The sequence below is a fragment of the Pleurodeles waltl genome, chromosome 4_2 (assembly GCF_031143425.1).
Source record: "Pleurodeles waltl isolate 20211129_DDA chromosome 4_2, aPleWal1.hap1.20221129, whole genome shotgun sequence".
In the NCBI taxonomy this organism is placed as follows: Eukaryota; Metazoa; Chordata; class Amphibia; order Caudata; family Salamandridae; genus Pleurodeles; species Pleurodeles waltl.
Window position 1 is genome coordinate 463,499,303 of NC_090443.1, and position 144,179 is coordinate 463,643,481.

Here is a 144,179-nt window from a genome sequence, read left to right on the forward strand (position 1 = left end):
GAAAATATGATCCTGTGAATTAAACATTGGTAAGGTCTGTGGAAGGGGTTGTGGTCCTAGCAGTGTCTCCGTCACTCCCATTCTTTCCTTCAGACCACTTTCCTCTGCAGCTCTCACTCAGTTGGATACTTGTGGCCTTTTTCTGCCTACATCTGCATATCTCACAATTCAAGACTATGAATGCATGTTTAATTCTTCACAAGAATTAAATGCACATCGAAGTTGACAAACTTTTTGACCCAGTAAGATGTGTGGTGAACCATCAAAAATTACTTCAACACCACCCCAATAATTTAGACACCATGACCAATGTGGCCAAGGAGGGAAAACTCCAATCAGGAATATAGTTCAAAGCTTTATTACAAACACAAGCTCAAAGTCATGTAGACTATGCGCAAAACGAAAAACCGAATGTTATAGAGATTCACCAAAGGTTACCCAAGGCAATGAAACAAGTTCAGGCATACTAACATTAACAAAACTAAGCTTGCAAGAAGAATGATACTGAAAGTTAAAAGGAATATCTTAGATCTGAGACACAGAAATCATGCACAATCATTTAGTCAATTCAAATTCAATCAAGTCAATAATCAGTAGCTGGGCATAGGTAACCCTATGACTACCAAATTAGAGAAATACATGTGTGGTGAATAACACATGGGGAAAAATACAAACATACCAAGGGACAAAAATATTTTGGAAAATAGAATAGCTCAGGTTACAGGGCACTAACTAAGAAAAATAAAAGAAGCGTCACCATGATGGAGTTTCTAACCTAACAGGGCATTTCAAAATGCAAGGTCAATTGGCAGAGAGGAAGATACCTCTCCAAGCAATACACCATTCAGAGAATCTTCACCAGCAAAGCATCTGGCTAGAAAGGCACCTGCAAGCATCAGGAAAATGTCTATCTCAAGCCAAGACAAGACAAGAGCTGACCTGTGTCTCGGGCTCTCAGCATCTGCATCTGAGCAAAGTTCAATCCACAATGACATATTAATACACATGAAAGATTCAAATTGGTTTCCAGGATAAGTTCATATTCCGAAAAGGGGATCATCCTATCAAATTATTAGAAAACATCAGGTTGCAACAGTCCGACAATTTCCCAGTTCTTTCATGAGGACATCTCCTTTTTCCATGTGACTGCAAATGGTTGCAACAATTTTGTACAAAGCAAACTGTGTTCCTGCATTATAATACTTTCAAGGACAACTGAACATTGTTCTTCCACAGTTAAACAATAGACTTTTTACAAGCTGGGCTTTGCTTCCCATGGGAAAGAAATCTGAAGTAAGACTTTACGTTAATAAAAAACAATTCAGCACATTTATGTGACTGCAAAATGCAAGATCTGTAGACTCTAGTTATGCTAACACATGAAAATATAAAATGCACTGGAAAAATACTTGTTAAGAAAACATAGAGTATGTAAACTTATAACTTCATCATTGATAATATTTCATCAGTATAAGTAATACATTTAATTAAATTGAAAAATCTTTATTGCATTACATTGAGTATAAGAGAGAACCACATTTTTCCCATTTGCACATTTATTCAAAATCATTAGTCTTTCACTAAACAATATAAATGAAAATTAGATTCAACATTGACTATTAGTTTAGAGTCTAAATTACACTTTAGAATCGGCTTCAAGCTACTTTCAGGTGATTAAAATAGAAAGACACCTATATTATACTGTGAAATACAAGGAAATGGCACATTTAAAATGCGTGTCAGTGAACCTTTGTAAGTAAGATGTCTAACGAAAGATGTTTTTGCAAAACCATTGATCTCACACCAACAATCTCTGTGTCCATTAATAACATAGCTCCTGTATAATCAGTGGATAACTTATCTACTATTATTGACAATTTCCTAATCTGGATATCATTCCATCCACTGATTGAACCCTTGCACTAAAATATCTACCACTATCTCTGAGGCATTTGCTCCTCTTTTAACTCTTGAGTTTGATTTCTCATCCTATTGATGTTGTCCACGCAATACATTTTCAGAAACCCTACTCCCAGGTAACAAATTCCATACCAGCCTTTTGGCAGCTTGCAATAAGCTTGCTTTCCACACATGAAACAAGCACCAAGTATCACTGGATCCTGCCCACTTAGCATAAAGGTCCATGTACTTTTAAACACAAAAATATGTTTACATTCACTAGTACCTACAAAATATGTATCTGTATTTGGTTTATATACACATAATTTTCCTACATGTTGCTAATCTAAAGCTAAGATCCTTTGACTTTCAGACACTGTGGGCCTGACTACAACTTTGGCGGAGGGGATAAATCCATCCCAAATGTGACTGATATCCCGCCCGCCGTATTACGAGTCCATTATATCCTATGGAGCTCGTAATACAGCGGGTGGGATATCCGTCACATTTGGGACAGATTAACCCCCTCTGCCAAAGTTGTCTCATTATGACTTTGGTGTTTGGACCGCCAGGTGGCCATGTAGGTTCCGCCAAAAGACCGCCATGTTGGCGGTCATACAGACTGCCGTATTACGAGTAACACAGGCAGGCCTGCCAAAATTCTGACCCCTGCCAGGACTCTGGAATGGCAGGAAATAGGCGGTCCAACCACCGGCACCGTCAGCCCGTCAACCAACCACCGAGCGTATTACAAGTCGAAAAACACCATGGCAGTCTTCCAAGGAAGGTGCAAACTGCGGCGGTCGGCTGTCACCACCGAAAAACACAACCCCACATTGGCTGCATTTGAAAAACACGTAGCTGACAAATATCTATACACTTAGCACGCCCACAAGCCACACTATAAAACACGCCCCTTCACACACCACAATCCTTTGCATCTCGAAAAAACGCAAGCCAGATCACTGTCCAAAAACATCACCAGCCATACATTAAGCATCCCTCTAACTTGCACTAAGCACTTATCCCACACCCTCAACACACCCCTACCACAAATATTTGATCCTCTACACTGTATTTACTCCCCGTCACCTCCTCAATACTCAGCACCAAACCAGTAAATCAATTTTTCAGGTTCATTTCCACCTCCATGTCACTACAGAATATCCACGTTTCACAGATGACGAGTTGAAATCATCAAAGTAGAGCCGCAACTATTTGAGACCCAAGTCCAGCAAACAACCACTGCTAGGAAAATGGAAATATGTCAACAGAGTGAACTCTTTAGGTAGCTACCTGTGCACAAGAGACGACATCAGGAAGTGATGGAACGACCTCAGGGGGAAGGTTCATGCCATGGTGTCCAGGCACCCGCTTGCAGTCCTGAAGAATGCTGGCGGTTCCCCAACTCCTATTCTAAAACTAACATCATGGGAGTAGAAGATCTTGACCATCCTGCATCCAGATGGCACCAAATTGTATTGGCATGCATGCTCACTAATTACCTCTTGCCACCTACTATGTCCCCCCACTCAACAGTCTAGTGTCCACCAGTCCATAGACCCCTTTCTGGCCTCCAACACATCAAGTAGACTCACGTGGGGAAAAAACATATTTGTATAGTGGGTGTAGTACAGTGATTGCCAGTACTACAACTCCCAGCAGGCACTGTTCCACATCACTAAAACAAGAACAGTATAGCCAAACAATATTACCTTGTTTGTAAAATCCTCATTGGAGTGTACCCACCCGAGAGGATGACATCAGCATAGTGTGTGTGTAGTACAGCCAATGACAGGACTGCTAAGGCCAGGAGGCACTGGGACTCTCACTACACTCAGCCACAACTGTATGCTCTGCTACTATGATCATTCTCCATCTACTGTGCCATACAACTGTGCTCATCTCACATGAGAATAACTCTATAGTGTGTGGAATATATGGTTTAAAATGGTTAGTTCTCCTAGGAGGATTCTTACTCACAATCCAAACAACATTTCACTGTGCACCTGCAAAAATACCTTTACCTGAAAACAAACTCATGGCGTGTCCACACCTGGGAAAGTCTAACCGAGAAACTGCATATAGTTCAGGGAGTCACACGACTGCTGAGGCCATGAGGCGCTGTCTACCAAATCCAATTTCTCAATCCACTCTGCATATGGTCAATTATTCATGTTGGTATACTTTTTATGTAGGTCCACTCACCTCAGAGGACATGCAATGTGAACTGTGAGTTGTGTCAAGAGCAATGTCAGAGTAAATTCAAGACAGGCACCCCAGACACCACACCACTGTTCAGATGATATTGTGCCATAGTCCGTGAACCCACAATGAATGTGATACAGCTGGGAGGGACAAGGATACAGGTCATGGTACACCCTGTGATGTGGCAACACGCCCAGATCCATATAAATCTGATATGCCAAGATGAAAATAGTGTAGAAAGGAAGGACAGCTCATGTGGTCTGGTAGGAACTTTCTACACAGATCAAAGCCCCCAAAATGTGTCTGCTGTATGGCATTGGTAGCACTTACTTTCACATTGCACTTACCAGAGGATGACAACTATCACACATCATCCAAGGTCCTGACAATGCCTGCATGACAAACAAATAGCTTCCAAGATGACTCTAAAAATGTCCTGCTCAGCCAATGTCCTGCTTGCACTGTTGGCAAGACATGCGTCTATTACCACCTCTCCAACATCTACAGATTACAGACTGTCTGAGGCTAGGTCACTGAACAGGAATTGGTATGTGGCTACAATGTCAACTCACAACAAGTGACAATATGTGTACCTGTCACATGAGGAAAATTAGCAAATACAATGTGAATATGCCCTTAGCTCATAGTCACTGTCAAGTATTGGAGGTAGATGTCACGATACAACCACTAAAATTATCTCTCCACATCAACAGGTTGTGCTGCCACTGCTACTGGGAATACTATCACCAAAACCACAGAGGTGACTTCCAATACCCCCATGGATGAAGCCCTCAGTGAATCAAACACTCCTGGACTACTGGACGTGGTGGACGGTTATGGACCATCGGGGCAATCTGGCGAGATGACACCAGTCAGCCTCAGCCTGACCACATTGACTCTTCCCAGCCCCGTGGCCTCCACATCGCAGACAGCAAGTCATTCCCAGACCTGCACCCCTACAAAAGTCTCCTATATCTTGTGCACCCCGGTTAATGTTCTTGAGTCACAACATGCCAACCCTGACAATGCTGAACCTGGAACCAGTGGAATGGGCAGGCTGCACCAAGGGTGCAGGCACTTGAGGTAGGGTGCTTGGGAGGAATGGTGTGGCCAAGTGGCAAGAGGCTGCTGGTGATGCCCCTGGCCGGAATACCATCGGCCAGATCTGAGGTGCCTACCAACTTTCCCAAGGCGTGATGGGCCAGGTACTGAATGAAGTCAGGGAACTCAAGGAGCTACAGAGGGATTTCCATTGTGAGATGAGTGAACAGTGGTTGGACCACAATTCAAACATGTCCTCCCTAACAGGGATGTTGAGAGACATGAACAGTACAATGAGCAGGGATAGGCAACAACATTACACCACTTTCTTTAACGCATCCACACCAGGCCCCTCATCGGTGCCAGCCACTGGATGCGAGGCCCTTCCAGGGGAAGAACCTGCCTTAGACACTCCTGCCTCCGCAAGCAGGGAAGTCCATCCAAGCATCCAGGAGGTGAAGGTGACAAGACACGAACCACTGTCAGCAAGTGAATACTTTCTGGTATCACTCCTTTGTGTGCCATGGACTCACTCTGTTGACTGTTCCTTAACCACTTCCCATAGTCCATGCTAGTAGGACACTAGACTCTGGACCCCAAATGTTGTGGCCTCTTCTCTATTGACTGCATCCACCATGACTGATCCCTTCACCTGAAGTATTAGTTTTTATCCAATATCAATGTTCATTTTTGTTCAATTGTAAATAAACACTCCCATCACTGAAAAACTGGCTACTACCTCTCTTTTTTTATCTTTCTGGGATGTTGAATGCTAAACACATGTAATGAACATGCTTTAGACATTATGAGACAATGGATGGTGGGAGATGTCTCAGGTAGTGCCATGCTGAGGATGAGTAAATATCCTTTATTGTACTGTATTGCACATAAGGTGTTAAGAATGTCTGCACAGTCATAGCCAATAACTTCCAGCCATATGGAGTCAGGCCAGATATCCTATCACTAACATACCAGGTCACACCTGAAATGGCCCGTAAAACCTTGTTCCATAGATGAGGCAAAGAGAGTATGGGATTTTGTCCCCAGTTTGACCCTTATCACATACCAAAACCAGTCCTGCAAACTTAACATACGCCATGGCACAGACAGAGGGCAGGACCTTCCCATAACAATGAGCAAGCACCTGGTGAAATGTCACATACCTGTTTCAGTGTTGTTGCACAGGCACACTGGCCTGCAATGAGGAAACACATTGACAGCCACTAATAGGTCATACGGGATCAATGTCCTCACAATGTGAAGGTAGAAGGAATGGCTTGCACAGGATGACATGTTACAAGGCCACATGATCACACACATGAGACCATTGGACCAACACACCACGGCAAACAAGACTATTGTGTAGCTCAGGTTCCTACCCTGCCACTGTCCAGGGATCCTGGGCATAGGATTCATACACCCCAAATGTGGACTAACATTATATGGATCAATCCATGTCCACTTCACATGTCAGACCAGCAACCGCCACCTGCCAATGACACAACTCTGAAATGCCCATATGAGGATGGCATGGTGAAGAGACCTGGAAGGAATTAGTGACAAACATGGAGTTTAGGCAGGTAAAGGCATACATAAGACATATACTTCATTTCAAACTTCAGTTGTTTCACTGACAGTGCAATGGGACTGCCCCAAACAAAGGAGATCCTCAAGGGAGTCACATCTTCAAGCCTGATATAGCTAGCAAATAAGGGCTGTATCATGCATAGCCTGAGGTGCCCTGTCTCATGGTGGCAGAGACACTCTTCTAAAAAAATACTGACTCCAACAGTACCCCATGCAGGCACACTAATCACAGAACATCACATACTTACACTCATGTGAAGTACTGATTGATGAGATCTGCCCGCATGTCTCCACCTTCATCTTCATCACTGTCATCCTCACATTGCATTTCAGGAGGCCCACCTGGTGAAACTGCTCGCTCCCCCCTATCGGGATGTATGGGATGTTTTTCCTCAAGGCAAGGCATGCGGCCACAATGATCTTGCACACTTTTGCGGGTGAGTAGAGGAGGGCTCCACCAGTCTTGTCAATGGATCAGAGCTTGCCTTCAGGAGTCCAAAAACCCGTTCCACGACACACTGTTTTCTTCCATGTACTTCGTTGAAGCGGACCTCCTCAGGCGTAGTTTTGGTCTCACCAGTGTCAACAACCGGGAATGGTTTGGGTGTGCAGAGTCCCCTGTGAGAGCATGCGACATGTGTACAACCATTAGTCAAAAGCATTGTCAAAGAAGCAGCAGATATAGCATACAAACACATATGACATATGTTACTTACCAACCAGCCAAGCCCTCTCTGGGTACAGTTTTGACATCAGCTGTGGAATCACACTATTCCACATGATGAAGGCATCATGGACTGAACCCGGGTACCAGGCACGGACTTCGGAAATATAGAGGTCTGCCAGACAAACTGTGGAATTGCATTTTAGCCTGTCTCCATTTTGGGCCTGTTAGGCCCTGTGATACTCAATTATAACAGGGCCTGTTTGTTGAACAGCTCATAACTCTGTTTTCTGTTCTTTTCTTGTTTGCTCGAAACGCAAAATGATGCAAGGCTTGCTATCAAGACAGCCCTCATTAAATATCACTGCACGCTAGCTGAAGCAATATATATGAAGAAACGTATTATTCTGTGTACGTGTTGCCTCTGTTAGATGGAAAATTCCATCTGGCAATATGAAGCATGTAAACCATATTCTGCAATTTATTTTCTGTACCATACCTTATCTTGTTAGTTATGATATAAAGACCTAACAGTAATAGTTTGTGAAAAGTCCAAGAAACAATCATATGCTTATGGTCAGAATTAATGAGATGCACGAACACGCCTTGTGGTTTATAGGAATGAAAGGTCTTGTGTGACTTCCTTAATTTGAATTGCTTGGGCTTGACCCCTCTAGCCATCAGTTCCCATGCTTGTATTAAATTGTCTTTCTTTATAACCTGAAGACTGGCTGGTCTCTGTTTTTTTTTTCCTGAACTAAAGGAGGCTTCTACATCTTGGTGCAGAATGCAGTGCTGCTTGGGTTGATTGTCTCCCCTGCCTGGCTCCCAGCTGTTTGGGGGGACCCCTGGCTCCTGTGTATCTTCCCTGCCGTCGTGCTTGGGGTGCCCCTCCCTGGTAGGGGAGCCAGCACTGTGGTGGGTGTCTGTCAATTCCTAGTCACCTCTCGTTTGTCTTCTGTGTTTTTTAGTAAAGAGGGGAGTGGAAAGACAAACTGTTAAAGTACATTACATGGATTTCATTTTTTCTCTGATTTTCACTATCCCCTTCCCCTGAGTGGTGTTTTCTTCCTGGTTTCCTTTCTCCTCTGTCTTCGGTGGCATGCCGCCATGCCACCCCTGCTTCGGAAGCTGCTCCTGATTTACCGTTGGTGGCCATCCACCACACTTCGGATTCTGGGGTTCTGTGTTAATTTATTGCTCTCCCTCTTTACGTATAGGTTCCTGTACCCTTTCTTCATGGTGTGATAAGTATTCGTTTTTTTATGTTCTGTACTAGTGGCACTCTTGGTATTTATTGCAGCTAGTGGGGCTGTGTTCTCTCTGGACAGACGGAGGGGCTGTGCCAACATTGTCCTCAGCCGGTGGGGCTGGGACAGCAGTCTTGGAGGACAACCGGTGGGGTTGTTGTGTCTTAGCCAGTGGGGCTGCGACAGTACTATTCTCTGCCAGACAGGTGAGGGGGAATACAGAGTCCGAGCCAGAGGAGCTGGGACAAAATCATCCCCAGCCGGAGGGGCTGGGGAGGAAGATCTGGCCAGAGGGGTGGTAGTGCTCTGCCCCAGTTTTGCAGGCAGGTCGTGCTCTGGTAATTTGCCTGCCACCACCTCAGACAGGGTCCTTTTGGCCCTGGTCTTACAGATGCTTGTGCCCGAGGGGGTGCTCTGGCTTGCTCCCAAGGACCAGTAAGGGCCCCAGCAATGAAAGGTAGGGTGGCAGTGGAAAAACTTTTGTTTTAGGATCCTGGATTATTGTGTGTTGAATATATAGTTTGTTTTTTGAAAATAATTGGTGGATGGTATGTGACGGAGGAATGCCTGAAGTAATGCATTATGTATGACAATGAATGACTGAGAAGACTGTATGTATGTGGACATAAGATGTGTGTTTTCCTGGTAAGGATCCTATGTTTGACTTTTGGGGTATGACGACATAATAAGGAAACTGACGGTACTAGGCTGCTGCCATTACCAGGACATTGTTATTTTCCTGTTATTTGTTATTTTGACATACCAACAAACTGCACTTCTACCTGACGACAAGCCATCTGCAATTAATATGTTTTTTCATATTGCCATCACATGTACCAACTGTTTTATCACTGCACTCATACTATAGCTGCTATTCAGCCCATGGGGATGCTAGGTATACCAGTGCCAAGGGTAGGGAGCACTGCCTTAGTTAAGGAACAGTTTCCGCTTTTTCTATTGTGCCTGGATTTTGGGCGTAGCATAACAAGGGATAGTTACTGACTAGCTATGGGTAACCCTCTTAGCAAACAGGATCTGGATCCGCGTCAGCCTTCACCACCGAAGGATTCTCCGGTGCATGTGGTCGCCATAAGGCAGGGATTTGAGACATTACTGTTCCTTGACAAGTGGCACAGGTTGACGGCCAAGATACCAGACTTGCAGTGCCCTAAGACTTGCACCTATGACATGAGTAAGTTGTCCTATTTGCGACAGATTTTGATTCTCCAAGGGAGGAAGATTAGGCATCTGGAATGGAATGCTTTCTGGATGTGGGATGCGGTGTTGCGTGACTTGTGTGTGACTAGTGATGTGAAGGAGAAAGTATATAAGGAATTATTGGAGCTGAAAAAGGGATTCTACTCAGAGAAAAAAGGGAAAGAAAAAATGGGAGGATAGAGAAAACAAACACCTAAGGTAGTGGGGACATTCCAGTCTGCACAATCACAGGAAGAAGATGCACAAGGAGATGAGGGAGAGGACCAGCTTGTAGAAGATATACTAATGGGGAGGATAGGAAAGGCAAAAGACACAGTTGCCACAGTAAAAATGGACCCTCCGGCGAGTCTGGAGCACTCAGCAACAGGGACCCAACCCTCTCAGCTAGCCCCACTCAAGAAGGCAGCTTGTCGTGCCTTGGTGCAGCACCTGGTGAAAGAGGAAATACAAAGAACGGAGCTTGAGAAAGTGACAGATGCCCTATCACTGAAAGAAATAAAATAGGAAGTAGCTCAAGCTGCAGGAAAAGTCAGCAACCTTACCACACACTTAGAAAAAGAATGTGCAGAGAAGGGGCGTAAGATGCCCATCCTGGTGAAAACACACTGGGCACAGAATTTCGGTGATGACTCAGGGGACAGTGCTTTCGATGCCGATGGAATGCAGCAACAAATTTGGGAAATATGCATCTATGCACATCACACAGCACAATATAAAGCTGCTGACAGAGGCTATACAGGGTAGGAGGGAAAGCATTTCACCGCCCTCATCCAAAAAGACCACCCCCATACCATGCCACGCAGCTCTCTAGTGACACAAATAAAACAGCTTATCGTACCTTGGTGCAGCACCTGGTGAAAGAGGAAATACAAAGAACGGAGCTTGAGAAAGTGACAGATGCCCTATCACTGAAAGAAATGAAATAGGAAGTAGCTCAAGCTGCAGGAAAAGTCAGCAACCTTACCCCACACTTAGAAAAAGAATGTGCAGAGAAGGGGCGTAAGATGCCCATCCTGGTGAAAACACACTGGGCACAGAATTTCGGTGATGACTCGGGGGACAGTGCTTTCGATGCCGATGGAATGCAGCAACAAATTTGGAAAATATGCATCTATGCACATCACACACAGCACAATATAAAGCTGCTGACAGAGGCTATACAGGGTAGGAGGGAAAGCATTTCACAGCCCTCATCCAAAAAGACCACCCCCATACCATGCCACGCAGCTCTCTAGTGACACAAATAAAAATGCTTCTCAGGACAGACACCGCCAAGTGCCGCACATTCATAACATATTTAGTTGACAAGAGGATGACACTGATGGATGTAAATAAAAAATATACAAACTACACAGGGAGGAAATACTGACATTAGCATGTGATGACTTAATGGCCCAACATCCCCAAGTGCACCTCAGCTACACCCAGCACACTAAAAGTGCAGCCCCCTACCACAGGCATATACATGGGACACTTCCCAGCTTAGCTTTACAGACAGCAAACTACCCTCTTGGGATGATGCTACATTAACAGAAACACTGCAATATACTAAACAGAAGAATTGATGGAGAGCATCACAACAGCACAGGTTATTACTGATTTACAGACAGGCACCTTCCCAGTATTAACAGATGTAGCACTAACAATGCCCCTGAGAGAGATATCAACAGTACCATCAGGGGAGGATAACTTCATCACAACCTCCTACATTCATGTACCTTGGAGTCACTCTGATTTAATGTAATTTACCAAAGACTTCCCAAAATGTAGAGAGGAACCCCACAAGTGGTACACAGAATTAAATAGAATAATATCAATGGAGGATTGTTATGGAGAGACCTCGACACTTTGTTCAATATAATTGTACCAAGAGACCTGTGGAAGGACTTCAAGAAAACAATGAGCTGGCTATCGGAGGAGCCACCAACAGGGAAAGGAGGAGTACCGGGAGAAGAGGTGGAGAAAGCAAGGGAAAAGGTTATGGAATACATAAAGGGAAAAGTGCCAGAAGATAAGGTGGACTGGTAAAAAAATAATGAATACAAAACAGGAGAAAAATGAAAATGTGAACAGCTATTATGACCGCCTTCTGCAAGTATACCAACAGAGTAGTGGGATGAAAAATCCACTTTGGGAGGTGATGCCAGCATTTGTAACCACATTTGTATATAGGCTATAGCAGCACATTCAAATGCATTTACAGACATCTTTTGTATGTTGGTAACAGGAGCCCATAGATAAGGTACTGGCCGAAGCCAGATATTGCGCAGACTACCAAACACATTTGTGGAAGGTAGAGGAGGAAAAAACAAGAAGGGAAAAAGTCAGGTTGATTTTCTATAGTGGGGTTTAGGGCAGAGGTAGGGGTAGAGGACGAGGGAGGGGTCAAAATGAGAGAGCTACCTCCCAACCTCCTCCAGTTACAGCATGTTTCCACTGCAACCAGCAAGGATGCTGGAAGGCAGACTGTCCCCTCCTAGGTAGGGGACCCAATGGTAGGAACCAGCAAAGGCAGCAACAAAACATACCACCTCCACCTTATACTGATAATGTATTTGATGCTACTACTCATGCTACAAACCCCGCGGCGGACATTGGGCTAGGGCGGAAAATGGCTTTCCCCCACCCCTAGACACATATTTTATGGGTCCGGTAATATTAGTAAACCAGGAAAGCCCATATGTGGATGGCACTGTACTGAACAAGACGATCCCCTTTCTGGTAGACACATGAGCAATGAAGTCAATGCTGAAGGACTCAGACCAGATGCACCACTATAAGGAATGCAAATAACAGCTGTGGGCATGACAGGACAACCCATTGATGAATACTTAACAAGACCTCTGAAGTTTGTAGTCAGCCCCATTTCTGTAAACCACCAATTTATCTTCAGCAGATACTGCCCTGTTAATTAGGTACATAAGGATCTCCTATGCATGTTGCAGTGCACTATCAGCTGCTCACTGGAAGGGGTATTTCTAGAAAGTAAAACAAATGGAATAATGGCACACGCATTCATGAGATGTGGCCCCCAAGGGAAAGCACAGGGCATTCCACCAGAGCTGCAGGACTCAGTCCCTGTGAGGTCTGGGCAAAAGTAGCAAATGATGTGGGGCGGGTTTTGGACTACCCTGCAGTACGAGTAACATTACCCTCTCGAGACACCACTACCAAAGGTACCACAATACAAGATTTCAAAGGAAGCGGAGGAGGGCATAGACACAGTGATAGAGGATTTGTTAAGGCAAGGAGTATTAAGGGAAATATGGGACAGCCCTTGTAACACACCGATCCTCTCGGTGAAGAAGGCAGCTAAGGGGCCCAATGGAGCCTCAGTGTACAGATTTACACAAGACCTCTGAAACCTAAATGAGGTGGTGGTCCCCTCATTCCCAGTGGTCCCAAATCCAGCCACCATGTTGTTCACTATCCCAATAACAGCTACCCACTTCTCAGTCCTAGACCTTAGCAATGCATTCTTTTCCATGCTCCTCCATGGGGATTCCCAGTATTTATTTGCATTCCAATTCCGCTATAAAAGGCTAACATGAGAACGAACTCCTCAATGCTACTGCGATTCACCATCCATATTTTCAAATGCCCCACAAACGGACCTGGCTTCCCTGCAGCTACCTGGGAGTTCCACCCTAGTACAGTATATTGATGACCTACTGCCAGCCTCACCATTCAGAACAGCATGTATTGAAGACACCATAGCGCTCCTATGTCACCTAGCGAGGAAAGGCCACAAAGTGTCCCTCAAGAAGCTGCAGTTCTGTCAGGAATTATTATGGTACTTAGGCCATGAGCTTTCTTAAGGGACACGGAAGCTACTGCCAGATAGAACAGCAGTTATAACACAGTATCATAGACCACACAAACAGAGGGAGGTGAGAGCATTTTTTGGGAGTGGCAGGCTATTGCAGACATTGGATAGCAAATGTTTCCCTGATAGCATGCCCACTCCAGAACCTCACTCACAAGGAAGTGACAGACAAAGTGCCCTGGTCCCCAGACTGTGAGGAAGCTTTCCAGACACTGAAAAGAGAGTTGTGTGCCGCACCAGCACTAGGACTCCCAGGCTATACTAAAGACTTCTACTTATTTTGTCATGAGAAAGGAGGATGCTCCTTGGGTGTGTTAGCTCAAAAACACGTCTCCTTTTACTGCCAGTAGCATACTACTCTGCCACACCGAACCCGGTCTCAGCAGCTCTCCCACCCTGTCTGAGGGCTGTGGCCTCCGCTGCCCTGGCAGTAGAGCAATCGGAAAATGTTGTGCTTGCAGATACGTTGATTTTGCATGTTCCGCACGATGTGGACACACTATTGACTACCACCAACACACAAAATCTCACAAATGCCTGCCTTTCCTGGTATGAGTTGACACTGTTGGTACCACATATCATTATCAAGAGGTGCACCACACTGAACCCTTCCTGTCTCCTGCCAACAGAAGGTGATCATGATGACCCCTCCATAGACAACTTCTTCCATGACTGCAATCTGGCGGTTGATAAGCACACGAAGGTGAGACCAGACATAAGAGACACCCCGCTCCCAGATGTAGAGGGCGATTTTTTTGTGGATGGGTCATCAATTTTGCTGGATGGAGGGAGACTGACAACAGTGGAAAGTGCAGCTGAATTGGTGGCACTAACGAGGGCTTGCAAGCTGGCAGCAGGAAGATCAGCAAATATCTACATGGACAGTCAATATGCCTTTAGTGTAACACCTGATTTTGGCCAGTTGTGGGCAATGAGGGGATTCCTCACCTCAGCTGCCCAACACATACAGCACACACCATTGATTGCATAATTGTTGCAAGCATTGCTTTTACCAAAAACAATAGCTATTGTAAAGTGTGCAGCTCATACCTCTGCCAAAAATTATGGTGGTCATTATGAACATGGCTGTCTGGGCTGGCATGCCGGTGGTGGCTGTAATAACTGCCACTGGCATGGCAGTCCAGACCGCCATATAATGAATGTGGCAGAACCGCCACTATTGTAACTCCACCACTGCCAGGCTTTCGCCACCAGGCGCTGCCTGCCGGATGATGTTCCAGGTGCCACCAGCCTTTCGCTGGCAGTTTACCCCGCCAGGGAAAGGCTGGCAGAATGGGTGCCTCGGGCCCCCATGCACAGCCCGTCACGAATTTCACTGCTCAATTTACGGGCAGTGAAATGCGCAATGGATGCTGTTGCACCCGCCACACTGTTAAATTGCCGCCGGCTCCTTCTGGAGCCGGTGTCAATGTTCAGGCCCTGCATTCAGCTGTGCCTGCTGGCAAAAACACTGTTTCTGCCTGCCGGCCCAGCTGAATGTTCATTATGTGGTTGGCGGGGTTTCTGCATGCTGGCAGTCTTTTGTTGACCGCCAGTGCTGAACTCTGCGGGTTTTCCCGCCGAGTTCATAATGACCCCCTATATTTTCACAGGCAATGCATTCATTGATAGTGAACGCTAGGAGAATAGCCTTAAGTGGGTGCGACTATGAAATAGTACAAGTGACATCCACCCCACCGACTAAAGAAGAATGTACATACTTTGATCTCCAATGGGTTCAACAACAGCCCGGGGAGCAGAAGCTAGAGGAATGGAAGAGGGGAGGTTGTAAACAAAACGGGGAGGGGGTTTGGGTAGCCCCAAATGGTAAAATATGCATTCAGTATAACACAAGCAAAGGCACACCCACTGCATCAGGCCATTTCCCACCGCCACATGGACCCTTCGAGAGTCTACAAATGGACTTCATCAAAATGCCTCTCACGTACAAGTTCAGATATGTTTTGGTCATTGTGTGCATGTTCAGGAAAATGAATAGAAGCCTATCCCACCAAAAGTTGTGATGCACAGACAGTTGCTAAATGTCTGCTGAAGGAACTTATGCCAGTGATTGGGGACCCAACTCTCCTGAGCTCTGACAATGGACCAGGGTTTAACTCTCAGGTAAAACAGGGACTGTGCAAAGAGCTGGGGCAACCTAGAAGTTGCATTGTGCATGCCACCCACCTGCAGCTGGAGCTGTCGAGAGGAAGAACGTAGTACTTAAAAACAAGATTTGAAAGATTTTTGCATCCACCGAACTCTCCTGGATTGATGCGCTGCCATTGGCACTGCTCGCCATGAGAAGCACCCCTGACAGGGTGACAAAGTTGAACCCCCACGAGATACTGTTTGATCGCCACATGCACATTCCTGGCTACATGTCTGTGGCACCACTAGCAATAACAGATGATCTATTGTTACAGTACTGCAGGACAATACAGAGACCCTATGTTATCTCCACCGCCAGGTGCTGCAGGCCTTACCAGAGGAAGAAACACCATCAGAACATGGACTGCAGCCTGGTGATTGGGTTTGCGTGAAAGCCCATACCAGACAACATTGTCTACAGCCCCGGTGGAAGGGACCATACCAGGTCCTTCTGATAACAGCTACGGCAGTCAAGTGTGAGGGGCTGACTTCCTGGACCCACAGCTCCCACACCAAAAAGGCAACAGAACCAACAGATCAGCAGCAACAACCTGGAACACCAGCATGTGTACTACCACCACTGCCCTGATACAACCTCCCATCCACAAACAAGACAAGGGAACACTGACAGGGCTGCTCGTGCTGTACCCTCTCAAAGGTCAAGGGGTGCCAGTGGGTCCTGTGGTGGTTCTTCATTGGACTGTTCATGCTGCACACCTTTGGAAGTATAGGGTGAAAGGGGGTCCTGCCCGGATTTCTTTACAGACGAACACCAATGGGCGTTATGTGCTAGATAACCTCTGACACCACCTTGGAGGGTACCACCAAGAGAGAAATAATGACCTACCAGTACAAAGACACTAGGAACAACTGGCTCTTCTATTCTTTGACATCATCTTACCAGCAGCAAAGACAATGCCCAACAAAAGGAAAAATGAAAGGAGTTGGCCTACAGTGCCTACTGCCATCTGCACTCCCGTTCTGAGAATAAGATTGACAATTATATTAATACCATTTGCAGATAAAATATACATACCATTTGTCGATGAGCATAATTATATAAAAAAAACAAGTGAAAAACTGTCAAACTAGCAGCAGATATAGCATACAGACACACATGACATATGTTACTTACCAACCAGCCAGGCCCTCTCTCGGTCATCAGCAGTGGAATCACGCTGTTCCACATGATGAAGGTATCATGGACTGAACCCAGGTACCGGGCACAGACTTGGGAAATGTAGAGGTCCGCCTAGACAAACTACTTGGACATTGATGGAATAGTAGTACTTCCTGTTATGATAGACCTGTTCATTGCCATGCGGTTGAACCAATGATACATGGGTACAATCATTGGCTCCCACAACTTGTGGGATGTGTGCCAAACCACAGAATCTGCCTTCACATGGCCAAAATCCTCACATTGAGGAAACCTGATGTTGCTGTCCCGGTGTTTCAACATGGCTGAGAGAACATCTTTCAAGATCAGACTCAACATAGGCTGGGACATTCCAGCAGTTAGCGTCACTGTATTTTGGAAGGACTATATGGCCAGGAAGTGCAACACTGACATGATTTGTGCAATGGAAGGTATGCTATTTGAATGACGGATGGCTGGCATCAGATTTGGCTCCAACTGACAACAAACATCCACAATTGTCTGTTTTTCCAGGTGGTAAATCTGGATGACATGTCTGTCTTCCATGGCCTGCAAGTCCGCTAGTGGATGGTACACAGGAGATGGTCCGATCCTTCTTCTCCCAAGGTAACTATGTGTGAAAAAGGAAGTTGTGGCCATCTTTCATTGTGAATCTTTCATATTACATAATACATGTCATATGCGAACTGTGACATATCATGTGAGACACTAAAAACATGATACACAGCACTCAAGACTGCCATTTTACCATTTTTGTAACACGCTACCACCTTGCTTTTCAACATATGTGTACACATCCTCTATCTGGACAGCAACAATATGTGCATCTAACTTGCAACTCTGACTGTGATTCAATGCCTCAAATCCTGTCATGCCCATGGAGAAGAGGTTGGTGGCTCTCCCCCCCAATTAGGTTGTCATATGTGCTGGACCACGTACCAATATGTACCTACAAGACAGGGAAAGGCCAGAACTCAAGATTCATCAGTACAACACTTTTCAAACTTGTGACACATCTAAAATTATGTTTCATTACATTGTATGCCTATAAAATGGCGGCTGCCGGGCGTACACCACTGGCCATTTGAAACTACCCGTGACTGCTGGCGGAAGTTGTCATGGCGGTGGGCGGATGTTATCACAGCAGACTTTGCCATTGGATAACATTGCTGCCTGTTGCGGTCTTGGGCCAATGGCAGCGTCCGCTAGCTGTGTCAGTTTCGTATGTTGACTCCTGATACTGCTGCCTGCAAGTCCCCCACTACCTGAGCTGCAGTGTACCACCTCTGGGAGCAATCATGCCTCATCCATTAGATGATAGGGCCCCTTCCTTCTCACCAGGAGAACTTGAAAAGCAGGTGGATGAGGCTCCCCATGAATGACAGCTCTATGGTGCACCAGAGGAGCAGGTAAGTGCCCCATGTGCACTATTTTCTCCATACCCCTACTCGTCTTAGCTTTAGTCAACCTAGGCTTAGGCCCAGTTTGACAGATTGTGTCCTCAAAACCCTGTAGGGGCTGACAGTGTGCAATAGATGTTGAGTTCATAGGCATGTATTTATGTCAAGTGACAATTTTGGATTCATGGGACAATGTGGTGCGTGTGTATTGGGTGTTCCCTGACCCATATTGTGTTGGAAGCACATGTGAAGGTGAGGTGTCACAACAGCCATCCCCAGACAACTCTTGCCATAAAATGTCTTTCATGTGTGCTCATATGTGATTGCATGAAAGCATGAGGTGTAAATGTATGTTGGGAAGTGTCGGTTGATCACTTATTGAGGTCTTTCTGTGTTTGCACAGTCATCTCTGGACATATCTGGCCTTGTTGGACTGTTCTTCTGCAGCCAGGTAACGACTCACAATGCCCCTCAGCTCTGCACATTGACAACCAATGGCAATTGGCTGTAGGCTACAAGATGTACTGTGATGCATATGATTTGTCAGATATGGTGTTTTATGTAGGTCTCTCTGCTCAGCCTGTGGAGACCGGGCTTGTCTATCATTACTCACAGCAAAAGTCAAAATCTGGTCTGGTATTGATTCCCTTTTGCAATGCAAGTGTGACACTGTGCCCACACCCTGTACCCCTGTACAGCATGTGATGTTGTCAAATCGTGCCTCACTGCCAATATGCAGCTTGCTGATCCTCTGTCCACTGAGTAATATGGGAATTGCATTGAGGGCAGGCTGGTGATCTGTGAATGATGTGCTCTTTTCAACTCTGACAATGTCAGAGCCTTGACTTGACAGGTCACTTGTCCCCACAGCCCTGTTGTCTCTTCCATCCATCTCTGATGTGTCCTGTGCATGCTCCTTGTTCTTCGGACATTGCTCCCCTGCAAACAGTGTGTTGTTAACTGATTTGCCATTATATTGGACTCTTTGGTTAGGGTATAAAGCTGGACATGTACAATGCATGGCTGGGTTTCTCTTAAGCTACCCTAGATTTAGTGATCACACATGTGTTGAAGAGTATATTGTTATGTTGTTGTGACACACAGACCCCAACCCCTAAAGTAGTAGGTGCCTGCATTTGTATCTGCAAATGTCTGCACTTGGACAGGCTTGACTCTTTGTCTGCACAACATTTTATCCCCTTCATAGTGATCTAAGCACAATAGGTCAGTCTTTAGGCTGGCTGTGACCTGTAGTGACTGTATGCAGCGGGTGACATTCATAGTGGATGTTTGTGTACATTCTTTGCTGGGTGGTTTACCTGTCATTTGCCACTTTGTGTGATATGTTCCATTGTGTTCCTGGGCAGTGTCATGTGGCCAGCTCATGTCCCATAAAAGTCAAAGTTGGCCTACCTGGTCAGTGCAGGGGCTGAGCAGGGGTTTGTGTAGGGCACCCTATGTGGGAGTGTTTGTAGTAATGTCCCTGGGTCCAATGACTGCTATGTGCCACAGGTGGACAGGATGGTCAAGACAGGATATAATTAGCTTGGTGCACTAACCTGTATAAGACTTAGCCATTTTGTATGGGACTTGTGGACATAATATGCTGCCTTGTCATTTGCATCCATGCAGGTCAACGCCCATCAGACAAAGGGGATTTGGAGAGCCATTGCCATGAAGGTGCAGACCCTTAGGGTCCACAGCCAGCAGATCAGCCACTGTAAGAAGAAGTGGGGGGACCTGAGATGCTGGGCCGCAGAGGTTCAGCTGGGGCTGTCCTCCCAACAAAGATGGGGTGCCCGTCGGACCATGACCCCCCCCTAATGGCCTGCATTTTGGCAGTGGCCAACCTGGAGTTGGATGGGCATTTCAGGGAAGCACAGCAGTGATAAGTGAGTGAGCACAATGCGAATTCATGCCTGACCCTTTGCCAGGTGATTGAGTGAGGGACAGACTGCTTCCCCTGACAATGTGCAATGTATCATGTGTCACAGATCATCTGAGATCAAATTGGTATAGATGGGCCATGTGTTTCTAACTGGTGTGCTCATACTTTTGGAGCTGGGAACTGGGACCTGGGAATAAAGTGTGGGCCACCCTCAGTCCAATTACACAGCAGAGAGCACATATGACGTTGTTTAGTGTACAAATCTTCTGCTTTACCTACTCTCGTGGGTGTTAGTTTCCACCAATGGATCACTCCTCCAAAATGTCACAGTCCAAAGTTAAGTATGATTTGGCTTAAAGTCCAATGCCGTGTGTCTGGGGATATGTGAAGGTTGACATCAGCAAACCATGTGCAAGTTTTCTCCATTGTATGTTGGGTGCTGGAGCCTCACAGCAGTTTGTGATGCATGAGTGTCTATCATACATGTCAAATTACTTAGATGGCAAAATCTTGGTGGCTGTAACACACTATTTTCCCTTTGTAAGTGGGGAATGCACATTGTCATGGGTGATGTGTCATCAGTGTAGCCAACATTCCAGTTGCCTACTTGTCTGCATGTGCTCTATTCCAACTAGGATACATGACTATGCATTAGATGTAGGCATGTGCTAGCCATACAGATGGGATGATGTCTGCAATCTCTAACATGTATGTACATTAGGTCATCTGCAATGGTTGTCCATTAACTGTTCTGCCTCAGGCAGCACTGTGGAATTGCCATATGTTGTCAGAAAAAAACATTCATGCTTCATAGTATGTCATTAGTCATGTGTAACTGCAGTAGCCATGATGGACATGACAGGTAGGGCCAGGGTGTGGATTCACTTCATGACCATTTGTAACCTTGATGTGGAGTGTTGGTTGTAGGTGCACAACACCTGTGTTTTGATTGGGAATTGTGCACTGACTTTTGGGATGCAACATGGAGTGTCTTGTAGTTATGTTTGCATCACATGTGTTTGAGATCAAGGATTCATCCACAGACATATGCATACTTGCCATGTCTGATATGTGGGTTGTGATGTAGCTTCCCATTGTACAACAATTTGGTGTCCTTCAGTTAGTGGTTGCAGGCTTTGTGTTCCTCCATTTTGTATGGTACAGTTATCTACTACAAACACATTCGGAAGTAAACATGGATATGCTTGTGAGACATTGGTGGTGGCTATCCTAGGCCTTACAGACACATTCTTGTATGTATTCAAGAGTCATCTCCCCATGATGTTATGGACCTGACTTCATTGTTGTTCCTTGCAACACCACATGTGGGGCATGGCATCTTTGTACCAGTGTTGCCTGCATTTCCTTACCAGCATCTGTTATTGTTGTTAGATTACATCAGTGCAAATTGGATGTGTACACAGGCTTGTGTCTGTGTAATTGGTGGGGTATTTTTCAATGAAATCCAATTGTTGGCTACTGGTTCGTTGGGGTGTGCTGTATATGGCAGAGGTTTGGGGTGGAGTGGTCACTGAGTTGTGGTATGGTTAGTGTGGTAGCTAGACTTCATCCATGCTATTGTAGTTGGGGGAAAACATGTTTTTGTCTTGTGTTACCTTTGTAATTCCAGATGGCATGCATGGTTTGGTACTGGAACATGATGGTGCAACTTTACTAGCATTTCATGTTGGGGGCCACTTGACATGATGGTACATTGTGTGTCTCAGAGCTGTGATTGAATAGTTTTCATATCCATGTCATGACCCTATTTCACTTTCTTTTGGCAACATCAACATCGGTAGGCGAAGGAGACAGGGCTGCGCTGAGTGGGAAAGCATTTGTCCACGGGACCTCTGGTGAAAACACCACCGACACAGAGGGACCCAGTGGCCCAGAGGATGAGGTGCGTGCCATGGGGGAGACCGAGGCCCTCATTATGACATTGTCAGTAAAAGCCGCTTACCGCCGTGCAGAAGACCGCCACCACACCGCCGCGGCTGCGGAATTCCGCCACAGCTATTATGACCCACAGTTCGGAATCTGCCAAAATTCAGACACCCACACAAGTCCGCCACACCAAAGGTCTGTGATAAACTGGCGATAACAAAACCTCCACCATCACGGCAACAGAAATACGCCCACACTATCACGACCCACGAATCCACGCAGCGGTCTTTCAACTGCGGTATTCCATTGGCGGTACACACAGCCGCGCTCATAATACACACACATCTCCAAAACACAGCCACATTGGATAATTCGAAATACACACACCACTCCCACACACTCAATACAACATAACACACACACCCACATCACCAACAAACCCTTACGACCACAAATCACGAACGAAAGCCAGAGAGAGACACCACCATCTACAACACTAGCATCCACAGGCACACAACACCATCACCCACATAACTTCCACGCATCTCACACAACACCCCACTACATATCAGCACACTTATCACCCCACACACCACCCCACACATCACCTACACCACCCCATGGCACGGCAAAGACACCCCAGGTTCTTGGAGGAGGAGCTCAGGGTCATGGTGGAGGAAATCGTCCAGGCAGAGCCACAGCTATTCGGATCACAGGTGCAGCACACCTCAATTGCAAGGAAGATGGAGCTATGGCGAAGAACAGTGGACAGGGTCAACGCAGTGGGACAACACCCAAGAAATCGGGAGGACATTAGGAAGAGGAGGAACGACCTACGGGGGAAGGTGCGTTCCATGGTCTCCAGACAACACCTGGCGGTTCAGCAGACTGGCGGCAGACCCCCACCTCCTCCCCCGCAACTAACGACATGGGAGGAGCAGGTCTTGGCGATTCTGCATCCTGAGGGCCTCGCAGGAGTAGGTGGAGGAATGGACTCTCGCAAGTCAAAGCTTTACCATTACATCTCCCACCCTACCTGCATGCCAGCACATACCCCCACCCTCACACTCACCCCCATCACTCCTACTCCTCACAAATGTCCCAACATCACAAACCACTCATCCCAACACCAAGCCCTGCATGCAACACCAAAGCATGGACACCCATCACTAAAGAATGCCCACTGAACATACCCATACACCCCCCAAGCCACCATCACACAAGGTCCCACACAGGAATGCTAGCACTGGGGTACACGGTCACCCACCCATTGCACACCTTGACATACACAGATGCAATACTCATGCCTTTGCACCCCTGCAGGACCCTTACCCAACGTCACCGGACAGGAGGGTCCACACATGTCCACACTTCCAACAGAAGAGGCCCACAGTGATGACAGCACCTCTGTCCAACTGGATCTAGATGACCAGCCCGGCCTATCGGGGACTTCGGGACAGTCGGTTCTCCACACCCAGTCACAGGCCACAACAGAGATTCCCCCCTCTGGAAACACCAGCACAGCACCCACCCAGCGGGCCCATACCTCCGTCCCCAGGACACGTCAATCAGCAGTGTGTCCACCACTACAGGGAACCCAGGCTAACCCACCACCCCAACAACAACAGGGACCTGGGGGCAGTGGTAGTGGGCACATGGTCCAGGAGAAGGAGGCCCAGGAACACAGGGGGAACTGGGAGGGCTGCTGTGCGACAGGGGGCGGACAGGCCCAGGGAACTCACTCTCCACAAGGCCCTCTCCTCCAACATGGGAGCCTACCACCACTCCCAGGAGACGATGGCAACGGTACTGGGCAAGTTTCAGGAGACCCAGCGCCTGCAGGAGGAACAGTATATGGGCTTCAGGGAGGAAATCAGAACCATCAATTCCACCCTGGGTACCATCGTAGGGGTGCTGAAGGAAGTACTCAACACCAGGAGGGACACTGTGGCACTACAAGGGGCCCCTGACACTAGCCTGGACGATGAACTGCCACCACCTCTGCCGGCGCTAGTGGACAGGAGGCACCGCCACAGGACCACCAACCCAGCACCCCACCCCCCGCAGATGGAGAACCAGATCCAGGACAAAGACAGAGAACAATGCCAATACCCCCGCCAAGAAATGAGACCACCCTGATAGTCATCCTACAGTCCCACTTTGTCACCCTGTCCATCCTCAAACTGCCCTAGCTCCACTTCCTATGCCCATTTGGGCAATGCACCTGTGAGACTAACAGACTGGACTCTGCCATCAACATTCCTCCGCCATCACCCCTCACCATTTTACAACCCCCTCCAATATTGAGCACTTAAATAAACACCCTTAAAGCACAAAATAATCTGGAGTCTGTCTGTGATTTCGGAATACTGTATTAGCAATAACTGTGGCAAAAAGCTTTTTCATTGGTAATGGCAACATACCTATGTCACACAGCTCTAGTCCATGAGGAATCAAAGCAGATGTCACACTGTGAGACCCACATCCGTAAAATCGTAAGGGAAAGTGACAACTCAGTGACCATACACTGGATGAAAACGACAGACAGTAGAGAGGTAGTAGTGTTTAAGTACATGTAGTAGGCAGGTTTGTATTCTTACCTGTGTGTCACTGTAAATAGTGCTGGATCACTGAGTCCTTGTTGTCCATGTCTTCTTCCTCTGCTATCTCGTCTTCACTGTCCACAAGCTCCACAGCTGCAACAACACTGCCATCTGGACCATCCCCCTGCAGAAAGGGCACCTGTCGTCGCAAAGCGAAGTTGTGAAGCATACAGCAGGCCACGATGATCTGGCATACCTTCTTTGGTGGGTAGAATAGGGATCCACCTGTCATATGGAGCCACCTGAACCTGGCCTTCAGGAGGTCGAAGGTGCATTCGATCACCCTCTTAGTCTGCCCATGGGCCTCATTGTAGCGTTCCTCTGCCCTTGTCCTGGGATTCCTCTCTGGGGTCAGTAGCCATGACAGGTTGGGGTAACCAGAGTCACCTGCAAATGGCGACGGACAACTGTTAGACACACACTAACCTGGAGGGATATCCCCAGACAACCATTCCCACTGACTAGCTTCCAGGTGCTCACCTAATAGCCACACACGGTGCCTCTGGAGTTGACCCCTCACATAAGGGATGCTGCTATTAAGCAGGATGTAAGCGTCATGCACTGAGCCAGGGAACATGGCATTCACATGGGAGATGTACTGGTCTGCCAAACATACCATCTGTACATTCATCGAATGATAACTCTTCTGGTTTCTCTACACCTGTTCACTCCTGTGGGGGGTACCAAAGCCACATGGGTCCCATCAACGGCACCTATGATTTTGTAGATATGTCCCAGGGCATAGAAATCACCTTTCACTGTAGGCAAATCCTCCACCTGAGGGAAAACGATGTAGCTCCGCATGTGTTTCAGCAGGGCAGACAACACTCTGGACAACAAGTTGGAAAACATAGGCTGCGACATCTCCGATGCTATGGCCACTGTTGTTTGAAATGACCCACTTGCAAGGAAATGGAGCACTGACAGCACCTGCACTTGAGGGGGGATTCCTGTGGGATGGCGGATAGCTGACATCAGGTCTGGCTCCAACTGGGTACACAGTTCCTGGATTGTGGCACAGTCAAGCCTGTATTATGATTATCAAATGTCTTTCCTCCATTGTCGACAGGTCCACCAACGGTCGGTACACCGGAGCATGCCGCCATCTCCTCACAGGTACCAGCGGACAGTGCCTATGAAGGACAACAGCGAGCACTGAGTCAAACAACTCAGAGGTACGTACCCACAGCTTACACAGAACACCATTTAATCCTCAAAAAGTGGCCTGTATGTGTGTTGAGTTTAGGCCTAGGTATGTGTGACGCAGTTGAAATTGAAGCCATGTGGGCCCCTGAAATGGCGGCTGCCTGACTTCTAAAGTGGGACAATGGGATGTGAGGTAACTGCGCTGGCGTTGTACACCGTTGCAGTAGGCGGTTGAAGACCGCAGCGCAATGCTGCATTGGTTAACATTGGACCCTATGGGTCCCAGGAGCCAATGACGATGTACGCCGGCGGTGACGGTACGCACCGCTGCGGACGTGACCGCCATTTTTTATCTGTTTTTTGTGGTCTCCCTGTTTTAGTGTGCATTAGCATAATCAGGCAGAGGAGCAATGGCACCGGAGCACCAAGGGGCTGCATCCCACATGGCCATGGAGGGCCACACTACGGAATCGGACTTCACCAGTGGGATGGAGGGCGAGGGGAGCTCCACGGCAGAGCTGAGACCAGACTCGTCCTCTGATGGGAGCTCCCTTGTGGTGGCGGCAACATCTGTGCCACCCCCATCTACAGGTACAGCCGCCACCCCCCCTTCCAGCACCGCCCTCCCAGCAGCCCCTCAGACTTAGCCCCGTGCCCGCTCACCCGGGAGGGTGGGCATCACCTTCGCCCGAGGCACCTCAGGCCCTGCCCTCAGTCCCTCACTGTTGGCCAGTCTACCATTTTGAATGCATCCAGGGTGTAGAAAGGCAGTTACAACAAACCAATGCATTTCTGGAGGGCATTCATTCTGGTCAGGCGGCCCTTCAGCTAGCTTTTCAGACTCTGGCCTCAGCACTGATGGCAACCATTGTCCCTGTGTCTAGCCTCCCCCCTCCAACTTTCTCCACCCCGACCCAATCCCCTGTACCTCAGCCTATCCCAAGCACACCTACAGACCAGCATGCACACACGTCAACACACAAGGAAAGCTCATGCAAACATAAGCACCACACATCCCACAGGCACTCACACAAACATCACACACATGCAGACACACCAACATCCACTGCCTCCACTGTGTACCCCTCCTCCTCATCTCTCTCCTACCTCTCTATCTCATCTACACTCACACCTGCATGCACTACCTCTACAGCCACTACGTCCCTCTCCAGCACACCCACCACCACACCCCGCTCACGTGCAGTCACCCCCCCACTACCATTCACACGTCCCCTGTGTCCTCTTCCAGTGTGTCTGTGACACCCCCTCCGAAGATACACAAACGCAGGCACACACCCACCCAACAGCCATCCACCTCACGACAGCCTCCAGCGCATGCACCTTCACCCAAAGTCGCCAAACAAACACCTCCTACAACCACAACCTCTTCCTCCACTCCCAAACCCCCTCCAGCTACCCATCCCAGTGTGTCAAAAAAACGTTTCCTGTCCAACCTTGACCTCTTTCCCACACATCCCCCACCCCGTCCGTGTCCTAGGTCCCGAACTAGCACCTCAGCCACAACATGTCCGGGACCAGTGGTGCCTGTAGTCACCGGAATCTGGAGTGCGCGGCCACCAGGACAGCCAGTGTGGCACGGAGCCACAACACAGACAGTCCCTCACCTGTGAAGCATCAGAAGTTGGCCAGTGCCCGGCGGGAGAGGGGGAAGACTCCAGCCACCAATGCCGCTCCCAGGGTTCCCAGTGGGAGTGTGGAGTCAGCTGTGACACCTTCCAAGGTGGGGAAGGGCCACAAGAAACCCGGCAAGTCTGGGAAGAGCAGCACGGCGGAGAAGACCGCCATCATCCCTGCTGCCCAGGAGGCCAGCACAAGCCCAGCTGCCCAGGAGGCCACCCCCAGCACAAACCCAGCTGCCCAGGAGGCCAACGCCAGCACCAACCCAGCTGCCCAGGAGGCCACCGCTGGCACAAGCCCAGCTGCCCAGGAGGCCACCGCCAGCACCAGCCCAGCTGCCCAGGAGGCCAGCACCAGCCCAGCTGCACGGAAGGCCACCGCCAGCACAAGCCCAGCTGCCCAGGAGGCCACCGCCAGCACCAGCCCAGCTGCCCAGGAGGCCACCGCCAGTACCACCGCCAGCCCCAGCCCAGCTGCCCAGGAGGCCACCGCCAGCACCAGCCCAGCTGCCCAGGAGGCCACCGTCAGCACAAGCCCCGCTGGGCCATGAAGGACCACCAGCAAAACTCACGCTGGGCCATGAAGTGCTGTCAGCAGCTGAGTCCCTGCAATGGAGACCGCCGTCTCAAGCACCTTTGAACAGGGCACCGCCGACTCAAGCACCGCTGAATAGGGCACCGCCGCCTCAAGCACCGCCGAACAGGGCACCGGCGCCTCAAGCACTGCTGGCCCATGAGTGCCAAGGGTACTGACGCTACTGAGTCTGTCACGGGCAGGATGAAGCACTCTGGGCACCATGCCCCCTCCAGAACCAGTGAAGACTGTTATCCACTTGAGAGACTGTGGCTTTGCACTACCCAGGATGGAACAGTGGGCAAGCCACTCACTGTAGAGACTTGAGAGACTGTTGCTTTGCACTCCCCAGGATGGAACAGTGGGCAACCCACCCACTGTATAGACTTGAGAGACTGTGGCTTTGCACTCCCCAGGATGGAACAGTAGGCAAGCCACCCACTGTAGAGACTTGAGAGACTGTGGCTTTGCACTCTCCAGGATGGAACAGTGGGCAACCCACCCACTGTAGAGACTTGAGAGACTGTGGCTTTGCAGTCCCCGGGATTGAACAGTGGGCATGTGGCCCCCTCGTGGATTTGGCATTGTGCACTCTCAACCGGCTGAGGTGCCCCCCCTTTCCCTCCCCCTGAGGTGCCTGTTCAGTTGCTCTCTGATGCCCCTGCAGTGTTCTCTCCGTCATGGTCGAGGATCTTGTGTGGGCCTCGCCCATACCGTGTGGGCCCAGTGTTCCACAGACTTAATTGGAGCACTACCTGGACTACTATGCTTGGTATATATTTTGTAAATGGTGTATATATATATATTTTTGCCTACTTGATTTTAATATATTACAATGGTTACACTCATTTTCTATTGTCTTTGTATTCTTCCGGGGGGTAGGGAGGTGTAACTGTGATGTATTAATATGCATTAGTGTGTGTGTTGTTGTGGGTGAGGGTGGGGGTGGGGGTATTGCGTGTGTGTGTCTCTGTTTTTTCGCTCTCCCCTCCCCTGTGTCGTAGGTGCAGTACTCACAGTGGTCTTCGCCGCCGGCGTTCGTGCTCCTAGTAGAGGAGCAGGAAGACTATTGCAGGTAGAATTTGGAGTTCCAGGTCCATGGTGTCCTTTTTCCTCGTGGGGTGTGTAGAGGTGAGCGTTTTCCCTTCGGAATTCCTGTTTCTGCTGTGTTTTTATCCGCAGTGAATCCGCCCCGGAAAAGGTAGCAGATTGGTGGGTTGTAATAGCGTGGGCGGTACATTGTCTCCCGCCTGTCTGTTGGCGGTGGCCGCTGCGCTGTTTGTTTGTACCGCCGTTTCGGTCGGAGTGTTAAAGTGGCTGTCTTTGTTGGCGGTTTCCGCCACAGTTGTAATTTCAAATTTTTTACCGCCAGCCTGTTGACAGTCTTACCGCCGCTTTAACACCGTTCGCCAGGGTTGTAATAACCACCTCAATATTCTTCATCATAAGATTCCTCCTCCAGTGGTTCCTAGTAGTGGTGGACCCATCGGGGATCACTCCAGTACCATCTTTGTCCTCCACCCCCAGTTCTATCATCGCCATCCCTGTTGCTCCCCACCCAGTTGGCCGTGCCTGCTCACTCAAGAGGTTAGGCTTTGTCAGAGTCACCAGATCCTCGGGGTCTGTGCACGTTCCCAACACTTCCACCACAAGACAGCTCCAATACTCTGATTAGAATTGTCACAGAGTCTAAGAGAGTCCAAGTGGGGAAAAGGGATTAGGAAGGGAACAGGTGGGAAGGAGACATGTAGGAAGTAAAAAGGTTAAAACACACAATATCAAGATTATATCATATTAATCAATACTAAGCTATGACTCTAAGCATTGTCATTCTGAAAACATGGACAACCTAAGCATAGACTTAAAATGACTAGGCTTCAAGATGACTGGAATACCTGTGAGGGAATCAAGAAAAGTTAAATGCAACTTTCAAATTCAAGTATAATCTTTTGCATGAGGATCAGGAAATAATCTGAATGATTTCTAAACCATAATATAAATCGTGTTTGAGAAACTTATTATGTACACACAATATTACATCTAGAACTCTAGCTTTTTTTGTTCTCTCAAAGTTGCTGGAACATGAATTGCACACATTGCAGATTTGTACAAAGGTTGTAGATACCATAGAATGATTGTGCACCATGAATAACATGAATTAGACTCCGAGAAATAAATAATGCGTCTTGCCAACTCAAAAGCCACCAAGTAAATGCCTTAAAATGGTAGCGCATAATGAACACCGTGATTTTAAATACAGAAAAGGACTCTCGCATACTGCTGATTCGAATGTCTGCCAATAAATGTCATAAAATGGTAACACACAATGAATATCATGAATTAGACACAAGAAAAAGAATCTCGCGACTTTGCTGATTCGAACGTCACCATATGAATGTCAGGAAATGGTAATGTACAATGAATAACATGAATTACACACGAGAAATTAATTGCGCGTCTTGCCAATTCGAATGCCACCATGTAACTGTCAAGAAATGGTAGCGCACAATGAATATCAAGGGTTAAGCATGAGAAACGAATCGTGCGTCTTGCCGATTCGAATGCCACCATGAAACTGCCAAGAAATGGTAGCGCACAATGAACATCAAGGGTTAAGCACGAGAAACGAATCGCGCGTCTTGCCGATTTGAATGCCACCATGAAAGTGCCAAGAAATGGTAGCGCACAATGAATATCAAGGGTTAAGCATGAGAAACAAATTGCGCGTCTTGCCGATTCGAATGCCACCATGATACTGCCAAGAAATGGTAGCGCACAATGAATATAAAAAGTTAAAGCATGAGAAATGAATTGTGCGTCTTGCCAATTCGAATGTTCACATGTAAATGCCAGAAAAAAATAGAGCACATTCACACACGCAAGGTAAAATCTCTCAACATGAAAATTAGGCCCAAGAGCTCGAATGTCTCCGAAAACGGGATCGGGGGCCCAGCCCGACCTCCGTCATACCGCCCTGCGCAAGGATCACCAATGTAAATGAAGGGCAAAGGCCTGGAAGATCAAAGTAGGCCACCGGAACAGGAGCTCAGGAAGTTGGTGCTGCTCTGCACCGGGACCTCAGAATAGTGAGCAAGTGGAGCTGGGCTGGCTCCCTTTTATAGAGTCTTACCCAGCCCACCAACCACACCCAGGCATGCTGCAGGGAAAGCTTCTAGAAGGCCCTGGAAGGGGACCACACCCTGACACAGTCTGAAAGCCTGCAGCAGTACATTACATGTGAACAGTATTTAAATGCATGCTGAACATAAGTCTTCAGGATTAAACTCTGCAATGCAAAAGGTTAAACAACATCATATCTGCTCAATGCATAAATTATGTTAGCTTGAAATTGTTAGGTTTTTGCATTCTAGTCGCCCGTAGAGCGCGCACTGCCCTGATGTTGACAGGCGTCTCCTATGCCGCAGGCACCTTTGCATCAGCCTCTGTCACACCTGCTGCCCTCAGTGAGGAGGATATTAACCACCAGAGGTCAATCTCTGTGGATCAGTATGCCATCATGAATGCCATCCAGGAACTAGCAAACCAAATCCAACAGAGTAATGCATTTTTGGAGGGCATTCACTTTGCAATGGCTGGCCTACAGAGATCTTTTCAGGCTCTGACCTCCACACTGATGGCTGCCTCCACCTTCCTCTTCCCAGTCCAAACTTCCCTTCCCCAACCCACCCAAAGCACACAGACTGACTTGCATGCATCCACTTCAACAGACAAGGGCACACACAAACACAAGCACCACAAGACACATCACCATGCACACAGACAGCATCCATACGCAGTCACAGCAACAGTCATGACTTGCCCTGACATCCCCCGCCCTCAGCATCACACACAAGACTTCTAGCACACCTATAGACATCACCATAACAGTCACTAATACAGCCACCACACCCATCCTGTCCACAGACACACCCCAGCAGACCCTGAGACATCCTCCCCAGGAACCACTCCCACAGACACCACAACCATAGACACACCTATATGCAGCAGATCCACCATACCTGCAGTCACCACCCCAACAGACACTCACACACCCACCATAGCATCCCCCTCCACTACCACCGCTCTCAGCCTAAAACACGTAACCCACCCAACAGACACACACCACAAACAAGCACACCTCCCACAATCACACACCCAAGGCATCCACACCTACAAGTCAGACAACCATTCCCTCAACCTCCAAATCTCAACCCCCTTCTGATGACCATCTCTGTGTGTCTAAAAAAGGTTTCCCCTGTGAACTTGACGTTACTCCTTTCACCTCCCATGCCATCCCCAGAGGATTGTTTCACTCCCAAAGTACATCCCTTCCACCTCCAAGGCCTCCCATTCTTCCTCTGCAAGCACCCATGCCCCTCCCTCCTGCCAAGAAGAAGACCACCCCTCACCAGAAGGCTCCTCCTCTCCCAAGCCCAAACCCAACCTTCCCCCCTTCCAAGTCCAAACCCAAATCCCCCGCCCCCCCACGAGATAATCTCTAAGGTGCCTGCCTGCCCCCTTGTTGCCCCTACTGTGGAGGTTACATGGCATTCAGGAGGTGAGTAAAAACCCACAAATGTGCCTTTTGACCCAAAACTGTTTTTTAACTGGCCTATGGTCTTGGACTTTGGTTGCCAAAGCTCAGGCCAACCTGTTGTTGGTTTATTGGATACACCATTGTCCTGCATTTCATTCCCAGCTGTCTGTTGTTTCTGAGTGACATTAGTTGTGTGCCTGTAGTTGTGTGTGTTTGGTTTGCTTGCTGCACCATGTGGTGTTTTTACAATATGTGAGTTTGTGTGCAGTGCTGTTGTCCCCCAAGGGAAGGGTGTGTGTTGTGTCATAGGTATGTGTCTGTAGAAGCAATGCTGGTGTCATGGCATTGTGTTGTGTTTTTGTGGTATGTTTTTCTTTTTGTGTGGTATCATGTGGGCATGTATGGTGTATGACTTGTCCCCCGATGTGGCTATTGTCTACATGTGATGTGTGTGTTCTTGAGTTTGGTCATTGCAGACATGGTGTGTGTTGAGTTGTGCTAGTTTGCTTTGCATTTGGTGTGCATGTGTCCATTTAGGTGTGTAGCCCTCGCAGCTGGTTGGTGTAGGCATATGTCTCCTGAAGTGAGAGTTGTGTATGCTTTGTTCAATCCTCACAGCTTGGCTAACCTGGACTCTTTCTCTCATTGTAACTGACCCTTAGTAAGACCAGCACACTTCACAACTGTCACCCTAATCAGAACAATCTGGCACGGGCCTTTCCAATGCAACTCCAAGCATGTTTTTCTTACATGCTTCTTCACTAGCACCCTAGTGCCAAGAGTCAATTCATGACAAATATCTTGCTGTAGTTGCACAGTTGCTTCTCCAACCTGACTAAACAAAGAACAGACCACATCAGCTAGTCCTTTGCAATCATCCAGAACCAAATCATCTGTAATGTTCACAAGAGTATTTGCAGACACTGTTGGCAATCTCATAGCTTGCCCCATAATGATCTTGTGAGGCGACAAGCCTGTTTTGTTCTGTCAGGTGTGCTGCACTTACTCATCGGGACAAGAGGAAATGCGTTTTGTTGTTTCAGTATTGTAGATGCACATACTTTCGCCAGTCAAGAATTCAATGTTCCATTCATCTTCTCTACTAGTCTTGAGGCTTCTAGTCTGTAACTGCAATGCAATCTTTGCTCAACTTGTAATGCTGCACCCAATAATCTAAGGATCTCATTATTGAAATGATTTCCTCTGTCTGATTCCAGAGAATTCGATAACCGAAGCGAGGTATCAACTTCCTCAATAGCAGTTTTGCAACTGTGAGACTATCATTTCTTCTGGTTGGGTAAGCATTGACAGAATGGGAGAAAACATACACCACCACTAACACATATCTCAGCTCATTACACACTAGCAATCAATGACCTCAAGTTGCTTTCCTGGTCTGCCTATATGACTCAGTGTAACAACTGTGTATTTTTCTACATTCATCTGTTGACACATAATCTATTTGCTGTATCCTCACTTGAAACCCTAAGATCATCCTCATTCCTCGGGACACATCCTGCTCTAATCCAACCTTGTTTCTCTTCTTCTGTCACGTCATTCTGAAATCTTTTACCTTCTTCCCAAGGATCAATAGATGTCATAAAGACATTTTGACTTGTCTCATGACCACTTCCATAGCTCAATTATTCTTTAAAGGAAATGCAATGCAAGGTACAGTACGTTGTTACTTCATCAACATAGGTATTTCCCAAAGAAATGTAATCATTTGCTTTCTGGTTAGCTGCACATTTTAAAACTGCAATTTTCACTGGTAACTGTAATGCTTTCAATAATTGATAAACGTCACCGTTTCGGATAGGCAATCCAAAAAAGGTCAGGAAGCCTCTCTAGAACCACAACTGTCCAAAGTCATGATCCACACCAAACTCATATTGACTATCAGTAAATATGGTCACTTTGAGCTGTTCAGAAATGCAGCATGCTCTTGTAAGAGCAACCAATTCAGTTACTTGGGCAAAAAAAGACTCCCTGAAGCCAAGAAGCTTCTATCACCCCCGAGACTGAATCTCTTAAACAAAAGTAATCAACGGCAAGGATCTAGTCATTTTCATCCAAGGTGATGTCTTGAATATCGGGCCTTGGTTTGGTGCACAGTTCAGTCACCTCAAGATAGTAATGTTCAACATCATCCTTGTGGTTGCTTGAATTTTCAACAGCATCTGGTAATAGATCTGGTAATAGAGTTGCAACATTCAGAACATTACATCGCTTTAGGGTTACATTGGGTGATCCAAGGATCAATTGTTCATAGCGAATCTGATGTACACATGTTAAATACTATATTTTTGTATGGGGAAGCAAAGTTTCCACTGAGTGGGAAATAGAAACATTTAGGGGTGGCCCATGACAAAGCCTTCACACTGCATAATGCTGATGCTCAGAGCAGCCACAGTTCTTAAACATCTGGGCAATGCAGCAGCTACAGGTCCAAGTGTAGCTGAAAAATAACCCATGGGCTTGTTAGCACTTCCATGTAACTGTGTCAAAACAGAGAGAACACATCCATCCCTCTCACAGCAAAAGTAAGAAAAATATTTGTTGTAATCGGGCAACACCAGAGCTGGGGCTCTGCACAAGCTTCCTCTCACCTCAGTGAAGGCTTTCAAGCATTTCTCATCAAATGGTACCAGATCAGGTATATCCTTGTTTGTTAATCTTTGTAAGGGCTTGGACAAAAGGGAAAAACTTGGAATCCATTTGCAGAAGTAGCTGACTGTTCCACGGACCATCCTGACTTCCCTCTGAGTAACTGGAGGAATCATCTGCATGATTACTGAACTTCTCTCTTGGGACACATTTCTTGCACCTTTCTCTATGTGGTGACCTAAGTATCGGACTTAATTTTTACGGTAATTTAGCTTTGCTGTGGAAAATTTATGTCCATTTTCTCCTAAGTAATTCAAGAGAACCATAGTATCTCTTTGGAATACTTCTCGTGTATTTGACGTAACCAACAGGTCATCAATATACTGCACTAAGATTGAATGATAAGGCATTTTAAGGGACTCCAAGTCCTTTTTTAAAATCTGATTAAAGATTGATGACGATTCCGTATACCCATGAGGAGTACAACACCATGTTAAAATATGACTGACAAATTTAAATACAAAAAGGAACTGACTTTCCTTGCGGAGGGGAATGGAAAATAATGGCTAACAAAGGTCAATGACTGTAAACCATTCCGCTTCACAAGGAATCTTGAATGAAATCACTGCTGGATTCGGTACCACAGAACAACATGGAACAACAATCTAGTTCACTTTTTGCAAATCCTAAACTATGCAGTGTTTTCCAGGTGGCTTCACAAAATTTCCTTCAAAATCTCTTGCTCTGTCAGACTCTCAATAAAGTGTCTTATTCATGCAACTATCATGGTTGTTTGGCTTTACTTTAATTTTAACTCGCTCAGCATCTTTTATGAGATTAATGTCCTTTCCTGAAAAATCCCAAACCTCAGGAATGACTGTTTCTTACAATTCTTCTGGCAAATCATTACATGTCATCACTGGATACAATACAGCAAGACAAGTGGGTACGATCTTCACAATTTTACAAGGGACATCCTCTTCCTCATTTGTCTATATTTCAATTCCTTTGGGTGTGCAGCTAATGGAACAATTTAACTTGCACAACAGATCACGTCCTAACAGATTTCCTGGAATTGAATCGCAAACCACAAATTGATGTTTGTCTTCAAATGAACTTATTTTTACTGGGACATGTTCGATCATCGGATTTGTCAATTGCTTAATTGCTACTCCTACAACTTGAATTCTTCTTACTGAAAGGGACAAGTCTGGCACTTCTGACAGTAGAACTTGTAGCTCCACTGTTGATCAAAAATGACACGTCGTGTCCCAAAACATTGCCAGTTATATAGGAACCACGTTGATCTACCTCTAAGGAAGTGGTTAACATGCAATCCTCATCATCTAAACTATCAGTATGGAATATTTCTTGGAATTCCTCATCACCTAAGTCAATTAAGGGAAATTGTGAAGTTATGTGATCTCCATTTGTATTTGCCATAGGATTCGTGTTTACTTTTGCCATCTGATTCAAGTTTTGCTGAGGAACAATCACCGAGCTTGTGGAACTTGCATCTGTTGTACCTGGGAAATTTGCACATTCAGAATTTGGGGACTTTGCACTCTGAATATGAACCTGATTGTTACCTTGAGTCTGAGCAACTCTAGCATTCTCCACCAAATTAGTCATGTTATTTAAGGGACGTTTCCTCCGCCAATTACCATAATGTCTGCAAGTATGACATGGACTTGTTTTCTTCAATTACTGAGCATCAACCAAATTTCTATTCTGTTCTACATGAAAACCAAGTTCTCTACCTCTAGGCTGAACCACATTGCTAACTTGCTGTTGCACACCATGCATTCCATTAGTATTCACCATCACCAGTGGATTCTGATTTCCTCTATTTTCAGCCTTCAATTGCATCACCATCAAATTCTCTCTCAATGTTTTCTGTGTCAATTCAATTTTATCACTACAGTACTTTGCGTACGGTAGTACCTCATCAACAGTTTTATTATACCAACAAATTTAATGCTGATGAATCATGTTACTAATCTTGGGCTTCAATTCTTGAACAAATCTAAATGTAAAATGACTCAAATCTTTCGGCTCAATATTTTCTGTACCACTGTGCTGTTTGAAAGCTTGCAACAATCTCTCATAATAGGCATGAATCAACTCTTTTGATTCCAGTGCTGTCCTGTCAATTTTCTACCAATCAGTATCTTTCAGGGGCATTTTGTTCTTCAGGAATTAAGTCACCTTATAATGCCTTTTCATTACCTCTTCAGATGGTGCACCTGGATCTCTTGGCTGTTCTGGGCAATCGATGCATCTTTTGCACTGGGTCCACATATCAACTGGAACCACAATATCAAACAAGGTATTCAAATCTTCCCACAGGTTTCTTGTAAGGTTCACAAATCTATTGGTCTACTTGTACTATTCCTCTGGATTCTCTCTCAATTTTGGGTAATCATTTGTGAATGACAGAATATCACTCCTATTCCAAGGTACATGTACATAACCTCCACCTGGTATTTCTCTCATTGGCATCATTGTTACATTGTCTGCTACCTGATTTGCTCCTACCGGAAAATACTTTTGCTTTGCATTCCCCGATCTCTTTTCTTCACACATCTGCCTTTCCATTTATCTATTGCTCCCCATGTTTGAATGTCTGTAAATAATACTTTAATGTGCATTCTTATTCTGGGTGATCTCATATTCATATTATCTTTGTAACTGAACCCTAATCTGTAGCTTCTCCTTAAGGGTTTAGATTTCTCCAAATCTACTTCATATTTCTTGGCCAATTCTGCTAACTTCTCATAAGTCAGTGCTGAACGTTGAGTAACATCTTTACACATGAAGCGCAATTCATCCTCTATGTACATTTCTAAATGCTCATTTCAAACATTCCCATTATCAATTTGTTCAATTTCAATTTCAATCTGGACATATTCACTGTTCTTCCTCTCTCTGACATCTCTTCTGATCTAATGTTACCATTTGTTGCACTTCTTGCGCCTTGTGGGCCCAGATTGTTTAACAAGTCACTTAACTGCTGTGCTGAAAGACCTTGCAAACTAATGTTATTTCTCTGGGGCACATTTTGCACACTCGAAATCTGACCTAGTGTGGGCATATAATGAAGTGGGTGGTTCCCTGAGGAATACTCGCATCAACAACTAGCCCTGCTTGATTTACCCTCTGGTTAGGTTCTGCAATTCGTTTAGGGGTTATAGTTGGGACAAAAGATGCTATTCTCTCCATCTCCAAATTGTTTGAATATACTGATCTCTACATATCAATTTGTGATATCCCTACAGACACTGGTGTTTCAGAAACTGCTGTAGCATTAATTTATTGGGCATTACTTCCATGGTTGTCTGAAGCATACAATGGAACAACTGGACTTATGATCAAAGGAACTGTTACTGCATCTGGACCCATCAAATTTGTCTGACTCTGTGGAATTGTCATTCCAGTATTTTGACCTGTGAAAACAGTATTGAAAGTCTGTCCTTCTGATGTGGGGTAACATTTGACATTGTCTCCACTGGTGTATACATAGGCATAGTCTGATTCTAATTACGATTCTTCACAGGTGTACCACATTAGATGGGTGCACCATTTGATTCACATTAGGACTTGGCATTACCTGATTCATAATTGGACTTGTAATGGACTTTGACGTACTAACAATCAGAACTGGTGGATGAACCACAGGCACTTGTGTCACTGAATTTGCAGGTGTACTTGAAGCTGTCTGAATCGGTGACTGTGTAACTGGAGCAGTTGGCACATTCGAAACTACATTTTTTACTGCTTCCTCAACTGAATGAAATGTTGGGTGAAGATTCATCAGAAGCTGATTTATAAACTCATCTTCGAATCACTTTCAGATGTAGCTGTCATTTTACCCTCACCTGCTGTCTGTTCTGCTTTTGCTGTCTTTTTCTTTATAGTCTTAGGTTTTGTACTCCCATCACTACTCCCATCACCTTCCTCTGTAATGGCTGAAAACATTTTCACTCTATTTATTATCTCTGCTCTCCATATTTTTTGTTCTGCATCCCGTCTAGCGTCTGCTAATGTCTTAACTGCTTTCTGCATCCTATTCTCAAATTTCATCATTTCTTTCAGTCTTGCAAAAAGTTCCCAAATAGCAGGAGCTTCATATTGTGTGGTCTTGGAGGAGGCTTTAATTCACACTTTACTCTCCTCAAATTGTATAACATTCTCAGATTAAATGTTACATAACAAGGAAAATCTAATGGAGCCTCGTTCTCAGTGATTTTACACCATTGTTTAAGCCATATGCATACTAAAACTCCTTTTGTTTTGGATACTTCAGAAGCTGGTGTTTTTTGGGGTACTACCTTTTCACCCTCTTTAACTGAAATAAACACATCTCCTCTTAGCACACTTCTTAAACTTTGAAATAGTTCATTTTTTGCTCAAATTCAATTAACCAGATCGATATTCAGTCAGAGCCCGGAAGTAAATTCAATCCCACAATCCTTTTAGCAATCTGTTTTCAACCAATAGCAACATGGTACTGTTGACCTATACCAGTGCGTCTTCACACTAACTGACCTATCCCGGCGTGGCACAAAATTATGTCACACTCACTTCTCTCAGCAACTGCAATCGCTTCCAACTGTCTCTCGCACAATCACTCACTCAAATGTAAGGCAAAATGTTGTGAGCAGAAACCAACAACCTGTCTGCACACTACGGGTAGGAACTCAATCACTTTGACAGCTATACGAGCTACACTTCCAACCATGGCTTTCACAATTATACAATGAGTGAAACTTGGCCAGCTGTTCTCTCTCCAGTTGATATAGATCCTCCATGTGCACTCAGGATTCACTAAATGCCAACCACAACTCAATCCATCAAGTAAAAAACTACTGGCACCATTAACAATGTCTCATGACATGTACCTCACTGCAGACAACAAATTAACCAAGTGTCTTCCACACGTTTGCATGATCCCAGGATCTTAGGCCCCGATGGACCATCAACAACAACATCTGCAGTTATTTTTTTGCACAAAGTTCCACATTAACTTCAAGTACGATGATTCTGTAAAATACTTCACAACATCACACTTCACTACAATCTTCAAGCAAAAAGCATCACAAGCACAAATTCCTATTTATACTCATGCAACACGTACAAGTGACATTTGTAGGCACAAAACTGGAACTTCATCAAGCTCTGGAATGGATCATTGGACGAATTACAGGGTGGGCAATGTTTGGACTGGGCAATGACATGGGTCAATCATATCTCCCTTACAGTAAAAAAAATTATGGTTCCCCATCTATTGGGACGAAACCATAACTCTGCTACGAAACTGTGAATGCATTTTCATACTTCGCAGGAATCTTTTGACCCAGCGAAATGTGTGCTGAACCATAAACAATTACTTCAACACCCTCCCAATAATTTAAACACCATGGTCAACCTGGCCACGGAAGGAAAACTCCATTCAGGAATGTAGTTCAAAGCTTTATTACAAACATGAGCTCAAAGTCATGTAGACTATGCGGAAAGCCAAGTTATAGAGATACATATTCCCCAAGGGTTGCCCAAGGTGATGAAATCAGTTCAGAAGTACTAACGTTAACACAACTAAGCATTCAAGAAGAGTGATACAGAAAGTTAAAAGAAAGATTTGAGGGAGAAATCATGCAGTGCTCAGATTGCACAATCATTTAGTCAATTCCAATTCAATAAAGTCGATAATCAGTGGATGGGCACATATCAACCCTATGACTAACCAAATGAGGGACATGCATGTGTGGTGAATAACACATAGGGGCAAAATACAAAATTGCAAAAGGTCAAAAATAATATAGAAAATATGGAAAATAGAATTACTCGAGTTACAGGGCAGTAACTAAGAAAAATAAAAGAAGCGTCAGCATGGTGGAGTTTCTAATCTAACAGGGCATGTCAAAGGGCAAGGACAATTCGTAGAGAGAAAGATACCTATCCAAGGAATACAGCATTCAGGGACTCTTTGTCAGCAAAGCATCTGATCAGAAAGGAATCTGCAAGCATCAGGAAAAAGTCTATCTCAAGCCAAGACAAGACGAGAGGTGCTCTGCATCTTGGGCTCTCAGCATTTGAGCAAAGTTTGATCTACAATGACATAATAATCCACATGAAATGTTCCGACTGGTTTCCAGGATAAATTCATATTACGAAAAAGGGGCATCATCCAAATCAAATTATTAGCAATCTTCAGGTTGCAACAGTCGAACACTTTCCCGGGTCTGTCATGAGAACATCTCCTTTTGTCGTGTGACTCCCAAGGGTTGTAGCAATTTTGTACAAGTCAATCTGTGTTCCTGCATTACAACACTTTCAAAGACAACTGAACACTGCTTCTACAGCTAAACAACAGACATTTTAGAAGTAGGGCTTTCCTTCTCATGGGAAACAAATCTTTAGTAAGTTTTCACATTATGAAAAAAACAATTTCAGCACGTTTATATGACTGCGAAATGCAAGCTCTATAGGCCTTAGTTACGTTAACAAAAGGAAATATCAAATTCATTGGAAAAATACTTTTTAATGAAACATATAATACGAAAACTTATAACTTCATCATTAATAATATTTCACCAGTATAAGTAATGCATTTTATTTAAATTGAAAAAAGCTTTGTTATTGCAGTACATTACAGAGAAATGCATTTTTCACATTTGCGAATGTATTCAAAATCATTAATCTTTCACTAAACATTAGAGATGCAAATTTGTTTCCACATTGGTTATCAGTTTAGAGTCTAAATTACACTTTATCGTCATCCTAAACCTTCTAATGTGATTAAAATAGAAAACACCTATATCAAACTGTGATAAACCAGCACATGGCACATTTAAAATGTGCTAGTGCAGCTTTCTACGCTAGTTTTTTTCTCTTCTACGGTTATGACTGAAACTGGTCACAGTTTGCTGACTTCAGTGACACAAGGAACAGAGCTAAAATTTACACTCTATCATGTCTTTCCTCTTGAGCACCCTCTTTTTACGCTCCTTTGCATGTAATTCCTTCCATTTCCTTAATTTGCCATCCCACATACAAAAAACATTCACTCACTTACACCCACTGGAAATATTTCAGCTATTTACCTCCTCACGCACTTTCATGTGGAATCACAGTTATAATTGAAAAAAGATACTATTGCTCTGTAGAGAGGCCCTACATTGGATGAGCACGTGTTCTAAACACCATTATGACTGTCTGACAGGCACTGTTTGAAACTTGCACTACCTTGAGCATCAACTCCTGCGGCCTCAATTGTGGTTCAATATAAAAAGTCACCCATAACCTAAACTTAGGCAACCTGAAACACCTAGAAATGTCTCATTTCACAGTATGCATTGGGCAAGAGTGATAGACTGCATCAAAAACTTACAGAAACACAAGATCCTCGAAAAGTCAAACACTTAAGGAATGCAATATGAGGAGATTGCTCTCAGAGTATGCACAGGAGTAAGAAGCTGAATGAAAAAACAAATTCACAAACACAACATCCTGGAAAATACAAACATGGGTATGGTTTGCAAGGGTAAGTAAGATATGTGAAAAGGGCACATGAACTACATCGATGCAAGAGGTTTTGCAGCCATTGTTGAGAAATCAGTCTGTGTTTTTTCCTGTAAAGCTAGGAACATTAATGTAGGATCCCACAGCGACCTGCTTCAAATTTCGGCTGTAATTACTGCCCGGTCTGAGACCGAGAGGGACCTAGCCTTGACCAGAAGAACCTTTTTCAGCAAACAATAGTTCAACTCGCAGAATCTGATTTCTCAGCATAGGTGCTGCCGCAGATTTGAACAATTAGTGTGAGCAGGGGTGGTCCTAGTAGATGCAGCATAGAATGGGAAGGACACCATAGAAAGACAGCCCCTAAACATTTTGACAGATAACTGAAAACTACTGCAGTAATAAATCTGTACTGCACAATTTAAGGATTGAAGGCTGAAATATTTACAAAAATATATCTGAAGTGAATATTGGCCAGAGTGTGCATAAGATAGCTATGGAATGCCATTGATAAAGTCAGAATCCCTCTTTGGTGTCAGGATCACAGTTTTTTTGGCAAGGCACATATGTTTCCAAAGAACAGATAGGAAATTGGAAAGAATTCAAAAATATGTAGCCAGTATGAAAAACATGGTCATAATGCATGAATTTATGACATTAGGTTAATCTATTATAAAATGAGCCAAAATATCAGGTACACAATCAATCCCAAAGTGAAGAAAAGAATCTTGCTATAAGAAATGCATAGAAACTTTTGAGGGAAAGTTGCACACCACTTTAAATGTGAATGAGATCTAAAGTGATACGAGATCTATGAGATTTATGAATGAGATCTTTGGTGATCGTGGTAGCACAGTGTATCATAAGAGAGAAAAAAGGGGGTATGAATAAGATTGATTTTAACAATAAGAAGCAGCACTTGAAAGCAAAATGAGATGCAACACATGTAGGAGTGAGGGACATGCTTAGAACAGTTTAGTGTCCTATGACAGGAATTCAATGTTATGCAGATGAGAGAACAGAAAACATTATGCCTAGTGTTATGCTCATCTGTGCAGAGATGACAAAGTGCAAACTGTCAAGGAGTTTGAGGAAGAGGTGAAGAACGTGATATTGTACATGAAGGGTAGTGATGTTGACTAATTGATTGTCATGTCAGAAATTAATTGTCACTACATGGGGTGATTGTCAATGTTCTACCATGTTGAAGATGCCTGTATATCATGTTGAAATTAGATGTCTTTGAAAAAAATGCACAATGGAAATAGAAATTGGAAAATCTTTTATCAACTCGTGGAGTGGGTGGGGGCAGATGAAAGAGGTTTTGGTTGACATGTTCTGGTATTACATTTAAGGATATGACTGTAGTAGGGAAAGTAAGCATTGAGGGGTATGGGGATGATTTGGTAGGGTGTTGACATCAGATAGACGTAGGTACAGACCTAGATACAGATATTGAGAAAAAGGTTGTGTTGGTTTTTAGGACTCTGGGTTAAGTAAGTATTCTAAAAAAAGTTCAGTAAAATGTTTGAAAACAGTTTAGGATGTGTTGCAAGGTTTTAAGCAGTATACTGTAGTAAAAGAGTGGCTGCTATCCTGCAGCATGGAGACAGCAAGTGCCTAAATAAACGAGAGAGCCCTCAAAATAACTGGAGGTAAAACATTTGCTTGAATCTGAAGTGACAGAGGAAATTGAGCTTTTTCAGTAGATAGCCCCTCTAAGGCAGGCCGTAGTAAGACTTGCATGTGCATTGATCTCTGAGATCTCACCACAACATCGGGGGTAATTGGCACCTTTGAGTAAACCTCTTGAATAGCTAGTCTTGGGCAGCATCAAGACTCTTTCCTTGACTCCCTACCAGGTAAAATTACACCAATGTTCTCAACACTTGACATCTTTCATCACTCAATCAAACTTTAAATTGGTATTAAACAAGTTGGAGAGAAAATGGTGGACCTTGAAAAACGAATAACATCTTTTTAGGTTTTATCTTCTGTCTTCTTTAGGTTGTGCCATCTGTGTGGCAGTGCTAATTCCAAGTGAGCTTCGATGGAGGCCATTCTAAAAGCTGAGGTTCCAAGCACAGTTTAAAACTACAGACCAGGTTAAGCAGTCTCCTAAAAACACTCTGTTTAGCCTCTGAGGTGTTTTTTTCCTTTTTTAAACCATGTGCGGTGGGGTGAGGGTGAATACAGTTTTTGGGAAAAACTAGGAGGGACATTCATAGTCATGGGTAGAACAAAGCAGTTAAAAGGTACTACATTACTACATTTGCAGATAGACAAGAGGTAAATTCAGACAGTCACGGGCAGAATAAAACAGGAGTTTAAAAGGACCAAGGTGCAGAAAACTAAAATGTAAATTCATACAGACATCGGTAAAACAAAGCAGCCGTTTTTAAAATACCAACTTTGCAGGAATGCAAAGAGACAAATGTAAACAGACACGGGTAGGGGAAAAGTGCTTTTTAGAAAGTATAATACACAGAAAATCTGTGTCCTTACCACATTGTTTGACTCTTGCTCACTGGGCTGCTGAGGGTGCAGAGAAAGCTGGGCTCACAAGATGGAGGTGACTGTCTTGGGGTTACCTTCACAGACCTAAAGGGCCAGTGCAGGTATGAGAGGGGGGCTCAGGTTGCTTGGGAGCTAGAGAGCCAATCACCAAGCCCAGGTTGCTGCGGAAGGGGGAAGGGAGGTGCTCCTCTATTCAGAATCTCCTTGGATACCGACCGGCTCAATTCATACTTCCTACCTTCCAAATTCTAGTTGTCAGTTAAGGGACATATTTGAAGTCACTGAAATACTTCTTTCCACACACCTAAACAAATCACTTTTTAAAGCCAAAAATGACTGCTTCATGCACTTTTCAAGCAGAGTTTAAAATCACAGAGCAGATTAAGCAGTCCCTTAAAAATCTCTGGTTAGCCACTGAGGTATATGTTTGCCTTTTTTTAACCATATTGGAGTTAGAGGGGTGAGGCTTAATATAGTCTTTGAGATAAGCTAGGAGGGAAATTCATAGAGTCACAGGTAGAACAAAACAGCAGTTTAAAGGTGGCAAGTTTATAGCTAGACAAGAGGTAAATTCAGACAGTCATGAGCAGAACAAAACAGTAGGTGAAAAGGACGATAAAGGACATATACATATGTATACATGTATACATATATATATATATACACACACATACATATACACACATATACATTACTAGTCGGGGTCGTCACTAGAAGATAATAGTTAGGACCTAGTTTCTATAGAAAAAGCATTTTTTTACTTGCCTATAACTTTGGCACTGGTTAATGAATCTTCACAAAATTTGATGCTCACGTCAGCTGCTGTCTGGAAAGTTTCAGGGTGATCTGTCAAGTAGGGGCTGAGAAAAAGGGGGGTCCCAAAATGCATTTTCCCCATGCATTTTTACATAGGGATTTTGAACACAACTACAGCCTGAACCGCTGGATGGAATTACACCAAATTTGGCAGAAAGGTAGTTCTTTGTCCAGCACTAGGCCTGGGCAGAGTGCACAGAGTCGCGCTATGGGGAATTCTGCAAAGTAGCTAAAAAACTCCTCCACGCTATGCATAGTTCCATGAGGGGGCGGAGTGCTCTGTTGCACGCATTCACGTTGCTTTTGATGTCAAACGCAACACAAAGTAAGTACTCACGGTCAAAATCTTGCGCAAATTGCACCACAGCAGTTCGCATGGGTGTGGGCTTCTTGTTTTTCACTTTGATTATGGGCTGGGCCTTTAACTTTTGATCTGACCTCAATCTTTGTGATCTTCTACCCTTACAATAAATTTACCCCTATTTTTTATTTATTCTATTAGTGTGTCTTTTTGTGTCTGATTATTTTTACGTTGTTTTAATGTTGCTTGTGGTTTTGTGACTTCTTGTATTTTTGTTTATTTTTGTATTGTTTCTTCCTTCCTTCCTTTTCCTCCTGTTTCTTTCTTTCTCTTCTTCAGCCTACCCCACCCAGCACCATGGTAGAGCAGGGGAACAGCGGCCACCTGCCATCTGTGCAGCGCTGCCGTCAAGGGGTGCAGCCTTGGCTGATTTTTAGCTGTGAGGAGGTTGCAGCACTGGTTATTTATGTGCTGTGCCACCTCCCCTCATGCTGGCAGCAGGTGGCAGGCCTGGGAGCAGTTATTCCGTGGGGGAGTATTGGCAGCATTGGGCTAGGGTGCGCTGGTTGGTCGGGGCCGCCACCCGCGTCTAGCACACCACCCAACAGCTGATGCACTGCTGGGCGGATATAATCAACCATGAGGAGGACATGCTCGACCTGCTAGATGTGGAGATCCTGGGGCTTGGTGAGTATAATATTTTTATTTTGTTTGTCTTCTACAATGCTAACTTTGTTTTCTGAATAGCATGCGGTTTCCACTCAGAGATAAGTTCCATTTAGTTTACGTTAAGAATATTATTTATTACGTGATCCAAGTAGAGCTAGGCAGGTGCTCGGCACTTCATCATTGTACTCGTAGGTAAGTACTCACTTTGGCTAATTATTAAAGAAGCCATTGTAATGCAGACTCGTCTGCCCTTCTGTCTCCATAGTGAATTAGTGATATCAGTGAGTTAGCGTTCTCTGTGACTTACTGTAGCTTGTACAGTCCCAAGCAATTTTACAGTGATGCGAGTATGCATGCTTTGCAAAATTAGGGAAACTGAGTTGGTACATTAAGTGGCTTCAGAAATGAGAATAGAATGAAAGCTCATTCATTACAATGCATTAGTTACAAATGTAGCTTTTGTTAAGAAAATTTTCAATCCGGATTTTAGGAGTATAGCCAACTCAATGATAGTTGACCATAATAGTACAATAGGCAATCTGATTTAACTGCAATGTCATTGCATTTGTCTGTTTTATAATAATTGTGTGGAGATTAACAGTATGACTAATGTATTTTTTTTAACCTTTTTTATTTTTTACATCAGCACCCAAGGGCAAGAAGAGGGGCACTGGACTGGCGGGTCTGGCAGGAGCTGGAGCTGTGCTGACCACCAGCACTGATACTTATGACTCTGCTCATCCCAGCAAGTCCTATTATTTATTATTATTATTAATATTTCCCTAACTTTTACCTCTCCCCACTTTTATACTGCTTTTAATTTTGCCTTGTTTGCTTTTTTAAACTGTCTCCCTTTTTTCCAACTCCCCTATCAAAGTTTTGTTTAATTCCTGTTATCCCTGCATTATCTTATTTTCATGTCATTCATTGACTCTTTTGTATTCCGCATCTTCATTGCTCTTCACTGATTCCAAGGTGTCAATCATAGGTTATAGCTCTGCCTCTATAACGCAAAGCTTTTCTGTTGATAGTGATATTTTTGACAGAAGATGCTGCAATGCTAACCAAACTGTAACGATGTATTGTGGTTGCATTTTCTTTGTTTAAAAATTTTTGAATGGGAGGTGTACCTCGCATCTAAAAACTGTATACTGTTTTTTATAGCCACACCAATCAGTGGAGCCAGCTCAAGTTCTACCTCTGTAAGAGCAGATAGAGCAGGGGGAGACGTAATGGCAGGGATGGGCAATGGTAAGTCACATTGCTTGCTTATTGACAATTACTCTTACTCACTAGCTACAAGGGTGTTGTTGTGATCAGATTCATGAACCCCCTGCATTACAGCTACATCAGTGGTTGTGTAACATATTGCCTCTACTCTGAAACTCACTAAAAGTACACATAATGTACGCTAAAAATATTGGCTTGATGAAAATGTGAAAGAATGGAGGATTAAAAGAAAGGGTGGGTGAAAAGAGTGAAAGGAAAGGATGCTTGGGAGGATGAAAAAGGATACGTGGGTGAGTATTGGGATTGGGTTAATGGATTTATTGGTGGGAGGATGATTGAAAGAAGGGGTAGATGGTGTGGGTACTGAATGGATGAATAAAGGATTGCTAATTTGGGTGAAAGACTGTATGAGAAAGCTTAGATCATGGTGGCAATGGGTATATATAGGAAAAGAATGAAAGGATGATTGAATAATTACTTGGATGAAGAAGGAGGGGAGCTCTTCTTCTGTAGAAACACCAGTTTTGCCCCTCCATTCTTCTATAGCAAAAGCTCTACCTACCTGCCTAACCATCTGCCTTACTCTGCAGTAGAGTAAGTCAAGTTTCTCTACTTTCCTTTCTGCCCAGCAAATCAATTTGCTGGAAAGAAATTGTGATGGTGGGCAAGGCCAGTGAGCAAAGTGGGACTAGTAAGTGCCCGATTTGATTTTAAGTTTGATACTCTGTGACAAACTGCCAAATACAATCTATATAGCCCATTCCTTTCTCTGTAGTGCAGTGCATCACTCCCCCCCAATCTACTTATGGAAGACAGGATAATTATATCCTCATTTTGATAGATGACATGTGTGACATATCATTTATTCATCAACCTTTTGGAGAGAGGGGAGAAACTTAACTATGTAAAAGGCATGTGAAGAAGATCAGGGCATTGGAATTAGAGATAGATAATCATCAGCTACAGCTGCCCGAGCTGTAGACAGTAGCAATGTACTTGAAGTGCTGGCTGGCATGCCTCCAATTATTTGGGACAACACCTTGTACTCCATAGTGCATAATGCCTTACTCATCATAATGAAAGGTAATTCCATTTTTTTCTAATAAATGTGTCTGTATAATTACTACAAAAGCCTTTAAAAGAAAAAAAAAATGAAATCACAGTTTTTTTAATATGGTCTTATTCTGTCTTAATTTTTTTCTACCAGACAATCTGCTTTTATTGTGAAGCATGTGTAGGTAAACAAATAAAATATTAGCCCTGTGACTCTCCTAATCATAATCACATCAAATTCCAACATTCCTAAGGGACCAAAAATGTAGTGCTACTGTGCCATCCACTACCTATCATTTGAAGAAGTGTTTGTTCTGAGCTTTGTTTACAATTTGTCTGTTTTATTCTTCTTTTTCTTGCTATAGCTACTTCTGCTCAACGAATACCACCTACCAGCCTGGAGATAGTGGCCCATCTGTGGCAGCAAAGGCTGGGGTACATTTGGGCAGAATATCATTGCCTGGTGATTCTGGAGGAGGAAGAGGCCATAACAGCTGCCTTGGACCCAGGACCCAGCAGAGCAGCACACCAACCCTCAGCCTCCCGGCAAGTACATCGCCAGTGCCGCCACCACCAGTAAGGTTCCCTGGCTGAACCTGCTGCTGCACCATCCTGCTCCAACAGGGCACTGTTCTGATGCATCTTGCAGTGGATGGACCAGATTGAGAGCCAGCTTCCCAACATAGAGCAGAGCTAGGACCAGCTCCAAACCTATATTGATAGTGACCTCTTTTAAACCCTTTTTTTGGGGGTTGAGGGACTTGTTGGTGGAGAGGGTGGTGAGGGATTTGGGCTGGACTTTGGACTTTTCGTTGGACTTTGGGGGGACAGGGCTCGGGAAGAGGGATGGGGCTGTTGTGGATGGCGAGGGAGGGTTTTTCTATTTGTAAATAATAAAGGGGATAATTATTTGTTTTACTTCATTTGTATCTCGAGTGTTTATTTTGGTGTTTTAGACGTTTAGTTTGCACTGCTGTCTTTTAGTGTAGCCTGCTATTTTAATCTGCTAAAAAGTGTATGTCATTTACTTAGACCATTGCTCTATTGCCATCTGCAACCATATATGGAACACTAGGGGATGATTGCCCTTGCCTATTTTGCCTACAAAAACCCAGTACACACAGACAACCTCTTCTTAAGTAGGAGTCAATTACTAACTATAGAAATTCACTTTAATCCGCAGTACTTCTCTTACCTGAATAGGTGAAGCGAGAGAGTCTTCTTAGTGCAGGGTTTTTCCTAAGGTGGCATCTCAAGGGGGTGGTAGGGGTAGTAGTAGCAGGCTGGTACACTAACAGGGAAGACAGAAGGTGCCACTCCCACCTATGCAAACTCCAACTGCAGAATTAATTTAAGGGTTATCCATCATTGCCAACTAGATTTGAAGAAAACAGTGAGTTTGTGGGTCATATGACATAACCTTAGCAAGACTGAGACCAGACTACCACAAGGAAGGCATTATACACACAGTAAAGAACCATATGATAATATACACAACAAAGAAGACCACATGGTAATAACATCTAGGAAAATACGTTTTTTCTGAGTAATGGTGGGGAGCTATAAAATTACACTTAGCAAATGAAATCAAGGAATCAGGAGAAGTGGGCTCAGACTCAAGAGTGTTGGACCAGGTTAAGCATGTATGAAGATGTTGATGGTGCCAGTGTGGAATATTGTTCAGGTAATAGAAGGTAGAAGGCCATGCAGTGAGTTGGTGTTGCTTTTACTACATCTGCCCCAACAAATGTGTGATTTATTAATGGTGTAAAATTAGGTCGCACCTCAATAAATCACCCAACCTGAGGGAATAGAGTTAGAAGCTCAATGAATGGATGGGAAAAGGGATTATGCAAAAGGTGTGACAAAGACAAACACTACACAAAAGAAACCACAACAATATTTGTTGGGGCACTGAGCAGCACACCATCATCAGTCTGTTGTGGAAGGAAATAAAGGGATAAGTAAGTATGACACAATTCAGTAAATTCATTGGAAATAGTCCCCGGATAGTGTATCCTAAGTGTTATGTCTTTTAGTTTTGAAATATGGAAGACTGAATGTAACCCACTCAGTTCTAAAAATTATGATTGTTAAAAGGAAAATGATACTGTATTGCCACATTGGGTGATGCATGTCCATTCTTCTTGGAATGTACATCACTCTGGTGCCTGTCTGAACCTGTCCAGTAGGTAAGCTGGAGCCTTGAGCTTTCCAAGTTTTGTTCGAGCAGGAGAGGACTGAGAGAAGGCCTGTGTATTGAAAAAAAACAGTAAATATATCAAAGAGTAAAGGAAAAGGACAAAAGAAAGCAAAGTAAGCATCATGAGGAGTCAGGAGTATACCAAGAAGACTCAAAGGTAGAGCAAGAACATAAGAGGAGTTTCATGTTCGAGCTAGCAGTGCAGCTGTGAGAGCTCGCCATGCACCTGAAAGACAGGTTGTCTGCAGGGGCTATGACTGTTCCCTTGCCTTTCCAGGACCCCTATCGGCACTGCCGACATAATACTGTAGTCCTGACAAGTGTCCCCAAAAGGGCGGGGCAATTAGATGAAAGGGAGAGCAGAAAGATATTGGGCCTCATTATAACCCTGGCGGTCAAAGACCGCCAGGGCTGTTTTGGCGATTGTACCGCCAACAGGCTGGCGGTACAATCTTGCTGATTACGACCGCGGCGGAAGCACCGTGGTCACACCGCCGGGACTGGCGGTTTACCGCCATGGTTGTCGCAGCGGTTTTAATCTTCCGGGGCAGCGCTGCACAGGGGATTACGAATCCCCTTGCCGCCAGCCTGTCCATGGTGGTAGAGACCGCCAAGGAAAGGATGGCGGGAAGGGAAGGCGTGGGGCCCCTGGGGGCCCCTGCACTGCCCATGCACTTGGCATGGGCAGTGCAGAGGCCCCCAGACACAGCCCCACACTGCTTTTCACTGTCTGCTAAAAGCGCAATGGGTGCAGCTGCACCCGTCGCACGGCCGCAACACCGCCGGCTCCCATGTTGCGCCCGACATCCCCGCCGGCCCAGCAGGGATGTCAAAATGGGGCCGGCAGGAGTGCGGCCGCATTGGTGGCCTCTCGGCAGTACAACCTTGGCGGGCGGCCTCCGCCGCCCGGCAAGGTTGTAATGAGGGCCATTGTCTCTGCTGCCTGGTCCAGCCGGGCTCCCGATGCTTCGGGGTGCAGGTAATTGCCGTCAGTGTTAGTTGGTGAGAGTCCAGAGCTATAAGGGAAAGGACAGGGATTAGTGATGTGTTGAGGGTACTCTTGTACAATATTTATGCACACAGTCTATTATCTTAGATAATCACCTGTTACTCAATACATTCCTCACACTTCCTCTCCACTAAATTGGGCATACAGGAATGTGCCAACATAGCATGGATCTTCTCTCTGCCTTAAACTGCTTATGCCTGGTGTAGTTGTTCACATTGAAAACCTATAACACAAAAACACCCAACAAAAACTCTTTCCACAGAGGAATAAACATACACTGACTTATACAGTCAAGTGAAAACCTGTGTTTTCTCTTTTTGATGAATCACTAATATCAATTCTAGGCGGTACTAAAAGAGTTCCTGCAAAATGAGGATCGTTTTGATAAAAAGCGACACACACGTAATTAGCAAAGTCCCACACGTACAAAGGTTGTTCATCTCACAACACTCTCTTTGTGTGCTGATGCCTTTTTTGATTTTAGAATGAATCAACAAGGCATGGGGCAAATGAACAATAAAAGTCAAATCTTTAAGCGTCTCAGTACACTCTCTTAATCAACCTCAAAACTTCTGTTCACTCTTGAAATAAAGTCATTTAGTCTCACACGGATGTCATTAATCTAAAAAAAAAAAACATTCGCTAAACAGAGCATGCTTCCTTCACTTAGCTTGCCTACAGCCTGAAGAAGTTGTCTCCTCTCTAGTTGCCCAGCAACAATACTAAAGATTTGCAGGAAATTCCCAGGAGCAGTCTCCCGATGCCAGCTTCAAGAAGAACCAGAACAAAGCCAAGTGCTGACTAATATGTGTGAGGCTTTTTATAGTCTGTGCAGGAATGAGTCATGAGTCATGATTAGCACATAGCTGTTGAAAACAGGAGCGTGCTGCCTAACAGTCAGAGAAGGCAGCTGTCCAACAATGTGCAGGGGCTCAGGCGTTTCTAATGAACCCCGTGGATGCTCCAAAGAACCTTGTAGAGGTTGAATAAACAAGTGTTGATAAAATCAATCAACACTGGGTAAAGAAGCCTTGGTAAACCATGGTGAACATATGTTTCAATCTACAAATGCAGCAAACTTTGGCCAAATTATCTACTGTAAACATTGCACCTTAACCTAACTACCTCAAGTGAACATGATCAAGCTAACTACCCGGTGGTAGATGATTACACACAATACAAGAAGTTGATAAAGGTGAGGGAAACACAACAGCAGCAAACACATACTCAGCAGCATTTTCAAATCAACGCACCTCTCGCCAGTTCACAGAGCTGAGTGAGTACTAGGATTCAGAGTCTTCACCATCATCATGGGTTTTCCTCTGAAGTTGATAACTTTCTTCTCTCTAGCTGTTGAGGTAGTCCATCCCTGAGACCTTCCATCTTCCTTCTCTAGATTGAGAGTCCCAAACCGAGCACGGTAGACTTGTGAAGTGCACTGCTGTTGAAGGACAAATAAAGAAACAGAACTGGACTATTTTTTTGTGTGGATTTGTGTTTGGTAACTAAAGTGGCTGGCTTGTTTTGAGAGACCAGAAAAAAAGGAATAGACCCTACAGGTAAATGTCACCACTTTTGAATCACATTTTGAAAAAAATGATCACCCATCAGCTCCCAAATATTGCAAATGATCGGATACAAATTTACAAAGTTGTTGAACTCCCTCCCTCACTGTCAGCCATCACATACATCAGTCATTACAAACAAATTCCAAATCGATCAATATATCACCACTGATTGGTGCAATAGTTACTTCGTAGTTATCTCTTTCAATCCAAGCACGGTGATTGAACAAAATATCTCCTCTTTGATGGTATCCACACATTGAAATTAGGCATTGTCACTGGCAGTTGTTTAATCAATGACCTTCTAGGGCAGCCCTGAGGGTGAGGAAAAAAATAGGAAAGGTAATGGCATATGAGGGAGGTAGGCAATATCTCCAAAGTCTTGAAGGGTATCCTGAAGGATATGTGGGGGCTTCTTCACTGCAAATGGGTCCAATTCCACTCTGGGCTTATATGTGACTATAAAAGCAATGGTGGGGCAGCATAAATCTGATGCAAACATAATGTTGCACTAGCATTTTTTTTTTAAAAGAAAGAGAAAATGACACTGAACGATAAATAAACAAAAAGGTCTATGGTGGCACTGGCATACTCAATCAGGGAAGTAGAGTTCATCCTCAAACTCTGATGGTTCGCCCAGAAGTTGGTCAGCCAACACGTTTGATTTTGATCAGTCATCCTCTTCCTCCTCCTGTGGTGTTTCGGGAGCAGTGTAATCAGGTGGTATAAAATGCTGGTTCATTTTGTTCATGGTCAATCTCTCCAGGTTTTGAGGCAAGAGACTGGTCCGTCTCACTGTAACAACTGGACCAGCTGCACTGAACACGCGTTCAGCAGACACTATACAGGATAACCCAGAAACTTTATTGCCAGTCTGCTGAGCTCTTGCTATTGGTGCATCTTCCCATACCAATGAACCAATGGGTTTTGATCCACATATACCTATTTCGGGTCATCCACATACTCCTGGAACATCCTCTGAATGGTCAATAGTGCTTCAACCTGCTCTACCCTTTTTTTTTGCCTCTGCACTAGCCTACATACAGGACCATACACTTAAAACCAAGCCAATGCAGAGGTTGGGTCTGATTTTTCTGATGCTGTTGTCACCGGTTTTCTTGTTGGTGAGGTTGGCAGATGTAAGACAAGACTGCCCTCTCTGGAAGTTGAAGGTGGCACCCCAGAACTGCGGAGTGGGACTCTGAGTTCCAGCCGTTCTTCTTCCAGTTCTCCTGCTAGCTCAACAGTCAGGTCTAGCATTGTGAAACATCCCCTTCAGAAAAAGGAATGATAGCCGAAAGATTTTATTTGTAGCGTGCATCAAGTAGGCTGGCACAGATGTGCTCTCTGGACGAGGTGATGTAATTTTGCAGACTTACATTGCAAGTCAAGCAATAGCTTTTTTATTAAGGCATGTGCTTCAGGGTTTTCATTCGCACCCCCGAAAGTGAACCTTTCAGACACCTTCTTTAGCTGATCCTGTAGCAGATGCAATAACTGGATGGCTTTGCACATTGTACTATCCTCCTTGCTAACTTCCTGTGTGAAAACCTCAAAAGGGAGCACCATCTGTGTGAGGCATTTGACTAGGCCCCATTTGTCTGCATCAATGGTCATAGCTTTCCCAATTGAATCAGTTCCTCTTTGAATGAAATAGTCACTGATCTGTTTGTACTTCTCAAACAGATGTTGCAACATATAATAGGTTGAGTTTGAATGTTTTAGTACCTCCCCCATCAGGGTTTTAACCAGTACTTTATTATCATGATGAATAATCCACAACTGTTTCAGCTCTAAAAGAATGGCTGAAATGACTAGGGATGCATCTGAAGGTGGTCAGTATGTTGATGACTATGTCTTTTTTTTTTTAAGTCTTGAACAACCAAGTTGATGCAGTGTGCCAAACACAGGACCCTGAAATAGCCATTGTCTGCCATGGACTTGACTATGTTACTGCCATTGGCTGTGGCAACAAATCTAACTTGAAGACCTCTAGGTTGCAGCCATGCAGGCATCTTGCTATTAAATTCCTCCAAGGTGTTTTCAGCTGTGTGTGATTTCTCCATGGTGAACATGGCTACTGTTGCATGCCGCCGAACACACTTAAAAATGTCTTGCGGGTCAAGACATGTAGATAGCTTTTTCTTCACCCCCTGCAAAAGAGATACACTGTGCAGTGATGCACATGTAATCAGTCACCTGACAACTGGTCCAGATGTCTGACATCGAGAGGATAGTGTGAATAACACTTTGCTGCAAAGCTTGTCTAACCAATTGCAGCACATCATGATGCAGCACTGGAACAGCAACTCTAGCAAAATAGGTCCGGCTCGGAACCTTCCAGTTTGGGCAGAGGGCTGCCACAAACTCTAAGAATGCCACTCTTTTCACAAAAGAAAAAGGGAGGGGATACAGTGCTAAAATGTTTGGCTAGCTTCCCACTGCACAAACATGCCATTGGGTGGTTGTGGTCATAGGGCCCCCTCTGCCTAAACATGCCCATAATTGTAGCCTGGATTGTCTTATTTGTGGGGTCACAATCAGGTGACTTTTGAGATGTAGGTGGTGGTAGACTCAATGTGCATCGTTCTGCAGTCACCATTTTCTCTGGCATCTCCACTTGACTATGGGGGTGATTCTAACCCTGGCGGTCGGTGTTAAAGCGGCGGCCAACCCGCCAACAGGCTGGCGGTAAAAAATATGGGATTCTGACCCTGGCGGGAACCGCCAACACAGACAGCCACTTTAACACTCCGACCGCCACGGCGGTACAAACAAACAGCGCGGCGGTCACCGCCAACAGCCAGGCGGCAGCCAATGCACCGCCCACACTATCACAACTCACCAATCCGCCACCTTTTCCGGGGCGGGAGCACCGCCGATAAAAACACGGCGGAAACAGACTACGGACGGGAAAACGCTCACCACTACGCACTCCAGGAGGAAGGAGGACAGCATGGAACCCGAATTAAACATCCTACCTGCCCTCGTCTACCTTCTCATCTACCACGAGTACGAAGTCCGGCGCAGACGACAACGGTGAGTACTGCACCTACGACACACGGGAGGGGTGAGGACGAAAGGTTACGGGCACACACATATGTGACCCCCACCCCCCCCAACTACGTACACACCAATGCAGAGCACCAAGTCACAGTGACACCACCCAAACACCCCTGAAAAATGCTAGGACATAATCCAATTTGGAATAAATATTTATGTACCAAAAAGCTCCTGAAAATTATCGTACAACCATGAAAGATATTCACAACAAAACTAATGGCATACACATCAGTGTATAACTGAAGTAACAAGTCCTGCACATCCTACGAATTCATCATGTCCGTGGGCCAAAGTTTTGAGAAACAAGGGCAAAGCCCACACAGGAGACCTGAGTCCTTTGGAGAGAACACTGCAGGGGCATCAGATGTAAAAACTACAGGCACCTCAGGGGGAAGGGAAGGGGGGGGCACCACAGCCACATGAGTCCACGACGCCAGATCCACGAGGAGCCACCATGCCCACTGTACCATCCTGGGGAGTGCAAAGCCACAGTCTCTCAATGTCTCTACAGTGGGTGTGCTGCCCACTGTACCATCCTGGGGAGTGCAAAGCCACAGTCTCTCAATGTCTCTACAGTGGGTGGGCTGCCCACTGTACCATCCTGGGGAGTGCAAAGCCACAGTCTCTCAATGTCTCTACAGTGGGTGGGCTGCCCACTGGACCATCCTGGGGAGTGCAAAGCCACAGTCTCTCAATGTCTCTACAGTGGGTGGGCTGCCCACTGGACCATCCTGGGGAGTGCAAAGCCACAGTCTCTCAATGTCTCTACAGTGGGTGGGCTAAAGCCACAGTCCATCAGGTGGATGACAGTCTCCACTGGTCAAGGAGGAGGCATGGTGGGCACAGTGAACCATAAACAGTGATTGAGACAGCGGTGCCCAGCGGAGCGGTGCTTGAGATGAAGGGCCCAGCGGAGCGGTGCTTGAGATGAAGGGCCCAGCGGAGCGGTGCTTGAGAAGAAGGGCCCAGCGGAGCGGTGCTTGAGATGAAGGGCCCAGCGGAGCGGTGCTTGAGAAGAAGGGCCCAGCGGAGAGGTGGAGAGACAGCAGTGCCCAGCGGAGCGGTGCTCGAGATGAAGGGCCCAGCGGAGCGGTGCTTGAGAAGAAGGGCCCAGCGGAGAGGTGGAGAGACAGCGGTGCCCAGCGGAGCGGTGCTTGAGATGAAGGGCCCAGCAGAGCGGTGCTTGAGATGAAGGGCCCAGCAGAGCGGTGCTTGAGAAGAAGGGCCCAGCGGAGAGGTGGAGAGACAGCGGTGCCCAGCGGAGCGGTGCTTGAGATGAAGGGCCCAGCGGAGCGGTGCTTGAGATGAAGGGCCCAGCGGAGCGGTGCTTGAGATGAAGGGCCCAGCGGAGAGGTGGAGAGACAGCGGTGCCCAGCGGAGCGGTGCTTGAGATGAAGGGCCCAGCGGAGCGGTGCTTGAGATGAAGGGCCCAGCGGAGCGGTGCTTGAGATGAAGGGCCCAGCGGAGGGGTGCTTGAGATGAAGGGCCCAGCGGAGAGGTGGAGAGACAGCGGTGCCCAGCGGAGCGGTGCTTGAGATGAAGGGCCCAGCGGAGCGGTGCTTGAGATGAAGGGCCCAGCGGAGAGGTGGAGAGACAGCGGTGTCCAGCGGAGCGGTGCTTGAGATGAAGGGCCCAGCAGAGCGGTGCTTGAGATGAAGGGCCCAGCGGAGCGGTGCTTGAGAAGAAGGGCCCAGCGGAGAGGTGGAGAGACAGCGGTGCCCAGCGGAGCGGTGCTTGAGATGAAGGGCCCAGCGGAGCGGTGCTTGACAGGAAGGGCCCAGCGGAGAGGTGGCGAGACAGCGGTGCCCAGCGGAGAGGTGCTTGAGACGGCGGGGCGCTGTTCAGCGGTGCTCTTCTGCACCGCGGGCCCTGTTCAGCGGTGCCTATCTCCAAGGCGGGGCCCTGTTCAGCGGTGTTCTTCTGCACCGCGGGCCCTGTTCAGCGGTGCTCTTCTGCACCGCGGGCCCTGTTCAGCGGTGCCTATCTCCACGGCGGGGCCCGGTTCAGCGGTGCTCTTCTGCCCCGCGGGCCCTGTTCAGCGGTGCTCTTCTGCACCGCGTGCCCTGTTCAGCGGTGCCTATCTCCACAGCGGGGCCCTGTTCAGCGGTGCTCTTCTGCACCGCGGGCCCTGTTCAGCGGTGCCTATCTCCACGGCGGGGCCCTGTTCAGCGGTGCTCTTCTGCACCGCGGGCCGTGTTCAGCGGTGCTCTTCTGCACCGCGGGCCCTGTTCAGCGGTGCCTATCTTCACGGCGGGCCCTGTTCAGCGGTGCTCTTCTCCACGGCAGGCCCTGTTCAGCGGTGCTCATCCAGCAGGTCAAGGGAGCCAGACCTGGCCTGGACTCCCGGCTCAGTCGCCCTCGGACCGTGACGTTTCTGGACCCTTCGGGGACGGACTCCTGGCCTCCTTAGTGTCCTCCTTCCCAGCTGGGATGTGGCATGTGGGGTCCACCTTCTCCGCGCTCCTGCTGCCCTTCCACTCCTTTGATGGGGCTCTCGGGCCCTTGCCTCCCCTAGATGGTGTGGGTGGTGAAGTGGCCGCACATTGCTCCTTGGGGGCAGCCCTGTCGGTCCTCGCATGGTGGCCCTTGTTTTTGCGGGTCCTCTTGCCGGGGGGGGGGGCTGGACGTGTCCTTGCTGCTGATCGATGTGTCACTGCTGGCAAAGGGTGGGCTCCAGAACCCATGCACAACAGTGACACCCGAAGCTGGGCTGGTGGTGGCTGCGGTGCTCTTGGGACTCTTTGAAGATGGATGGGGGAGCTCATCGGGGGGAAAGAGGTCAAGGTTAGCCATGAAAAGTTTTTTAGGGCCAAGGTAAAGGGTAGGAGAAGTGGAGATGGAAGTGGAGGTAGAGGAGGTGGTTGTAGGAGAGTCAGGTGTGCTGTCATTGGGTGAAGGTGCTGTAGGCTGTCGTGAGGTGGATGGCTGTTGGCTGGGTGGCTGCCTGCGTTTGTGTGTCTTGGAAGAGGGGGTGACAGACACAGTGGGAGAGGACACAGGGGACGTGTAAATGGCAGTGGGGGTGGTGACTGCACGAGTGTGGACTGTACTGGAGGGTGAGGTGGTGATGGAAGCACTGGCTGATGTTGGGGTGCATGCAGGTGTGAGTGTAGACGTCACAGGGAGGGAGGAGGGAGACGAGGAGGAGGGGGACACAGGGGTGGCAGTGGCTGTTGGCATGTCTGCACCTGGGTGTTGCTTGGGTGAGTGTTTGTGGGATCTGTGGTGCTTGTGTTTGGATGAGCTGCTCTTGGGTGTTGAGGTGTGTGCAGGCTGGTCTGATGGTGTGGATGGGATAGGCTGAGGAACAGGAGACAGAGAAAGGCTGGAGGCAGTAAGAAGAGGGAGGCTGGAAACAGGGACAATGGCTGCCGTCAGTGCTGAGGCCAGAGCAGTGAACGCTCGTTGATGGGCAGCCTGACCCGAATGAATGCCCTCCAGGTACGCATTGCTCTGTTGCACCTCCCTTTGCACACCCTGGATGGCATTCAAAAGGGTCGTCTGCCCAACAATGAGCGTCCTTACCAGGTCAATGAGCTCCGCACTGAGGGCAGCAGGGGCAACAGGGGCAGGGGCTGAGGTGCCTGGGGCGAAGGAGACGCGCGCCTTCCTGGGCGAACCGGCACGGAGCGAAGACTAAGGGGCTGCTGGGAGGGCGGGGCTGGTGCGCTGGGTGGCGGCTGTACCTGTAGAGGCGGGGGGGCACGGATGTTGCCGCCACCGCTAGGGAGCTCCCATCCGAGGACGTGTCGCTTTCGCTGCTCTCACCAGCGGTCCCCGTCGTGGTGCTCCCCTCGCCCTCCGGATCACTGGTGCCCTTGGTGTCTGTTCCTGGGCCCACCGGGGCCTTGTGTCCTGCAGCTCCCTCGTGCTCCGATGCCAAATCTCCTCCGCCTGATGATGCTAATGCACACATGCACAAGAAGATGAAGAGAAAGGGTGGGGGGAGAAAAAAGAAGACCAGGTTGAGTGCATGCAATGTCAACACCGTTGGCGGAGAGGACAGACACAGGAGCCTAATGCACTAAGCCGCGCATTCGGGGTACACTACTCAGTACTACTGACTAGGACAACAGGCCAAGAGACGTCAAACGCGCACATGGGAGATGCTGGACCTTCAATGGCTGTACTTGTCACCCTACCGAGGTGGGGGCCGGGGGCACAGGGCCATGCCTAAGGGAGAGGACTACACTACAGAAAGCGCCCTGGCCTAATGTCACCCACAGCCCTCCTCCCCCACCCAGACGCCTCCACTGCGCAGAAAGATAGAAGAATGTGCTGATACTCACCCCCTTGTGTCTGCTGTGATGTCTTAAAGCGCCCATCCAATTCTGGGTAGGCCACCGCCAGGATCCGGGACATCAGGGGGGTCATGGTGCGACTGGCACCCCTCCTAGGTTGGGAGGCCATCCCCAGCAGTGTTTCTGCGGTCTTCCTTGTTCCGCGGCGGATGTCCTCCCACCTCTTGCGGCAGTGGGTGCCCCGTCTGTTGTGGACCCCCAAGTTCCGGACTTCCTTGGCGATGGCACGCCAAATCTCGATCTTCTGATGGGCGCTGACCTATTTGACATGTACAGGGTGGAAAGGAGGAAATCATCAATGACCTGCATGTTAGATGTGATTGGCCTCCCCCACCAACTTTGCCATATGGCACATGCTCTCATCTGTCGGGCGTTGCACTCCTCATTCGCCCCCCACCCCACCAACTTACATCCACCCCAATCCACACAGGCATAGCCCATTCCATGTGCACCCGGTGTACTCACTTGTTGGTCTGGAGGACCGTAGAGTAGCGCATACTGGGGGAGGACCCCATCCACGAGCTTCTCCAACTCTTCAGACGTGAAGGCAGGGGCCCTTTCCCCAGTCGCAGCAGCCATTGTATCTTCCAGACCGAGGTCACAGCAGCACTTGCAGTATAGGTCCTCTCCTGTGGATGATCAGGTCTCGAGTGATTAAGCAGATAGAAAATGGAGGTCACGCCCGCGGCGGTGCGTACCGCCACCGCCGGCGCACTTCGTCATTGGCTCCTGAAACCCATAGGCTTCAATGTTAACCAATGCGGCTTTGCGCCGCGGTCTTCGACCGCCTACCGCCACGGTGTGCCCCGCCAGCGCATTGACCTCACATCCCATTGTCCCACTTCACAGGTCAGGCAGCCGCCATTTCAAGGGCCTACATGGCTTAATTTTGACTGCGACACACAGGCCTAGGCCTTGCATTGCCACACATACACGCCTTTCAACCCATTGCCATTCTTTAACTGTGCAAGCTGTCTGTACGTACCTGTGGTTTGGCTGACTCTGTGCTCCATGTTGTCCTTCCTAGGCACCGTCCGCTGGGACTTGGGATGAGAAGGAGGAATCCTCGCGTGTACCGACCGCTGGTGGACCTGTCGACAATGGAAGAACGCCATATAAAACTTCGATACAGACTTGACCGTGCCACTATCCATGAACTGTGTGCCCAGCTGGAGCCAGCCCTGATGTCCCCCATCCGCCAACCCACAGGGATTCCCCCTCTGGTGCAGGTTTTGTCAGTCCTCCATTTTTTGGCAAGTGGGTCATTCCAGACCACAGTGGCCATGTCATCTGGAATGTCTCAGCCTATGTTTTCAAAGATTTTGAGTAGAGTGTTGTCTGCCCTGATGAAACTCATGCGGAGCTACATCATTTTCCCAGAGGAGGGTGACTTGCCTACAGTGAAGGGTGATTTCTATGCCCTTGGACATATCCCCAACATCATTGGTGCCATTGATGGGACCCATGTGGCTTTGGTACCCCCAAAAGACGATGAGCAGGAGTACCGAAACAGAAAATGTTATCATTCAATGAATGTCCAGGTGGTCTGTTTGGCTGACCAGTACATCTCCCATGTAAATGCCAAGTTCCCAGGGTCAGTGCATGACGCGTATGTGATGCGAAATAGCAGCATCCCCTATGTGATGGAGCAGCTACAGAGACAACGTGTGTGGCTAATAGGTGACTCTGGTTACCCCAACCTGCCTTGGCTACTGACCCCAGTAAGGAATCCCCGGACCAGGGCAGAGGAACGGTACAATGAGGCCCATGGGCGAACTAGGAGGATCATCGAAAGGACCTTTGGCCTCCTGAAGGCCAGGTTTAGGTGCCTGCATATGACTGGGGGATCCCTGATGTACTCACCCAAGAAGGTGTGCCACATCATCGTGGCCTGCTGTATGCTTCACAATCTGGCATTGCGACGTCAGGTTCCTTTCCTGCAGGAGGATGGTGCAGATGGTGGTGTTGAAGTAGCTGTGGAGCCTGCGGAGAGTGAAGAGGAGGAAGACTCAGAGGACGACACAGACAACAGGGACAGAGTAATAGCACAGTATTTCCAGTAGCACACAGGTAATGATCACCCATGCCATTTTACATTTCCTGAAAGCCTCCTGCATCTCAACTTTGTCGGTTTCCCCCCAGACCTATGAACATGATGTTTGATTTTCCCTTCCCTTTTCTGTGCTGTATGAGCCACTGCGTGACCTCGGCTTGGTTGGCCCATGGACTAATGCTAAGTTACCTCGGTATGTGTAATTCACAATGTTCACAATACGTAATTGATATGTAATGTGTCATACATTTGTAAATAAGACAGGCTGAGTCCTGATTGATTTCAGTGCAATGTGTGATTTATTATTAGTGCATAGATATTGGTACATGATAGTGAAACAGTGATGGGTGGGGGTGGAGTAATGTCCATGGCGGAGTCCAGTTCTCAGTCTCACAGGTGCATTGTCCATATGCCTGTGGCAGGATGGAGCAGGGGCAGTTCAAGGTTTGACAGGGTGGCAATGTGGGACAGTGGGAGGACTTCAGGGGGTATGTGATGCTGGCGGGGGACTTGACATCCTACTCTGTCGGTTTTTTGGATCTCAGGCTCCTTTTGCGGGGCGGTTGTTCTTCAGCAGGAGGTGGGGTTCTGGTGGGCTGTCGTTGTGGTGGGGCCTCCTGTCCACTAGCGCCGGAGGAGGTGGTAGGCTGTTCCTGTTCCTGGCTAGTGACAGGGGCCCTGTGTGATGCCACATGGTCCCGAAACGTGTCCTCTATGCGGTTCAGGGCCTGGACTATGCTCCCCATAGCGGTTGAGATGTTGCTGAGTTGGTCGCTGAACCCCATGTAGCGTTGCTCCTGCTGTGCCTGGATCTCCTGGAACCTGGCCAGTACCGTCGCCATCGTCTCTTGTGAGTGGTGGTAGGCAGCCATGATGGTGGTGAGGGCCTCTTGGAGAGTGGGTTCCCTGGGCCTCTCCTTCCCCCCTGTCGCACAGCAGCCCTCCGAGTTGCCCTGTTTCCCTGGGCCTCTGTCCCCTGGACGGTGTGCCCACTCCCACTGCCCCCAGGTCCCTGTTGTTGTTGGGTTGGTGGGTTACCCTGGGGGCCCTGTAGTGGTAGATACACCGCTGCTTGACCTGTCCTAGAGACAGAGGCATGGGCCCGCTGGGTGGGAGCTGTGCGGTTGTTCCCAGAGGGGGTTGGGTCTGCAGTGGCCTGTGTCTGGGTGAGGGGAACCGACTGCCCAGAGGTCCCCGATGGTCCGGGCTGGTCGTCAGGTTCCAGGTCGACAGAGCTGCTGTCATCACTGGTGGCCTGTTCCGGGGGTGGGATGGACATTTCTGGTCCCTCCTGACCGGTGTGTTGTCGTTCGGGTCCTGCATGGGGTAAGAGGGTATGGTTATTGTTTCTGTGTGTGCATTAGCTTGCGTTTTATAGGTGCCCTTGTCCCCCAGTGCTGGCATTCCCTTGGGGGAGGTGTTGTGAGGGTGTTTTGTGGGGGGGGGGGTGATGGGTATGTGCAGTGGTCATGCTTAGGTGATGGGTGTCCATAGTTTGGGGGTGGCATGCAGGGGTTGGTGTTGGGTGGGTTGTGCTGGGGAGACATTCTCAGGGAGGATGTGTGCTGGGGGGTTGGGGGTGAGGGTGGGGGTTAGCATGCTGGGGGGGGGGTGAAGTGGTTGGCCTTGTACTTACCAGAGTCCATCCCTCCGTGTACTCCAGCGAGGCCATCAGGATGCAGGATGTTGAGTACCTCTTGCTCCCATGTTGTGAATTCGGGTGGAGTGGGTGTGGGTCCCCCGCCAGTCTTCTGCACTGCGATGTTGTGTCGCGAGACCATCGAGCGTACCTTCCCCCGTAGGTCGTTCCATTGTTTGCGGATGTCCTCTCTATTTCTGGGATGCTGTCCCACCGCGTTGACCCTGTCCACGATCCGCTGCCAGAGCTCCGCCTTCCTTGCTATGGTGGTGTGCTGGACCTGTGAGCCGAAGATCTGGGGTTCCACTCTTATGATCTCCTCCACCATGACCCGGAGTTCTTGGTCCGAAAAGCGTGGGTGCCTTTGTGGTGCCATGGGGTGGTGTGTATGAGGTGTGGGGTGGTGTATGTGATGATGTGTGTGTTGGTGTGTGGTGCTTTGTGCTTCTATGTGGTGTGTGTGATGTTGCGGTGTGCCTCTGTGTGTCTGGCTATCTATTCTCTGATGTGTCTCTCTCTCTCCTTCGTCTCTGGTTTTTGTTGGTAGGGGTTTGTGGGTGATGCGGGTGTGTGTTTTATATGGTATTGGATGTGTGGGAGTGGTGTGTGTATGTGTTTCAGGTGTGTGCCTTTCAAATTGTCCAATGTGGTAGGGGTTTGTAAAGGTGTGTGTATTTTGACCGCGGCGGGGTCGATTTGCGGGTCATAATGGGATGGGCGTATTTCTGTTGGCGTGGCAGTGGAGGTTTGGTCTTCTCCAGTTTACCGCTGGCCGCTGATGTGGCGGACTGCAGTGGAGGGCGGATTTTCGGAGGTTTTGCAGTTGTGGGTCAGAATGTCCGTGGCGGCTGACCGTGGCCGCGGTGGTATTGTGGCGGCCTTCTGACCGGCGGTAAGCGGCTTTTACCGCCGAGGTCAGAATGACCCCCTATGTGTCTTCCTCTGCCATTGTGAGGTTGATGACACAGCTGCTTTGCATGAGGATGCCATCCTCTTCTTTTTGACCTTCCACTGTGATTTGACCAGTTGTAGCTGATGTTATCTAGCTCTCCTCACCTTCACCATTGTGACCACGTTTAACCGCTTTTTTTAAGGTGCTCCTCCCACTGGATTGCCTGATTTGTTTTCATATGGGTCGTCTGGCTTCCAGTACCATAAAGTGAACCTGGCTCAACTTGACGATCACTTGCATGGCAAATGGAGCATATGGAAATGTTCTCCTCCTGTTTGATAATTGTAAAAAAGTTCCAAACTAGGGAGGAGTATTTTCTTATTGGTCCACTGCCAATGCCTCATGAAGAACTGGATGTAGGAGGGTGTGTTGATTTCCTCTCTGCAGTGCATACTTCTACTGAGGTACGGGTTGGTGCATGTCTCTGCTAGGGTCTTACAAATATGGGAGCTGGAGGACCTGCCTGTGCCACATCCCTTTGGAGTAGGATGGATAGTAAAGTCGGACTCCTCTGTGTCAGCTTCCATAATGACTGGCTCATCATCATCATCATCCTCATCACCATCCCCTTCCATGAGTCTAGGGCTTTCTAGAACTTTTCTTTTACCTTGCCTCACCTGGCATCTCCAGACTCTGCCAGGGTCAACTCCATGTCCCTATCATCGTCATCAGAAGTGGTGCTTGGAGAAGATGGTAGAGTAGTACCCTTCCTTTTTCTTGGTGGAGATCTGGGAGTCATTGATTCTTAAACAAGAGGCTCTTGCTCAGCAGGAAGCTTGACCTCATGTTCTGCTCCAACTTCTGGAATATCTGGCTGCAGCTGCTAGCCACTTTGCTCTGTTTACTGAACCGATTGGGTACTACTTTGCGAAAGGGACAAATCCTACTCAACATCACTGCTCGTCGGTGTGGCCATGATTGCAGTGGCTGCTCACCGACAGACATTGTCTTGGGCTTGGTTTTGGGTGATGCTGTTGATGCGAGAGTGCTGCTCTCAGGTTCCTTCCAGGAGGCCCGTGTGTCAGGCACACATCTCCCAAAAAAGGTTCTGGTTGGAAGCCACTGGCAGAAAGCTGCTTCTTCTCACTGGCCACTTTCTTGGGAGCAACTTTCTTTCGGGCCATCTTCAGCTCTAGTTTGCAGGGGCACTAAGATGCACAAGCAAAATAGGTTGGTGCCTGTGGACCGAATTAACTGTAAGGACCTTCTCTTTGGTAGTACTTCAGTGATATGGGATCTGTTTTCTTGTGAACCTAACACAACCAAGCAAGAAAAACATGTAGTTAGTGAAATGTGGAATTGTTGCAGGTTGAAATAGTACAGAGAAATGCAATGTAAGTTCAGGTGGTTACTTATGTAATATATCTACTTAATCAAACATTTTAAAGGCAAACCACACCACCAAAACTGAAATGTAAACAATAGCTAACATTTTAAATGTATTCCAATAACCTCCCTGCTGTAAATTAAAATTTCAAAACATATACCTCTGAAACATTTATTTTATGCAGTGGTACTGGGCCTACTTGCTAAATGGGCCTTTGGAAATCTAGGCCACATACTAAAATAATATTGCGAATGTTATACATATGTGGAAAAGGTACTGAGCTGTGCAACACTTTCCTTTTACAAAATGTGAAAAATCAATGTTTGTAGGTAAGCCTATGTCAAAGACACACTGGCTGCATGCTCAAAATGGCTGCTATACTTCTACATTGTGAAATAACAACGACAAGGAGCAAGGAGGAGGCATGAAGAACAAAGAACACATGTAAGCCTATTGCAAGGGGCACTGACTGGATAAACAAAATGGCTGCCAGCCAGCTACATGGTCAAACAACCAGAAGGATCAAGGAGGCAGGGCAAACAAAGACCTCATGCAGGCCTATGCAAAGGGACACTGGCTGCCTGCACAAAATTGCTGCCAGCCACATGATCAAACAACATCCTCCTATGCCATCAAATACTATTATCCCACAATTTATATACTTTTAGCAAAAACTGAAATGTAAACAATAGCTAACTTTTTAAATTTATTCCAATGACCTCTCTGCCCTAAATTAAAATTTCAAAACATATACCACTGAAACATTTATTTTATGCAATGGTACTGGGCCTACTGGCTAAATGGCCCTTTGGAAATCTAGGCCACCTACTAAAATAATATTGCAAATGTTATACATATGTGGAAAAGGTACTGAGCTGTGCAACACTTTTCCTTTACAAAATGTGAAAACTCAATGAAATGCAAACAAATAATAAATAGGCCCATACCTAAACTCCAGCCCACACAACACTATAAAAGTTTTAAAACAAATATCAAATTGCAGTACAAAGAAATAGTGGTACATGCCCAACAAACAAACAACACCCTTACATAATAGTTTTTAAACTTACTTGTATGATTCAACAAAAACAATATCTTTATCCAAAGATATATCCAGGAGACAAACAGAGTGATCCTTCCACCTCAAAATCCAAGTGAAAATGGACCAAGAGATAGACAAAGCACTAGAAGGAGCCTGCTGGACAGGAACAGGAAGTTGTAGTCTGTGACACACTTCCTTTGTGTTTCGAAAAAAAAGATTACTCAATCTGACAAACAAATTGCAGGTTCCAATGGGGAGGAAAATCTCTTTTTGACTTGATTTAGTGGCTCTGGAGTAGCAAATCTACTTCAGAAGTGAGTGCGGGCCTGCAAGCATCCCTGTTGTGGTCGTGACATGGCTGGAAGCAATGCAAAGTCTTGCATGCTCTCCCTAGCAGCCCAGAAGGATCGTCGCAATCACGAGAGAGTGCGAACAAACTCAGCGCTGGAGTGCAGAATTTGTAAAGTCCACACTACTCAGTGTAGTGCAAAGTTCTGGAATTCCACAAACTCTCCCGGTGGATCAGAGTTCTACGCCCAGGCCTAGAAAGAACCTTTTCTTGCTACTTGGTGTAGTTCTGTTCAGTAGTTTATCAGATACTAACTAAAACAAATGTGTATAAATAGTGATGTGAAGGCTTTGCAAACTCTCCTGAACTCTTGTTGGGATCTGATTGGCTGACAACACTTCAACCAGGAAGTGTTGGCAGTCATCTTGGGACTCGGCTTCAGCCAAGTCAGAAAAAAAATGTAAAAACAAAATATAAGGTGTAGGGTAGGGACACCCTGATCCCTTAGCTGTGGTGTTGGGAACTCCACAGGGGCAAAAAAGCATTTTCTAAAAAATTGTTTGCTGAAAATCGCACCGTATCCGTGACAGGCACAGGATCGCATACGTGTTTTCAATAGATCCTCCAGGTGGGACAGGTCCCAGGGTCATTTTTTTTTTAAAAGAGGGGGGTACACATGTCCCAGATTGAGCATTGGGGACCCCCACCTCTCCAGGGCAATTATGCAAAGATATGCAGAGGGCCCACCACCTTCCTGGGGCAAATTGTTTATTTGTAATGGGTAAGCCCATACGAACTCCTGAACAGCCCAGGGGACACCCCCTCCCCAAGGCTAAACATCAGATGACTGCAAGGGGACCCATGCAGCTCCCCTCACAGCCACGGGGACCACCACCTCCCCAGGGCAAAATGCAATTTTGTAATGGAGGCCCGTAGAGCCTCCCCCATAGCCCTGGAGACTGCCACCTCCCTGGTGCTCAATATCAAATGAATACGGAGGTACATATGGCCCCCCTGCAGCCCTGGGGACCACCACCTCCCCAGAGCAAAATGCAAATTTGCAATGGAAAGGCATGTACAGCTTTCCCCATAGCCCAGGACACCACCACCTCCACAGAGCTAAGTATTAATGAATGTGGGGCGCCCCATACGGCCCCACAGCCCCAAGACTACCACCTGCCTGGGGCAATTAATTCAAATTAAGGGAAGGCAGTGTGGCCCACCACAGCCCCGGGGACCACCACCTCCCTGGGACTAAAAATAAATAATGAAGGGGGTCTGTTGCAGACCCCCAGCCCAGGGAAAGATCACCTCCCAAGGTATCATTTAAAGGTTGGAGGGGGGCCATGTGCCTCCCCTTGCGGAGCCATTCATAGACCTGGGGACCAAGCTCTTGTTATGTCCCAAGGTGCCCACCCCCCGGGCAGGCTCTTTGCTCTGACTCAATGGGAACTTTAAGAGCTCCTGCCAAGTCAAAGCAAGCACTCTGCTTTCAGGGGGCAAGAGCTGTCAAAGTGCTCCAGTGTATTAGAAGGAGAGGTTTCATCACACCGCAGACATGCGGGCAGGGAAAGAGATGAAACTATTGCTCTTGCACACAGAGAGCTGGATGTTTAGCAGCTCCCAATGTGCAAGAGCAATGCAGGCTCCTGCAGAAGGTAGCCGGATGGGATCATGGGGGCCTTGAGGCTCCCGCACAGTCTGATTGCACACTGCGTGCCCTGGGAGGTACCCAGAAGACATGGTTGGGCCCCAGGAGACGGGGTCCCCAGGGCCAAAATTGGCCCTGGGAGGGGGTTGTGCAGGGCCCCCTCCACTATTGAAGAGTGCTGGGCCCTGTGGGATGGGGTCCCCAGGGCTGCAATCAGCCAGGGGTGAGGGACTCACAGATCTCCTCCCCCATTGAATAGAGGTGGGCCAGGATGATGGGGTCACCCTGGCCGAAATCAGACAGGTGAGGGGGAAGCATGGCCCTCTCTCCTCCATTGAATGGTGGTGGGCCCAGGGGAATGGAGTCCCTGGGGCTGAAACTGGCCGGGGAGGGTGGGTAGTGCGCCTCCCATCCTCCATTGAATGGGCCCTGGGGAATGTGGTTCCCATGGCTGAAATCAGCCAGGCGAGAGAGACCACACAGCCCCCCTCCCCTAGAGTACATGGTTCTCACTTTATATTGCTGCAAGTATCCAAATATCAAAATCACCTGGAAGCTGTGCCCCCTTGGCCCCACACTGTCCACTTTAGTAGTATGCAAAGGTCTTCCGCCTTTTGCCAGGCTGATGTACAGCTTCCCAAGAGGTCTCCCAGTGTGTTACCCACCATTTGTGTTGGCACATTTTTGATGCCAAGGAATATGAGAACTTCTCCACAAAACAAAGAAGCTCTTAGGACCAGATTTATACTTTTTGAGACAAAACTGAGCTAACACAGTTTTGTGTCAAAAAGGCTTGTGCTGCCTAGTGCCATTTCTTAACGCCACCCATGCATCATATTTATACTATGACACTGGGTGTCACTAAGGATAGGTTAGAGTCATTTTTCCTGACACTAACCATTGCGCCTTGTCATTAGACAAAATGACGTTAACGCAGGAAGAATTACTCTAATCCAGTTTATGTCATGTAAAAATGTCACAAAATGGAAATGTGCCATTTTTCCTAGCAATAGCATGAAAAAGCAACGCAAACGGAGAAAACAGTCCAAAGGAGAGGCAAGATGGATCCACAAAGCCAGGAGAGACCCCAGGGAGACCTCAGACAACCAGGAACCAGCCAGGAGGACATTGACAAGATCCAGGGGAGAGACAAGAAAAAGAGGAAGCGTTGCTTCAGCGCAGAGGAGCATCAAATACTGGTGAGAGAGGTGACGGAGCACCAGCATCAACTCTTCATCACCTCTAAATTGCTATTTGGAAGGAGAGAGGCAATTTGACAGCACATTGTAGACAAGAGGCAGAGGTCAGGAGAACTGTCACGGAGTACAAAAACACTGCCATGACTGCAAGCGGAGGACAAAGGAAAAAATGGCAAGAAACAGGAAGGAAGCACTGCAGACCTGAGGTCGGAGTCCAGCCCCACATAGGACCTGGACGAGATGGAGGAGATTGTTTAAGCCGTCATCTCGGAGGAAATTGTTACTGTTATCGCAGGACAGGACAGCGCAGACTACCAGGAAACAACACATAAGCAGGGTAAGTTGCATGGGGGACAAAAATTGCAAAATGTCAAGTGCAAGAAGGGGGAGGCACATAGCTACTACACAATGCATGTTAGCCCTGCAAATCAGGCAGTGGAAAGGGCAAAGAGGTAGGAGATGGGACTCCCTGCACTGCCCATGCCAGGTGTATGGGCTATGCAGGGGCATCCAGGGGCACAGCGCAACAAAACACCAACAATCTCTTCATGGGTATACACCGCCATGCCAAGGCTGGTGGAAATGCTGAAGCAGATCAGGAGGGTAGGGTAGAATGTAAAAATGGTCTGGGGTCACAGGACAGCTGGTATTGTCAGAATGTAAACTATACGTAAATGCCCAGTCTCAGGCCGTTGGCTCAAGCGGCATTCCCCATTGACAACATTTGCCACAACTACCTGTGCTGTTTGTGCTGGTCAGTTAGAAAATGGCAGTTAGGTGCCCATGGAACAGACACACTCAAAATGAGGGTTCAGTATGACTACGCGATCAATCTCCATCAATCCCTATTCAAGTGCAACTCCTGTCAACTGGTCATATCCATAGACTCAATAACCATCAGGCACTGTCACATACATAATGATGTACACAGCAATAATCTCATACCCATGCTGGCCATCCCTGGGTTTACCCCTGTGCCTGTGGCACATTAGCTTCAATGTCACCATGTAACATCTCAGGTATTATAGTTCAAAGACAACTGCATTGAGGGGGAGTACATATGTGTATAGGAAGGCAAACACACCTGCATAGTCACAAGAGGAAATGGAACTCTACCAGGTCCATCAGTGCAATGCAATGTAGCACACATACCAAACATCAACATGAGAAACTACCAATGGTAACATGTGCATTGTCTCATGGAAATGCCATGCACGGTGTGGTGCTAGGTCTCAGCAAAGCATAGGTGTCTGTGAAAAATTAAAGACTGGGACATGTGTGGTGCTGTGGCATCAGCACACCAACATTCATTGCAAGGCCTCACCAAGCAAATGAAAGCATAGGGAGGGTTGATGAGGACAAGAGGGTGGCAATCCACAATTTGGACAGAACCCACACCTACAAGATGTGACGCAGACAATTGCCCAAACTGCCCTTCACTACATGTGACATGCAGGTGGGGCATAGGGCTAAGAAACTGAAACATTAATGACAAGAACAATGCATGGGAACCAAGATGACAATGTACCACCAATAGGAAGTCAGTGACATCACATTACAACTGCCACAACACAGACACACTAATTGTATAATATCTCATTGCAGAGGATGATGGCTCTCCTGTGAATCTGCCTATCCTGGACTACCCTGATGACCTAGATGACCAGTTGACAACCATCAGCCACGAAACCCCCCAAGATGTCCTGGGAACCCTCCAGACGCCACCTCCAGTCACAAGGAGGAGCATTCATGTAGCAGCCATCCCAGAGGACCCACCCACACCCCAATTGTACAACCTGCAAGCTCAAACACAGCTGAGGACTCTGATGACACAGGGACCACCTTTGAGAGAACAGTAGTGGAAGTACAGTGGGAGCTGGCCAAAGAGGTGCGGGGGGATGCAAACTATGGCAGCCAGCCTTGAGGGTATGCGCATGTGCATGATGAAGTCCACTGAACAGACAGTAGCCAAACAAGGCACACAATCCCCACTGCATGGAGTCCAATAGTGTGTGAGGGACCTAGCCACTGCAATGAGGGAGTTGCCACAATACCTGCCCTCCCAATCTTGTTGCCGCATGCATGACCACAAGCAGGACTCCATGAACCGGGAACTGGCCTCCCTCAGGGCAGACATTGCTGCCTACCACAGGGATGTTACTGCCATACTCAATAATCATCAGCTCCTCCTTGTTGCAGTGATGCCATATGTAGTTCCACTAATGGTAGCTGCTGGGAATTTGGTGTCCACTTCTCCAACCACTGAATTTTGTGTGGCCCCCTCAAACCCACCAGCACCACTATCAAGGGCAGAGGAGACAACACACACATCAGAGGATGAAGATGTGGAACAGATCATCTTCACCCATAGAAGTACCCGGTAGCACCAGCCCATGTCACAAGGGCAGTGATTTCCCTTTGTCCTGTGCTTGACAACATGCCAGTGTTGCTACAGTTGGTGACATGCACTCTTCACCCACACACTGGTAACCTTCCCACTATGTACTGTAATTGTCTCTCACTACTCCATTGGCAATTCATGTTCCCCTGCACTGAATGACACTTCACCTCAGCATGTCCAATGACATGTCCCTCAACCTTGCACTTGTGTTGTGTCACAATAGAATGATTACACTAATGGGGTCACAGACCCAAACAATGTAAATATTACACTACAGCACTTTAAAATAAACAGCACCTTCACAACCACTTTGTCTCTGTGTAATGTGACACATCTACTTTGCTGGAGATTTGTGATGCGTTTAACATGTCTATGGTCACAGAGTGTCAATACAAGACTGCATAAATAATGTGGGCAGATATCTACGCACAAAGTATCTACATGATGAACGTCAAGCTGGTCGCATCCCCTACAAGCAAGTCACTGTGTATGTGACATTTGTTTTAAAACATACATTCCTCACCCACTACATTCAGCAGAAATGGCTGTGTAAGAGTGTTCGGCCAATAACATCAGCTGGGAGTACAAGTGAAATACATTGGTGTGAAATTTTCATACTTGATCTCATCTGAAATTGGCACTACTCACTTTAGCAGTGTTGACATGAACTTCAGGCTGCAGGCAGACATCTCACAGTGCCCAACATCCCGACACAGGATCCAAACACTTATAGCTCACAAAGCACACTTACCTGTCCAATACATGGGAACAATAGTCACCCTAAGCGGTGGGTACATTGGATGGCAGATGCATTGAGAATTTGATTTGTTGTAGCTGCCAATGTGACAGCTCAGTTGGAAGTGGGAATTAACATGTCAAGAGAGGGATGTGGATGAGGACGGAATCCCCAGGCCAACAGACCATTGGCACTGTACACTCACGCAAAGAACCTGAGCCCCAAGCATATGACACATGCAGTAAGGGAGTACCCAAATGTTTATTATCTGTGTATGGAACTGAACTTAAAACTATGTAAAACACTTATGCTAACATAATCTATCCTAGCTATACATTACCCACAACTCAACTGGCCCTAACTACTGTATGCTAAGCTTACTTACCACATTTAACAACACACTCTAAACATTGGCCCCCCACCCCTTATATGATGAGACACATGCAGGACAACATATACTAACCTAAACATATATTACCTAATCCTAAACAAATATATATATATATTTTTTTTTTTTGTAAATATATATATATATATATGTTTTACCAAACAAAATTCAAACGCTGGCACTCCATGCAACTGAAATGTTTATTCAAACAGTACATCCTTGTCATAGTTTAGATTTTCCATTTTCCAAATGCAAAATTAGGACAACGCGTTTCAACCATCACAGTCTTCTTCATTGGCCCACAAAGAAAAAATTCAAAAACAATGTGGCCCTTCCTACCTCGGGTATATAATCTCTAACAAATCATAGACATAGAAGAGTTTTTTTTATATATCATATTTTGTTGTTATATTTTACTCTTACTCTCCTCAGTCATATAATACAATACAAACAGAAAACATATATTTACCCCTAAAAAATAATCAGATAATCTATATTCCACCTTAACATCTTTTCCATCCAAATAATCAAAATGAAAACATCTTCATAACAATTCTGCTATTACTGGTAGGATGGCCATATTAACAAACAAAAAACAAATTGAATAAAGCCCTGAACAACTGTTCACAACCATGTACCTACATCCTTGACTAACCAATATGTACATAAAGTTCCTCGTCCTTGTTCAAACGCCAAGGATGTCGGCTATTAGGCCGAATAATTTTCTCGGATTAAAGCTTTCTTAATTTCCAGGCTGGTTTCCAGCGTTCTCATTGTTGATGCCGGCAAGGCAGGATACTTTGACTTGAGCGGAAATGCGAGTTGAACTTTCTGCAAGTTGAACTTGTTCTTTGTTTGTCTTTGGCAACAACCGGCCCCAGAGTGGTGAGAGTGACTGGAGTGACATGAATCAGTCTGAGTCTAAGGTAAAAGACAAAAATTATTATCATTGCTGTTTATGCTGTTGGTGAACAAAGAGACAATAAAATGTTAACCTGCGGTTCGGTGAACACAACATTGACATTAATTGAGGATTTCAGTCATAAATATCAACAGCGTGGGTCCGGCAGCTCTCTTCCACGTACCCGATCAGTGTAATTATAATAAGTCAACGGCACTGTTAAAGTATTGTGAACTTTGTGAACTTGGCAGGAAACAGGCTCACATTTATTTGATATTCTTTCCTTTTGGCTTCATGTACGAAGTGGTATCGATATTAGTATTGATACATGAACTGAAAAATCTTTTTTCTCCGTGCCTCATGTATAGGAATACAGTAATTGTTCTTCACCGATTGACTGGAATGATAAAGGACAGTCACTGGCTGTTTAGTGGAGCAACAAAGATAAGCTCCCTCGACACAGTGTTCTTTTTGTGAATGTTTAGTCTATGTGGTGATTGAAACCCTTGTCAACCTAGAATCTGACACTGCGTGTAAAAGAAAACAGGTATATAGGAGTCTTTAACATATAGACTATGAAGTTATCCTGATTAAATATTTTCAAGACACTAGTAGTCAGGCCGCCTGTGTGAAATACATGCTATTCTATAGTGCCTTTTTGGGGGAAAGAATCTTTAAATCATTGTGCCCAGAATGAGTGAGGCAATGCGTTTGAGAATGGAGGAGGCATGCAGTCTTTTTGATGAAACTGCCACCAGCTCCACACATTTAACGTATGGGAGTAAAGATGGCGAATCACAGGGGACTGTGCCCCTGAAGCAATAATTATGGCACCTGTAGAGGTTGAGCAAAAAAGAAATAAACAGAGTTTGGGAAGTAATCTCATTGAATAATTACATTGAGGTAGGTCGGGTCCCTCGTGGTCTTAGAATATTGATTACTCCGACACATATCAACCCACATCCCAAACTGTTAGAAGAATGCTCCCTTTTAATGGCATCTACGTGTAAAAGTATGTTGGAGCTTCTATCAAAATATGCGGCCATAGAATTGACTCAAACTAGCGAGGAAATTGGCAAGTTGAGGGCAGTTTTGGAGCATCATGAGGCACAAGATGACATTTAGAAATTTTGTAGAGATATGGAGGAAAGACTTAAGAAATATGAAGAAGAAATTAAATTGAGGAAGAGGAGGAAATTCATACAAGATAAAAATGACTATGCAATGGGACATATTCTTACATTTGGCAGGAGGTTTGATCAAGCAAGAAAGGATTTTAGACAAGGTGAAGCCTTAAGACGACAAGAGATGTCCTCATCAGAATCTAGTGTGGAGAACATGTCTGATATGGAAGAGTTACTGGGTCCAAGTATGCTGGCTGGGCAACCATTCACAACTTTGGAAGAGTACTGTTTTTTACAAATGAATCAGAGACCACAGAGAAAGCCCCCAAGAGGCAGTGGAGAAGGTGGAGAAGTAAAAAGACCAGGAGAGGAGGAATGTCAGCAAGAAAGCGAGAAATTGGATGGCAGAAATATTTGTCAGAACAGGAGAAAGAGATAAACGATGAAAACAAACTGACAACAGTCAATATCTCGTCTTATTCTTTGCCTTAGGATGAACGAACAGAACTGGAATTAGGCTCATCCTTCTGTCCAACAGCTAATTTTAATTACACTAAGACACGTATTGATATTTTTCGTTTTGTTAGAAAATGAAAGTTAATGAACAAATTTGCGCACCAGAAAGATCAACCTTTAACGCAGAATGTAAATGTGAATGTGGATGATATAGACGTTTCATCAGAATTTACTATTAGTGACATTCATGGTTTAGCTGCTCTGAGAGAATTGGAAGTAGGGGAAAGAACATGGGAAACAGAAACTGAGTTACTGCAAGAATTAGGTTTGAAAACAGGAAATATGAGTGGCAGTAAATTAAAATTAAAATTGAGATGTAATCCCACTATGCCACATTACAATATTGATGCTTTTCATGAAGCCGTGACTTTTGGTTTAGTCAGACCATGGAGTAAGGCTGATGATGTATTTGCACAGGATCTCACACTAGGTCAACGATCAGCTATAGTGTCTTTGAACAAAGCAATTTCATTTGTAATTAAACCAGCTGATAAGGTGGGCAATGTGGTATTGTGGGATTTACATAAATATCAAAATGAAGCAAGAAGACAACTTGTGTATTCTAACTGCTATGAAGTATCAACGGTAATGGCATATCGAGAATCGATAACTAGGTTTCATGATTTTCTCTCTGAAAGTTCAGATAGAGGTTTGATCTCAGATGATGAGTTTAAGTTTTTGTTGGTTAGGAAACCATTGGCACCTTGTTTCTATATGTTACCCAAGATACAAAAGGATATCCATAACCCCCCAGGAAGGCCTATAGTATCAGCAAAAGGTAGTCTCTTGGAGAATGCCTCAATATACCCAGATCACTTTTTATGTCCTTATGTATTTAGTTTGACCTCATATTGCAGAGACACCACAGATTTTTTAACAAAAATACAACATATTCTGTGGCAAACTCATTACATCATGGTAACTATAGATGTCGTATCATTGTATACTTGTATCCCACATGATTTGGGCATTCATGCCTGTAAGCACTTTTTCAGGGATAAACCAATTAGACTCTTAGATCATTCTGAATTGCTTTTAAGAATGTTAAGATTTTGCTTGGAAAATAATTTTTTTATGTATGAGGATCAATGGTATTGGCAAAAAAACGGGACTGCGATGGGGAGCTGTTTTGCCCCAAGTTATGCCTGTTTCTTCATGAGGTGGTGGGAAACGCAGCAAGTGGTGGCGGACAAGAATTAAAAATGGTCCAACCATATTATTTTCTGGACAAGATATATTGATGAGATATTTATGACCTGGGACGGTCCTGAATCTATGTTATGTGACTTTTTGAATTGGCTACCAAGAAATTATTTAAATTTAAAATGTACACATAAGACACATAAACATGTTATGGATTTTTTAGATGTTGAGGTCCGGGTTGAAGCAGGTACTCTACATACTAGATTGTTCAGAAAAAGCACGGCAGGTAACATCATCTGACATGCTCATAGTCACCATTCGCCTAGTCTGAAATGGACTATACCCTATGGGGAACTACTTAGAGCAAAAAGGAACTGGAGCACACCTCAGAGTTTCAAAAGGGAACAAGAAACAATGATTCATAGGTTTAGATATAGGGGATATTCAAACAAAGTTATCAAGGTTGCATGTCGTAAGGTAGAGGAAGATCAGAGAGCCAATTTACTGGTTCCAAAAAATAAGGTGACTGATATAAACACCCTGAGATGTGTAACTACTTTCAATGCATATTCGTCGCAAGTGAAAAAGATCTTGATCAAATATTGGCATCTGATCAAGGCGGATAAGGTGATTGGTCAGTTAGTTAGTCCTTATCCCAGGATAACTTATGGAAAAAGCAGTTCCCTGCGGGACATACTAGTACATAGCTTACTCAAAAGGAGGGAGACCTTCTTAGACAAACAACAAGGTTTCTACAAATGTGCGAAGTGTAAAGCATGCAAATATAGTATGAACCATAAAGACTATGTGCTACCAACGGGGAAAAAAGAGAGAATAAAAAAAATTCTGAGTTGCAATTCAGACTTTGCAATTTACGTGATAGTGTGCCCATGTGGGCTACAATATGTGGGCAGCACGATTTTTCCCTTAAAAAAATGAATTCTTGAACATTGGAGAGCAATTACAAACAAAGATGTAAATTACCCAGTAGCTCGCCACTGCAACTTGGTACATGCGGGAATGATAAACAAAATTAAATTTTTTGGAATAGACAAATTGTTGGGCACCCCTAGGGGGGCGACAGAGAGAGGAAATTAAGAAAGCTGGAAAACGAGTATGTTATTCGGCTTAATAGCCGACGTCCTTGGGGTTTGAACAAGGATGAGGAACTTTACGTACATATTGGTTAGTTAAGGATGTAGGTACATGGTTGTGAACAGCTGTTCAGGACTTTATTCAATTTTTTTTTTTTGTTAATGTGGCCATCCTACCAATAATAGCAGAATTGTTATGAAGATGTTTTCAATTTGATTATTTGGATGGAAAAGATGTTAAGGTGGAATATAGATTATCTGATTATTTTTTAGGGGTAAATATATATTTTCTATTTGTATTGTATTATATGACTGAGGAGAGTAAGAGTAAAATATAACAACAAAATATGATATAAAAAAAACTCTTCTATGTCTATGATTTGTCAGAGATTATATACCGCCGGTAGGAGGGGCCATATTGTTTTTTAATTTTTTCTTTGTGGGCCAATGAAGAAGACCGTGATGGTTGAAACGCATTGCCCTAATTTTGCATTTGGAAAATGGAAAATCTAAAATATGACAAGGATGTACTGTTTGAAATAAACATTTCAGTTGTATGGAGTGCCAACATTTGAATTTGGTTTTGTGAAACATTGGAATGGGTCCTGCGCCCATAATGGAGCACCAACCTCGCTAGGCGAGCAGAGGACACACAGCAGGATTTGTTTCTAAGTTATATATATATATATATATATACATATATATATATATATATATATATATATATATATATATATACACAAAAGCCCCAACATTAACCCCCACCCACAAACTAATATGTAATAATATGGAAAACCACCCCTCAAACCTACTTATCCTATCTAAACAACTACCCTACTCTAGCCTATCACCAAAGCCCTTAAACCCACTACAAAACATAATGAGGAATGAACCAGGGGTGAGGGGAGGCAAGAGTTCAGAGGTTGGCCCTCCTGAGTGTCTTCTTGATGGCCTTCAGTCTCTTTGTATTCTGGTCAACATCCTTCTGTATTCTGTCCAGCTTTTTGAGGGCCTTTTTCATGTCCCTCTGGAGCTCCCTTATTGCTGACATGTCTATTGCAGCAGGCGTGGTGGGCTGTGGTGCTGATGTTGATGGTGCAACAGGTGGGGCAGATGTGATGGTGGCAGCTGTGGTCCCCTGTGTAGGTGTAGTGCTGCTACACGCTTTGTGTCCAATGCGGGTTCCCCTTGGCTGAATGCCCGCAATTCCCCTGTGGCTCACTCTCTTTGATACCGCCATGCCATCTTACGGTACCCTGACTCAACATCCAATATTTGGTGAAATTGCACTGCCCGCTTTTGGAACGCCCTAAGTTCCACAACATCCATGTTGGCAGCTGTAAAAATGAGGCAGGCAACCATCAGTGCCATCATTGTGTGATGCATGTACAGATGATAATCTAACACTCTGCTTTGATTTGCACACCCAGTCCGAATCACAGTCCAGATAATACCATGTTCCTGATGAATGTAATGGCAACGCTGCCTACCCATCATGTCATTTACACCAAAGCAAAGCACAAAAAGAGTTGGACTAAGTAAAATGATCTGTGCATTGATTTAGTACAATGTGTCACAATGCAAAGGCACAACTACTTCACAGGGGCCAGGCCCACTAATCTTTATCATCTGAGTCAACTTCAAAGCACACAAGACCAGTGACTAGTAGATGTAATTGGCAGGATGGTATGCAGTTGGTAATCATAAGGGGTCAGTGTTGTTTGGGACACACGCACGCTTGAACGAGATGACTGTCATCTACACTATGATCATCACATCTACCTACATATATGTTGTTCCCCTACCCCTGTGCCTCAGGGGTGATGGGCATGCAATACATCATCACAACTGTTGAGGACAGCCACAAAGGCATGTCCACTTACACATGGATTTAGTGAGTGGAATACATGTGATGAGGGCTGCCACCTAAGAATAAGGTATCCATAGGTCATTCACATCCACATTCATGTGTCCAGTTGTGGACACCCATCAACACCTGATCTGCCAACACAATTCCCAAAACACCCACATTGATGCCAGCACATGTCAGGACTTGACCTTCATGCACTCCTATTACGTACCACATAAGGGTAACATAACTGGAGTACAACGTATGGGGCTACATGTTGGGGGACAGTTACCCATAAAGTCCTACATGTACATTACAATACAGGGATGCAACAATTTGTGTGGATAACTGATGCTTCACTGTGTTGTGAGAATGACAGTATGACCCAGTGCCAATATACTGACACTGGTGCACTTCCAAGTCTCATGTGGGCCTACATGTGGCTGCTAATCACCTTGTTCACACGCTGCTGCCTATTGTGCAGCACAAGACTCCCAAGATATGACTCTCTGCTTGTGAATGGGTAACCCTTGCACGGAACACTATGGCCCTCATTACAACCTCAGCGGTCTTTCAAAAAGACCGCAGAGGCTGCGAGAGACAGAATACCGCCAGTGCCGGCGGTATATCTGGCTCCCTATTCTGACTTTTCCTGCTGGGCCAGCAGACGGTAACAGTGTTACCATCAGCTGGCCCAGTGGAAAAGTCACATCAACATTGCTGCCGGCTTGTAATAGAGCATGCAGCAATGCTGATGTGCAGTGGGTGCAGTAGCACCCGTTACGCATTTCACTGCCTGAAATTTGGGCAGTGGAATGTGCAACGGGGCTATGCCTGGGGGCCCCTGCATTGCCCATGCCAAGTGCATGGGCAGTGCAGGGGCCCCAGGGGCACCCCAAGTCCCCCTTACCGCCAGCCTTTCCATGGCAATGTTTACCGCCGTGGCCAAGCTGGCGGTCGGGGACTCATAATACCCATGGCAGCGGTGCCTGGCGTTATAGTGGAGTGGCCGGCGGTATGGGCGTGGCTATTGCACCACAGTCATAATAGCTGGAACCTGTTGACAGTGCTATCCCCAGCTGCCAGGGTCGTAATGAGGCCCTATGTCACTATCCAGCCTACTAAGATATCAGATCATGTGCCAGCCCATCATATCTTCCAATGAGTGCAACACACAAGAGTCACTCACACAACATCTGAAATCACTACGCGGGACAGACATTATCACACTTACTGGATAAGCCTGGGTCCTGAAATCTTGCCACTTCCCCGATGGTATAGGGGGCAGGTCCACCTTTAAGACATGGAAAGGAAACATACGCTCAATGCCATATCACTGTACATACGTGTAGACAACATATCACAGTGTGTAACATTTTACATGAGTGAGCTGGTGATCCTGCATGAAGACAGTACAAAAGACATATCATTGCAACCTCACATTGACACTGATACTCTGGTGAGTGATAGCCACACATCCGCACACATGCACTGGGTTTAACAATCATGTGGTGCTAAACCCTACTACAACCATATGTGGCTAATCCATTTGAGATGGTACTCCATGGCATGATTTGTATTTGGAAGAAAGTTTCAATGGCTCTTCCCTGGTGCACTGCAATACAAGTGACTCAGGTATTGTGGCTTGTGCATCAAGGGACACTGAGTTACGTGTGATGGACATGTGGCTCAATTTTCAGTCTGCAATTATCATGTATTCAGTGGTCCATGACAGATGTGGCACAGTTGTATGTAGGTAACAAATGCCCCATTGGCAGTGCCCCCTAACCCGGGTATGCCCCCTTTGCCAACATAATGTCAGGGATCATGTGTGTGTAATGATGACAATGTAGCGCTAAACATGGATTGCCCACTTTGCTGTACGGATCCAGTGAAATTCGGTATGATGACAGTGCCTTACCTGATCATCATTGACAGAATGCATGGGCACAGGTGTTTTGTCATAGCATCTGAAACGTGTGACTAAGGGACAAATGTACGAAGATCAGGTTTTGTGAGTCACAAATTGCAAGAATTAGCTACTCGTAAATTGCGAGTAGGATAATCTGATGTATAACACTGTCAATGACACTGTTTGCAATTCACAAATGGGGTAGTAACTGACCTACCTCATGAATATTCATGAGGTAGGTCTCAATTTGCAAACCCATTGGGAATGGTGGCACTCACAGGGATGGTGGCCTGCTGGGCTCAGCAATACCACCATGTCTGTGACTGTATTCCCTGGGACCACTGCCTGCTCCAAAACAATGTTTTTGCATGTATTGACAAAGGGGAAGGGGTCCCCTTACCTTTTGCGAATCGGTTAGCACCAGCTTGAAACTGGTGGGAACTGCAATTGTTTTGTGACTGCATTCACGGTCACAAAACAATCATACATCGGACTGTGACTTGCAAATAGGAAGGGAACGCTCCTTCCTAAATGCAACTAGCAAACCCTGTTTTGTGATTCAGTAATGTGATTGCAGAATGGCAAAATTGGGTATGTGCATTGGGAAAAGCATTTTTTCTTGACTCAAACACACCAATTCAGAAAACTGGGCAGTTTGCAACAATAAAAAAGAGCTTCGTACATATGGCCCTAAATGATAGTCGTACATGACTCAACAAACCTCAGGCCTGCATTGTTGACATGTATAGACATGTGGACTCCATCTCAGTACATGGACACTAACACTTTGTTCTGCTTGCATTCAACCTGGCCACAAACATTGCATGCAGCACGTCAACACATCTGCTACTGTCACTCAGGAGCATTCTATTGTACACATTTGTCGATGTGATACTCACCAACAGGGCCACCGATCACTATACCCAGGTGGTCCAGCAGATCCTGCTCTCTGGCCACCAGGTTAGCCCAGCGATGCTTTAGCTGGTGCTCATTCTGGCTGGTACAGGCCACCCTCTTCAGGTGGTAGAGCACCTTACCCCACTGCAGCCGCCTTGCCTCTCAGTGATACCCCTGTATCACCCACCCACCCATCTGAGCATCATGTGTAGGAAGTGGCACAGCAGTCACACAAAGCACCCAAGCTCCTCCTTCTCCATGTGTGTCAGCCTCGCCCTTCCTGACATGTCCCTCAACAACAAATTCAAACCGTAAATGTAGCAACAAAAAAAAAGAAAAAAAAATGATGCACCTAAGAACCCCAAATAACCCAACTAATCTAACCCCCAGATAGACACCCAACAGTACAAATACAATATGAAAGACACTAAACTACCCAAAAACACATACACTGGTACAAGAAACAAACAGATTTCACAAACGACACAAGAGAGACACCACAAGACACAATAAACGCAATCAACACAGCCGCACAGTTAACAAATTACACAGACTATAAAGTGAAAGTGAAAGTATACCCACTATACCATGCCTGTAAACAGGATTTCCTATTACATCATTTCCTGTCCCCTTGCGGCACGTTTTCCATCATGGGTATATTTTTTTGACGCACACGATGTTTGTGTGAATTTTTTCAATGAATCACCTACATGTATGGCAAAATACCACACATTACCTATTTACTTCAATTTCAATGAATATCTGCATGAGGGTGGTGCGCAGGTGAAATTCAAGCTAAAGGGCCCATCTATGGCTAGGTTGCGTTTGCAGGAGTTTTCAACACCTTTGCATCAACATTTTTTACTCAATCTGTGATTGCATGATTTTCTAATATTTGACATGAATGTACCCTGTATCAACATGAAGATAGGATGGTGTGGCCTGCAGTGTATAATGTAGTGTATAGCCACATGTGGTAGAGCATGCAACTTTGTGATTTGGGAGCAAATAATCTGTAACAACGATGTGTGTGTTTCTGAAGGAACGGCATGCAATACTTTGAACGTCATGCAAATGTATGAATGTGTGCCAAATGTGTATCTACCTTTGATGGCAATCAGTGATCTACAACAGTCAATGTATGTGTTTGTAACATGTGTTGACTTGTGATGTGTGTAGTTGTTTGACTTAGGGAACATCACATTTCAGACGACAAACAAAACTCAGGTATCATTGAGGATGGCTGATGATTGCTATGTAGGATATGTTACCCCTCATATGTCATTAATTGTTGGTTACAAGTTCATGGTGACTTTTGTGTGGACTACACAAATGTCTGACATGCGTACATGTTTGGCACGCACTGTGTTTGAGACACTGTGCCTTAATTCCACCCATAAAATGTTTGGTACACATCAGTTTGACTCATTACAATTACCTATGTTACTTGTGTTGCTATGGTGGACCTGTTGCCCTGTCTGCATATGTTCACATATTTTCAGATGTGCATTCCACAGAAGTATCCAGTTCAAGTGTGCGGACATGTGTACCCTGTGTCAGGATTGGGGTCCATGGTGTCAAGGTTTCGAGCGGGTCTAGTCAGGACTCTGTTAGGGACACCCCTTGAGTTCACAGAGTATCTTACAAGGAGGTAGTGAACCGAATTAGAAGAGCAGCTAAAAGCATACAAGGGGAAAGGACAGCTATGGTAAGGCAGAGAAAACAGGAAAGTAAAGGCAGAGCAACCTTAGTGTGAACAAACATGGAACTGATCAGTACCCAACACGCTGGGGTTATCACTGAGATTGTACACAGGGTAGGACTCAGAACTTCCCACAGCAACAGGGAACGTCAATGCCTCTGTGCAGATTACTCTTACAGATATTCACCACACAAGCCCCATAGAAAGGAGGCAGCAGAAGTGATTCTGTCTCTGGACCCTTAGGGCACAAACAAAGATTGTACTTACATACCACAAGACTAGCCCTTGTGGGTCCAGCTGGAGACACAGTGGCAATTCCTGGAAAACAGCAATAGCACACTGTCACCGTTAGGCACTAAAGACTAAATACAACACTAGACAAAGGATGAGGGCTGGATTTGCCTCCTGGAAACCAGGGGCTGCCCCAAGTACAAGGGAAAACACTTATACACAGGTGAGGACTGATAGTACACTTACCAGACCCGATAACCCAAAAGGAAACAGAAACAGAAGGAACAGACTAGGCGGCAAAGCCAGGAACAGGGAACAGGCTCAGGCTGAAGCAAACGCAGGAACTGGACTGGGAAACAGAGAGCAGGCTCTGACTGGAACAAGCTAGAACAGGACTGGGAAACAGAGAGCTGGAACAAGCAGGAACAGGGCTGGGAAACAGAAAACAGGCTCTGGCTGAAACAAACAGGAGCAAGGCTAAGAAACAGGGAGCAGGCTCTGACCTGAGCAAGCAGGAACAGGTTTGGGAAAAGAGAGAACAGGTTCGGGCTGAAGCAGGACTGAACACACTCCAACAAGGGGTCTGGAACACAAAGGAATCGAACTCCAATGCACGATGAGGAGCTTCAGGGAATGGCAGCTTATAAGCAGTTCCAGGCAGCAGCAAGCCCAGGGCAGAGCCACATGGCTGGGCTGCAGAAGAGAGGTCACAGGTGTGTGCAGCTTCAGTCTCTCACAAGTCCTGGAGGAGAGAATCCAGTATAAAGGAACAACCGGACTTTTCCCATAGGAAGCAATGGACAGACGATTGCAGGTCTTACCGACTGGCAGGCAGTGCATTATGGGACCTGAAGTCCATGGAAGCTAATGTAGTTCTATAGTATGCCATATCGAAAAGGGAAACAAACAGGAGTCAGAAAGGGACTCTGGGTGAGTGTTAATGATGATTCCCAGGCCACAGAAAGTCTGTTTACAGCACCCCCTAGGGATGGGACGACAGAGATGTAACACATGGCAGTGGCAGGACTGATTTCCAGGTATGGTCTGCACAGGGCATATGCTGTGAACATTGCTTGTCGTACCTGGGACAATCATGCTATCCATTATCACAAATGATGCTCCCCTTGTCACACAATCTCCTTGCAGAGATTGCAAGTGTCACACTTAGTAATGTCAGGTGTCTGTTCATACATTCCTGTACTTCTGATATTTCTGACATCCACTGCCTCATGTATGGGGTACTTATTTACATTATGTTTGGAGATGCCATAGTTGTGTGTCATGTGCTGTTGTAGACCATGTTGGCAACGTGGATGTGACTCATATGTTGTGGTCCATTGATTGTGTCCTTCATATATGGCATTCAAGAGATGGGTATTTTTATGTGTGCGATGTTTGCTGTACAATAATACGCATCACGTGTGATGTTGCATCAGAAGTAGTCAGCTTTGTCTTTGTAAAAAGCTCTCTGAGGTAATACTCACATTCTTAAGGTACATGTGATGGGGAATTAAGAAACCAGAGCAGGATTGTGTCATCAACTAAGGTGTTTATTTACATATCTTAACAGGATGTGTAGAGCGACTATTAAGTGAAAAAGTTGCGTACAATTTGCTGACTGCAGCGCATTCCTGCAGCTGTGTTCTGCTGTTCCCCCTAATTTTCCCTGCCACCATCCTCCTCCTCATCCTCAGGCAGTTCTTGGTCCAGCTCATATAATGGGATGTTCCTCCTCACACAAATGTTGTGCAGGATGACACAGGTCAGTATAATTTTACACACAATGTGTGGGACATATAGGAGGCTGCCTCCTGTGATGTCCAGGCACCTGAATCTGGACTTCAGAATGCCAAAGGTCCTTTCCACAATGGTGTGTGTCCTCCGATGTGTCTCATTATAGGCACACTCTGCTGCTGTGCTTGGGTTGAAGAATAGGGCCATGATCCATGGCTGGACCCCGTAACCCTGATACGCTGCAAAAGATAACAGGAGTGAGTATTTGTTAGTGCATGTAGCATGGCAGTTAATAACTTGTGTTGTCTGTAACTCATATGTGTTTGTGGTATTGTGTGAGATCCTGGGCTTCTGTGAGGTTTTATCTGCAGTTTGACATGACAACTTGTGTTTGGCTCATTGACCTGGGATCTATGATTTGGTTTCCGAACTGTTGGTCAGTATGTATGTACCATGCATTGTGTAGAATCCCACATGTTTTAGTGTGCTTTCACTGGAGGGGACATGATACATCCACACACACAATGGATTCAGATGTGGTGGTAAAATAGCCTGGACATCCCATCCATTTAGACATATGTCATTGTAGTTGAAATGTGATACGGAGGCCCTTTGAATTGGGTAGGTGACAATGCACAACACATCTCCATAAGTTGGCAGCACTGACCTGTTCAGTATTGACAATGCACCACTGTCCCATTTGACTTGTCTCTAGCAAGCCTTTGTTGTTCCCTCTGCCAGTAGCTCATGTGCAACCATGCACCTACACTACCGAACTTGCTCCAGGGAACCTGGCTAACTACCTTGTGGAGATGGATGTATCTGTGCAGGAAGGGCCATCTCCCTGTAAATATGCTATTTTGATGGACAATTGGATCTTTCATTGTGTGCAGCAGTGTGCAGTTTGCATTAGTGGCACATCAATATGTGTTCATAGCAGAGTCCACTTCCTTATTGCAACCTGGAAACGGTACCCCAAGAGTGAGGTATGATGTTGGGACTGCCTCAGTATTTCCGTGTCACCTACATCTGAGTTTGCATCATCATGCAATGTGTCTAATGGTGTTAGACCTGCTGCAACACACATTGCTCACCCCTTCCAAGCTATAGACTGTTTGGGAGGGTGGCAGATTGACTATGTGGCCTAATGTAATTGTAAATGGTTCATCTTCCAAGTTGTACTGCCAATGCAGGCTGTGTCATTGTCACTGTGACCTTTGACATTGGTCCCTTGGTGCCCTAGAGTGGCAGCTAATGTTTGTGGCAGCCATCATTTGTCCAGCGGTGTGTATCCTATTGTGTCAGGGTGTACAACATAAGTACCAGTGTCACACCGCAGCATCACCCTGCCCACGTGTCAATGTAGTGGTGTATGTTTTGTGTTTCCTACAGGGTTGTTGTGCTGTGTGTATATTTCTAGGTTTATTGACTTACAGACAAGAAGGCCATTGCCATATTGTCCATCCTGGAAGTGCTGATTTAGCCTGCTGAGGCGGAATATGAATGAATCATGGACACTCCCAGGATACTTGGCCAAGATGTTTGTGATCAATACCTGGCAGTCAACTATGGCCTGCACATTGATAGAATGTGTGTGCTCTCTGTTCCTGAATAGGTGCTCTGTTGCTGCTGGTGGGACGATCCGGACATGGGTGCAGACATTTGCACCAAGCACAAGCGGGAAACCATGGATTTGATAAAAGCCCTGTTTTATCTCCTGTTGCTTCTGCTGGGTGTTAGGGAAGAGGATGTGGCAGGGTGTGAGGGAGATCATGGCATCTAACACCTTGGGCAGGAAGGCCGAGAATGAGGGTTTTGATACCCCAGCGACCAGGGCACCCATTGTCTGGAAGGAGCCACTTGCCAACAAATGCAGGATAGCTAGCAGCTTGGTCACCGGTGGTATGTTGTGTAGTGTATGCAGGTTAGCTGTTAGTTGTGGCTCAATACGGAGCAGCAGCTGCTGTATGGCTTGCCAGTTGAGTTGATACCTCCAAATGATGTCCTGTTCCCTGAGGCCATGGAGGGTTGTCCTGTTTCTGAAAAATCTCTCATGCCTTCTGCGTTGCCTTTGTGGGCCGCATTGGGGTGGTGGTGGCTGCCACCTTTGGTCCTGTGCTCACTGTTGTCTTTCAAGCTGCATCAGTAGCACTTCCATGTTGTCCTGTTGGTCTGTAATGTTGCTTGTGTGTGTTTTCCTTATGTAGTGGTGTGTTTGCCTCATTTTAACTCCTGTCCTGACCCCGGTGTTAAAATTTGACACAAATCGGGTTTAGCGTCATTTTTCGGGTCTGCTTCCCACCCGTCCGTCATTTTTGCCCTGTTGGATAAATATGGCGCTGGGGTGTTGTAGTCATTTTTTGGATGTGAACGCCTACCTTGCATCTCATGTCTCACGCATCCTTAAAATGATGTTAACTCCATATTGTTGACACTAGATGGTGTAGCATCAAAATATAAATATGGAGTTAAGTTTGCGCTGGATTTGAATAAAAAAATAATTATGCAAATCCGGTGTAATCTGAGTATAAATATGGGACTTACTTCTTATAGATAAGAATTACATCTTTTTAGTCTTGGTGGCCTTTCCATAAGGGGATTCATGTTATCACAGAATTCTAGAGAAACATGCAACATGTTGCCAAAACCACACAAGGTCACTGGTGACATTTCCTTGTGCTCCATCATACAGCTGTAGTGTAGAATGCATACTGGACATTTACCCCAGGAGGCAGAAAGAACTTCACTTGGGTAGATATTTCATGCAAAACTGTGGACTCTTGTTGGTTAAAAGGGAAGGTGAGGTTCCTTTGTGGCAGAGCCACTCACACAGCTACTGACACACACACAGAGACGCTCACACACCCACTCACAGACACACTCAGACACTCACTCAGACACTCATGCACCCACTTACAGCCGCAATCAGAGACTCATGAACCCACTTAGGGACCCACTCAGACATTCATGCACCTACTCACAGACCCATTTAGACACTCATGCACCCACTCACAGACTCACTCAGAGACTCACGCACCCATTCACAGACCCACTCAGATGGGGCGTGAGTTATAGTTACATTAGGCTGCTAGTTATAGTTACTTGAAATAACTCGAACTGCTGAATTTCTCTGGTTTTGTGAACCTAACAATAACGTCCCTGTAATCTTTGTTTTATTTAAGTGAAAAAAAACATACATATATATATATATATATATATATATATATATATATATATATATATAAACATACATATATATACACACACACACACACACATATATATATACATATATGTATATCTATATCTATATATATATATATATTTAGATAGATTTTTATATATATATATAAATAAATCTATATCTATATATATATATATATATATAGAGATATAGATTTATTTATATATATATATATATATATATATATATACACACACATATATAAATACAACAAAACTTCTCTCCATCCAGAAGAAAAGAGCCACACTTGGGGAAGAGTTTTATTCTTGGCACTTCTCAATTCATGTTTGCATGTTTGTCTCACACATCAATGCCTTAATTTATAGTTTTGTCCCCTAGTGGACACCCTGATGGGTTTGTAATATTGCATACTGGGACTTGTAGTTAAACATCTAACTTCTCTGAATCCCTAAAGTGGGCAGTGCCTTTAATTTGCAAATTTTGGTAATCTACTAATTTAACTTTCTTATTTGAATAGTGCTTCATGTTGCAGTTCAATTTTTTTATGGCTGCATGGATCCATACCGCAACAGTTCAGGGTGGCAGCCTCAGCCTTCCATGCTTTTTGCATTATTTTCAGCTCGGTCCCGGTCATATCAGAAAGCTAGACCTTTGTCCCAAAAGCGTGCTTTCTGTGACTTGGTGGAAAGCCATTTAGTAGTTTTTAAGTTATTAAATGAAAAAGAAATATAGCCATCTAGGGCTGTGGATCCTTGACAGATCTTTGGATACCTGCTGGTACCTGCAGATCCAAAGCCCCAAGGGAAAAAATAACTCACATACCATACCCCTGCGCAGCACAGCCAGAGGCTGTGCATTGTGTGGGGTTGCGTGCACGTGGGGCGGCCAACCCCTGCAGTCAACCTCTGCTGTGTATGGCAAAAGGCCATGAGCAGCAATGGTTGTGTAAACGTATGGTATTTGTGTTACTTTCCTTTAAAAGACTACATAGAAATTCACTTATAGTTATACTTATCTGAGGAAACTATAACTCATGCCGTCAAGTATCTTTAGGCCACGAGTTATAGGGCCTGATTAAGATCTTGATGGTACTACCACCAATTCTCACTGACCTGACTGCATTGTCAAGTCAACCGTGTTCCATCCACCATAGTTAGAGGTATTGTGGCTGAGCTGAAGACCGTCACAAAAGAGTGCTCTTTCTAACCACCAAGTAGGCGGGTTCCGGCTGACCATGTTTAGATATTACAGTTCTACAAGTGGTGTACTGCCAGCAGATTGCTCAAGGAGGGAGGCCTGTGCTGGACCCAATGGACATCACACAATGGCAATGGCTAGGGAATAAAGGTAAGACACACACACACACACACACACTGTGCCTTAGCCATATGTGTCCACCTGCACAACACAAAATCCAACACACCATATCCACATTATCATCTATTGCCATTCCACTACAATACAACACATACATGCTGAAAACACACATTGCCATAATCCATGATATACCACACACACACACACACCATGGAACCTGCACCCACACACGACACAACCACAACCAACACAACTACACACTCATCTACACAAACACACGTACACAAAAGCACAAGTACACACATCATGACAACCATCATGCAACACTCACAAGAATGTTTCACACAGTAACACAACACACAACCAAACCTATACAACGTCAGACTCATATGTAAGTAGCATGCATTCTGACACATCTTTATTACCCACTCCAGCTTACTTCCACCTCAACCAGCTATTCAAATTGCACACACACGTACATGTACTGGCTCACATACACAAATGGAAGCACAACATTACCAGTACAGGTCCCCTAGCACACATGGACACAGTTGACCAGTGTGGTGGTATCACCTTTGTGGTGCCAGCATTCATTTGGCAATGAATACTGACACCAAAATTGTGTACGCATGCGATATGTGTCTTGTAACAGTGTGTTCCTATCCATGTGTGACCCAACTGTATTTCTGACGTATGCATGCTTCAGTAAAGAATTACTGTGACATGTAGGGGGGAACGAGTTATAGTTATGTGGAATAGCTGTATCTATAACTGCTGAATTTCTATAGTTTTATGCAAGTAAATTCAGATCCTAACTATACCGTCGCTGTAACCGATGTTTTTTTCAGTGAAGTTCTACGTTTTTTCCAATTTTATTTTCTAACTATAATGTCCCTATAACATTTTTTCAGTGAACCAGTGAACATATACACACAAATATACATGTATGTATTATAATTATATATACATATATATATATATATATATATATATATATATATATATATATATATATATCGTTGTTATATGTTTTATATATATATAAATATATATAAGTTCAATGAGAAAAAGTGACATTATATTTAGGTGAATTTCTAAATGACTACAATATTGTTTTGAACAAAAACAAAATAATACATTCACCAGTAATAGTAACAGTGAGAGTAGGCAGCACAGTACTAACTATAATTTGAGCCCCCTGTGCACTGCTTATGACCTCATATATGATATGACATCACTCATTACATGTTCTATGACATCGTTCATGACATCACTGATGGCATCTTAAATGATATCATTGATGAAAACACTGATGACATCCTCCAATAAGTATGTTGCTTTGTTTTATATTTTACATAGTGGGGATAACTATCATAGTACTTCTCAACCTAAGTTTCTACAGCCTGTGTCCAGCTAATGGGTGTAAGTGTTTACAAAGCACATGTGCTCCTAATTCACCATAGCTGTGTAGAGGCTGAACACATTATAAATGTTTGCATTCAAGGATACCTCTGTGTGCAGGTGACAGTTGATTTGTTTTCATTATACTCCACACAAGCTTTTGGTTCCACAGAAATAGCTTCCAATGGGATAAAGATTCTATGTAGTAGATATTGATTTTTATAAGCAGCTTTGAGTTATTAGAGACAGTCACGTCAGCATGGTAATTTATACTATACTCAAAAAAGTGTGTGTACCTAGTACCAATCTATATACATGTGTTTGTTTTGCTTCAGAAGAAGAACTATCTGCAAAGTTTTAACCACAGTATGAAGGGTGCAGATAGTGTAAGCTTTAGTCCCTTCAAATCTTGGTTAGTTATTTTTAGCAAATAGTGTATTTTTAACCACTGTTGCATAGAAAGTACACTGTTTTTAGTAGATTCTTATCAATAGTCTGTGGTGTATTTCTCATGAGATTTCCAGTCTTTGCAGTCAATGTGGTACAGAAGTAACTCCGTCTATAGAGTAAACACTGTTTATAGTACTCAGTTGTCTACTGAGATCGACGTCATGTCTTTATGTAGGTTTAGTGTGTATAAGGGGTTTGAAACAGATAAAAACTGTCCGTAGTAGGGCATTAGTTTTGGAATTGGCATTCACTATTTTGGGTTTCTATGAACAGTTTTATATGGATTGTCCTCTATGAGAGTTTCCTATATATCTGTGGTTGATTGTTATTGTGATCTATCAACAATATGCTGGAAAATCAAGCTTGAATGATGCCATCAGTAATGTGATCAATGATGCTATTGGAGATGCTATCAATGATATCATATATGATGTCATAGAATGTGCCATAAGTGGTGTCTTATGTGAGTCATAAGCAGTGGATGGTGGGGGCGCAAGTTATAGTTAGGGCTGCTAATTATAACTGATGAATTTCTGTGTTTTTTGTAGTTCAAAACGTTAACACTATTACTATGAAATTTACCTAACTATAATGTTCTTTTCACCTTTGGTTATTTTAGGCAATATGTATGTATAAATATGTTTTTTATTGAAAAAACAAAGGTTACAGGGACGGTAGGAAATAGAATTAAAAATATCCTTAGAAATTCACTGAAAAAAACAAAGGCTACAGGGCATTATAGTTAGGTTAAGATTTTACATGTACGAAACCATATAAATTCAGCATTTATAGTTATGCTTACCTCAAAAACTAAAACTTGTGTCCTAATTTAACAAAAACATGCATCCCCAGCATGCATCCTTTTCTCATCAATAATTTTACTGCAAAAGTTGCAGTGATATTATTATTTATTTTATAGGAGATGTCATCAGTGATGTAATATGATGTAATATGTAAGGTAATTAGCAGTGCATAATGAGGGTGCATGTTCTAGGGACCATTCTCCTGAGGTCTATGCAATTAATAATTGGAGAGGGGAGCAAGCAACCACCCTCCCTGGGTTGTTTTTGGCCCAGCGGATCCCATAACCCAGAGCCTGGCCATATTATTAAGTGGGAGAGGGTCACAAGGCCCCCTTCACAGGGCCCATCCGCTGGGGCCTGACTTAAATTAGTGAAGGGGGAGTGGGGCTGCACAGCCCCCATCCTGGGCCCAGCCAGTTAATGGTGGGTGCCCTGGCCACTCCCAGGGCACTCATTGCCTCTTCATTGGAGGCTGTGGAGGGAGCTCCAATGCCCCGCAGCCCTAGCCAGCTCCCCTCCTCCAGCAGGAGCTAGCATTGCTTCCCCATGCAGGAAACAGCACAAAATGCTGCTCCCTGCATGCATGTGGTACATGTGCCTCTGTTTTCATTAATGACATCAATGTGAACATATTAATAAGTATATCTGGTACCCTATATCTGATTTTAACATACTTAATTTATGAGTTTACTGAATCCACACATCTATGGACTAGATCCACAGTTTCACTCGATGACAAACCCAAACCTTAGCTTCTTATTGCATACATTAGGACCACACCTATTTAAGAAACACACTTCCAATCAGTTGCTTGACATCTGTGTACAGAGTAACAGTGGGAAACCTTTGTTGCACTTTTTTTTCTTTTTTGCTGAACAAAAATGGAATGTAGTATGGCAGCTGAAATGTCCTCAACAGAACCTGAAGAACCTGTTGTTGTGGAAGACCAGGAAGAAGATATGCCCGCACCTAAAAAGGAGAGTGATGTTTGGAGATAGTTCACCAATCCATTGTGTGAAAAAAGATAACTGCTAGGTTTGTGCAGTGTACAATTTGTGGGAAACAGCTGTTCCGGGGCACTGCAAAAAAGTATTCATATGGAACCAGTTCCATGTGAAACATCTAAAAACAATTCACAAAAAGACCTATCAGAGGATAATGCATGAGAAGACAGCAAGCGCAGGACCATCAAACTCCTCTGCAGCTTTGCCACAACCCTCCGCATAAGAGAGGATAACAGTTGCAGCGGTGTGTGTTCATCTATCCCACATGATAGTACACTGTCTAAAGTGCCACATACCATTGTTTTTTTTTACATTCCAAGTTAAAAATTCATGTTTTTGGATTTCGATGCCTTCTGCTTTTTACTAATTCACTTGTTATCCTTTTTTCTACCTGTTGTTTTTTGATATTGATAATAAAAAATAAATAAAAAATCTAAAACTGTTTCAGAACACTCAAACAAAAAATGGTTCTTTTTAAAAATCACTCTATCTTTTTATATATACATGTGTTTAAGTGTTTGTGAGTTTTTTTATTTGTATATGGGTGTTTGAGAGGTTGTATCACTGTGTGCTTCAGTGTGTTAGTAGCTGCATTAGTGTTTGGCTAGGTGTGTAGGTGTCTGCATCGGTGCTTGCCTGGGCGTGTCCGTTGTCGTAACAGTGTGTGTCAGTTTCTGTATTGGTGTGGGCATGGCTATTGCAGTGGCTGTATCACTGTGCAATTGTGTGTGTAAGCATCTGTATTGGTGTGTGCCTGAGAGTGTCAGTGGCTGTATCAGTGACTGCCTAAGTGTGCCAGTGACTGCATTAGTGTGTGCCTGGGTGTGTCAGTGGTTGTATGAATGTGTGCCTGGTTGTGTCAGTGTCTGTACTGGTAAATGCCTGGGAGTGTCAGTGCCTGTGTTAGTGTTTGCCTAGGTATTGGTGGCTGTATGCATTAGTGCCTAGCTGGGTGTGTCCGTGTCTGCATCGGTGTATGGTTCGGTGTGTCACTGGGTGTATGAGTATGTGCCTGGGTATGTCAATGCCTGTATTGGTGTGTGGTTGGGTCTGTCAGTGGCTATATCAGTGTGTGCCTGGGTGTGTCAGTGTCTGTATCAGTGTGTGCCTGGCATTTCAGTGGCTGTATTACTCTGTAACTGGATGTATCAGTGTCTGTATTAGTATGTGCCTGTGTGTGTGTCAGTAACCATATTGGTGTGCACCTGGCTATCTCAGTAGCTGTATCAGTGTGTGCCTGAGTGTGTCAGTGTCTGTATTGGTGTGTGCCTGGGTGTGGCAGTGTGTATGGGTGTGTGTCTGGGTATGTTAATAGCTGCATTAGTGTTTGGCTGGGTGTGTCAGTGTCTGCATCAGTATGCTCTTGGGTGTGTCAGTGGGTGTATACGTGTGTCCCTGGGTATGTCAGTGCCTATATCAGTGTGTGCCTGGGCATGTCAGTGTGTGTATCTGTGTGTGCCTGGGTGTGTCAGAGGCTGTATCAGTGTGTGACTGGGTATGTCAGTGGATGTATGAGAGTGTACCTGGGTGTGTCAATGGCTGCATTGGTGTGTGCATGGGTGTGTCAGTGTCTGTACCAGTGTGTGCTGGGTGTGTCATTGTCTGCATCGATGTGAGAGTGTCAGTGGGTGTATGAGTGTGTGCCTTGGTTTGTCAGTGCCTGAATTGGTGTGTGCCTGGGTGTGTCAATGGCTGTATCATTGTGTGACTGGGTATGTCAGTGTTTACATCTGTGTGTGCCTGGCTATGTTAGTGGCTGCATCAGTGTGTGCATGGGTATATCAGTGTCTGTATTGGTGTGTGCCTGGGTGTGTCAGTAGCTGTATCAGTGTGTGCCTTGGTGTGATGGTAGATGCATTAATGTTTGGCTGGGTGTGTCAGTGTCTGAATCGGTATGTGCTTGTGTGTGTCAGTGGGTGTATAGTTGTGTGCTTGGGTGTGTCAGTGGCTTGTTTTGAACAACATGACAACAATCCTTTGAAATGTTTCACTTTGGACAGATGGTACATTTTCCAAAATCTGGATACTGTCCTAAATGAGGAGCATAAACACTTCTTATTTGGTTGTATTCTTTCACATAACTTGGATTGGCACTTACTTTGCTGACAGCAAATTCAATAGGATACAACCCGGACAATGTCCTAACTCAAGATGAGGCTACATATGACATACCTTCCTTAAACACTGTAGTACCAATACTAATAACTGCTGCATCTATGCATTTACACTTTAACCTTGAGATTGAAAAATAGTCATAGCATATGCTAGAGAAATTGGAAACTGTTTCTGATGAACATATACATTTTTCACAAGCAAAAAATGTACAATGCACTTTCCAATCTGCTTTACGATATCAATCTGATCAAATTTTCTTGCTAAGTATTCCACCTCATTCCTATTAGGAAAACAGGCACTTTACCAAGAACACCATAAATGAATCCTTCCTCAACATTTAAATTTTGATGCACAATTACTCTACAGTTCTGTTTTTCTAACCTCATTGTTCTGGAAACAGATTTTTCCAATGAATCCAGTTGTATTTCAGCTTTTCATTTAGGGATACTGTCACACACTGCTGTTCCATTTTATCTATTGCTACAAGTTGCAAAATGACCTCTTTCTCCAAGTCCAGAATGTTTTTTATTAAAAAGGTACACTCCTCCAGTGTAAGCATAAGGCACACAATGAATTTTCATTCTTGAGTGAAAGTGAACATTAGGAAACTGTTTTTTTAAAGAAGCTGACTTTCTAGGAGACGCTCCACCTCTTTTGAGAGAACACCTACTCTAATATCCTTGAGGATATTTGCATAATCAATGCCAGATGCTTGTCACATATTCCTAAGTAGTTTTTTGTATTGAAGTTCAACCTAATGTTCACATTTCCACTACTTCTCAAAGAATTCTGAGTTTCATCAACGAGCATGGTTTTTAACACATGCTGTCCTTTGACCGGTGTAAGTTGTAGTAGATCACCAAACACAATCAGGTGTTTTCCTTCAAATAGCACATCATAGTCTGTTCTTAGAATCTGTTGCATTCTCAAGTATACAAAGGCCAGCATAAAGTTTGAGACCATGCTCACCTCATCGATGATCAAAAGTTTTTACTTTTTTAGTACTCTTCAAGACAAGCAACACCCGATAACGTTTGGTGCTCTAATTTGTTGTCATGTTCCACAGGCAGCATGAGAAGTCAATACAAAGTCATTACTTTAATGATGTGTGTAGCTATTCTAGTGGGTGCTGTTACTATACATGACAAATTACGCTCTTTAGTCTTCTGTAGGAAAGCAGTTGAACTACTATTAAAACACTTTTACCAGTGTCAGAATGACCGCTGACATACAACAATGTACAACAGTATGGGCTTAAATGATGCGCATGTGCAGTCTTTCTTCTCATGGAGGAATCCATTCAATACTTTCCTGTCTTGTTTGTTGCATTGCAGTCTCCACCTCATTCATTGCAATGGCAGCTTCATTCTCAGTGATAGGGTGTCCAAGAGGATCTTAACTTAGAGTACCTAAACTTTGGCTGCTTTGTGAACTCTCTTTAGCTATCTTAGCAGCAATTGTTTCTTATTGTTCAATCTCATAATTCAACATTTTCGAATAGTTAGGAAATACTGAATATTCCATGGTATCCTTTAAAGTATTGAAAGAGTCTTGGTAGCAGTCAAATTCTCTGAGTAATTCAGATTCAGAATGCCAAGGCTTAAACAGTTGCAGATGTTCCAAATAGAAAAACTCTTATTTGTCAGGTGTTTAGCAACTATGTTTATTGTACTTAATTAGACTGCCTTTTGTGTGTTGTACTAAACAACCACTGCAACCAACTCTGCGAATTTATCTTCATCTACCTTTTCTATTACATTATTTCCATATTTGTAGAGTTGAAGTACTTCTTAAAGACAAAAAATTTCAACATGTGGGCTCTTTTGTGAATGGTAAGTGTCTAACATCTTTGTTTTGACAATGTCTATACATTCTTCGTCAAATTCTGTAAGGAACTGAATTTCTGGAAAAAAACTTCACCACTGTATTTTGCGAGCATACCAGGCCTAGACTTACCCAAACAAATCCTGACTTTGAGTATAAACTTGCTGAGTACAACCAATCATATCACTTATAGAATCTAATTTCTCTGTGCAAAAGCATCTTCAAACTGAAGCCGTAAAATTTCTTGGTTACTGATTAGTCAGCAGAAATTTCCTTTCACCTATCTTTCATCTCTGTCTTCTCTATTTTTTAAATCTATGAAGTCAAATAATGAGTAACGGGTATGGAGTTGTCTGTCTCAAATTGAATATCCATATTAGTATTCAACATTTTCACAATGTCAGGTTTGTAGTCATTAATGTATTTAAAAACCTCTGTTTGTCTCAGGTTGTAAGTGTTTTTGGGTGATTTGTGAGTAAGTGTATGTCTCACTGCAGACAAATACCTGTTTACTTTTCCTTTGTAAATTTCAGGTCTTGGAAATCCAAAACGACACTTTGGGTAAAAATTGCCTTTTATCTCGGTATATCAGCAGACAGCATTTACCACATCTTTGTGATTGAAAGCACAGAACTTGCTGTTTCAGGCCTTTTTCATCACACTCTTTTGGGATGGCACATGTCACATGCTGTTCAGTGAAATAAAGTACAGACTCCTCTGTGTCTGTGGCAAATATTGGTACATCTTTTATCCATAACAGTGTATGAATGTAAGGAGCACCTCTTGCTTGGTACTCTTTATGCCAAAAGAAATCAGTACCTTCTCCAAGAGGTGGATTTTTTCTGCAGCAGATGAAGGACAGCATGGCTTGAAATATGTGGTTAAAATACCTACAAACATTTACAGGATCCAAAGTGCAAGTTCTCCTGGTGTCTTCAGATTGATGTCTTTAATGTTAGAGTTTGCTATTCTCAAAAAGTCAAGTAAGTTATGCCATGCTACTCTGCACAACTGAGTGTCACAAACTAAATAGGTGCACCTAAATTTTGCAACATGCATTTCAGTTCGTGATGACGACAATGCCAATACTCATTGGTTCTACGTTTGCATGCCATCAAAGTTCTCAAATTGTATTCTAACTTCTCATCCTTTCCATTAATTTTGTCAACAAAGTCTTACACAGACAGATTTTGTAGACAAACTCTTGTCTTAAAAATGTGGTTAACAGCATATGAAAGTCCAGATAAATCACTTTCAAATAATAGATGGAAGATATATATGGAATACCTTGATGAAATCTAGGATCCTCTGAATATGACCTGGTTGACCTATACTCAACTGCTGGTATTTTCACTGGGTGGTCACCTGCTGTCCACCTACTCTAGCTGGAAATTGTTGTAGAAAACAGCTAGCTCTAAACATTTCTCCCACACACTCATTGGAGAAAACAGCTAGCTCTAAACATTTCTCCCACACACTCATTGGAGCTCCTTTTATTTCTTTCATCTGATACAGATCAATGGCACTTCTTTTGAATGCAGTTGATGGATACTGTTGTTCCTATATTTCTTCACATTTACTTCTAGCCACTCTTCAATCCTGCCACTTGAAGGTATCATTTAATCCTCCATACAATTTACATCTGCAACAACATCTACATCTGTGTAATCAACATCATTTTGTTTCAGGTATAATTAGCTTTTTACCTTATTTACATCCACTAGTTCTTGCCGGATTGTTTTGTTTTTTGTGGGCACACAACTAACTAGAAAAGTAAGTGGTTCATCTATATCTCTCTCTACACCCACAGTTTCAGTAGTACATTTAAAATATAAAGTTATGTACACAATTGCCTAAAAAGGTGATAGACTGTATCAGTGATATTTCATAAATATTTAAATGTCGAAGTTCTTCTTGAATTTGAACAAACTCTAACTTGTTATGTAACGCTCTGGCAGCAATTTTGGGCCACATGTGTGTAGATTTTATTTTGCGAGTTCCTAATAGCAAATTCTTGTGATTTGCTATTAGAAAATTGCAAACACCTATGTACTAATGTGTCCTTGGCACATTTAGAAATTCCCAATGGGGTCACATTTGACTTACATCATTTATATTCATGAGGCAGCTCGCACTTTGCAACTGATTAGGAGTCACTAAAAACACAAGGGTGGTAGTCTGCTAGGGACAACAGACCACCATGTCTGTGTTTGCTTTTAAATAAAGCAACTTGCGTGGAATGCCATCTGCCCTACCACCACACTGGCCTGAATGCGCCCGTTCTGGGAAGCCCTAAGCAGGGTTGGGCCTGGCTAAGCAGGCCCAACCCTGCTTAGCGCTACTGCGATCGGGCGCATTCAGGCCTGGGTGGTATGTCATAGGCAGCAAAAACTGCAGTTTCAGGCTTCTCTTGTGCCTACGTGCCTGGAGCCTGGTACTCTCAACCACACCTGCACACCTTTCTTCACCAACTGCTCTCCTTCATAAACTTGCTACAGAAGGCCAAGCACACACCCCATCTTGCACCAGCCTCGCAATCGCTTCCTCTGCACATACACAAGTCTCAGAGGGCCCTTTCTATAAGGCCCAGCACTAGCAGCAGCAAACCAGATCACCCCCAGCAACATGGTATTTTCACAAATTGCCTGGCCTTTCTTGCCACAGGACTCTAAGGCACTCTCTCAGGCCACATACATCTCTATGTGGTGGGGGCTGCCGGACTACCGCTCAGCAGCTGATGCTCCCACGATCTCCAGCTCTCCCTGCTGGCCTCAGCACCATACCCCATAATACCACTTCCTTTCCCAGGGACTTTGGGGAGACAGGTTCTTTTCAAGTGGAGCTCTGACTGCAAGTTTCCTTTTTTCCAAGCACAGGCCCTACTCATATGAAAATACCTTCCATGCCCAGTGCTCCCCGTGTGCACATAGAAAAGAAAGCAAAACGAAGGTCTGACCTGGGTCCAGGTTCCCCGTTGCCAGTGTCCAGGCTCTCTGACTACCTCTACCCCCTGCTCCTGGGCTGCAGAGGACAGTGAAAGGAGGGAGGCCTGGATCCAGAGTTGGCGCCGGTGCAGCCCTACAGCAGCACCTTGCAGCAACTCCACTCCACTGACTGGCAGAAAGCAAAGCCTGTTGTAGGGTTGATGCTGTCTTAATTTTGGGCCAAGTGTAAAATGCTGCCCGGTTTTGGGCCACACAGCGCAATCGCGGACTGTACTTGCGAGTCTGCGCTTGTGCTGTGTGACCCATAACCAGGCTGCTGCACACGCCGGTGAGCTCCTCTCCGCTGCCGGGCCTGGTGGAGTTTTTGGACAAACTCTGCACTCCAAGCAGAGCGTGGAGTGCCCATAACTCTGTTAACTCAGCCATCGGAGCTCACCACCTACCCCTAATACTGAATCTCAAAATGTGATTTGGTAACTAGTTACTGAGTGGCATTTTGCCTTTGGTACATGGCAAAAAGCATTTTTCTAGTCACAAATGGCCAAGTGGGCTGTTTGAAACCCGAAAAATGATTGGTACATCTTGACCTTAGTTTTCTCTCTAGCAGCTCTTTTCTTCTTTTCTCTCTAACCACATTCTCAGCATTGTCTCCCTTATCACTCTGAGTTGTAAGCAGATAATATTCTTTCTTCTGCTTTTTTATTCCTTTTGTCTTTTTTGGCATTGTACATTTCCCTTTGTAAATACAAAAAGATACCTGAAAAACAAATAAATATTATATTTAGCTTTATATTACATACTATTAAATTACATAATATAAACAAAATAGTAGGTACAAAAGTAGTTTTGACAATGTCTAACATTCTGTATAAGTGTGTCAGTTTGAAAATATAAGTGCATTGATGAGTTAGTGTATGTATAAATGACTTAGCACCTGATTTAGAGTTTGGTGGAGGGGTTACTCCATCATGATGGCAACAGATATCCTGTCCGCTGAAATATAAATCACATGGGATATAATAGGATTTATATTTCGGCAGACGGGATATCCGTCACTGGGGTGACGAAGTAACCCTTCTGCCAGACTCCAAGTCAGACCCTTACTTCTCTCACAATTTGTGTGTTTATGTAAGTTAGTGTATCAGTGTCTCAGTGTGTATGCTACTAGATATATATATAACAATCTAAGGGGCATATTTATACTATGGCACTACACCCGTCTAGTGCAAAATGTATGGAGTTAACGTCATTTTTTTGACGTGGAAACCTACTTTGCATTAATGATATGCAAAGTAGGCATTCCCATGCAAAAAATGACTCTACGGCCTTAGCGCCATATTCATCCTGCTGTGCTAAAATCATGTAGGGGAGGAGGGGTCAAATAATGGTGCAAAGCTTGCTTTGCATCATCATTTAATGCTTGGGTCAGGGCAGGTATTAGGGGACCTGTGGGCCTCTTTCCATGGTGGAACACCATGGAATAAGCCCATAGGTGCCCTCCCCAGGCCCCAGTGACACCCCCACCCACACCAGAAGGAGAGCAGAGGAGGGGGGCCTCGTCCCAGGTAAGTATAGGTAAGTACAGGTTTTTTTTTTAAGGGTCATTGGGGGCCCTGAAGTGTGCCTCCCATACATGGCACTGGGTCCCTGGTCCCCTTTGCTGGCTTTTAGGGTGGTGGCCTAACTCCCCACAAGAAAAGACAGGAGTCATGTGGTATGGATGGTTTTGAGTCAGAAAATGACGCTAGGCTGGTTAGTAATTTTGTTTACTCTAACCTGCCTAATGTCATTTTTTGGTGCAAAACCCCCTTATTTCATACTGCCAGCCCCACCTGGCTAACGTAATTTCTTTTCACGCTAGACTACAATTTGTACCTGCTTGTACCATTCCATAAATATGGTGCCCGGCTGATGCTCAGAAATGGTGCAAGCCGGTGCTAAACCTTTTGGTGCAAAACTGCGTTGGTGCAGTTTTGCACCAAAAAGTATAAATCAGGGCCTAAGTGTGAAAGTGTCTCATTTATTATACCTATCTGTCTCTCAATAGGCTTGTAAGTGCCTGTATAGTTTGCTTCCTGTCTGTGTTAGTGAGCATTTTGAGTATGTAACTATATGTGAAAATGTCTCTGTTTCTGCTGTGTACTTAACTCCTGTATAAACATGTGAATGAATGTATAAGTGGCTTATTAGCCCTCTGACTGGATGTGTGAGGCACTCCGGTTTTGAAAATAGGTATGCCAGTAGCTCGATCGCTGGGTGACTGATTGTGTACCTGAGTGAGCGGTTGTGTACATATATCTGTAACAGTGATATATCTGTATACAGAAATGGCTGCATATCTCTCTGAGTGAATCACACAGTGCCTATATGGGAGTGTTGAAGAAAATGTTAGTGGATGTATAGGTGAGTAAATGTGTGTGTGAATGGTTTTATTTGTGTCTTTCTCAGTGCGTCAATTACTCTCTGGCTATACCATTATGGCAGCCATAGTCAATCTGAGTCTGAAACTTGTGTATAAGTACCTGTCTGTGTTTCTGAGTGGCTACAAATCATAAATTATTCATTTTTTACTGTAAACAATCATCTGTATCTCCGTCCAAAACACATTAATTTTTAGCACTTAATAAAATAACTATTCTTAGGCTCAGATTTAAGAAGCTCTAGTGCTTAAAAAATCACCAAGTCATATTTACAAAGTGGCGCAATATATGCATTGCGTCCCTTTGTAGCCCTTTGCGCTACATTATGCATGCATGCAACATGAATAATATATGCAAAGGTTGTGTTCCCCCGTTAGGGCGATTTGCACAATTGTTAGGGGCTACTTTTAACACCTGCTCATAGCAGCCATTTAAAGGGGGCACACCATTGATTACAATGGACCCCTATGTATTGTTTAGAATTAGCACCAAAATGCGGGCGCTAACCCTGAATATTATGTCAATAGCATAAAAAATATTGACGCTATTGCCCCCTACCCCGCGCCATGGTGCGCCGTATATTAAATATGGCGCCCACATGGTGGCAGTAGGGGGACACTAAGGGGCACAAGGAAAGTGGCACTGCACCACTTTTCTTAAATCTGCCCCTTAGCCTTTAAAAAACATTCTTCCTCCTTTGTTGATCACCTTCACTTTTCCTTATTATCATCATGTACCCTCACTTTTATATTCTGTTTTTTTCTTGTGTACATCCTACACACTTTCTTCCACCTTAAACACACATACATTTTCAAATACATTTTCTTTTAAAAGTACCCACTAATTCACATATATGTAAAATCTCTTTGTTACTCTCTAACTGTTTTCTCAGTATCACTGAAAATGTGAAGTCACAAGTAGAAGAATGGTATACCACAGTGAGTAGAAAAGAAACATTTGTGGCAACCTTTTCAACTCTGTTGTCAGTGATATTAATGTAGAAAAGAAATCACACTTCCTTTCATAGTTGACTTTTTTATACTACATCTGTATGCTCAGTCTTTTTTAACACTTTGTAAGACTCTTGTTCAGAAGCCCAATTCCGTAGGGGATTTGGGTGGATCTGCACAGCTGCTGCAGTGTTCAGCGCAGCCTCCCCGTGTAAATTCAGGACAGATCCACAGATACACACAGGAGACGGAAAAACCATCTAGTAATCTGTTCATAAAGCATGGCATTTACAATCTACTTTAAAAAAATTACCAAATTTCTACCCAAACACTCTTTAATCAGCATTATTTTTCATGCAACGATCCTTTCACATTAACATTCTACTCTTTTTTGTTCCCTCCCCCCCCCACGCTCTTCCAGCTCCATTTCCATGGTGAGCATATTTCAAACACTTTCTGCTACCCCAGGTCAAAAGTTCACAACACTTTCTATTAGTAGCATACTAGTTTCAAAATCATATGACGCAGGCGTGGTTGTCTGTTTGGAATTATAAGTACATCCCAAACAGCATTACTTTTTTTCAAAGCCAATCACACATGAAGTAACTTTATTTTTCAATATCACTACTTATCCTTAGGCACCTTCCCATTTACACCATCCAAGCAAGTATGTTCTTTTAAATTGTAGGTGCTTTCCTCCATTTTAACTGCCTTTAATTTTAAAGACTGTGTCAGAGTCACCAGATCCTCGGGGTCTGTGCACGCTCCCAACACTTCCACCACAAGACAGCTCCAATACTCTTATTAGAATTGTCACAGAGTCTAAGAGACTCCAAGTGGGGAAAAGGGGATTAGGAAGGGAACAGCTGGGAAGGAGACCTGTAAGAAGCAAAAAGGTTAAAACATACAATATCAAAATTATATCATATTAATCAGTACTAGGCTATGACTCTAAGCATTGTCATTCTAAAAAAAACATGGACAACCTAAGCATAGACTTAAATAACTAGGCTTCAAGTTGACTGTATACCTATGAGGGAATCAAGAAAGGTTAAATGCAACTTTCAAATTCAAGTATTATCTTTTGCATGAGGATCAGGAAATGATCTAAATGATTTCTAAACCATCATATGAATCATGTTTGAGAAAACTAATTATGTACATACAACATTACATCTAGAAACTCTAGCATATTTTGCTTTCACAAAATTGCAGGAACATGAATTGAGCACATTGCAGATGTTCACAAAGGTTGTAAATACCATGGTATGATTGTGCTCCATGAATAACATAAAATAGACTTGAGAAATAAATCACGCATCTTGCCAACTCGAAAGCCACCAAGTAAATGTCATGAAGTAGTAGCGCATAATGATCACCATGATTTTAAACACAAGAAATGAATCGCGCGTTCTGCCAATTCGAATGTCAGCCAGTAAAAGTCATGAAATGGTAACACGCAATGAATATCATGAATTAGACACAAGAAAAGGAATCATGCGACATGCCGATTCGAATGTCACCATATGAATGTCAGGAAATGGTAACGTACAATGAAGAACATGAATTACACACGAGAAATTAATCGAGCGTCTTGCCGTTTCGAATGCCACCATGTAACTGCCAAGAAATGGTAGCGCTCAATGAATATCAAGGTTAAATCACAAGAAACGAATTCGAGTGCCACCATGAAACTGCCAAGAAATGGTAGCGCACAATGAATATCAAGGGTTAAATCATGAGAAATGAATCGCACGTCGTGCCGATTCGAATGCCACCATGAAACTGCCAAGAAATGGTAGCGCACAATGAATATCAGGGGTTAAATCACGAGAAACGAATTGCGCATCTTGCCGATTCTAATGCCACCATGAAACTGCCAAGAAATGGTAGCGCGCAATGAATATCAAGGGTTAAATCACGAGAAACGAATCGCGCGTCTTGCCGATTCAATGCCACCATGAAACTGGCAAGAAATGGTAGCGCACAATGAATTTCAAGGGTTAAATCACGAGAAACTAATTGCGCGTCTTGCCGATTCGAATGCCACCAAGAAACTGCCAAGAAATGGTAACGCACAATGAATGTCAAGGATTAAATCACGAGAAACGAATCGCGCGTCTTACCGATGCGAATGCCACCATGGAACTGCCAAGAAAAACCCAGGACACATTCACACACACAAGGTAAAATCTCTCAATATGAAAATTAGGCTCAAGAACTCGGATGTCTTTGAAAACGGGATCGGGGGCCAAGTCCGACCTCCGTCTTACCGCCCTGATCAAGGATCACCAATGTGAATGAAGGGCAGAGGCCTGGAAGATCAAAGTAGGCCACCGGAACAGGAGCTCAGGAAGTTGCTGCTGCTCTGCACCTGGACCTCTGAATAGTGAGCAAGTGGAGCTGGGCTGGCCGCCCTTTTATAGAGTCTTAGCCCAGCCCACCAACCACACCTAGGCATGCTGCAGGGAAAGCTTCTAGAAGTCCCTGGAAATGGACCACACCCTGACACAGTCTTAAAGCCTGCAGCAGTACATTACATGTGAACAGTATTTATATGCATGTTGAACATAAGTCTTCAAGATTAAACTCTGCAATGCAAAAGGTTAAACAACATCATATCAGCACAATGCATAAATTATGTTAGCTTGAAATTGTTAGGTCTTTGCATTCTAGTCGGCAGTAGAGCGCGCACTGCCCTGATGTTGACAGACTGTCTTATTCAGATGTAGCCTTCTCCTCTGTGCTACTCCTGCTTGCCTCCAAAATGGTCAGAGTGTGGATTGTGGGTTATAGTTTTGTGTTTTGGGCCAGAGAGACTGTTAGAAAAAGTGGCATTGACAGGGACTCTAATTTACCTAAAGTAGACATTACTTGCAGTGGGCAGAGAGGGTTAAAGTGGCATCAATTGCTGATTGAAGGTATTATGGGCTTCCATCATCCTGACCTCATGATTGTGCAGTGTGGTGGCAATGACTTAGCCAAAATTACTGGGGTAGGACTGGAACTCCTAAATAAAGATACCTTTGGTAGGGAAAGGATACTTTTCCCACACACAGCTTTGAGGTTTATGAATATTTGAAAGGCAGAAGTGGCAGAATTGAAATCTGACCACAGACAGGGAAATCCAGGTCACACGTCAATGAAACTGTTTCTGCATTCCTTAGAGACCATAACATAGGATCTATATACCACAACAATTTACACTTTGATATGGATGGAATATATAGAAAATATAGAGTTAATTTTGCAAAGAAAGGCGACAGGGTGTTCCTCAACAACTTGAAATACTACATCCTGTTTTATTTATAGTTATCATTCACAAATCAAAAACACAAAGGCTCTTTTCAGAGATTCACAACAGTGACACTTATGGATGTGTTTGTTGGTGTGTGACTCATTTTATAAGTGTATAAATGGGTGTGTCAGTGGTGATATGGGTCTCTGACTGTCTGAGTTGGTCTGTGAGTAGGCATGGGAGTGTCTGAATGGCTCTGTAAGCGGGTGTGTGAGTGTCTGTGTGGGTATTTGTGTGAGTGTATGAGTGGTTTTGTAAGTGGGTGTGTATCTGAGTTGAGGGTGTGTGAGTGTTATGAGTTGGTGGGTGAGTATATGAGTGGTTCTGTGAGTGAGTCTGTGAGTGTCTCTTTGGGTCTCTAAGTGGGTCTGTCAGCGTGTGTGTATCTATGTGTGTCTGTGTGGGTCTGTGGGTGGTTGTGTGAGTGTATGAGTGGGTTTGTAAGTGGGTGTGAGAGTGACTGAGTGGGTCTGTGAGTAGGTGTGTCTGTGTTTGTGTAGGTCTCTAAGTGGGTGTCTGAGTGGGTTTATGAGTAGACGTTTAAGTATCTGAATGGGACTGTAAGTGGATGTGTGAGATTTTGTGTGGGTCTGTGAGTGGCTGTGTGAGTGTTTGAGTGGGTCTGTAAGTGGATGTTTGTGTGAGTATGTAAGTGGGTGTGTGAGTGTTTGAGTAGGTCTGTAAGTGGGTGTGTGACTGTCTCTGAGTGGGTGTGTGAGTGTTTCAGTGAGTCTGTGAGTGGATGTTTGTGTCTAAGTGAGTCTTTGAATGAGTCTGTGTGTGTCTGAGTGAATTTGTGAGTGTCTGAGTGGGATTATGAGTAGGTGCATGAGTATGGGAGTTATTCAGTGGGTCTGGGACTGCCTCTGTGAGTCTGCAAATGTATGTGTTTTTTTTATTAATTCGATGCATGATCTGGGTATCCATCACAGATGCACATGGGTGAGTGCTGCAACAAAGCTGCAAATCTCAGACATGGAAAAAACATTTTATGGCATTTTCTTGCCCATCACGTATCCTTTTTTATCCTTTTGACACCACTCTACCACACCCACGGGATCAGGATATGTCTACCCTGACCCCTTCAATAAAATCACACACAAGTTTTCAGCATCTGGGATGGTTTCCCCATCATTAAAATGGTGAACACAACCTTCTTGTCTGGTTGCTGCCAGCCAATGATGGCTTTTCTGGTGACGTGGAAATCCACAGATGCGCCGCTGTGGATTAATGGGGGATCAGCATCGCTAAATATACAATTTTGTTTTTCCTTTAATAACTCCACAAGTACTGAAAAGATTTACACCAAATCACAAAAAGGTATCTTTCTGGACCACATGTTACCTTTCTGCCAAAATTGGTGTAATTCCTTTCCCTGGTTTGGGCTGTAGTTGTGTTTAAAATCCATATGGGAAATCGCATGAGAAAAAAGCATTTTGGGACCCCCTTTTTCCTCAGCCCCAGCTTGATAAATCACCTCATAATGTTTCAAACAGCAGTAGAAGGGAGTGGTAAGCTAGTTTTGAAAATTTTGTTAAGATTTGTCAAGCGGCTCCAAACTATTGGCAAAACAAGAAATGCTTACAGATATTTATATATATATATATATATATATATATATTACCTAGTGGCAATAGCTATAGTAAGGACCATGTTCCCATTGACAAAGCATTTTTTGACTTTCCTATGGGGGTCATTACAACCCTGGCGGACGGTGTTAAAGCTGCAGTAATACCGCAAACAGGCCAGCGGACAAAAAAAGGGAATTATGACCCTGGCCGAAACCGCCAACAAAGACAGCCACTTTAACACACCGCCCGCCACGGCGGTACAGACAAACAGCGCCAACAGACAGGCGGGAGACAATGTACCGCCCACGGTATTACAACCTACCAATCCGCCACCTTTTCCGGGGCGGATTCACTGTGGATAAAAACACGGCGGAAACAGCTTTTGCTATGGGAAAACGCTCACCTCCACACATCCCACGAGGAAGGAGGCCACCATGGAGCTGGAATTACAAATACTCCCTGCCCTTGTCTTTCTGCTCCTCTACGACCAACAGCTACGTAGGCACCGAAGACACCGGTGAGTACTGCACCTACGACACGGGGGAGGCAAAAGTTAGGGGGACACCCACCAAACACCCCCACCCTCGCATATTACAGCATACACACCAATGCATTCACAAAAAATCACAGTAATAACCCACAATCCCCCCGGAAGAATGAATAGACAATGCGAAATTCGGTGAAACAATGTAATGTGCCAATATACATGTCATACAAAAATATACAGATATATATTTCAAATTCACTCATAATTATAGATACAATACGAGAAGTAGTACAGATATGTACACAACAATGTCCGTGCACCAACAGTCCAAAAATGCATGGGCGAGGCCCACAAACGATACCTGACCACTATCGGAGAGAACACTGCCGGGGCATCAGATCGAAATACTATAGGCACCTCAGGGGGAAGGGAAGGGGGGGGCACCTCAACCAGATGAATGCGAAGCCAGATGCACGACGGGGCTCCATGCCCATTGATGTATCCTGGGGAGTGCAAAGCCACAGTCTCACAAGTCTCTAAAGTGGGTGGGTTGCCCACTGTGCCATCCTGGGGAGTGCAAAGCCACAGTCTCACAAGTCTCTACAGTGGGTGGGTTGCCCACTGTGCCATCCTGGGGAGTGCAAAGCCACAGTCTCTCAAGTAGATGCAGTTCTCTACTGGTACTGTGTGGGACTGGTGCCCAGACTGGATGAGTCTTCCCGTGAAAGTTCATGTCCTGTCACTGTCCCAGCTGCACATGGGATAAGGATGCCTGATGTGGCGGCCTTTTCATTCCTACACGGTCTTTGTCCTGTTCATCGGTCTTCACCATGGCGGTCTGTGCCCTGTTCAGCGGTGCTTTGCCATGGCGGCCTTTGCCCTGTTCAGCGGTGCTTTGACATGGCGGTCTTTGCCCTGTTCAGCGGTCTTCACCATGGCGGTCTTTGCCCTGTTCAGCGGTGCTTTGCCATGGCGGTTCAGGACTGTTCAGCAGTGCTTTGCCATGGCGATCTTTGCCCTGTTCAGCGGTGCTTTGACATGGCGGTCTTTGCCCTGTTCAGCGGTGCTTTGCCATGGCGGTTCAGGACTGTTCAGCGGTGCTTTGACATGGCGGTCTGTGCCCTGTTCAGCGGTGCTTTGCCATGGCGGCCTTTGCCTTGTTCAGCGATGCTTTGACATGGCGGTCTTTGCCCTGTTCAGCGGTCTTCACCATGGCGGTCTTTGCCCTGTTCAGCGGTGCTTTGCCATGGCGGTTCAGGACTGTTCAGCGGAGCTTTGACATGGCGGTCTGTGCCCTGTTCAGCGGTGCTTTGAAATGGCGGTCTTTGCCCTATTCAGCGGTCTTCACCATGGCGGTCTTTGCCCTGTTCAGCGGTGCTTTGCCTTGGCGGTTCAGGACTGTTCAGCAGTGCTTTGACATAGCGGTCTGTGCCCTGTTCAGCGGTGCTTTGACATGGCGGTCTTTGCCCTGTTCAGCGGTCTTCACCATGGCGGTCTTTTCCCTGTTCAGCGGTGCTTTGCCATGGCGGTTCAGGACTGTTCAGCGGTGCTTTGACATGGCGGTCTGTGCCCTGTTCAGCGGTGCTTTGCCATGGCGGTTCAGGACTGTTCAGCGGTGCTTTGGCATGGCGGTTCTGATACGGACATTGGTGTGTGGCATGACGTTCTCTACACTGGGCATTGGTGTGTGGCATGACGTTCTCTACACTGGGCATTGGTGTGTGGCATGACATTCTCTACACTGGGCATTGGTGTGTGGCATGACGTTCCTTCATTGCCCAGCGGGGCTGTGGTAGCCGGGGCCCTCCTGGGCTGTGACTCTGGCGGTGGTCTCTGGACCAGTGACGATACTTGGGCCCTCCTGGGCTGTGACTCCGGCGGTGGTCTCTGGACCAGTGACGATACTTGGGCCCTCCTGGGCTGTGACTCCGGCGGTGGTCTCTGGACCAGTGACGATACTTGGGCCCTCCGGGGCTGTGACTCCGGCGGTGGTCTCTGGACCAGTGACGATACTTGGGCCCTCCTGGGCTGTGACTCCGGCGGTGGTCTCTGGACCAGTGACGATACTTGGGCCCTCCTGGGCTGTGACTCGGGCGGTGGTCTCTGGACCAGTGACGACGGTGCTGGCGGTTGTGTCTGGTCCGCCGGAAATGATGGCACACTTCACCGCCGTTACACTCACAAGAGGCTGGGCAGCCTTCCTCTGGACCTTCCCCACCTTTTTTGGAGTCACAGCTGACTCACCAATCCCCTTCGAACCCATGTCAGTTGTTGTCCCACCAGGAGTCTTAACACGGTCCCGTTGTCCACTCTCCAATTTGAGAGTGTTTACAGGGGGTGGGCTGCCAGTGCCTTGGCTCCGGGTCCTACTGCCTGCCCCAGTGGCCGGTGCACTCCACAATCCTTGAACACGCACCACTGGTATTGGAGGCTTTTTGGCTGAGGCGCTATGACGGGACTGATGAATTGGAGGTGGGGTGGGGGCAAAAAGGTCAATTTTACAGATGGATAGTTTCTGACGAACACTGGGATGGGTAGCTGGAGGGGGTCTGGGAGTGGAGGAAGAGGAGGTGGTTGTCGGAGGTGTCACTTTAGCTGTTTTGGGTGCAGGTGCGGGTACTGGAGGCTGTTGTGAGGTGGATGGATGTTGAGTGAGTGATTGCCGGCGTTTGCGTACTTTGGGAGGGGGCGTCACAGACACACTGGGAGAGGACACAGGGGACGTGTAAATGGCAGTGGGGGTGGTGAGTGCAGGTGAGCTGCATGGGGTGCTGGGTCTCCTTGTGCGACTCATGGTGCCTGTACATGTGGTGCATGCAGGTGTGTGTGTGTAGACGAGACTGGGAGGGAGGAGGGAGAAGAGGAGGAGGGGACACAGTGGAGACAGTGGATGTTGCTGTATCTGTATGGGTGTGATGCTTGTGTGAGTGCCTGTGGGATGTGTGGTGCCTATGTTTGCTTGAGCTACTTTTGTGTGTTGGCTTGTGTGCATGCTGCTCTGTAGGTGTGCTTGGGATGGGCTGGGGTACAGGGGATTGGGTCTGGGTGGAGGAAGTTGGAGGGGGGAGGCTAGACACAGGGACAATGGCTGCCATCAGTGCTAAGGCCAGCGATTGCAGGGTTCACTGAAGGACGGCCTGACCAGAATGAATGCCCTCCAGGAATGCATTACCGTGTTGCAACTCTCGTTCTACACCCTGTATGGCATTCACAATGGTAGACTGCCCAATAGTGAGTGACCTGAGGAGGTCAATGGCCTCCTCACTGAGGGCAGCAGGGGTGACTGGGGCAGGGCCTGAGGTGCCTGGGGCGAAGGTGATGCCCACCCTCCTGGGTGAGCGGGCACGGGGCGAACGCTGAGGGGCTGCTGGGAGGGCGGTGCTGGTAGGGGAGGTGGCGGCTGTACCTGTTGAAGTGGGGGGCACAGATGGTGCCGCCACCACAGGGGAGCTCCCATCGGCGGACGAGTACGTGTCGCTGGTTGGTGATCCAGTGGCCGACGTGAAGCTCCCCTCGCCCTCCGTCCCACTGGTGCATTCTGAGGCCGTGGTGTGGCCCTCCATGGCCATGTGGGATGCAGCTCCCTCGTGCTCCGGTGCCACTGTACCTCCGCCTGTTGATGCTGATGTACAAAAGGACAGAGAGAGCAGGAAAAGGGGGGGGAGACAGAAGAAAGAGAGTTTTAGTGCATGGCATTCCGCTACCGTTGGCGAACAAGACAGACGCAGCAGCCCCCTGCATAACGCCGTGCGCCTGCACATGCAATTTCTGGGTTATGGCCTACATGGCTATGGTGGACATCTGCGCACATGGATGCCACAGGGGCAACTATACCTCGACTTGGCACTCTGCTGAGGTGGGGTTGAGGGCCACATGGCCTACATTACGGAGGGGCCTTTACTACCTAACTCACCTTGGCCTAGGTACACCCACAGCCCACCTCCCCCACCCAGACACATTCACTGCACACAAAGTCAGCAGAATGAGGTTGTACTCACCCCCTTGTGTCTGCTGTGATGTCCTCAAGCGCCCATCCAACTCCGGGTAGGCCACCGCCAGGATCCGGAACATCAGGGGGGTCATGGTGTGACGGGCACCCATCCCACGTTGGGAGGCCATCCCCAGCTGAGCCTCCGCCGTCTTCTTGCTGCAGCGGCGAATGTCCTCCCATCTCTTCCGGCAGTGGGTGCCCCGTCTCTGGTGGGCCCCCAGGGTCCGGACCTCCTTGGCGATGGCACGCCAAATGTCCCTCTTCTGGTGGGCGCTGACCTACATGACATGCACAAGGGAAGAGGAACAGTCATTACCAACTGCACCGTCGTTGTGAGTGGCCCCCTCCCTACTCTGGCCATGTGGCCCATTCATTCCCATGCATTAATGTTCTATGAACTCTGCCCCCTTCCCTCTTCCACCCAGCCCTCTCCACCCAGGCCTAGCCCATACAACGTGCTCGCTGTGTACTGACCTGTTGGTCTGGAGGACCGTAGACTAGCATGTACTGGGGGAGGACCCCATCCACAAGTTTGTCCAACTCCTCTGCGGTGAAGGAAGGGGCCCTTTCCTCTGACGCAGCAGCCATCGTCGCTTCCAGACCGAGGTCACAGCAGCACTAGCAGTGTAGATCCTCTCCTGTCAAAGGTCAGGTATCTAGTGATTGAACAGATAGAAAATGGCGGTGACGTCCGCGGCGGTGCGCATCATCACCGCCAACGCACCTGTTCATTGGCTCCTGGGACCCATAGGGTCCAATGTTAACCAATGCAGCATTGCGCCGCGCTCTACGACCGCCTACCGCGACGGTGTGCAACTCCAGCGCAGTTACCCCACAATCCCATTGTCCCACTTTAGAGGTCAGGCAGCCGCCATTTCAGGGGCCCACATGGCTTCATTAACTTCTGCGTCACACATAGCTAGGCCTACACTCAACACACATACAGGAAGGCTTTTGTGTCTGGTGTAGTCTTGTGTGTAACTGTGGGTACATACCTGGAGGAATAGTGACTGGTTCTTCGCTGTTGTCCTTCGTAGGCACCGTCAGCTGGGACATATAAGAAGATGGCGGAATCCTCCGGTGTACCGACCGCTGGTGGACCTGTTGACAATGGAAGAAAGACATGTCATTGTCACCTACTGGTTTGACCGTGCCACTATCCAGGAACTGTGTACCCAGTTGGAGCCAGACCTGATGTCACCAATCTGCCATCCGATGGAATCCCCCATGACGTGCAGGCGCTGTCAGTGCTCCATTTCCTTGCAAGTGGGTCATTTCAGACTACTGTGGCCATGGCATCAGGGATGTCCCAGTCTATGTTTTCCAACGTGTTGTCCAGAGTGTTGTCTGCCCTGCTGAAACACGTAAGGAGATACATCATTTTCCCTGAGGTGGAGGATTTGGCTACATTGAAAGCTGACTTCTATGCCCTTGGACATATCCCCAACGTCATAGGTGCTATTGATGGTACCCATGTAGCTCTGGTCCCCCGCCCACAGGAGTGAACAGGTGTACAGGATCCAGAAGAATTATCATTTGATGAATGTCCAGATGGTCTGTTTGGCAGACCAGTACATCTCCCAGGTAAATGCTATGTTCCCTGGCTCTGTGCATGACGCCTACATCCTGCGGAATAGCAGCATCCCTGTTATGATGGGTCAACTCCAGAGGCACCGTGTATAGTTATTGGGGGATTCTGGTTACCCCAACCTTTCCTGGCTATTGACCCCAGTGAGGAATCCTAGGACCAGGGCAGAGGAACGGTACAATGAGGCCCATGGGCGGACTAGGATGGTGATCGAACGCATCTTCGGCCTCCTGAAGGCCAGGTTCAGGTGCCTCCATATGACAGGTGGATCCCTATTCTACTCACCGAAGAAGGTGTGCGACATCATCATCGCCTGCTCCATAATTTGGCTTTGCGACGCCAGGTGCCTTTTCAGCAGGAGGATGATCCAGATGACGGTGTTGTAGCAGCTGTGGAGCCCGTGGAGCCTGTGGACAGTGATGAGGATGAAGCTGAGGAAGAAGAAAACGACAACAGGGAGTCAGTCATACAGCTATATTTCCAGTGACACACAGGTGAGAAAGTTTTCAGGTTTAACAGTACATTAACTTTCACACGTCTACCTCTATCCTGTTCCTCCATTTCAATCACTATTTGTTAACTGAGTTGTACCCTTCAATTTCAGTTTCACAGGTGTGGTAACCTATGTGTCAACTGTTTGCATCCTTCATGGGCTTGTGATGTGTGACATAGGTATGTTAGCCTTACAATGGTACAGTCATTATGACACTGTCATTGATAATACAAAGTACCAAATCATAGACTGACTCCAGGTTGTTTTGTGTTTCAAGGGTGTTTATTTAAGTGCTCAAAACAATGAAGGGGGATTGTAAAATGGTGATGGGGGATGGTGGAGGAATGTCCATGGCAGAGTCCAGTCTATTAGTCTCACAGGTGCACTGCCCATCTGGGCATTGGAAGTGGAGCTGGGGCAGTTCGACTATGGACAGGGTAACAAAGTGGGACAGTGGGAGGACAATCATGGTGGTCTTATTTCCTGGCAGGGGTCTTGGCATCGTGCTCTGTCCTGTTCCTGGATCTCAGGGACCGCTTGCGTGGTGGTTGTCCGTCTGCAGGGTAGGTGGTGCTGGTGTGGTGGTCCTTTGGCGGGATGTCCTGTCCACTAGCGCCGGCGGAGGTGGTGGGCAGTTCATCGTCGTGGCTAGTGTCAGGGGCCCCTTGGAGTGCCACGGTGTCCCTCAAGGTCTGCTGTATGTCCTTCAGCACCCCTACGATGGTGCCCAGGGCGGAGCCGATGGTCCTGAGCTCTTCCCTGAACCCCATATACTGCTCCTCCTGCAGGTGCAGGGTCTCCTGCAACTTGTCCAGGACCGTGGCCATCGTCTCCTGGGAGTGGTGGTATGCTCCCATGATGGAGGATAGGGCCTCGTGGAGAGTGAGTTCCCTTGGCCTGTACGTCCCCTGTCGCACAGCAGCCCTCCCAGTTCCCCTATGTTCCTGTGCCTCCGTCCCCTGGACCGTATGCCCACTACCACTGCCCCCAGGTCCCTGTTGTTGTTGGGGTAGTGGGTTACCCTGGGTGCCCTGTAGTGGTGATTGACCTGTCCTGGGTAGGGAGGTTTGGGCCCGCTGGGTGGGTGCTGTGCTGGTGTGACCAGAGGGTGGAAGGTCGGTGTTGGGCTGTGCCTGTGCAAGGGGAACCGACTGTCCTGAGGCCCACGATGGTCCGGGCTGGTCATCAAGATCCAGTAGGGCAGAGCTGCTCTCGTCACTGTGGGCCTCTTCTGTGGGTGGAGTGGTGTTGTCTGGACCCTCTGGTGTGGTAACGGTCCTTCGGGTTCCTGCAGGGGTATAAGAGCATGATTATTGCATGTGTGTGTGTAATGGTGTGCAATGGATGGGTGTGCGTGTACCCCAGTCCAAGCATTCCTGTGTGGGGGTTTGTGTGATGATGGTTGGGGGGTTGTTATGGGTATGTGCAGGGAGCATGCTTTAGTGAGGGGTGTCCATGCTTATTTGTGTCATGCAGGTCTTGGTGTTGGGATGGGTGGTTAGTGTTATGGGTAGATTAGTGAGGATTTTGTGTGATGGGGGAGGGTGTGAGGGTGGGGGTGTGTGATAGCATGCAGGTAGGGTGGGGGATATGACAGTTGAGATTTGACTTACCAGTGTCCCATCCTCCACCGACTCCTCCGAGGCCGTCAGGATGCAAGATGGTCAAGACTTGCTCCTCCCATGTTGTTAGTTGTGGGGGAGGAGGTGGGGGTCCGCCGCCAGTCCGCTGCACCGCGATGTTGTGCCTGAAGACCGTGGAACGCACCTTCCCCCGTAGGTCGTTCCACCTCTTCCTGATGTCCTCCCTATTTCTTGGGTGCTGTCCCACGCCGTTCACCCTGACCACTATTCTGCGCCATAACTCCATCTTCCTGGCTATTGATGTGTGCTGTACCTGTGATCCGAATAGCTGTGGCTCTACCCAGACGATTTCCTTCACCATGACCCTGAGCTCCTCCTCGGAGAAGTGGGGGTGTCTTTGGCGTGCCATGGGGTGGTGTGGGTGAGGTGTGGTGTATGTGGTGATGTGTGTGGTGAGTGTAGTGGTTTGTGGTGTTTTGTGCGTGGATGTTGTGTGGGTGATGGTGTTGTGTGCCTCTGTGTGATGGGGTTGTCAATTGCTGGCCTGTCTCTCTGGCCTTCTTTCAGAATTTCTGGTCATAGGGGTTTGTGGGTGATGTGGGTGTGTATTTTATATTGTGTTGGGTGTGTGGGAGTGTTGTTTGTATGTGTATCAGGTGTGTGTATTTAGAATTGTCCAATGTGGCGGTGTTTTGTAGATGTGTGTGTATTTTGAGCGCGGCGGTGTGTACCGCCAATGGAATTCCGCGGTTGAAAGACCGCTGCGTGAATTCGTGAGTCGTAATAGCATGTTTCTGTTGGCGTGGAGGTAGAGGATTTGTTTCCGCCAGTTTATCACTGTCCTTTGGGGTGGCGGTGTTGTGTGGGTGTCTGAATTTCGGCGGATTTCGAGATGTGTGTCATAATAGCTGTGGCGGTCTACCGCGGCTGCGGCGGTGTATTGGCAGTCTTCTGCACGGCGGTAAGCGCCTGTTACCGCCAATGTTGTAATGACCCCCTATATCTTTGGCACCATTTGAAGAATCTTCACAAAATTTTCCCCCAAAAAAGTGCCCTGGTGATTCTTGCTCCGCACTGAAAGCTTAGGGTCATCTGTCAAGTGAGGGCCGAGAAAAAGATGGGGGGATCAAAAGTGTTGTGTTTCCCATGTAAATTCCCATAGGAGTTTTAGACACCGACTAGAGCCTGAACTGCTGGATGGAATTATTCCAAATTGGGCAGAAAGTTAGCTTTCGATACACAGATTGTTTAGTTGGTGTAAATGCATTCAGTAGTTTTAGAATATTAGAGTAAAAATAAATGTAGGTTTCTCTGGCCGGACGACTTCGTGAATAATGACGAGCTTGTGAAGTGAAAATGTACAGCTCTGATTGGCTGTCAACACTTCAAACTAGGAAGTGTTAGCAGCCATCTTGGGACTCGGCTTCAGCCGAGTCCCAGAACAAAACGCAATACAAAATAAAACGGGCCTGGGTAAGGACGCTCTGACCCTTAGCTCTGGTGCTAGGGTCCCAAAGGGACCACCAGGGGCTAAAAAGCATTCTTTAAAAAAAAAAATTACTACAGATTCGTGATGGGGTCGCAAATCGGTGGTAACATTTTTATAAATAACCAAGCACGGGCTACTGTGCTTGTTTTTAAATAAGCTCTTGGGAGGGCCAGGTCCTGAGGGCACTCTTTCCTTTTTAATAGGAGGGTCACCTGTCCCCCCCCAGAGCCCAGGTGACCACCACCTCACCGAGGCAAATAATGAAATATAAGCAGGGGGCTGAATGACCTCCGCTCCCTGGGGGCCACCATAACACAGGTGAAAAATGATTTTATAAGGTGGAGGAGGCCAATGGCCCAGTGACCACCTCCCTCTGGGGCAGACACTCACGCACCCTCTCACAGACCCACTGAGACTGTTGTGCACCCACAACAGTCCCAATCAGACCCTAATGCACCCACTCACAGACCCACTCAGATAGTTACGCACCCACTCACAGACCCACTCAGACTCTCACACACCCACTGACACCCTCATGCACCCACTCACATACCTGCGCACACACTGATGCACGCACTAAAACATTGATATACAAACCACTCTCTCACACTCAGACAGACACTCTCACAGCCACTCTCACCCCCAGATACATACCATTACACTTATTCTCACACAAAGAGAGGCCGCGGCCAACTCCAGACATGGACGGCCAAAGGCCCATACACAAAGTGGGGTTAGGTGGCTAGGGGGTCTGGCTGCAGGCCAGGTCTTGCGGGCAACCTTCGTTGCACATGGGTGAAGGCCATGCACTGTACATGGTTGGGTGCTTATAAGGGGTTGGCCTCATGGCATGTCCACAGGCCAGGCCCTGTGGGCAACTGCCACAGTGCATGGCCAAAGGCAGGGCACAGCGGTGGTTGGATTAAAGCATAGTAATTAAAATTACTATATGTTAAAAAAACATAGAACTTCACTGAAAAATTCTAAGGTTCCAGGGATGTTCTAGTTAGGAAATAGAATTTAAAAAAACATAGAAATTCACTTAAAAAAACAAAGGTTATTGGGATGTTATAGTTAGACTCACATTTTAAACGTACAAAACCATAGAAATTCACCACATATGGTTAGAGTTACGTCAAGTAACTATGGGCCAGATGTATCAAACTATTTTGCACTCGCAAATGGCGAAATCGGCCGTTTGCGAGTGCAAAATCATGGTCTGCAATGCATCAAAGGCATTCGCAGACCAGAAAATAGAAATTGGAAAAATTGCGATTTTTAGTGTTGCGACCTGGATTTTGCGAATCGCAATTTGCGATTCGCAAAATCCAGGTAGCAAGGCAATTCTGCAAAAAATCGCAAATTGCGATTTATCGCAGAATGGTATTTTGCACATGCAAAATACCATTGTCTGCAAACAGGTGGTAACATGGTGCAAAATTTAAAAATGCAGTAAAACTGCATTTTTTAATTTAATATGTAAAGCACACATGCCCTTTTGGCATGTGTGTACTTTACATGATAAAAAAATAATAATTGGGGTGCAGGAGAGGGGGCCTTAGGCCCCCAGCACCTTGCCCATTTGCATTTCCCAAATTGCGATTTCTGGTTCAGAAATCGCAATTTAGGAAATGCAAAAAATTTGCAGCTATGGGCCAACAGGCCCATAGCTGCGAATGGGGCCAGTATCGCAATTTGCGATTCAGTAATTGCATTTGCGATTTTTAAGAAATCGCAATTACCGAATCGCAAATGTGATACATGGCCCTTTGCGAGTCGGTAATTGCGATTTCTTAAAAATCGCAATTACCGAATCGCAATAGGCCAGAATCATACATCTGGCCCTATAACTCATCTCCTAAGGTAACTATAACTCATGCGCTCGCTATGCACTGCTAATTACCCCACAAATTATGGCACTCATGACATCTTTGATAACATTATTGATAAAGTCACTGTAACATTCATCTGCAGTAGACTTATTGATCACATACCTGTGCATGGCGGGGCACAAGTTCTAGTTACATGAGGTAACATTAATGATAACTGGTGAATTTCTATGGTTATGTACGTTTAAAATGTGAGCCGAATGACAGCGTCCCTATAACCTTAGTTTTTTTAGGTGAATTTCTATGTTTTTTAAAACTCGATTTCCTAACTAGAACGTCCCTGCTGTGAAAACAGCTCCATGGTTGCTGAAGCAATGGCACTGCAGGGGATGCCTTAAGGTTTCCCCTGCAGTGGCAGGTAGCCCGTAAGGGCTTTTTATTAAATTATGTTATATATAACTATATCTATATCTTTATATATATATATATATATATATATATATATATACACACATAATAAAAAGAGGGAGGGGGAGGGCTCCCTCACAGTCCCTGAAAGCCCATTAGGGGCTACAAAAATATATATTTTTAAAAACTCCTATAGCTCAGTGTGAAGGTCACAGATCTTCAGACTGAGCTTTGGGAGTTCGAGTCCAGCTGAACTTATTTCCCTTTTTTTTAAAATAAAAAAAAATGATTATATATTTAAAAAAAAAATAAATATGATTTTTTTTTTTAATCGAACAAAAAATCTAATTCTAAATTTGAGATATTAAAGCCTAAAAAACTCTCTCACTTTCACTCTCACTTGCCTTATCTCTTTCTGTCTCTCTTTCAACCAATTTCTCCAACTCACACACCTACCCAGACACCTCTGCACCCACTTACAGACCCACTCAGAGACATTCACGCACCCACTCACAGACCCACTCAGACACTCACGCACCCACTCACAAACCCACTGACAACCTCATGCACCTACTCACACACCCGTGCACACACTGACTCCCCCTCTCAAACACTGAAGTACACACTTCACCTAGACAGACAATCTGATAGCCATTCTTACACCCCAGATTCACCCTCTCACACCTATTCTCACACCCAGAGAAGCTGCGGCCAACTCCAGCGGCCCACGGCCAAAGGGCAGTGCACAGTGTAGGTTTGGGTGGTTGGGGGAGTTGGCTACAAGGTCTGGCACCAGGCCAGGTCTTGGCCGTCAACCTCCCCTGCATATGGGTGAAGGACGTGCATGGTGCAAGGTTGGGTGCCTGAAAGGGGTTGACCTCAGGGCCTGGTTAGAGGCCCTGTGGCCAACCACCGCTGCGCACCGCTGAAGGCCATGCGCGGTGGTGGTTAGATTAACCTATTGTCAACACCAGGACAGTGCGCGCTCTACGGGCATCTAGAATGCAAAAACCCAACACTTGCAAGATAAAGTAATTTATGCATTGTGATGAAATGTTATTGTTTAACCTTTTGCATTGCAGAATTCCATCCAAAAGATTCATTTTAAGGTGCTTATAAATACTGTACATTTACAATGTATTGCTGCAGACCTTCAGAGTGTGTTAGAGCGTGGTCCCTTTCCAGGGCCTTCTGGAGACTTTCCCTGCAACATGCCTGGGCGTGGTTCTAGGCTGGGCCAAGACTCTATAAAAGAGAGTCAGCCCAACTTCCAGTGCTCACTATTCAGAGGTCCCGGTGATGAGCAGCAGCTTCTTCCTGAACTCCTGTCCCGGCGGCCTATTTGGATTTTCCAGTCTTCTGCACTCATCTCTCATTGGTGATCACTGTTTCCAGGCGGTAAGACGGTGTTTGGACATTTCCCAACACCGTAATTGAGAATCTTCATATTCTTGCTTTTAATTCTTAAATGAATAACAGATTATTTGTGTACTGCCATTTTTTGACATTCGTATAGTGTTTTCCAAATAGGGAGGACGCGCAATTTATTCCATAAAGATTTGACTTCGTTATTACATTATTGTTCATTGCGCGCTGATATTTCTTGACATTTACATGATGTTTTACGAGTTGGCAAGACGTGCAACTCGTTTCATGAGCATTTAACTTTGTTGTTCATTGCGCGCTATCTTTTCTTGACATTTACATGGTGGCATTTGAATCGGCGAAACGAGCGATTCACTTCTCGTGTGTAATTCATGCTGTTCATTGTGCGCTACCATTTTCTGGCATTTACATGGTGACATTCGAATCGGCAACACGCACGATTCTTTCCTTGAGTGTTATTTTAATGTTATTCATTGTGCGATACCATTTCTTGGCATTTGTATGGTGGTATTTGAATCGAGAAGACGCGCGATTCTTTCCTCGTGTATAAATAATGTAAGTTACTGTGCGCTTCCATTCTAAGACATTTTCTTGGTAGCATTTCAAGTTGACACGTCGCGTGATTTATTCCTTGAATCCACGTTGTGTGATTTCATGGTGCACAAACCTTTATGGTGTTTAATACTCATATAAAAATCTGCAATGTGCGCAATTTGCTTCCAAATGTTTTTTCTGAAATGAACACAACAATACCAAAGTTCTAGATGTAATGCTGTGTGTTCCTGATATGTATTCATAAAAGGAGATTCATATGGTTGTTTAGAAATTGCTCAGAGTGTTTCCTGATTCTCATGCTAAAGAAAGTACTTGAATCTGAAAGTCCTATTTAACTTTTCCTGTTTGCTCCTCAGGTATTCGGTCATCTAAAGCCTAGTCAGTTTTAGGATTATTCCAGGGTTGTTCATGTTTTAGCATGGTACTGATTTCATGAGATGTAATCTTGATGTTGTGTTTTAACCTTTTGCTTCCTACAGATCTCCTTCCCAGCTGTTCCCGTCCTAATCCCCTTTTCCCCACTTGGAATCTCTTAGACTCTGTGATAAAACTAATCAGAGTATTGGAGCTGTCTTGTGGTGGAAGTGTTGGGAACGTAAACGGACCCCGAGGATCTGGTGACTCTGACAGAATAGTGAGCCCACAAATTATTATCCTCCTGGTTTGTGTATGTTCTCAGCATGGCCACACTGGACGAGCTAGTCAAGGCTATCACCCAGCTCCAGTCAGAAGTGGTATCATCAAAGGATTTGACAAATAGTCTAGCTGAGAGAGTGAGTCAGTTACAGAATAAGGTTGAGAAGAAAGAACAAAGTCCCACAGGTGTGTCTTGGCCAGGTACTTCTTCTCAGACTTCTGGAGGTAGTCCGACTAACATTTCCCTCAATGTTCCTTCAGCTATTCCTTTAGCTCCCCCAGAACGCTTCTCAGGTGATCCCTTGAAAGCGCAATCGTTTCTGGTTCAAGTGGAACTTCACTTCACCTGCAGACCACATACCTTCCCCGATGCCCAGTCTAAAGTGGCTTTCTTGTTGTCATATCTGTCTGGAGATGCAGCTTCCTGGGCTATTCCTCTTGTGCGTACAAATAGTCCCCTGTTGTACAACTGGAAAAATGTTGTTCGTGAATTTGAGACAGTTTTCGATCGTAGAACTGTAACACAGTCAGCAGATCGTGAATTATTAGACTTACGCCAAGGGAATCAGGGCTTAGTGTCATATTTAGCAAACTTTAATCAGCTGGTCGCTGAGACATCCTGGCCTGAAGAAAAACAAGCGGCCTTGTTTTACATGGGACTCAAAGAGGAGCTAAAAGACATCTTAGCGCAAATCGACCCACAACCTGCAAACTGTCAAGATTTAATAAATCTTGTCTTGAGGCTTGATCATCGTTTAAATGAACGAAAAGGAACGAGTAAAAAGCCTGAAAAACATTCTTGGCATGCTCATAATAACAAAGACTCAAGAACTCAGAGAGAAAGAACGCCGGAACCGATGGAAATTGGAACCATCAGGAGACCTTTGACCAAAGACGAAAAGGACCTACGCAGAAAAAATGGGCAATGTCTCTATTGTGGGCGGAAAGGTAATTTCGCCAAAGATTGTCCAATCAAAACAAAGAGCAAGCGAGGCCCAGTTCAGAAAGTTGCAACCAATGCATCAGTCGAGTTGGAAAATCTAAAGCACCCAAGTTGCAGAGAAGGGTTGCTCTTGGGTGTCACCGTGGATCCTTTACAATCCAAACATCTAAAATTGGGAATAAGAGTTCAGGTCAAGAAAAAGACCTATTTCAAGAAGGCTCTAGTCGACTCTGGGGCTACCGGAAACTTTGTTGACGCCCAATTGGTTTGTGCATGGGGGATCTCATGTATTGAAAAGAAGACTCCAGAAACCATCCAGGCAGTTGATGGAAAACTCTTGACTGGAGGTCCGATAACTCTTCAGACTGTCCCCTTGACAATAATTTGTGAAGGTAAAAATCAAAGAAATAAACATAAAGAGGAACTCATCCTTGACGTGATCCATGCTCCCCAGTATGGGATCATCCTTGGCTTGCCATGGTTAACTCATCACAATCCAGAGATTAATTGGGCTGAACGAAAGATCATGTTCTCATCAGTGCTATGTAAAGAACATTGTCTCCAAAGGACTCAAGAATCGGAAGTTCACCATTCTTACATAGCTACCGCCGCAGAGAAAGAAGTTCAGTTGCCCAAACAGTATTCGTCTTATGAAGATGTATTTGATGAGAAGGACGCAGAGAACTTACCTCCTCATAGATCTTATGACTGTCAAATTGATCTAGCCCCAGGGGGGATACTTCCCAACTGTCGTGTGTATGCCTTGTCAGAATTTGAAAATCAACATTTACGAAAATACTTGGATAAATTCTTAGAGAATGGTTTCATCCGCCCCTCTAAGTCTCCCACAGCTTCTCCTTTGTTTTTTGTTCCAAAAGCGAACAAAGAGCTTCGAACTTGTATCGACTATAGGGGCTTGAATAAAATCACCATCAAGAACAAATATCCTTTGCCTCTAATTCCGGTCTTACTGGAACAAGTAAAGAAAGCAAAAATCTACACGAAGCTTGATCTTCGAGGTGCTTACCATTTGGTCAGAATGAGAGAGGGTGACGAATGGAAAACGGCATTCAAAACAAGATATGGCCTTTTTGAATACACCGTCATGCCTTTTGGTCTGTGCAATACTCCAGCAGCATTTCAATTTTTCTTAAATGACGTTCTTAGAGAGAACCTCGATATCTTTGCCATAGTTTACATTGATGACATTTTGATCTACTCAGACAATGAGAATGAACATGTTCAACATGTCAAGAAAATTTTGACAGCCCTTTGTAAACACCATTTATATTGCAAGCTAACCAAGTGTGAGTTTCATGTTACCACAGTTGAGTTTTTAGGGGTTATCCTTACCCCTCAAGGTATGGTGATGGCAGAAAGGAAAGTAAAAGCCGTATCTGAATGGCCATCCCAAAGACTGTTCGTGATGTACAATGTTTCCTGGGCTTTGCAAATTTTTACCGGAGGTTCATCAATCATTTCTCCCAGACAGTAACTCCAATTACTAAGTTATTAAGAAAGAAAGAAAAATTTGTATGGTCCCCAGAAGCAGACCAAGCCTTTTCAACTTTGAAAGAAGCTTTCTCCACTGCCCCAGTCTTGACTCATCCAGATGCGGATCGACCTTTCATAGTGGAAGCTGATGCTTCAGATGTGGCGATAGGAGCAGTCTTGTCACAACGAAACAAAGACACTGGTCAGCTTCATCCTGTAGCTTACATGTCTCGGAAGTTGAACGAAGCCGAACAGAACTATGTCATTGCTTAAAAAGAGCTTCTGGCGATTCGTGACGCCTTTAAAGAATGGAGACATCATTTATTGGGAGCTAAATATACTGTCACAGTATATACTGATCATCGCAATCTTCAATTCATGAGTTCTGCCAGACTTTTGACTCCTCTGCAATTACGCTGGATGCTGTTTTTTGCCGAGTTTGATTTTGTGGTAACCTTCCGGCCAGGTAAAGATAATCGCAAAGCTGACGCCTTGTCCCGCCAAGAGTCTACCACATTGCCTGCAGTTCAAACCTCCAGAGCTATCATTGCTCCTGACAAGGTTCTATGTATCATAAAAACAGAAGATTTCTTTGAAGACATCCGCAATTCATTCACTGTTGAAAAATGGCAGGCGTGGGCCCACGCAGATCCGAAAAGATCAATCAAGCAAGGATTACCCTTTTACGATGCTCGTTTGTTCGTACCCACTACCAAACTTCGCAAGATAGTGTTTCATTGGTTGCATGCTATACCTACAGCAGGTCACCCTGGTACTCCTAAAACTCTTGAATTAATCCAACGCTATTTTTGGTGGCCTACCTTAACAAAGGATGTAAAAACAATGGTAAACAACTGCGAAGTCTGTGCTCACACTAAAACAAGTCATTCAAAACCAAAAGGTTGTTACACCCACTCCCAACCCCAAGTCGTCCGTGGGAACACATCTCTTTAGACTTTATTACAGGTCTGCCAGTGGTTCAACAGCATTCAGTAATTTTGGTGGTAGTAGATAGTCTCACGAAATATGGACATTTCATTGCCTGTAAGAAATTACCCACCTCTAGTGAACTGGCAACTATCTTACTGAATAGAGTGGTTCGTTATCATGGACTGCCAAAAGTGATCCTCTCCGATCGGGGATCGCAATTTGCCTCCAACTTCTGGAAGACATGGTGTAAAACACTCCAAGTGACATCTACCCTATCTACTAGCCACCATCCTCAAACAGATGGTCAAACGGAGAGACTAAATCAGACTTTGAAGCAATACCTACGTGCTTACGCTGAAAAAGCACTTAATTCATGGACATCAATGCTCTGGTTAGCTGATTTAGCCTACAACAACTCCTTCCACACTTCTACTGGCGTTACACCCTTCTTTGGTTTGTTTGGCTATCATCCTGACACCTTGCCCATCACAATTCCTCAAGAAAGCTCTCTCACTCCAGCTGTGTCAGAAATCATTCAACATTTGCATCAAACTCAGAAATCGATTCAACAACATTTAGAAAAAGCCAAACAAAAATACTAAAAGCATTATGACAAGAAACATTGTGAGGGACTGCAGTATCAACCTGGTGACAAAGTGTGGCTTTCCACAAAACATATAGACTTCAAGACGAAGCACATGTTCAACCCCAAATTTATAGGTCCTTACAATGTTCTTCAGCAAATCAATCCTGTGACCTATAAACTACAATTGCCAAAATCATTACGGATTCATCCAGTGTTCCATACTTCCTTCTTAAAGAAGGCAGTCCAAAAGGTCCGCCCTCATCCAGCTCCTGTTCTAGTACAGGGGGAAGAAGAATATGAAGTCAAGAAAGTGTTGGACTCTAAACTGAGAGGGCGTAATCTATGGTACTTAATCTCATGGAAAGGTTATGGCCCTGAAAGCAATTCATGGGTTTCCGCATCTGATGTTCATGCTCCAGTACTTGTGAGACGCTTTCATCGTCTCAATCCAGATAAACCAGGCCCTAGAGCGTGCCTGGGAGAGGGGAGTACTGTCAACACAGGACAGTGCGCGCTCTACGGGCATCTAGAATGCAAAAACCCAACACTTGCAAGATAAAGTAATTTATGCATTGTGATGATATGTTATTGTTTAACCTTTTGCATTGCAGAATTCCATCCAAAAGATTCATTTTAAGGTGCTTATAAATACTGTACATTTACAATGTATTGCTGCAGACATTCAGAGTGTGTTAGAGTGTGGTCCCTTTCCAGGGCCTTCTGGAGACTTTCCCTGCAACATGCCTGGGCGTGGTTCTAGGCTGGGCCAAGACTCTATAAAAGAGAGTCAGCCCAACTTCCAGTGCTCACTATTCAGAGGTCCCGGTGCAGAGCAGCAGCTTCTTCCTGAACTCCTGTCCCGGCGGCCTATTTGGATTTTCCAGTCTTCTGCACTCATCTCTCATTGGTGATCACTGTTTCCAGGCGGTAAGACGGTGTTTGGACATTTCCCAACATCGTAATTGAGAATCTTCATATTCTTGCTTTTAATTCTTAAATGAATAACAGATTATTTGTGTACTGCCATTTTTTGACATTTGTATAGTGTTTTGCAAATAGGGAGGGCGCGCAATTTATTCCATAAAGATTTGACTTCGTTATTACATTATTGTTCATTGCGCGCTGATATTTCTTGACATTTACATGATGTTTTACGAGTTGGCAAGACGTGCAACTCGTTTCATGAGCATTTAACTTTGTTGTTCATTGCGCGCTATCTTTTCTTGACATTTACATGGTGGCATTTGAATCGGCAAAACGCGCGATTCACTTCTCGTGTGTAATTCATGCTGTTCATTGTGCGCTATCATTTTCTGGCATTTACATGGTGACATTCGAATCGGCAACACGCGCAATTCTTTCCTTGAGTGTTTTTTCATGTTATTCATTGTGCGCTACCATTTTCTGGCATTTACATGGTGGCATTCGAATCGGCAACACGCGCGATTCTTTCCTTGAGTGTTTTTTTAATGTTATTCATTGGGCGATACCATTTCTTGGCATTTGTATGGTGGCATTTGAATCGTCAAGACGCGCAATTCTTTCCTCGTGTATAAATAATGTAAGTTACTGTGCGCTTCCATTCTAAGACATTTTCTTGGTAGCATTTCAAGTTGACACGTCGCATGATTTATTCCTTTAATCTACGTTGTGTGATTTCATGGTGCACAAACCTTTATGGTGTTTAATACTCATATAAAAATCTGCAATGTGCGCAATTTGCTTCCAAATGTTTTTTCTGAAATGAACACAACAATACCAAAGTTCTAGATGTAATGCTGTGTGTTCCTGATATGTATTCATAAAAGGAGATTCATATGGTTGTTTAGAAATTGCTCAGAGTGTTTCCTGATTCTCATGCTAAAGAAAGTACTTGAATCTGAAAGTCCTATTTAACTTTTCCTGTTTCCTCCTCAGGTATTCGGTCATCTAAAGCCTAGTCAGTTTTAGGATTATTCCAGGGTTGTTCATGTTTTAGCATGGTACTGATTTCATGAGATGTAATCTTGATGTGTTTTGACCTTTTGCTTCCTACAGGTCTCCTTCCCAGCTGTTCCCGTCCTAATCCCCTTTTCCCCACTTGGACTCTCTTAGACTCTGTGATAAAACTAATCAGAGTATTGGAGCTGTCTTGTGGTGGAAGTGCTGGGAACATGCACGGACCCCGAGGATCTGGTGACTCTGACACCTATAGTAATTAAAATTATATAGAAATTCACTGAAAAAACAAAGGTTACGGGACGTGATAGTTAAGCTCACATTTTAAACATACCAAACCATAGAAATTCACCAGTTATAGTTACTTCAGGTAACTATAACACATGCCCTAATGTACCTTGCCATGCACTGCTAATTACCCCACAAATTAAGACAATCATTCCATCGTTCATAACATAATTGATAATATCAATGTAATATTTGCAGTAACGTTTTTGATGAAAAAACTGCAAATTTAAATGTATGCCCCATAAATTGACAAGGATAGTGATGTGTGTCCACAATACAGTAACACATCAGCAGGTCTACACTAACATCACAGCAAAAAATCACTGTTATACCCTCCAACTTCTCATAGGCTAGGCGCAGTACTGATCGACATGAAACTTATGTAGAGACATTGCATCAAACTGAAACACACTATCTCACTACATTACTGCAATAGGCTCTCACATATCAGACAAACCAAGCAGTCCCATTTGTAAAATGCTATCCTAAACAATACATCTAAGAGGTAATGAGAGCCCACTATGGAAACACACTCTGCAGAACATGGTCGTCTCAATCAGGGGGCCACCTCAAAGTCTAAGTCCCTGGACCACAGTCCACTTTGCCCATGCCCCAAAATATCCCTGTGCACAGGACCCCTGGCGTAAAGTATAGCATGGACAACAAATAGCATCACCAAGAGCCATGCCTATGTGCCCAATCTGAAAGATATTTCAACAAACACATCAGTAACTGCATTCCTCATATACAACAAAAGTAGGTGTAAGTTGCACAGACAACAATGGAAACCTGTCACAAAAATAGGACAAAAAGCCATGTCAGCTTACCACCCTCCAGGTGTAAATAAGTAAATGACTCACTTGCGCACAGTCAATACATATCCAATATACATGATAGGGAGGAGTGCAAGACAAATGAGGTTGACAATGCACAAGACTTGCTGAACCCTTTACCATTTGAAATAGAACACAAAACAATGTCTAGTACAATTTGGAGACATCCCACAATTACATTGATGCAACAGTATCCCCTAACCTATGTAAGTCCTGTACTGGTCATAGAATTAAAATATGCAAACCTGGTCACATTGATCAACATTAAGGCCCTTATATCAACCTGGCAGTACCGGTGGTCTTAATCCGCCAGGGCAGCGTTGCACTGGGGATTATAAATCCCCTCTCCGCCAGCTGTTACATGGCGGTTGCACCGCCATACAAGGGCTGGCAGAAACGGGGTGTTGGGGGCCCCATGGACAGCACCATCGCACTTTTCACTTCCTGAAGTACGTGAATTACTGAATTAAGTGTTGCTGCTCCCAAAGCACTGCAACATTGCCGCCTGCACAATTACTAGCCGGATCAATGTTGTGGCCTGTTTCCCTCTGGGCTAGCGGTAAACTCATAATAGGGCCTGTGGGCGGAAAACCGGAGAGGTGGTTTTCTGTTCTAAAGAGTTTGCCGTGCGACTTCCACCACCAGCCAAACTCAAAATGAATTCCTTAGTGTGAAAATAACACACCTGCGGTCCCAAATGTGAGAAAGTGCTTCTTTAGACATGGTTAGCCTCCCCACTTTTTGCCAGGAACATGATGTGGTTTCAAACTGTAAGTGCCATGAGAACCTGTTTGGCCAGGTCTTTTTCCCCAAACTGTACTGTGATTGGAACTTCAGCCACCGTTGTAAGTCCCTACTGTATGGTACCCCGGCACCTAGGGCATGGGTACTGAAGAAGGTCCCTCAGTAAGTGCATGACAAGGTGTACCCAAAGTTGCAAATTCGACATGGCACTCACCATGCGTACCATATCCAGTAACACTGCATGCAAATAGGTAAGTCTCCCCTTTGGCAGGCCTTACAACCCTAAGGTAGGGTGCAATATAATGCATGTGAGGGCATATGTGCTTGAGCAGATATGCCCCTTCTGTGTCTTTGCCAATTCTTAGATGTAGTAAGTGTATAGGGAAGCTATAGCACATGCATGTGCTGGACAGTGATCACTACAAGTTCCCCAGCTACATGATGACCTCGCTGAACCCTGGGTTGTTTGGTATCAAACAACTCAGAATAATAATTCCACACTGATGCCAGTGTGGGATTTATTATAAAATGGTGCACCCTGAAAAACGTAACAGCCCTGGTATGGTTGCTGAATGGTCTTAACCAGCCTGCTAACTCCAGACACGATTCTGGAATCCTTGATTGAGAGCCTTTGCTCTCAGGAGCCAGAAAACAAAGCCTTTCATGGGAGGAGGTGTCACCTGCTCCAGCAATCAGCTTCAAAGGGCTTTTGCCCTTTAAATCTGACACCAGCCTCTGCTGCTAGCAGACGAAGGCAGCCCAATGGTTCTACCCCCATTTTAGGTGGGAAAACAGGCAGGAAACTTGACAAGAATTGGAGGAGTGGCAACCCTCTGCCTGCACCACCCCTCAGGTGTCCCAGGTGAGGTGACCACTCCATTTCCTTTTCCTCTATCTTGGATTGTAGGGAAAATAGTTAATCAGGGTCAGGAATGTGTCTCCTTCCCACAGGAAGTGGTCACTTAGTGGGTGTAGATACCCTAAGGTACCCTCTAATGCCCCCTAAATGAAGTACTTACAGGACATCCCCTGACAAAGATTTTAGATTCAATGGACACAAGAAGACAAGGAACAAAGAAGACCTAAGGCATGAGAACTGAAGATCTGCTGCACTAAGAAAAAGGTGCCATACCCTTCCTGCTGCTCCAAGGACTCAACAATCGCCACTGAGGTGTCACCTGGAAACCAGAAGGATACTACAAAACCCCAGAGCACCTCAATCGTTCTGAAAATTGTTAAGACTTGCCCTCAGAGTAAAGGTATCACTCTCCTGCACCCTGTAGGCAAGGAACCTGTGAAGTCCTGCTTACTAACCTGCTGCTGACTAACGACCCAGCAGCCAAGCTAAAAACAGTTCCAGATGACCAGACCGGCCACCGTGCCAAGTTTGGTTGCACTAGGATTTTCTGGGGATGTGGCGTACCGGAAACTTGGGGGTACCAGACCCCCTACGTTGGACTCCCAGAAGAAGATTCCACTCCGGACTCCCAAAAGCACAGGAGCAAGCGCTAGTCGAGGGACTTCAGGAAACCCAAAATCTACCCCCTGCAATCCACTAGCAATGCTACCTGCCCCTGACTGCAAGAACTTCAAGATGCACGACACCTGGCTAACTTATCTGCACTTCATCAGGCCTCTCAGGCCCTGACACCAGCAAACCAGCTGTGCCATCATGATCTCCAAAGGGACCCAGCAGACTTAGCTCTAAGTCCCTCTGTGTAGTGTGTTTCAAAGTGCCCCCCTTCTTCTTGGCGTACTAGCTCCAAGACCTTAAGCCCCTCCTCCTTCTTGAACAGGGAGCCACCAGAACTTCTCCAGCTGGACCATTGGACCTCCCCACAACCTCAACCTAAAAACAGAAGGCTACACTTGTGAGAACAGTGTCTGATTTTAAATGCATTTTTCTAATTTGTCCCATTGACTCTTATGGTGCGTAATTACACACAAAAACAATGCATTTTGTGAACTTTCAAAAATCAGAACTAAAAAAGACTTACTGTAGAATGACAATCTTAGTCTTAAAAATCATAAAAATCTAAAGAATGTTTATAAATTGGTTTCAAGTTATTCTTACGCATGTGTGTCTTCACTTATTGATACTGTGAGTACAACAAATGCTTAGCACATCTCCTGGATAAACCTTACTGCTTACCCAAACTACCAGAAAAACAGAACATTAGGTGGTTTGCTTTTTATCTCTGGATACCAAAGTGGAGTTGCTTGGACTCTCTGCACAGTTCACATAATTTTCATACACTATATAGAGAGCCAGCCTCTTACATCACATCCCAATGTTACAAAGCACACAAATTAGTTAGGGCAAGTGCTCACCATCATGATGAATGCTTGCCCAGAAAAGCCTATCACCAACACATACTATTACAATTTGTGCATGTACATAACAAAGTACACCATCAATATATATGTAGCATAACCTGTTATAATGTTTCACAATCAAACTGATGTAACATTGGTATATTCCTAAAAGTTGCTAGAGAAAAGTAAAACAAGGACTAATGTGTTTCAGCAAAAAAACGGAATTTAATTTTCGAACAAGAACAAAAATACCTATATGACAAAGGCCAATGACGAGTCTAATCCATTACTGTTGTGTGCACATTTCTGTGCCTCCAAACTTGCCACATCAGACACTGCCAGGGTAACCTCCTGACTAAGGGTCATACATTGGGCAGGGCAGGCACCTAAAAGATCTCATTTGGGAGGACATTTCGGTTTGGGTTGGGAACAGGAAGGGATGGATCTATGTTTAGGAGGGAGGGTCTAGGAAGTGGAAGGGGTGGACAAACGTTTGGAAGGGGGACCCTGATATGTAGAAGGATATGATTGGGAGGTGGGAGAGGTGGTCCTGGGTGAGGGAGGCAAAATAACTTTTTGAGAGTAGGGATTTGATGTTTGGGAGGGCTCAGGAATAAGAAAGGGTCCCCAATAGGGAATTTAGGAGTGGGTTTGGGAAGGGGTGGGCTCTTGGAGGGAGTTGGAGTGATTGTGTGTGATGTGCTTTGACTTGTTGTTGGGTCTCCCTAGCATGAGGGTCTGGTGAATGTGGAGCAAATATCGGTGTGTCTACTAAACGTGGTGTGTGCTGGGTGCCTGCTTGTGTGCGTCTATGTTTCTTTGGCATGTATGAAGTGAATGTTGTATAAGTGGTGATTGGTGCTGTGGAAGTGGTGTGTGTGTGTGTTGTGGATGTTGATGTGATGGTGACTGCGGGTCTCGTTGTGTTTGATGTGTGAATGGATGTGATGGGGTGCATGTGGGTATGGTGTTGTCTTCACTGGCTGTAGATGTGGTGGTGGTGGCATTATGTTATATACATGTGCACATATGTGTGTAGTTTCATCTGTGCTGTGTGAGGATATGATGGGGGAATGGTGTGAGTAAATGAATGTGATGTTCTCAGTGGTGGTAATGCAAGTGATGGGATCTGTGCAGGTGGTGGGTGCAGTGTCTGTGTGCTTGGATGCCTCCCTGTGTTTTTTTCTTGTGTTATTGCCTATGTGTGGATGTGCTACTTCAGTCTGAATGGGTATGTGAGTGCAAATGTGTGTATGTGCTTTGGACCGGCGGGGGAATAGGGTATTGGTATGGGGAAGGGGCGGGGAAGGGACAATAGGTTGGAGGGATGGGAGGCTGCACAAAGGGAGGAGACCAGAACCTGAGAAGACCTCTATAGGCCGGACATTGCACTATGAATGCCTTCCAGGTAGACCACCATCTGCTGAGGATAGCTGCCTTGCCACTGGATGGTATTCAGAATGACATTCTAACTGACAGAGATAGTCCTCTGGAGGGCAATAGCCTTCTCATTCTGCATAGAGGTAGGGACAGGGGCAGGGGCTGGGGTGTCTGGAGCAAAGGAGACAGATCCCCTCTTAGGAGAGTGGGCCAAGTGAACTGGGTGGAGAGCAACAGGGAGGGTGTTGATGGATCTGGGGATGGCAGAAATGGATGAAGATGGTAGAGAACTTGTGGGGTCTGTCACCACTCTGGAGTGTCCAAAGGAGGAGAACTTGGAAGATGAAGAGCTCAAGCTAGTGTCCTCCGTGGCACTCCCCACACCCTCTTGGCCACTGTGTCACTTGGTGTCCTGAGACTCGTAGCCAGAACCACTGTGGCCAGATGCTTTCCCAATGACATTGGCACTGTTTCCTTCACTTGCCCTGGATGAACCTGAAATTACACATTAAAAATGGTTTATTGCATCTGCGTAAACACACCTGACCATCAGATTCGGACACAAAACATTACAAAAGGGCACAGACTATTCCAACTGCATGTCTCACTATATGGCTTCAACATTAGCAGGAGCATATACATGTATGCTGGATTAGCAGAAAATAGTTAGTAACAGAGATGTCATAACTCCCCCCCAAAAACCTACACCATGAATTCACTTATGACCACTCCCTCTTTGTGAATATAGTTGGACAGTTTTCCACCTTGTATACTTTAGGCCTTGTAGCATGGTATTTTGAACTGAAGGCACAAGATATGATTGCTAACAATAGGACATCTCTATAGTGTCCACAGAAGCCCTAGATTCCCTATAATGCTCATTTCCCTGAAACAACATCATAATGCGATGACGGGCAAGTCGTTCAGAAAGGTAAATGCAATAAGCGCTGTGGCAGGAATTATGTTGCATGAAAAGGCTCAGTTCAAACTGATTATATTTTTCTAGTGATACTTCATCACATGTCATTTAAAGATAGTAAAATGAAAGCTGTACTGAGGTAGCTCAACTATTTTTCATAAGTAGCAAAGAAAAGTAGGCTGGAGTGAATCATGGCCTACACATTGAGAGTTATTTACTACAAATGCATGCATCCTAAGGGTAAATATGGCACTGTGAATATCTCCAATAAGGCTTGGTGCTGATGATAACATCTTTCTCAGATTGCATTCCTAGAAGTCCATACACCTATGATGTTTGTTGTCTTTCATTGAATGTTAATGACATCAAGAGGTGGACAAACTTCAGTGTTGATGGGATGGCACAACACTGCACCATTTGGTATATGAAACACCAATGACCACACACAGGGAAATATATACCTGGTAACATATAGGCACTAATGCTGATGCCACCAGTGAGGTTTTCACACTCATGTCACTGTACAATCAAAACTTGCCAATGGGAAGTACAGTTCAGCCATTACAGCAAAGGTGCACTTTATGCTATGTCACATGTAATATGGCTTCCATCAAATGAGTGAAAATAGGGAGGGAGCATCAATCCTGACACAATGAAGACCAATGGTCTGTCTGATACAACCTTCTTCCAGAACAGCAAACAACATGAGGTGATTATGGGCTTACTCAGCATATGTCTGGTCTAACCATACAATTGGCAGTGGACTGGACTCTGCTGGCCTCTTGGTCATAAAAACATTAGGCAAAGAACATCATCATGCACCTACTACCAGACATACACAAATCAGAACTGTTCATGTGAATTGGGCATGGCACACCCACAATTCAATTTGTTTGGGCAAATGGCTACCTGAAAAAAATTTACACGGCCAGATTTAAGAGAAAATGACGGTTCATGTCACTGCGCCAAATTTGGCAGTGTCAGGCACCGTCATTTCAAAATGCAGGGATGCGCCATACTTACTAGAATAGGCTGATGTTAATTTGAATAATGGTGCCTTGGATGAATACAATTTGGCTGATGTTCATTGGATTCATGATACCTTGGATGAATAACATTTCTACCTTATACAGACACATATCTTGAACTCTGATTGACACAGTGTACTAAGGAATGGACTTTATGGACTAATGTGATGTGCCTTGGCAAACCAGTATTCACTCATTCGTTTTTGTTTGATTTTTCAAATCAACACAACTGCACCCGAGGAGGTTGGGTGTTGTACCAGTTTGGCTCCCTCGGAGTACTATCTGTTACATATGGACATTATTTCCCTAACATGTAATACACATTATAGGAGGTTAGGGGCCTGTAAGCATAGCCACTCTTTTTAGCAGTTTACAGTGCACCGCTGTGTTTCCCCCTGTGCCGGTGCTAAATATGCTGCCATTCGCCAAGGCAGCAACGCTTGTACCATAGTGCAAGCATGGCTGCATTGAGGGTGAGATTGTTTTTGTGCGGAAGGAACACCTTCCTGCATAAAAACAATCTTAAATGGCAATTTGCTCTTTCTATGCGTGCTGCTGAATGCAGAAAGAGTAAAAAACAAGGAGAAATGAAAGCATTTCTCATTGTTGCACCATGCTAACACCACCCTTGAGGTGGCGTTAGATTTTTCCGCTGCCTCAGGTTAACGAAAACTCGTAAACCTGGGGAAGCATCAAAATGCAATTGGTGTTGCTGTGGCACACCCACAACAACACCCATTGCATGCCCCTTCCATGCAAAGTGCTGCGTGTGAAGGGGCCATATTTACAAGTCGGCATATACATGTCTTTGTAGTGCTTAACACCACTTTGTAAATACAGTGCAGTGCATAGCGCCACCGAAGAGTCACTAAAAGTGACGCTCTGGTGTTGCTATGGGCTCTTAAATATGCCCCATAGTTTACAAGGTAACATGAACAACTCTGGCCAAGACTCACACCATTGAAGCTGCTGTTGGGCCCTCAACTGCCCATCAAGCTCAGAATAGGCCACAACCAGAATACAGGCCATTAAGGGGGTTAGCTGCTGGTGCACACTCCGTCCCTGTTGGGAGGGCTTTCCAGCTTGACTTTAGTGATCTTCCTTGTCCAGAACCTCAGGTCCTCCCACTGCTTCCTGCAATGGATGCTGCGCTTACAATAGACCCAGAGGGTCTGCACCTTCCGGGAGAATGATTTCCAGATGTTATGTTTCTAATGGACGTTGACCTATATTGACACAACAGAGGTAAGTACCTTATGTTATTGCAATTATTTGGCTATTGTTATCATACAATTTGTCTACAATTACCATAGCCAAAATCAAATGTTTAGCACTACAAAGACATGTATATAGACTTGCATAGTCATCTGCTGACCAACGTCATCTCTAGTCATGTCTTACATTGACTGAGCCAAAGTACTAACATCACATAGCCCTGGGCCATAATATATACACTGTGTTGCTGGCCACTATGAAAAATGACGCACCATTCTGAGCTTAGAACAGCACGCTATATCTGCCTCATCGTACAGACACCTTTACAGCCAGGCCCTTTGACTTGATTCATATGGTCCATACAGCTTGGAAGCATAGTACAAACTACATCCTAAGACTTGGACACCCCCCACAGGTACACACACAGATACCCACAGGCACCCCACATACACTCATTCACGCACCTCACATACACTCATTCACATACCCTACATACACTTATACACCTACACTGACAACGCATTCACTCACTAGCATCCATACATGCTTACACTCACAAGCATCTATACACACATACACTCACAAGCATCCATGCATGCATACACTCACAAGCATCCATACACGCATTCACCTCAACATTCATACACGCACTCACCTCAACATTCATACACACACTCACTTCAACATCCATACATGCATTCAACCATGCATAAACACATACATTCACACATGCATACACACATACATGCACACATGCAGAGAACACCCACTCACACACGCAGACACTACACCCGCCCTCCCCTGTCTAACGATCGACTTACCTTGTCTGGCGAGGAGGTCGTCCAACAGGGTTCAGGAATGGGTGCTTCCACCGCCGGCAGCGACCCACCATCAGGATACCACCAGACCGTATTACTGCTTGTGACATGGCTGGTGGAGTCCTTTTGGCAGGACTGGGCCGGTGGTGGAACCACCCATGTCTCTCCGACCGCCAGCACAACTACTGGAGGATCTCCACCCAAAATGTGGTGGAAATCCTTCAGTACTCGTGATATGGCGGGCAGAAGACCGCCAGCACTGGCGGTCTTCTGGCACTCACAGCATTGGCAGTCTTTAAAGTCATAATGAGGGCCACAATGTCCAATATGCAAGGTCAAGCAGCCGGCATTTTAGTGTCTGTAAATGCTATAGTGGAGACTGTTAACTGCGTTACCACCACTACAAATAAGGTGTGACATCACTTAACTTATGAATGACTATTGACAAATATTATTATTACTATACTTTTCATCTGTCTGGTGCATTACTGTGCTTTTAGGCTTGATTAGCGCAGTGGACTGTGCACCGCCGTTGACGGTATTTTATCCAATACCAAAGAGATATGCAATGAACAAATGACATGTAATGTGCAATTGTGATGAATATTGCACAATAGACAATTTAGATAGAAATTTCTATTTTTAAATCTGAAACAGTTCTGTACTGTCACATGAGTTTTGTCTTACTCTTCACACATCTTACTGGGTACATTGTAAACAACATTCCTATACTGTTTTCAATTCTCACATAGGTACCCTGGGAGAGGGAGAAGACGACATCCTCCTGTATATCGCCCATTTACAGACCTTCACACTATGGAAGAAAGGGACATCATCCACAAGTTTCAGTTGAATAGGCAAACCATACTGGATCTGTGTTCTCAGTTGGAGTCTGATGTCCTGCCTCAACACACAAATCCTATATGTGTAACACCAATAGGGAAAGTGATGGCAGTATAGCGTTTCCTGGCAACAGTTAATTTCTATGTACAGTGGAAATATGTTGTGGTATGTCTCAACCAATGCCCTGTCATGTGCTAAGAGTTGAGCTTTCAGCAATGATGAGATACCTGGACAGCTACATCCAGTTCCCCAGGTGTGGGGATTTACTCAATGTGAAGGCTGAGTTCTAAGGAGCTGCAAGGATACCACACGTTGTCAAAGTCATTGATGGCACACATATTGCCTTAGTACCACCACATAACAGAGAACAAGTTTACAGAAACAGGAAATACTTCCATTCCATCAATAGACAAGTTTTCTGATTGGCAGATTTTTACATTTCCAACATCTGTGCATGCTTCTTAGGATCTACGCATGATTACTTTGTCGTGTGGGACAGCACCATACCCAAATTGATGTAACAACACCAACCAAGAGGGTCTGGCTTTTTGGTAAGTATGAAATGAGCTAACTTTGTGGGTCTGATGTTAGGTAGTGTAAATAGGAATTGTGTAACTTATTGTTTCATCTTTGACTGTCTTCCATCTAGGATACTCAGCCTATCCCAATCGGCCATGGTTGTTGGCCCTGATGATGAATCTTACAACACCAGTGAAAGTCCACTTCAATGAGGCCCACGGAACGGCCAGTGGAGCAGGCTTTTGGGCTCCTGAAGGCCAGATTTTGCTGTGTGGACAAAACTGGAGGCGCCATCCTCCACTCACCGAGTAAGGTGTGTCAGATCACTGTGGACTCTTGAATGCTCCACAACCTAGCTCTGTGACTGAACATACCTTATACTGCAGAGGAAGAAGCCCCTGAAGTGCCACCTGGTAAGGATCCTGGAATGCCAAATGATGATAATAGTGGTGGTGAGGAAGGAACTGACCCTGCGGCAAGATCTCATTAGCAACGTCTTCTCATGAGTGTAAGTATTTTGGTAACATGTCATGACTTGTACTGTAATAACAACTCTTGTTGTGATGATGGGAGGAGCATGTTTTAGGAAAATATCATGGAGGGCAATTTCTGGTTAATCCAGGTGGAAGATGCTTGTTGAACAAGGTTATGACACATGGTGATTATGTTTGTATTGCTTTGTTGTGCTCTGATATTTTGTCATGGACCAGGAGTTTACTGTCTGAATTGTCTCACCCTTATGGTTTGCCAGCTAATTTACATCCCTTATCAGTTTCAGGTACCTTCACCATGGCATAATCTTTTGGACATTTCAGAGTTGTGACATTTGTGAGTATATGGTGCTGTTTGGATGTACAATAAGGTCAACAGTTGTTTCTGGGTACGACAGACACACACTTTGGGTATGCAACTCCTATACAAGGTATGCTTAAACAGTGATGGGGTAGAAGTAATGATGAAATCATTGGACCTCTTCCTTGTCATGTGGTTGTCCTAATGCAATATGTGTGCCATCATGTGCTACAACAAACGGTTGTGGTGGACGCAAAACATGCTATTCTCCCTTTAGATTGGTTAAGTCTTCATTGTGTGTGATGTGTATATAGCTGTTGATGTGTCTCATCATTGTTGGGCAAGGTGCTTGTGGCATGACACAGATATTTGTTGTTGACATTCTACCAGATACTGGGAATGTGGTGTGGAATGATCCTGTGATCTTTCAATATAGTAATGCCATGTGTATGTCTATTGGTGTTATTGATGAGGGACTACCTTTGTGGGCTAGGTGAGGTGGCTCTAGCTGGTGACATAGACCAATTAACGTTTG